Source organism: Rhinolophus sinicus, linkage group LG05 (genome assembly GCF_036562045.2).
Source record: "Rhinolophus sinicus isolate RSC01 linkage group LG05, ASM3656204v1, whole genome shotgun sequence".
In the NCBI taxonomy this organism is placed as follows: Eukaryota; Metazoa; Chordata; class Mammalia; order Chiroptera; family Rhinolophidae; genus Rhinolophus; species Rhinolophus sinicus.
This window is the reverse complement of record NC_133755.1, coordinates 162,227,995-162,372,173: the sequence shown is the minus strand read 5'-3', so window position 1 is coordinate 162,372,173 and position 144,179 is coordinate 162,227,995. Positions and strand designations below refer to the sequence as shown.

Sequence of the window (144,179 nt, the reverse complement as noted above, 5' to 3'; positions counted from 1 at the left end):
TATTTTGATTACCATTCTTCCTTTGCGGCCCATCATTATAACTAAGCCATCATTTTTGATAGTAGAATACAGATGTTTAGTCTCTTCTACTATGAAATAAAACTCACTTCAATTGCCACATCTCCCACTTTCATTCCAGGCTACAAAGGACAGATGCCACAGTACTTTTCAATGGTGCCAGCGCTCTCCCAAGTGCTCTGAAGAAGGCAATCTTTTGAGATGTCCTGAGGACCATATTTGAGGGTAGATGAGTAGGATGCACATAAGAAATTACTATCTTTCCAAGCTATTGTATCTCTTCCTCTGTTTTCTACTACAAGGAGATTTTGTTATTTACATTTCATTCAGTATAAGCCTCTTCTAAAGCCTAATATAGGTTATCTAATTAAGCAAGCAAAACCCCTCTCAGATGCTCTTTCGAGCACACTGAGTCCAGAATCTTTGGTAAGTTCTCTATATAAATCAATCAACAATTATATTTCTCTATTTCCTCAGTATCTATTCAAAACAAAGTTTTACACAATCTTTCCCAATTAATCCTCTAACTTTCTCGAGGCTGTGAATTCAACCACCCATCAAATGTAGTTCAGCAATCTCAAAATTAAATTCTGCATCTTGTTTTTGATGACATCAGTGTTTCAATTTAAGGAAATAAGATATTTCTTCTCCTCTTTCCTTTCTTTTACTTTTTTTTAAATTTGGTTCAATCATAAGAAATTATCTGACAGTTGTTTGAGCCAGACACTTAAAAACTAAATCATGTCATTTTTCCCCCATAAGATCCCTACTGCACTTAGAAACAGCCAGCTCATCTAATATTTGTATTCTTGCTGCCTTTCAAAATGATCTGCCACAGTATCTATTCAGCTGCTCAAGTCTTGGCTTTATGAGGAAATTAATTCAAAGTGATAAGAGAGAAAATTTAAGTAACTATGTGACCTTATCCACAATGGACCATCAGTATCTCATTCTCTAATGCTAACTGGATCTTCACTGTTTCATATCCAATCTAGATCAGAAAACCAATTCCAGGTTCCATATTTTTGAGATTATAGAATTTGAAAGCACTTCTATTTTAGTTAATGTTCTTATATGCACTCTTGACTTTGTTTAAACTAGCTAGAGGCTATTAAGAAGTTTAAAAAATGTCTTAGACACCTGGGAAAATCTACTTGGTTTCTACACAACCAGAATATTGAAATCCCCACACACACTCCTGTGACCTATTGTTCAGTATGTATACCACAAAATTTGAATAGTAGAAAGGCTAATAAAGCTGTCCCAGATCTTATCGCCTCAGGTGTACTTACTTCTGTGCCAATTTAGCTAGGCTAAGGTGCCCAGTTGTTTGGTCAAATGTTGCTTTGAAGGTATTTTTCTAGATGTGATTAACATTTACAATCAGTTGACTTTGAGTAAAGCAGATTACACTCCATAATGTGGATGAGCCTCATCTAATCAGTGAAAGCCCTTAAGAGCAAACATGCAGGCTTCCTGAAGAAGAAAAAATTCTGACTCAAGACTGCAATACAGAAATTCTGCCTGAGTTTCCAGCCTGCTGACCTGCTTGGCAGATTTCAGACTTTGTCAGCCCTCACAATTGTGTGGGTACATATATATACATGATACTGTTGGCTATCGGTTGTTTTTCTAGAGAACCCTGAGGCAGTAATATGGCACATGAAGCTGCCATCTCACATTGCTTACTTCTGGCTTCCAAGTTTCATATGAGTTTGTCTACTGAGAAGATCCTAGATTACATGCTTTACTAATTGCTAAGCAATCCAGAATATGTACTTATAAGCTTCCCAGGCTCTACGGAAGATAAAGACATGTAGAAAGGAATTGAAAATGGTATTCAGTGAGTAAATCTACAGATTCTGCCACAAAGATGTGATTAATTATTTATATAGTAGCATTCCTTGGTAATCAGTTAATCTTGAATCAGTAATTATAGCCTTATACCATGCATCAAATAAGGCCATATATTTTTAACATACAAATAAATAATATTTTGAGGAAACTGAGGCAATAAGGATGAACAATTTAACCTAAATCTTTGAACATTTTAACTTCAGGAAGTAGCAGAGCCTCGCCTAGAATGCAGGTCTGTGAATTGTCAACCCAGTATCCTTGCCACTCTAATATGCACAAATAAACATTATAACCCACAAGGAAATATCCACCTAGCTAGAGCTCAACTTGCCCATGTGTAAATAAACCAAGGCAACAGGAAGAAATGTGAAGTTGAGACAGCAGACTGCAAATAGACAAAAGCTCTCTGGCCAAACCTCAGACTTCAGTGTTTTACAGAGGGATGAAACCCATAGAGCAGATTCTTTTCCCTGAATGTTTAATTTGTTGCCCTTTTATATGTAGAAATTAGAAAACATTCTAAAACTCTAACAGCAGTCTGTGCTCTTTCACTGAATTCAAATAGTCCACTTTTATTGAACATTTTACTAAGCTTAGATAAATCAGAGAGATTATCCAAAAGCATTCAGCTCATTGTATAAAACACCAGAGAGAACTTTAAAAGGATTGTAAAGACTCAATCAAACTAATTCTCACAGAAAATGTGTAAAAGGACATAGGACACAGTTAAGAAGCTGGAAAAAGGATCCATTTCCAAGGCTACCTTTTAAATTCAGGCCTTTGTTAACTCCATCGAGATTTTTTTTTTTTTTTTATTGGTGCTGCCACTGTGGAAAACAATATGGCAGTACCTCAAAAAATTGAAAGTGGAACTACCTTATGACCCAGAATTTTTAAACAGCACTCCAAAAGTTCTCTCTTTTCTAATCCTTTCTCAAATTCTACCTGAAAACACTGTTTTGAGATTAATCTTGAAAAAATTAAGCCATTCTGCTGTTTAAGCAAAGTGAGGAAGGAAAAAAAGCCAATAAATGTTTGCTTGAGTTGCTGTCCTGCCACCTAAAAACTGGTCTTGGACAAAATATACTTTTCTTGACTATAGCTTTTGATTCTCTGTCTCTGTCTCTGTCTCACTCTCTCTATCAGTGAAAGTATTTACTAACCCCTGCCCAACACACGGTTCATATGACAATCAAATAAAATCATTAATTGGGAGAAAATGTTGAGCAATTTCAAATATTACAAAATAGTAAAGAGCTAAATATTTTGAGGCTATCAACCCAACAATCTAAGCTCAAAACTTAACAGACAGGCTGTAACATTTTTATTGTGACTATATTTACATTCTGATATATTTTACTTTTATCTAAGAACAATCTGTGAAAATCAAATTATTTGTGTCCACTTTTAAGTAAAACATATTTTATTGGTTTCAAGGTCAAATTCCTAAAATTATTTGTACATTACACTCACAACATCTTACAAGTCTTATTTTTTCAAACACCTCAGGCACTATTTTAGTGTTCATATTTTTATTGCTTTTTCATTCTCACACACACATACTCACACCTACCATGTTTATCATAGAACATTTTATTTAAGATATAATGATAGAATTGAATTGTTGAAGGATAATGGTAAGAACTGTTTTCATTTGTCATTTTAAAAAGAGAACTTGTTGACTATTGTGTAGTATAAAGATTTTTCAACAGCCTCAAGTGTTTCAAATGGTGAAAATGATTGCACTGTCTTAGAATTTTATAAATCAGAGTAGTATTGTCCAAAGAAACAAAAATGGTTCTAATACCTGCTATCAGTAGCTTTATTATTACTCCTCTTTTTCATGCGTCCTTAAAGAGCTTAAGCCACAGTGACAAACTCTACAATTAGGAATACATCTTTAAGAACAAATTTTACTATTATGTAAATCAAGGCATCAATATACTTACTTATTCTGCACCCCACCTCCATGTAGGATAAATCCAAGTTAAGGAAAATATGAAGCTAAATTACCATTCTTGGTCTTATATAAAATTAATTATAAATAATATTAGTTCAAGCTACTGACCAAAATAAATGATCTGTTTCAATAACATGCCCTTACTTTTATATTATGCTGTTGATTCCAACTGGTCTTTTTTTTTAAATAATTTTTTTTTTTTAAATCTGTTCATCAGATTTACTGACGTATTTGTACGTAGCTCTAATATATTTGTCATGGCTGTAAAGTATTTTCTGGCATGAATATACCAGTTTACTGACCTATTCATCTATTGATAGATACTTGAGGTATTTCACTTTTGACCTTTATGAATTTGCTGCCATCACTATTTTTGGAAGGGTCTCCTGGTGCAAATGTACAAAGAATTCTCTAGGGTAAATATCTAGGCATAAAATTACCATGTCAAAGACTATATGCATGTTTAGTTTTACTAGGGACTGACAATTGGGTAAATCCTGCCTTTGCATCAGATCCTCAAAATTTTGTACATTCCTCTCAGTTCAAGTTACATGGGGTATGGCAGAAGCCCATGGGGTGAAAGAAGACTTTGACACTTGTTGACCCCCAAGTTTCCGCAGTTTAATTTATTTGGGCCTACTGTTTTTCTTACATTTTGGCCATTGATTTTTTTTTTTTTTTAATATGTTTATTTGTCCAGTATATTACACGCTTCATTTGGAGAGTATTTGTTTTATTTGCTTATTTTTTTTGTTTAATTTATCTTAGCCACCAGGCTGAAAATAAAAATTTAGTTATAATCGAGTCATCTTCTCTTGATTTAATTTTATTTTCTGTCATTTCCCCTTATGAATTATTTTGTTTTCTCGTCTACTTTTAGTTTTATCTAAATAAAAAAAAATTTACCCCCATCCTCTCAGATTCCATCTCTAATTCTCACTTTCTTTTTTTATTAGTTCAAATGGCTTAACTTACTCTTTAATGTGTATTATGTAAGTTGTATATTTGCCATAACTCTTCATTACAAAGAACGATTATTATAGATTATGCGGTAATAATTGGCGGTGACAGAAGAACAGTCATTAAAAAATATATACAGAATGTATCAGTCAGAGGCCAAACAGGAGATAAAAAGCAAGTAATAATGTGAACAGGGAAGGATTAATTGAAAGAATTATTAACTATAATAGGACACTGGAGTAATGAGGGATTGGCTAGTAAGAAGTAAAGAGAACTCTAGAGAATAAAGGAAAAGCAGATATAAGAATCAGCCACTATCCCAAGAGTTATGATAGATCACCCACAGGAGAGACCCCCACAACCGTAAGTGAACCCTAGAGCTTGTTGGAGAGGGCACTGCTGTGGTACCTGCATGACAGGGAAGCCACCAGGATAACCACTGGAGGGACTTGCTGAAAATCTTCCCTCTGGACATTACCAAAAATTCTCCTTCTGTGCTGCAGGGAAAGCTGTCTGGGGGCGGGGGAGTGTCTTGCTGAAGGCATTCAGCTACAAAATTATCCAGAAAAGCTTCAGGGGGAAGCAGTTTTCACTGAGTACTGCTGTGCACTGTGCACTTAATTCTCCCAACAACTAGCAGTTTGCAAGATAACACTGAGCTCAAAAAAGGAATGTAGCCCAGCCAACAGCAAGACTGTAGCCATGTGGAATCCCGAGCAGAGGACCAAGTTAAACGGGACCTAGACTCTTCACCCACAGAAACTAAGAGATAATAAATATATGTGGATTTAAGTCAGTAAGTTTGTGGTAATTTAATATGCACCAATAATTATTCTGTAAAAGCAGTATATTGACCATCTATAGTGACATTGTTCCTGTGGCCTCTGTTCATTTGAATTATTTTAATAGCAATATCGGTAAAAGAAAACACAGAATTAGTGAATTGGGAGACAGATCAAAAGAAAATATTCAAACTGACACACAAAAGAGAAAAAAATATGCAAAAACATATGAGAGATCAGTGGAATATAAAAAGAACTGAACTGCTCTAATTAGAGTTCTAAGAGAAGAGACAGAGTATTGGGCAGAAGAAATATTTGAAGAGATACTGACTTTAAAATATACTAACAAAGGTTATTAAATCAGAACCAAGAATCTCTGTATACACCAAGTAAGATACATAATAATCAAATAAAATCAAATAATGCAGTTAGGCACATCATAATCAAAATTTTGAAAAGAAATGAAAAAATAGAACATTTTAAAAGCAACCAAAGGAAAAATAGACATAAACTCCAAAAGAGTAACAATCTGACTGACAGCTGACAGCTGATAAAAATGTAACAGCCAGAAGACAATATAATAGAGTTTTTTAAATGCTGGGCACAAGAAAATATCCTCTTAAAATCTTATCCACTACAATTATGTCTGTGAAATATGAAGAAAAAATAAATATATTTTCAAATAAACAAATACTGAGAAAAATTTTTACCAGTAGATCTGTATTTTTTAAATGCTAAGGGAGAATTATTTAGTCAAAAGAAAAATGATACCAGAAGATAAGAAAGAAATTCAAGAAGAAATGAAAAACAAGTATAAAATAAAAATTGCATAAAAATAAATAATAATGTCCTAAATATTTTAAAATATATATAATAAATTTCATGAAAATAACAATACAAAAAAGAGGATGATGGCAAATGGACTTGGTAAAACTGATAATTTATATTAAGTTATAAATCAAGTATGTATGTTGTAATATTTAGAACAAAAGTGTATATTGTAAATATTTCAGTAAACTGAAAGAATAGTAAAAGATTTTATACTAACTACTTACTACAGAAAAAGTTGAACAATAATAATGAAACTTTGATTAATACAAAAGAAAGCAACAAAGAAAAGGCAATATAAAACTCCTCGTTAAAATAGGAAACATATAGTAAGATTTTAGATACAAACCCAAGTGTATTAGTAAATTAAATGTAAATGATCTAAATATGTATCCTACAAGGACTTATACTAAGAATGTACAAAGGACTAGACAGACAATTGTACAAAATGCTTAAATATGAACTTTACAAAAGAGATAACCCAAAAGCCTACAAACATTTAAAAAACTACTCAACATCATTGGTTATTTGGGAAAGGCAGAAAAAAAAAATTGCAAAAATTACACAACGTGATAGCAGTACAAACACTCATGAATGGCTAAAATATAAAATACTGCCAATACCAAGGATGGGTAAGACAGTAAAAGAGAAAGTTGAAGCAGCCACCCATTTTTTACAATCACTTTGAAACCTGTTTGACACTATTTATTAAAGATGAATATCTGAATAACCTTCGACCTAGGAATTGTGCACCTAGGTAAATGCGCAACAGAAATCATTGTTTATGTTCACCTAATGACATACAAAATATTGATATAAGTAAGACAATCTGTGCTATATGACTTATGTTAAATTTAAGTATGAGTTAAATTGAACTTATGTCATTGGAGGAGGTCTAGAAAGATAGTCATCAGAATCTTAAAGGTGGTTTTTACTGTGTCAACATTGAAGTGATTTTAATGTGTTCATTATACAGTTTTTACTATGTTATTTATATATGAGCAAAGTATAACATTTTATAATTTGGAAAATAACTATTTTTACTATATATTTGCCCGGTAGACTATGTCTTCATTTTTCAGCAGCTAAGTTGATGACCGAGCTACATAGGAAAATTACTTAAGCCTCCTTACCCTCTGTAATACAAAGCCTCCTTACCCTCTGTAACATTTACAAATTTAAATTTCTGGAAATCCAATCCTTTTTCTCAAGAAATGTAATTAGTTTAAATAAAACTGATTGGCATCCAACCAACCATATTTTACTTCCATGTTAAAGACACAGAATATCTGAGGGACAGAATATTTTTGTTAGAGTTGAGTTAGTGACAGAATCTGGTTAAAAGCTGTAAATATATTTCTCTTCTTAGTGTAAACAAAAGTGGTACAAAACAGGATAAAAATGGTTCTCTTTTAAATGGGAATAAGCTAAAGTCAAGCAAAACCTATGGTCAAAGGCTTGCAAGTATTCCAAACTGAAGTAGAATTTCCTCTCTATAATCCTTTACTGATAGGTTTATATATAAGTTTATTAGGTTTATCAATCTTCTTTAACACACTTACATGCTATAAAACATCTGGTAAGGAAAAACAGAACACAGTATTTGGCTTAATGCTAGTGTAGTCAGGATATATATTTCTTATTATATTAGTAACAGACACAATTCTACAATACAATAAGTAAAAATGTTTCCTCTTAAAAGCAAAGTACTCCCTTCTTGGAAATAAATTACCCTGGCTAGGGCCATCACGGGGCTCCTGAGAATAGGTAATTCACTTCAAATGAATAAACCCTCAACTAAAGGGAAAGGGCTTCTACTGGCAAATTTTAAGCTGCCACTTAACATTCTGCCTCAGTTTCCTTACTGAAAAGATGGGGTAATACACATTCTTTTTTTTTTAAAGAGGGGCTAATACTAGTATAGTAACTGGAAGGTTGTGAATATATTGAAACAGATTTAAATCTCTTTAAATGGTAAACAAACCCTATGCAAATGTTGAATAAGGAATGTTCCAGGGTTAAATGCATCCCTTATTTGCTTTTTATTCAATCTAACTTCTCAGCATTGTCTGAAAGATACCTATGTACTAAATAAAAATGCCCCCAGTGTTTTACCAGTTAGTATTAATATCATCATTAGATGAGTGTCTTGAGTTGAATACAAACTATTTTGGGGTTGTTGGGATTTTTTTACCCAACTGTAAAAGGAGTATAACTATTGTGGCCTTTGGGTTAGAATGAGCAATTAGTATCTTTTGCAATTGGGCAGCACTTATAAAATCAAACACTTTATATTCATCTCTGTGCTTCATTTATTCATTTTTGTAAGAGCTATTATGAACTGGAGCTTTAACATTTAGTTGTTTTTCCCATTCTTGAGTAAAGAAAAATTTTAACACACACCTCCTACACACTACTTGAAAAATATATACTTTATTGACCTATTGTAGAATCTTCTGTGATTCCTTAGACACTGTTGTATATAATTTCATTTTGAGTTTTGGCTTGAGTTCAGACATCTTTGAAAGTGAAGCTCTGATTACTGACTTGTATGTAGGAGTAAATGACACCTCCCTCAGCCCTACCCAGCTACTCAGTTCTAACCTCATCTCCCCTTTTCTTGGCTTTCCTTTGGAACATGTATAGTCAAGTCAGGCCATATTGCAATATTTGGAGGTTAATGATGTGTTCTGTTTCCTTTCTCCCTTGGCACCATTTGTTGTACCTAAACAGGTTATGTTTCCTCCCTGAGCAACTATAAACAAAACGCAGTCCCTCAGAATGTTTGGAAATTTTTCTAAGGACAATTACTGATCTCAACAATGAATAAATCACTTCAGTAGAAAAAGATCTTCATAAGTCTTTCTCCAATACCTCCCATTCTCTCTTTCTTCCCTCCCCCTTTCTCTATCTCTCTCCTATATTGCATAAGAAGAAATGCAGTTGTACATTGATGGGTTTCTTTGTGCAGAAAGGGAATGGAGGAAGAATTTATTAATCACTGAGTGCTAAACACATCTCATGTATTCAAAAAGCTGAAGTTGGTAGAGAGAGACTCCGTAAAGAATGGCATACGGACCAACAGCCTTTGAGCAGGATGAAACTGAGTTGACCCTCATTTCTGCTGCTTATTAACTATATGACCTCAGACAAGCTTAATAAAAATCTATGAGTCTTACTTTTCTCATCAATTCAATGGGGATAATAAACTATGCCTTGAATAACTTTTTTATCTGACACTTCTTCTACATTACTTTTCAACATAAATGTTCCTCATACAAGATTTCTTATCTTTCTACCATATATTCCAACCTGCTGACAGGTATCATCCACTCATGTGGTTTCAGCTCCATCTTTATGCTAATAACTTTAAAAAAGGTGTATCTATATGTATTTATATTCCAGAGGAGAGGTCTGGGCTATCTACATACACACACACACACACACACACACACACACACACACACACACACATACAGGGTGTCAAATAAATGTACACACATTTTAAGAAAGGAAAAACCTATTAAAATTGTAATAATATATACCAATACCAAAAGATTATTACATGTCACGTTTGACTTCTGCAATTACAAGAGGTGCTCAAAGTGGTTACCATCAGCGTCGACACTTCTGATTATGGCAAATTACTGCTTGAGCAACGTTGACCAAAGTGTCCACTTGTGTACATTTTTTTTGGCACCCCTGGTGTGTGTAAGTGTGTGTCTGTGTGTGTGTGTGTGTGTGTCTATTCCGATCAGCTTATTTCACACCTCCTGAAATTCTTAATTGTACTTCAAACTTATAATTCTAAAACCAAACAAACTACTGATCTCCCACCTGGCCTGAAACTGATTCTCCTACATTATTCTTTCCCTCATTGAAGAGCAAATTCATCCAATTGCCTAATTCAAGAACACTGTAGTTATCCTTAACACCTCTTCCTCTCAAAATCTGTCTAGGTGTGTCTGTGCCTATTCTTACAAACTGAATCCAAGAACCATCATTCTGTGCCTCACTAAGGAGACATGACAAATATTTAGCTGTCTTTTCCACACAATTGAGTACTCCATACAATAAGCAGGGTGATCTTTTAAATTGTAAATATGATCATATTATGTCTTAAAATCCAATTATAATATAGTTAATGTGTATTGAGTGTTTACTACATTCTAGGCCTTGACCTAAGAACTTTACATATATCACCTCAATTTATACATGAGATGGATATTATTATTATTATTATTATTATTATTATTATTTTACAACCGAGGAAACTGGAACACCAATAGGCTAAGATACTTGCTCGTGAATATAGAATTCACTGAGAGAGGCAGGTCATCAAGCTCCAGCATTTGTATTTCTAACAGGAAACTACAGCACTTCATAGTAGTGTCAACCCATTCTTAAATAAAAACACAATTCTTAAGAACATGTAATGTTCTTATGCCTCACCTTGTGGTGTGTGTGAGCTGGCTTGTACTAGATTTCAAGAGCCCATTGTTAAATTTTCAGGAAAATTGCAAGCTCATTGTTAAACACAGCCGTTATTAAAATAAAATTTTATAAACTTACAATTAAATACATTTTATTTAATACAAAGGTAATTACTCAAAACTCATAACTTCCTAATTAATTTATGCTGTTAAGGTTACTTACATTTATTTTATGAGTATGGTAAAATACAATATAATGGTGAACTACTGCACATCTCTTTCCAATTCTGTGTTTAGTAATGCCATGGGAGTAGCATGAAATTGCTCATGATTAGAGTATTAATTGCAGGAAAATCTGCAAATATTACAAATCTGAGCTTGATTTGTTGTTTTTGCATTCTATACGCAAGAAAGTGATGGAGAAAAATGTTAACAACAAATTAACTTAAAAGTGTTTGATGACTTATTAGCACTATATTGTGACTAGCACAAATTTTAGGAAATATACTTTGTGTTTGAAAATTATTTTTCAATTCAGTAAAGAAGTCTTTCACATCATTGATGAATGAGTGACATTCTGACATGCCTATTTGTTTCACTTTCATCTCACTCTCCAATCAGCCTACTCTTTCATCAGTTGCAACCATTGCTTTTGGATGCACTAGATTGCTAAAAATCAATAAAAGTATTCTGTGAGAATAAATTATATGGAATTAATGCTAATATTATCTATATCTTGCTATACTATGTAATTTTGCTATAATATGTACTTAAACATTCAGTATAATTTATTTTTACCAGTTCCAAAATATTGTTCAACTAACTGAAAAAATGAATAATCTTCCTTTTAGTGAATTTGAAAAAACTGATAAATTTTTACTCTTTTAAGCTGCTTAGAAAGCCATTAGTTATGTACTTTTTAAATAATGGAGAATCTTATTTTTTTTTTTATATAGCCAAAAGGTTGACATGGAACTTATAGACTTAATAACTATTTTATATGTTCTAAGGTATTCTGTAAACTTGACATGTACTTGTTTGATATTTACTTCAAGGAAGAAACTAGGCAGACAAGTGAAAGAGATGATTTATAAATACAGAAAAAAATGAATGACAATCCCCAGAAGACAGCATGTGTTCATTTGACTCACATAACGTCAGACTAACAATATTCACACTTTCTGAAACAGTGACTAGTCCCTTACATTTTTGAAATGCAATATGCATGTAATATATTTTTGTTTCAATAAAGCATTTGACTGACTAGAGATATTTTATAAACAAAATGTTGAAATATGGATTAAATGATAGTACCAATTGGTATAATTACAGGAGGCAGATATCAGCTCAACAATAAGAACGTTCCATCAATTAGCCTTACGCAAGAAAATAGAATGGTTAGTTTAAATGAAAAGGGAGTATCTATCATCAAATGTGTACCCAACCAACTGGCTGTCTTATAGAAGGGTTCAGAAGATTGGATGAAGTTGGCCTAGAATCCATTTCTAAGAGTCCCTTATATTCTTGAGTGGGTTCCAAATGTTTGTATAAATTGCTAGGTATTCATTTATAAAGGTGTTTTAAATTTTCCTGTGAAAACATGATAAGCTAAAGGTGTATACAAGCCCCTTCTAGCATTTTACAAAGTTAGTCATAAGTTTTTTGTTTTGTTTTGTTCTGTTTTTTTGTGCTTTTTTTTAATGCTAAGTAATGCACCTGGTATCTCAAAAGTATCCCAGATGACTGATATGTTACTCCCAAAAGATTAGATGGGAATGAGATCAAGTGTTATTATCATTATATAAAAATAGACTTATTTTTATCCTCTTGGATTCAACAAGGGACTTGGAAGTTGTTAGTAAGCTATGCTTCTGTTTTGTTTGAAGCACTTTCAACCCTTTGATTTGATAATCCAGGAATATAGTATTCTTAAAGTAATTCGCTCTTGGAAATGCCCACATAAAATAACTAACTTGGAATTGCTGACCATTTGTCATAATCTGTACACAGTGAGACAGAAAAACCTGGAGGAAATTGAAAATAAATACCAAATGATATCCAGGAAGGCTTGCCAATAGAAAAGGATTACCATTAAATTCTAAATACAGAAATTTATCCATTATAATTACTAAGTGAAAAAAAAATGAAAATAAGTACAAACATCCCATCAATCACAAGAAAACATTAAAAGGCTGAAATAATGTGATGGCTTAGTTGTGATTAACAATTAGATTTCATAGTTCTTAACCTTCATCTGATCCCAAAGTGTGGGTAACTCTAAACCTTGATTAGTTAGAAGTGCATTCAGTTTCAAGTAATGGAAAACCTAAGTAACTGCTCATCCACAAATAGAGATATATTTTTCTCATATAATAGAATGTCCAGAGGAAGGCAGTTTCTTGTCTTGTTTTTACTGTTCAATATTTCCATCAAAAATTCCCACCATTTATTTTCTCTGCCTCCTCAATGTGTTGGCTTCTCATTCTCATGAATCATATCTTAGGATCACAACTCATCAAGCACAAACCTCCATCCTCTGACTAAAAATGTGTGCTAAAAATTACCAAATGTAAAGGAACAGGCTATCAAAGAATTCCAGGGCAAGTAGGAATTTAGTATTTCCTACTAATAGTGAGGCAATCATTTTTATTTATTACTATTAATAACAAAAAAGCAATATTTTTTAGTATCCATGAAAGTATTTTTTATAGAAAATGAAGAAATAAATGAGTATGTTCAATTTGATAGTAGTTGGTTTCAACTGCACAGTAGTTCCAGTAAATCATCATCCTCAGAATCGATATGTTTTAGTTCTGGCATGGATCTCATGGGTCATCTGACCCAGACTCTTATTTTATAGATAAAATACTGAGATACAGATACCTTAGGTGATTTGCTCAAGATCATGCATGCCACAGAGTTGTGGGTAAACAGCAGGCACAGATTGCTAGCAAGAACATATTTGTTAGGTACCCATAGAGATCTATACACAGACATATAAAAAGACGCACAGTCTAATGGCTGGATTGGAAAGCATCCAGCTTATTGTAATGGTGCTGTGATCTGTGTGGAAAACATATTTAGAATTTCTTTTTATCCTCATCCAGATTCTAATACTAGAGTTAAATGTTCTGCATTAAATAATTGATTCCCAGTCTTTGCAGGTGGAATTAAATACAGAAACACAAAATAACTGGAAGACATTTAGCATTTAACAGCATCGTTATTTGTCTTTCAAATATTTTTCATTTGGGTTGATCAGTGCTTTTAAATTTTATCTTTTGAAAGGCTGTCTACAAAGGACTAGATAGAATAAAAGGGAACTATATTTAAATGGTATATTTGTCTAGGAAACTGTAATTATGTCACACCAAAGTAGGGGTATTTAGAGAACATCAACAGATAATATTTTCTAAAAGGGCATTAAGAAATGTAAAAGTATGTAGACTTATTGGCAGGAAATTGTCTTCGGTTGTAGGAGATGATGGCTGCAGAACAATGAGGTCAATTCTGCCTGGAAACCACATCAATGCCATAGCATAGGCCCAGAGAAAAGCAAAACAGATATATGTGTGAACCTTGGAGCAATAAGCAGTATTCTGAAATAGGTAAAGTAATTTTATAAAAAATCATTGTATGCATGACTTAAGCATCTAGCTGTATCACAACTGAGAGCTATAAAACCAGAAAGGCATATTACGGAATCCAAATGACCTGAGAATGGGTTGACAGTCTTAGCTGCCTTGTGTGTAAAATAATAACAGTACTTACTTCATTGTGTTGTTGTGAGAACTAAATGAGATAAGGCAAAGCAAAACACCTAAGCTAGACCCTGGCATATAGAAAGCACTCAGTGACTATTAGTGATTACTATTATTACTAAGACACATAGTCCCATTCCCAGTAATCAACAATAGACCCTGGAAAGGACAGCTGCTATGAACTCACAGGCACGAAAACATGATACATTGACTCTCTCCACCTTTGACATAAATAAAGTGTTCTCATACTTCTTAAACAATACTGCCTTGTTTTTAAAGCAGTAAGGGGGACAGTCATATTTAAATGGCATTTGACAATGTCATATTCCTGTCATTCTATTAACTGTATTTAAACCAATAGGATTTATGAAGGAGGACAGAGAAGTTTATTACCCTATTCTCCAAAATATTCTATGATGCATAAGCCAAATTTACAATGTGAGCATCAAATATTGCTGGCTATTCTCCAGCCTCTTTTTATTCCAGTGCAGAGGCTTCCTTATTACCCCAGATATGCTAAAAGCATTGGCAAGAATAACATTCTATTTAACTAGCATTGTCATTGGAAATAGTCATTTCTAAATATAGTTCTACATATATTTTTACTACTACAAAGATAAGTCATCAACTATCAGTGTCACTTTGGGTCTGTGTGTGGGTGAGAAGGACAGAGAGATAGATTTGAGGGGAGAATCTGTGTATATTGTACAAGATGTGATCAAAAATTATGGTGAATATTTAACTAAAAAAAAATTACAGTAAAATACTCATTGCCATTAATCCCCCTCATTTAGAAAACAATTGTCCCATCATTCTTGCCACTTTCTGAAGCAGTTCTGGAAGTCCTCTTTTGTGAGTGTCTTCAGTTGTGCTGTCATGGCTGCCTCGATGTCCTGAATTAATTTAAAATGTTTTCCTTTCATGGTCATTTTGACTTTGGGGAAGAGCCAGAAGTCTTACTATGCCAGACCCGGTGAATAAGGTGGATGAGGACACACCGTAATGTTTTTATTTGACAGATATTGCCATATACTAGAAGCGATGTGTGACACGGAGGTTGTCATGATGGAGGATGATTTATGGTACACTTTAAAACACACCTTCTCCCAACCGTAGCTCACACCTGATTGACTGCACTGAACAAATTGAAATTTGTCACACACTTTTACTAAGGTGTGACGCACTGCTTCCCATACTGAAGATCCCTGCCTTTCTGTTGGATGGTACTTGGCAGCAGCATTCACCATAATATTTGATCACACTTGTATTATTGCTCCTGTCATCCTAAGATGACTCAGCTGTTGGTGTTGTGAAATATATGACAACCAAGATGCAAAACCATAATTGCCACAGAACACATGCTTAGATGGGCAGATGCAATTGCTCTTGTCTGATATGTTGTTATCAATATGTTCTTATGTCTGTTTCCCTACATTTATCTCTGGGCATTTAGCATTTTTGCTCAAATTAAACACTCCTAATTTGTCCTATTCATGCAGTATGAAATAGCAACCTGTATTAATTGACCTTTAGTATTCCTGGCATAAACTCCATGGCTTCTAATAAATCATTCTTCCTTGATGATGGGAGGGGCCATATCTTAATTCATCTTCAGATCTGTAGAGCTTGGCTTGATATTACTGTTTCATGGTAGACATTAAGTGACTAATCACTGTATTGAATTGAATCATAGCATTTAAAATTGTCTTTAGGCAGCTGTTTTTATATCTGCCCCCTCTGGTTTTTCTAATTGAATTCAGATAATTTAAAGTTAGATTTCAACTGTTGTAGATGGGTGGCATTTCTATCTTTAATTACCAGTGACCTATTCTTATCTATCTATGTTAACTCTGAGCTTTTAATGTCAAGCATGACATTGATCCAGAAGCCAAATGTGATCTCTTCAGTTTGGAGAAAAGCCTGAACCTATATTGTTTTAGATGACATTATCACACGTGAACCTTTAACACATTCTTCATGATGACGCAATCTTCACAGCCTAGCAATTCTAACATAGCTTCTGCCTTAGAAGCAGAACAGAAACATCATCCTGAGTGTTATATCTCTAATTGTTTCAGTATCTTTAGCAAGATAAATTCATGTGTATGCTCCTTCACTTTTTTCCTTTTCAGGAATGGGGCTGTGGAAAGTGTTGTTTGTTTGTTTTTGAAACATTAATATTTTGGGGTGAAATTTATAGAATTTCTATTAATTTTAACATTTATCACTGTTGTAGTAATCTTTTATAAATAAATTGGATCAAATGATCCAATGATAATCTTATCTAATTTATTCAACTATTAACAAAGTACCATTCATTTATTTTATTGTATTAAAAATCTATCTTCAGTACATATTATGAAAGAAATTATATTATAATGACAATCTGGAAACATTATGGTATAACTTGTGGACTTAAAGCATAAATTCTAGAAAATTGATTACCATCACTTTCTAGATTTTTATAGCTTAATGGGACTTCAGAAACAAAGTCCTTCATTTTACAAATAAGGAAACTGAAGTTATGTGTGAGTTAATGTTTGTCCCAAATCATAGTTAGTTGGTGAGATGACTCACCAACTTTCTCACTTTAGATCTAAGCATTTATTCTTTATTCATGTGGCCTCTTTGACTAATTCTTTTAAACATAATTAACCAGAGAATGTGTATGGTGCCATTTATAGACATTTAGAGAGTTACATTACTGATTGCAGGCAGGTACTATCAATTACTATGCAGATAATTATATATAATCAATCCAAACATTTAGTGACAATATAAACACAATGTCTCATTAAAAAGTAACTAAATGTTAAGAAATAAAATTCCTGCATAATCAATTAGAATGATACTACAAAGAGGCATGAAACATGGAAAGAACAGAACTTTGGATGACACATTTATTTTTAATACCAGACCCAACACTTAATATGTAAGTATATAATTACTTACATTTATTTCATAATATTTACTACATAATGTTATTGTTACTCATTAGCAACACTAAGAGTAATGGCTACTCTTTGAGAGAACCTACTATGAGCCAAGTTTTACTACGTCTTTCAAGAGATTTACAACAACCCTTCAAGATAGATGTGATTGTCCTCATTTATTTATAAAAACAATATTGTACGAAGACTAAATTGCTGAGCGGCAGAAGTAGGAGGAAAATCCAGGTATACATAACTACCCCTACTAATAAAACCACCCCAAATAAATAAATAAATAGCTCTGTTTTCTTCCAATGTATCATTCTTTCTTACTGAGTCAGATTGGATCCTTTGGAAATAAAATGCCCAAACAGAATTTGCAGTACGAAAGATTTATTTTGGTAATGTGTGTGAAAGATAACAGAAGAAGGAGCAGGAGTGAGCAGGAAAAACCCTCAGACAGAGGTGCAGATCTGACACCTGTGAAAGAAGGGGAGGACAAGTGGGAAGAAAGAGACTCAGTCCAGGCAGGATCTCTCTTAAAGGATGACTAGAGAGCTGCACCCCTGTGGCTGTCATACTACACGCATTCCCTAGCAGCACTGATCCTTACTCTCCTTGACTAACATGGTAACATTAGACCTAATTTAAGGGTCTAGCATTTGTTTGCTGGTAAATAATTACTAGAAGGCATCAAGAAATTTACTTGGTACATAAAAAGCACTCTAGAAATATTGTCTCCATAAAAATAAGTGTAAGGCATCAAAGAATACTGCTTTCAATACTTTATTTGTATAGATGCTTGCTGATTTAGGATAGAAAAACACAGCAATGGTCTTTCAGAACGTATCATTTGACCTTTGTTAGTCTCACGCTGGATGTGCCTTTGCTTGTGCTGGGCTAAGCCTAATCCAGATGCATCAACCATTCTACATCTATGGCCAGTCACTAGCACTGTGGAAGAAATGTCATTCCCAAGGATAATATTCCTGTTACTATTTTATATTATCATACTCAATTTAAAAGTTCTGAACTACAGTTTATTGCAAAAGGATGGCTCAACTCCCAAGTGAATTGATGACTGCTAACTTAGCCAAATGAGATAGGTCTCTATTTTCCAGTCCTTATCTGGATAATTCAGGCAGAAAATGAAACCAATGAGGAAGGGCTGAAAGATTCTTTATTTTAGAGTTGAGGAGATTATATATGATTAAATTAAAACAATTCTAAAAAAAACAAAGAAAAAACAATTCTGTGTAACAAAGAAAGATATTATGAAACATGTAATAACCATATTTTATGTATATTTTCTAACAGTTAAAAAAGGAAAATTAATGCTACCATAAAGAATTTATTTTTGAGTATAAGGAAAATTTTTCTATATTCAGGATTTTTATACTGCAGAATAAGTCAGTTAGGTAGGTAATAAAATCTCTTTATGTGATACTGACTGATTTATTAATTCATTTATGCATTAATTCAAAATTATTCAATATTTACACTATGTAAAGTTCTCGGCTTTATAGTGGAAAATCATCAAAGAGAGTAAAAACTGAAAATCTAGACCACAAGAAGTATCCGTCTATAGCTTAAAATCAGTATTAAAAGGTAAGAGTGACATCAGAAAAAAAATAGCATATTAGGAATTTAAAAACTTTGTCACATTGCAAAAGGAAGAAATAAGCTGGCAAAAGCTGTCAGAATTAACTTTTTTGGGGTTCTGTAGTCAAATAAAAATTGTACAACAATTAAGAAAATGTTTAAAGAAGAAGAAAAAAGAAAACTATTGATTTTGATAAGAAAGCTGTGGGCATTTTACCTTAACTGGTTGCCACCTCCATAACCCAGGTCGGCAGCAGGCTTGAAATGGCAACCCACTTTGCTGATGCAGGTTACTGGTAACAGAAGGAACAATGCATACCTCATTCTTAAAGAATTGTGGCTGTGTGGTTTGATCTGTTGGTGGGTCTCTGAAGGGTCATCTCAACATCTCAAGGGCTTGACATGATGCTTCTGCTTCAGAGCTTCCCCAGAATTGAGGCAGCTTCCCAAGTGGCATTTGCTGAGAGCATTTAAAGGGAAATGTAATTGCCATGGCCACTTGGACCAAAGTATATAGTTGGGGCAAACAATAGACCAAGAAGCTTGGGAATGAAGAAGCTGGGGAAGGAGAAATATGGACAGGAAGGGCTCTGAAAAGCTCCCACATATCCTGGGAAATTTAGAAGGTCACACAAATGCCAGAGTCTGAATGCATGCTCAGAAAACACCTGAGAAGAACCTATGCTCTCACCTCTGACTTAACTTCAGGCTCATGTGAGCAGGAAGTGAAGGCTAAAGAAGAAATACAAATTGCGTTGGTAGCATTGCTTAAGAAAATCTCTAAGAAATGTTAGCTGACTACTAAGCTGAAAAGACACATGTCAATGGCCAACAAGAAAAGAAGGAAGACATATCAAAATTATTTCAGAAAAGGAACTACACAAACAACTACCACAACTAGCTGCAACAACAAACTATGGGTATGGGGACGAATCTGAGTTGCCACATTACAATACTCAAAATATCTACATTTTTAAAAAAAATTATGAGGCATACGAAAAAAAAAAAAAAAAGTTCATCCCACTCAGGAAATATGAAGTTAATTGTGACTGTCACTAAGGGAGACCTGAAAATAATTTAAAGTAATGCCAAATTGGATACCCTAGATGAAATGGACAAATTTCTAGAGAGATAAAACTGTTAAAACTGACTCAAGAAGAAATAGAAAATTTGAATACATCAATAAGAAGTAAAGAGATTCCATCAGTAATCAACAACTTTTTACCAAAGAAAGTCTAGGACCATCTGGATTCACTGGTTAAGTCTACCAAACATTTAAAAAAAAAATTAACACAAATCCTTCCAAACTCTCATACAAAATAGGAAAGGTGGGAACCCTTCTTAATTCATTCTATGAGGCCGATATTGCCCAAATACCAGAACCAGACAAAGGCAGCACAACAAAAGAAAATCACAGAGCATCCCTTATAAATATAGATGTAAAATCCTCAACAAACTATTATAAAAATAAACCAATTAGCATATTAAAAGGCTTATACACCATGAACAACTGGGATTTATTCCAGGATTATAAGGATGAGTCAACATATGAAAATCAATCAACATTATAAACCACATTAATAGAATTAAGGGGGAAAAAAACAAACATGATTATGTCAATTAATGCAGCAAAAGTACCTGATAGAATCCAACACTCATAAGGGTCTATGCAGAACACATACACATAATTTCTCCAAAAAAGATATACAGATGTCCAGAAGGACTTGAAAGATGCTTAACATAATCAGTCATTAGAGAAATGTAAATTAAACCACAGCAAAATACCGTTTCACATTAAGATAATTATAATAAAAATACAAAAATAAAGAAACAGAAAATAACAAACGTTGGAAATGTGAAGAAACTGGAACTCTCACACATTACTGCTAGGAATGTAAAATGGTGCAGAACTACCAAAAGTGTTGGTAGTTCTTTAAAAGTTAAACATAGTATTACTACAAAATTCATCAATTTCACACCTATCTCTAAATCCAAAAGAATTAAAAACACACAGTCAAACCAAAGCTTGTACACAAATGTCCAAAGCAGCACTATGCAAAATAGCCAAAGTGGTGGAAACAACTCAAATGTCCATTAGCTGATGAATGGATAAACAAAATGTGGTATGCCCATACAATAGAACAGTGTTCAACCATAGAAAGGAATGAAACAGTGATACATGCTACAACATGGATGGATCTTGAAAACATTATGTTATGTGAAAGAAAGCAGACACAAAAGGCCATTTATTGTATGACTTCATGTATACAATATATCCAGAAAAGACAGATTCATAGAGAGAGCAGACTAGTGGTTGCCAGGAGCTAAATTGGGGAGAAAAAGGAGTGACTACTTCATGGTTGCCAGGGGCTGAAGGGAGGGAAAACTGGAAAGGGACTGCTTAATGCAAAAGAAGTTTCTTTTTGGGTGATGAAAATATTCTGGAACTAGAGAGTGATGATGTTGTACAACATTGTAAATGTACTAAAAGCCACTGAATTGTATACTTTATAATGGTAAATGGTGAATTTTATCTGAAATGAATGTTACCTTCAAGTTAAAAAACAAATTAATGGGCAGCACAAAATGATTCTATACTAGATTCTATACTGCAATGGCATATAATTCTTCCCAAATAGGTGGGACAGAAAAACATACTGAAAAAAAAATGCAGGGGCAGCAAGTACTATGAGCTTCAGAAGGGGAAAAGATTACTAGAAGAATGAAAATTTCCCTAAACCACCTAAGAAGTTGGTGGGTGGCTAAGAAGAGTTTGAATGGTCCTCAAGGAAGATTGCAGACTTGGGGAGCAAACGATATTGCTCTGCATGAGGTGATTTAGCTCTGCTACCACTGGAAAGGACAGTCATTTTCCAAAACATAAATGGCAAACAGGCTCTTCAAACGGTAAATGTAGCCCGTGGATTAAAACTGTTTGGTATACACAGTTATTTTTAAATTGGAATATTCACTTAAAATCTGGTTGAACTTCTTTAAAGACAAAAGAAAGATATAGTAATGGGCTTCCCATTTACACATTACAAATTGACCATAGCAAAGCAATAGTGGGTCCTTTCACAAGGATCCTGCAAACTTTCCCTTGCATAACTTCCTTTTTATGCATTTAAATTTGAAACAGGATTAAAATGCTTAACTTCTCTTTAGTTTTATAGTGCCATAATTCTAAAATAAATTCCCTGAGAATGACCATTCCATGAACCTTAAGGATCTAGATAATAATTTTAAAATGTGGAGTCATTGTGTATCTCATACAACCTAAGGTACTCGATGTTATAGACATCCAGTTTTCATTTTACAACCAAGCCATCCAACCCTCCTTATGAAATGAGCAGATTTATTCTTTCATAATCCCATTTTAGGAGTTTATAGACCAAATGGGACATATGTCCTAAGAAATGTTAATGTGGAAAGGATTTGTTCAGAAATATGAATTTCCTGTGTTTAAAACATAATATTTAAAGGAAGGATATCTTTTTTTCAATCAGTTTTATAATAGAACCCTAAGCACATTTTTCCACCTTCAAAATATCCTAATTCTATATATATGTAGCTGAATATATTTTTGGTCTGACACAGCTGGAAAAAAGCTTCAATTTAGCAATTTAGATTTAGCAAACAATTTGTGCATAATATGGCCCATTTGCTTTTGGTGTTATTTCATCACAATTTTAGAGCCAAAAATACTGCAATATAAAAATCAGCAATTGAGTATGTGCAGTGACTATGATGAACTGGATTTTCGATGCTGTTTTGTTTAAAATATTATCCAGCCTGCTTAGACTGTACAATTTCAAAAAATGTCATGGCTGAAAAGGTAAGATGGCCCTTACTGCATCTAATTTCCATTACAAATCAAGAGGACGCATGCTGTGATGTCACTCACAGGTTATGTGAGAAGAACTTAACCCTCTGACCCACCTCACTCTTCTTCATTCTTCAGAACGCTGAACCAAGGCTTTGCCTGATAAACTTGTAAGTTAATTTGTTTTGAGATTATGCATCTAGATTTTATCCAAGTTTCTCAAATGGGAAGCAAACTCTACTCTACCCTCCAAGACTCCTGTCCCTTAAATAAAAGAAGAAAACAAGGCTCAGTTGTACTAAAATTAATCAGTATGGGCTTTTCAGAATCTTCTAGGTTTAGCCAGTGGCTACACTGAAGCCTCATCTTGTTCAAGTTTGGTTCAGCACTAGCAGAGGTTATAAAACACATACACACACATACACACACACACACACACACACACACACACACACACACACACAATCTCTCTCTCTCTCTCTCTCTCTCTCTCTCTCTTCTGAATGAAGAAAGGTCATCTCAGAAACAAGACCTCCAGCCTTCAGCTTCTAGTGGATATTTGGAGGCTAGTAACTACATGACCTTGGAGCATTGTCTTGCTTTCAGGATGAATGTTCTTCTAGTGCCTCCCTGATCGTTGCATTGCCTGATTTACTAAAAATGCTGTGTATACACTGCTCTAGAACACAGTCAAGTCTAAACTCCACTCTGTATATTTTACTGTAATTCCCAATTTGTGGAGCAATATTCAATTCCTTTCTTCCATTTATCCATCTATCTACCTATCTGTCCACCCATTCATTCATCCATGTACTATCATAGTGTACATGATAGTACACTATCATGTACTAAGCTCCTACTATGTTCCAGACTATGTTGTAGGGCGAATGAAGCTAAATAAAGTTCTACTAAGTTCTACTAAGCCTGCAGAATGTTTACCACTAAGTGAGGGAAAGAAGCACATTAAAGTCACAATTATAATCAGTGAGGTAAGTACAATGATTGAATAATGCCCAGGATTTTATGAAAGCTCAGATGGTGAGTTATGGGGAGGATGTGAAGGAAGCCTTTACAAGCAAAGATATGTAAGTCGTGAGTTTTAATAACTAGGATTACGCAAGGAAAAATGATGGTGAAGATGAGAGGATTGAAAGGAGGTAAAGAAGAAAAATATTACCATCAAGGAGGTAGCAGGATAGAAATATGGGATTAAAAAGGAACATACTGTGTGAAGGAGACTACAGGCTTTCATGTGGTGCTCAATTAAAAAGTGTGAGATGAAGATCATGATAAATGAGGATGGGTAAGTGGGAAGAGTTCAGATATCTGCAGGTCTCAGATCCCAAGCTATCCTGGGCCTTCGTGTTCTACTAGATGACAAAAGTAAGCTTCTACACAGCTCATATACTTCCTTTTTTTTTTACAGATTACCTTAAACATTACCTCCTTGATAAAAAGAATCAACTGGAGTTGTAAAAAAGATCCATGCTATGAGGCCTCTCTGTTTAGAAGTCTGATACAATACCACGTTGGAGGGCACAGGAACCTGGATTCTTAATAAGATTCTTATGATCAGACATGTTTGGAAAAGAGTTTTCTGGTGGATTTTCCTTAGTATTAATTTCTATAGAAATAAAATTCTGTCGAAATTTAATGTTTTAAAAGTATTTTTAAATAACAGATTAAAATACTCGTACATTGAGGCTATTATATACATTGGGCAGAAATCAATATTATAATAAAAAATACTTAGTATGCTGAAGTCAAAGCAAGATTTAAATAAGCTATTTCAGAATTATATCAAATCATTTCATGCCATTGAATAACCCTTGAATTAATTAACCATAAAATTTCTTCCTACATTTTATTTTTAAAAAGAAATGAACAAAAATACAAAGAAATCAGAATTTTATCATTTTGTAAATTCCAAAGATTAATCTCCATGTCCAATCTAATTTGTGTAATAATGACTTTCTGTCAACCTTAATTTTTACTCTGAATTTTCAGATGACTATGGTATATGTACTCACATTTTTCTTTATGCTTTGCTAGGAATTCTTAAAATAGGTGACATTTTAATCCAGAGGTGATGAACAAAATGTATCTGTGATATAAGCTGTGTGATACGTTCATATAGCTCCCAAAGTACCTTGCAATTCATCTACATGACAGTTGTTATTGAAGCTTAAGATCATTAGCAGAGGAAATTTGGCAAGGACATAGAACTGAGTTATAAATATTGGCTTCAGATGTCATTTTAGGACAGAGTTAAATTCTCTGAGGATGTAGTAGCTTGGATTATATGAGAAATCTCAGTTGAATCCAGTTACTGGTGAGAGTAATAAATTAGACCAAAGAAAAAGCATAAAATATAATTTGAATTCGTGTTGTTTTCATTTTTAAAGTTTTTATAGCAAATTTGAAGGGTTTACACTTCTGTAACTTACAAGTTGTCTAACTTCTCTAAGACTCACTTTCTTCCTGAGTAAAATTTGGGTAGATACATACATATATATATATATTTTTTTTTTTTTTTTCCACAGTGCCAATCACATAGTAAACTCTTGTCCTTCCTCTGCCTTTTTTATGCTTTTCTTCATTTCCCCTCATCTTCTTCCTCCTCTTCTCAGTCTACTATTATTAGTATCATATTGTTCATACATTCTACAACACATCCCCTTACCTCTGTATTCTAAAGATTTTTCAGTTACTTGAATGATTTAAAAAATTGCAGTTTTAGCTACTAGAGTAGCTGTATACAGAGCAAAAAATTGTACATCAAATCACTTCTCCAGGGAAGTACATTTTGAATCATAAACACTACTTATTCAAATATCTATTCTAAAAATGATTTGAGGTTCTTCAGAAAAAAATACATGCATTCTGACAAGCAAAAGAAAAAATAAGTGATAAAAATAAGGAGAGAAAGGATGAGATGAAGTCAGGAGAAAGGTAATACACCAATAAATGCCACAAAATAACACATAAGAATTTGGATTGCAAATATGCCTTTATTTTTCCTAGAAGCTAATGCCAGTAATAATAATAATAATAATAATAATAATAATAATAATAATAGGCTGGTGCAAAAGTAATTGTGGTTTTTGTTATTTCTTTAACCTTTTAAACAGCGATTACTTTTGTACCAACCTAATAATAATAATAATAAATTATAACAGAAAGAGAGAATAAGGAAAAATTATGTATCATAAATACAGAGTTGGTAAGACTGAATCACATAACAAGAACAGGAGTTGAAGACACGCATACTGTACTGAAAAGAGAATTTTCTCCTTTAGTTGCTGTGAAGTGAGTACTGAGTGGTGCAGGACAATGTCCGGGACATTTCTCCAATAAATGACTGTGTTCCAAAGAACTCTGGCTACAAGGTGTTTTGACCTTGGACATTGGAATTAGGCCAAAAGTAAGAATCAACAAAAGCTCTTCTCTAGTTTGTCAAAACAATATGATCTTACTGTAGACCTCTGTGATGGTCTGACATTATATAAGAGTGAATTTTAGAGTGTCTTAGAGAGATGGCTTCATAGCACATTTTTCAACCCTCAATAAATCCCACAAACCCTGGTTAGGATTAAGGGGCAGTAAATTAAGGCTATACTTTGATTAGTACCTGGATAGCAGAGATAATATATTGCCTATTAAAGGTGTACTAATATAATAGCCAGAGGACTGACATTTCATCATGAACTGTTAGGAACTAACAGAATATGTGAACAGTTAGAAACTTATTCCATTTCTACACATACTCGTATGCACAAAATCAATACACATTGTCAGACTTAATACTATCCTCAGAAAAATATTCCAATTTTGCTCTAACCCCACAGGAAAATGGCCTGTAATGTTTTCCAGTCAAATGTTAATTTTTATAAATTAAAAAGTGCATATTTAATAATTGATTCTAATACACATCACCACAATAATTAAATATTTATCTGATGAAATACATATCCTAAACCGTGTATGACTATTTAATATAATGTTTCAGAAATGCATCTGGCAGTTCTCATGGTCTTCACATACCTGTTAGAAAACACTGGTGTGCTGGAATTCAATGTAATCACCTGTTCCTTAAGAAAGGTGGCATCGTATTGTGGAAAGTGCTGCAGACTGAAAGTAAAGATACATATAGAGATAGCTAGATAGATAGATTTTTTTTTCTTTCAGCTTTCACCAAATACAAATGATAATTGTCTCTGCACAAAGAAATGAAATAGTTATTCAATTAATAAATCATTAAATGACTATCTAACAAAAACCCATACATCAACAAGCAAAATTAATATTAAAAATCACTCATATGATCTAAGATTTATGTTATAATATTCATTTTAGAGATGAAAAAAACTAATGACCAGAGATTTAAATAAATTTCAAAGGTGAAAAATCTAGTAAAAAGGAGTTTGAGTTTTGATTTTTCAACTTCCAAAATTGTGACTTTTTTTTCCTAATAAGCCATGCTATTAATGACATGAGAGCTTAGGGTTATGAAAGATAGATGATAGATAAAAAGATAGATAGATAAATGATAGATACATAGATAGAAAATCCAATAGTGCTTAGAGATAAATCTTCTCAAAATTATCATACGAAGATTATGTTAGTTTTTTTCTTTTTATAAAAAGCATGTATCATTAAGAAATACACATTAAGTCACTAGTCTGATAAAATATGTTTAAAAAGAAACAAACAAAAGTCCTGAAATGTGAAAATGCTGAATTTCATTATAAACACCCATCATTAGAGACTCAATACACCATATTTACCTTTACATAATTGGGAAAGAGCCATATGTGCCATTTTAACATTTCTTCTGCCATGACATTTCTCGAAATTGTCAGGTAGGCTTAAAAAAAAAAAAAAAAGGAGACAAAGAAGACTATTAATATAAATGGTATGGTTAGTTGTAAAAAGGATCACGGGTTCGGCAGGTACTGGTCCTAGACTTTTGCTTTGTTACCACTTTCCTAAGTAAAGATATTTGGGGTTTAGGACACACTACCCCATATCCCATATGGCACCATAGCATATGGAATACGTTTAGCTGAAAGAATTGAGAAATAGCAGATACAGGAAGGATTTTCTGACCTGCCCCTACAGCAGGTCACAAGACCCTCATGTGAGAGGTAGACGGAAAAATGGCACATCCTTGTCTCTGAAGACGAGGGAGGTAGAGAGGAATCTGAATGAACAGGTCTTGTTAAGCTTCCCCAAGGTTTACTGCATTTAGCTCATATCTCCTTTGTTTTCAACCACATTTTTCCATGCTTTTTCCACTCTTCATCAAACCTTATATTAAAACACTCAGGTTTAACTATTTCTTCAGGTCTTCCTTTTCTTACAAAGGCTCCTGTGTCCCTTAAAACTTGTTAAATAAATGTGTATGCTTTTCTCTTATTAATCTGTCTTTTGTTACAGAGACCCAGCTGAGAACAAAAAGGGTAGAAAGAAAAAAAATATTTTTCCTCCCCTACAGCTTAATATTTCCAGCTTTCTTGTTTGTAAAAATACAGATATATATAAAAATAGTATCAGAGGTCCTTTCTGGTCAATAATATTACAAGACTTTATTAAAACAATTAGTTGTAAAATAGTTACAAATTGGAGAGAGACAGAAAGAAAGGAAGGCAGGCTGCTATAATATTTGCAAAATATAATAGGGCAAGAAAGATAAAATTTTAGAATAACAATGACTCTCTTCCAGAATTTTCTTTTTCTTCATAGGAAACATATCTCAAAATAGCAGATGCTGGCCCCATTGTGTGAGATATTTTACACCTGTCTTATTCTTATGTCTTATAACACCTTGCATATAGTCTAATTTTTCCATTAGATGTTGTGAAGTCATAAGGATTTGCAGTTAAACATATTACTATAATCTTTCATAAGTCCTATTTTAAAATTGGAGTCAATATCATTATAGAACTTCAAATATGGAATATGAAGGAAATGAACTATTCTACATTTCAAGTGATACTTTATTGTGAAAACATAAATCTAAATCCTCAGTAGTAGTATTAACCTGTTTCCTAAAATATTAGAAAGAAAAAGAGTACTTCAACATATTTCTACAATTAATTGCTGCACTTTCCAGATATTGCATGTGTAACATGTAAATTATATGGTATTGATGAGGATTTCTATTTTTTTTTATCTTTATAAATATAGTAACAGTCAAGATAACCATATTTTAACATATATAGCCATATTTTAAACACATTTTGGGACAATCTCAACTCAAAGAACTGGAAACAAGGAGCCTGAAAATACTTCATGTTTGTTAGGTTCTGAACATACGAATTTAAAAATAAATATCCTGAAGATATAAGGACAGAAACAAAACTAAACTAAACAACAATTGCAAAAAACCCGCAAGTATTCCCATCAAAGACTTCCAAGTGAGAATTAACACCACCAACCAACAAAACGCAGGGTTGACCCACAGTGAAAAGGGTTTTAAAAGAACAATTACAAGGAGTTGTTTTTGACCCTGATTTTCAAGATTCACATCCCAAAACATTTCAGAATGAAATATTTATGGAATGCTCATTTAACTAAAGACTATTTGGCTATTTATACTGTTGCAATTTCATTCAGTTTGTAACTCGGGTTAGGGAATGAAACACAACTTTAAACTGGACATCCAGACCTCTCAGAAAACCACAGACTTAACATTCTTTAGCTATTTATACCGATTGTTTACTTTTTGCATTTCCTCAGCTTGGACAGGGACTTTCTGCTTCTAGTCAATTTCACTCTTATTTTTGGCACATAAGTAAATTTTCCAGTACTTCTGGAAAATGTTACATCTAACAAATTCTTAGTAAAGAGATGATGGAAATATTCCTATTGGGGTTTAATAAATTGGGTGGTGATACGGATGTCACTCTTGTCCCAGAAGTACCCACAGTAACCAAAAACATGTCTCCCAATGGTCTCCACGAGGCTGGCAGCAGTAGTAAACGACACCTTCTCTCTCCTTCCCTATCCAACATTACCATCTAATACTGTCCCATTCTTTAAAACATAAATTACCTCTAAGGTTAGCCTAGCAACAACTCATACATATTCAAGTCCCCCCTGCCCTGAATTTTCTGAATCATTCATTGAGAATTTCTGTCAATATTGTAGCCTGGAAAACTTCACTCTGGTATCCAATGAGCACAGCAAACTCTGGTCTCCTGTCAGTTACCAAATTCTTTTATGTTTAATCACTATGTGTTATTTAAAACTAAACTTTGGATTACTATAAATGTATACTTTTTTCCAAAGACTGTCAAAAAAGTAAGAGGATATTTTGTTTATAAGAAGTTATAGCTCTTATGGTTTAAATATACTTTGTTAAAAGGACATCTAAGAATTAAATCCCAGATCAATACTCATCCAACACCTGCATTTAGTATGCTTGCAAAAGAAGTTGCCTTATTCAAATTTCAGTTCTTTGTGCTATTATTTTAGCTGGTATTCTCAACTTAATCTACCGGCTGGTTAGAAGTAAATTTTACTTGTTTTATTGCTCAGTCAGAAGAAAATTTCCACACCAGTGTAGCCAAACTGAAAATGAATAGGAAATTATAAATACAGCTTGAGGAGGAAGGAAAGGCCATTTCCTTTCAGTCACTCTCAATTTGGCCCCGACTGTATTATGATAAATAACTCTGCTGCCTCAGTCTATAGAAAGTACTCTTATGAAAAAACACCCAGTGCTGCTTCTAAACGGAACACCAAGACACAACTTTTCCACCAATATGTCTGAAGAACACCCTGTACCCCCAAAGTGGCTTTCTAGGTCAATAACTTTTGATCTTCATCAACATCTTTAGTTCAAAGGTGGCAATTCCTGCTTATAGCACAAACATGATTAACAAGATTCCTATATTATAATAAAGGAAATGCCTGTGACCATTTTGGTGTTTATCTGTTTTAATGCCCTTTTATATCAGAGAATAACTCATCAAATATTACTAAAATTTCCTAATGAATCAGGAAGGATTATGACTTACTTTTTGATAGAAAGCTAATATAATTCACAATTAATAATTTTCCCTTTCAGTTTACATAGAGCAATTATATTTTTGCACACCTGCATTCTTAAATTAACTTTAAGTTGAAAAGAAAACAAAGTAATTTTATATAAAAATTATAAATCTTCCATGTTATTCTCTATAAGTTTTTGTAATTTTATATTGAAATCTATGATCCATTTTGAGTTGATTTTTTGGTGTAAAGTGTGAAAGTTAGATTGAGTTTTAGTGCCTGATGAACACATGACACCAAAAACACCATCTATAAAATAAAAAAATTCAATAAACTCGACTTCATCAAAATTAAAAATGTTTGCTTGCTAACAGACCCTATTAAGAAGATGAAAATACAAGCTACAGACTGAAAGAAAATATTTGCAAACCACTTATCTGACAAATGACTTATATCTAGAATATATAAATAGCTCTCGCAATTCAACATTAAAATAATAATCTCGTTAGAAAATGAGCAAAATACATGAAGAGACAGCTTACCAAAAAAGAGATGCAAACATGATAAAATGTTCACCATCACTAGCCATGGAGAAAATGCAAATTTAAATTCATGATGAGATACCACAACACACCTACCAGAATGGATAAAATTTTATAAGTTACAACATGAAACGCTGACCAAGATGTAGAGAAACTGGATCTCTCATTTATCACTGATGGAAATGTAAAATGATAGAGCTTCTCTGGAAAATAATTTGGTAGTTTCTTACAAAAGAGAAAACATGCATACCATAAAATCCAGCGATGGCATTACAGTGCATGTATCTCAGAAAAATGAAACTGTGTGTTCCCCAAAAACATGAACATGGTTCGTTCACTGCAGATTTATGTGTAACATCCCTAAACTGGAAACACAAAAACTTCTTTCACTAAGTGAATGATTAAAAAAACCATGATACACCCAGAGCATGGAATACTACTATTCTCAAAAATGACAAAATTATAGAGATGAAACACAGATTAGTGGTTACCAGGGGTTGAAGATATTGAGAGGGAAGGGGTGTGGGTGAGTATCAAGGGGTAGCTTGAGAGAGAATTTTGTGGAGATAAAATAGTTCTGTATTTCAAGTAAGGTAGTCATTACACAAAACCACACATGTGATAAAAAGATACAGAACTACCAACACACACACAGACACACGCACATTGTACTCATGTCAAATTTCTATTGTACTATATGTAGGTAAGATGCAAACATTTGGGAAAAGTGGATTAATGATTAAGGATACATGGACCCTTTCTGTTATCTTTCCAAGTTCCTATCGCACTATAATTGTTTCAAAATAAAAATATATATATTTTTAAAATATTATTAGGAAGTCACTTTTTGCACAGGCTATTGAATATGCTAATTCCTCTTTTTGATTGAAAATAACTCCACCCAAGTTATTAAATAGACTTTTATGCTTTACTTGGCATACATTATTCTAAAGATGAAACCTGTAAATGATGTTTTTTTTTAAATTAAGTATAATAATGGACTTTTCTTGCTTATGGTTGCCTGCATCTATTCCCCTTTCTTTTAACTGGTTGCCTGCATCTATTCCTGTTTCTTTTAGTCTAGGAAGCTATATTAAAGGAGGGGAGTTACACTGTGTGCCTTCTGCCATTCAACATGGTCCACATAGGGCCTTGCTCCCCATTTGCCAAAATCAGCACCGGACCTAGGCTGCCCAGTAAAAAGACTTCATCCTCCTGAGTAGAGCAATTGATTTAGGCATGAGAAATGTGACCCATACCAGTCAATCTAAGTGTATCTCCGATGAATTTATGGACCATGAAAAAAAGGATGCTCTTATTTTTATTTAATTTTATAATCATTGACCATTTTTTCTTACAGATTTGTAGCTTCTGGTTACATGGAGAAGGTTCGCCTGAGAATTAATCAACAGGCTCACATCACCCTTGAGTCAAAAAATCTCTTTGTTTCCTTATGTTTTGTTTAAATTAATGAGGGTTGCATCTCTGTCACCTTCACCCCAGGTTCCTGATAAATATAACAATGTATTAATATAGATATTGACAATGTTCTACTTTCACTTATTATAATATTTTCACTTGAAGAAACTAAGTAAAAAAGATACATGCCTATGATCCTTACTTGTAAGTGAATTGAGAAACTGGATAATATTAAATTAAATTAAATATGTAAAATTGCTGATATTTGGGTTTTTTTGACCTACTAATCTGTAATATCGTAAGGTTCAATTGAACAGGTCAGCTTCATCAGTAGTCACTATATATTTAGTTAACTAATGTGTTATTTAATTACACATTAGTTATTTATACTTGCCTCCTTCCACAAAAATTTGAAGTCACATTTTCCTAAGTATTATAATGATAAATATTCTACACTAAAATTGTGAAATGCAGATTTCAAACATCTCGCTATACTCTCAACATAAATGTCAGTATAAATAAAATTGAGAACATGAATTAGAGTATTATTTATCACATGTTATCATGGTAATACAAGTTATTTCTTTGAAAGAATTGCAAATGCAAATCCTTAAGTCCTCTATTATCATATGGGCATGTTTTGACTTCATTTACTCCCACTCCAATAACACAGTATGTTAATTCAAGAATATTTTTAATACCTGTCAACCTATGAAGAAACTAGATACAGTGTAATTTTAAGGGAATGTTTTGCATTTTGCGTATGAAATGTTAGCTTCAGATGAAGGTAAAATTTTAAAATGTTGATACTATATTCACTAGACTTTTGATTTATGTGGATAAAATATTTCCAAATAAAGCCATTTACTTCAGAAATAGAGCCTTACATTATTTTTTTGTTTGTTTTTTGGTTTTGTTTTAAATAAATCCTTTCTTTCCTTCAATATCATGGCCCTCTGCCCCATTCTGTCTCTGAATATGAAGCATCTCATGATGAATTCCAAGAAATGCAACTTGAAAGTCATCAATCCCTGGAAAAAAGAAGAAAGAATTTAAAGGAAACGGAAAGTGTTTTCCTGAATAGCAGATTGTCTCTGTGGTTCAGAGCTATGACAGCTTAAAAACCCAGAAACACAGTAAGAACTTTTATTAGCTTATCATAATGTGTATAAAAGGGTCCTTTAATTTTTACCAATGTCTGTATGTGTGTGTGCTTTACACTATTTATTATTCAAACTAAAATAAAAAACTAGAATTAGTATACACACAAAGGAAATTGCCTAGGAAATGATGCATTTTATACTTTCCATTTTACCATAGTGAAAAAGAAATCACAAGTAGAATAGATATTTTATTGAAGTGAAATCCACACAACATAAAATTAACTATTTTACAGCTTACAACTGAGTATCATTTAGTACTTTTACTATATTGTGCAACTACTATATTAAGTTCCAAAACATTCTCATCACCCCCAAAAAAGACCCCTTACTCTTTAAGTAGTAATTTCCCATTCTTCTCTACCCCAGCCTCTAGCAAACACTAATCTGATTTCTGTCTCTATTGATTAAATTATTTTGGATATTTTATATATGGAATCATATACTATGTGACCTCTTGTGTCTACCTTGTTTTACTTAGCATAATGTTTTCAAGCTTCATCCATATTGCAGCAAGTATTAATACTCCATTCTTATATGGCTGAATAATACGCCATCATATGTGTATGCCACATTTTGTCTATCCATTTATCTGTTGACAGACATTTGGATAACCAACAGCTACCTTTTAGCTATTGGGACTAATGCTACTATGAACATTAACATACCAGTACTTGTTTGAACACCTGTTTTCAATTCTTTGGGGTATATACCTAAAAGTAGAATTCCTGGGTCCTATGGTAATTCTGTTATTTTACTTTTTGAGGAACTGCTAAACTGTTTTCCACAATGGCTACACCATTTTACATTCCTGCCAGCAATCTATGAGGGTCCCAATTTCTCTACATTCTTGCCACCATGTTGTTGATGATGACGACAATGATGGTGATGATCATGATAATGATGATGATTATAGACATCCTAGTGGGTGTGAAGTGGTATCTCATTGTGGTTTTGATTTGCATTTCTTTAATGACCAATGATGTTGGGCACTTTCAATGTGCTTGTTGACCATTTGTGTATCTTTAGAAAAATGTCTATTTGAGTCCTCTGACCATTTTTTTTTAACTGAATTGTCTTTTTGCTATAAATTGTCAGAGTTCTTTATATATCCTGGACACTATATGCTTATTAGATATCTGGTTTGAAAATATTTTGTCTTGTTCATTAATTCTTCAAGTTTTCTTTTCACTGTCACAACAATGTTCTTTGATGCCCAAAAGATTTTAATTTTGATAAAGTCCAATTTACCTATTTTTTGTTGTTGTTGCTTTTGCTTTTCCTATTATCCGCAACATATAAGGTTATAAAGACTTATCTCTATGTTTTCTTTTAAGATGTTTACAGCGTTAGCTCTTACATTTAGGCTATTAACCATTTTGAGTGAAGTTCTGCACATGCTGTGAGATAGGGGTTTTGTAGCTTTTTAAGGCACACCTTATGAATATTTGAGGCACTGGAGAAATAATTCTGACAAAAATAAGGAATTATTTTATTGAGATTTACAGCCCTTTAAAAATTTTATTAATGTGAATTTTGATGTACATATGGATATTATGCAACTTCTAAGTTATTGATACTACTCTGGAAATATGCCATATTTCATTCAGTGCATTCATTAGAGTTATTGTGCCTTCCTGATTTGTTTCTGCTGACCACTTCAGCACTAGACTACCAAGTCTGGCAGTGACTTGGCTATAATCTAAGTATCTAAGGCATGTCTGTTGATCATTCTACAGTAGTCAAATGTGGAGGCAAGAGCGTGAGTTCTAAACCTCCCACGATTACAGTGTTTCATATTTATATGGGACTTTCCATTTTACAAAGCACTTTCAACACAATTTTTTATTAGATCCTATCATTACCTTTTGAGGTAGACAGGACATGTACTTTTTCATCATTTTACACATAAGAAAACTGAATCTGATGATTAGTGATGTTGAGTATTTTTTCATAGGTCTATTTGCCATTTGTATGTCCTCTTTGGAGAAATGTCTCTTCAGGTCCTCTGCCCATTTTTCAATTGGGTTGTTTGCTTTTATGTGGTTGAGTTTCATGAGTTCCTTGTATATTTTGGATATTAGCCCCCTTATTGGAGGCACTGTTTGCAAAAATCTTCTCCCATTTAGTTGGTTGCCTCTTTATTTTGTTGATGGTTTCTTTTGCTGTGCAGAAGCTTTTAATTTTCATATAGTCCCATTCGTTTATTTTAGCTTTTACTGCCATTGCCTTTGGAGTCAATTTCATAAAATGCTCTTTGAACCCAAGGTCCATAAGTTTAGTACCTATGTTTTCTTCTATGCAGTTTATTTGATAGATGAATGGATAAAGAAGTTGTGGTATATATACACAATGGAATACTATTCGGTGGTAAGAAAAGATGAAATAGGACCATTTGTGACAACATGGATGGATCTCATGAGTATAATGCTAAGCGAAATAAATCAGACAGAAAAAGCAGAGAACCATATGATTTCACTGATATGTGGTATATAAACCCAAAACAACAAAAGAACAAGACAAACAAATGAGAAACAAAAACTCATAGACACAGACAATAGTTTAATGGTTACCAGAAGGTAAGGGGGGTGGGGGGTGGGAGATGAGGGTAAGGGGGATCAAATATATGGTGATGGAAGGAGAACTTACTCTGGGTGGTGAACACACAATGGGATTTATAGATGATGTAATACAGACTTGTACACCTGAAATCTATGTAATTTTACTAACAATTGTCATCCCAATAAATTTAAAAAAAAAAAAAGAAACTGAATCTTTCCAAAGCTAAATGACCTTCCAAGGTCACATGACAAAAACTGCAACTCATTACTCGAAATCCAGTCCTTTGATTTTTGGCCTGTCCCCTCTACCCCACCTCCCACCCCCACCCATGATATGACAGCATGATTTCTGAAGCAAATTTATAAGGGAGGGTTTCTAAAAATTATTTTTAGAAAGTGATAAAAAGCCATAAAGTGTCATTTTCTTTCTAAGTAAATGTGCACTACATATTTATAAGCTTTTAGTATAATAATTTTATAACCAAACAGCTGGGGAAAAAACACATTTTTATGAAAAGCATCTCAGTTGATGTTTTCCTCTTCAACATGATAAAACAAAGATTTTGTGATACAATTTGTCTACTTCAGCTGCATTTAATGTAAACATCAGCAATAGGATAATCCATAAAACAAAATCACATTGGCAGTAGAGTAAAATAAAAACACATGATGGTTATGTATTATTTTTATTCATGTGTATTCCTGATAATAATGAACAATAATTTTGGAGAATCTTTAAAAGAGATCACAATTAGGACTACCTTTTCAGAATTACATGTACAGACATTCATCCTTGGCTCATCATCAGCTCTCACACATTAACTGAGCACCTTCCATATAGATCGCCCTGTGCTAGATATTATAATAGGATAACAACATGAATAAGATTTAGTCCCTATCTTTAGTTTACAATCAAAGAAAGATGACATACATGTGTGAAGCTCTCCAGATCATATGCCATGGCCAAGGTAACAGCTACCCTGCAAGGTAATGAATTTTCTCTCCCTGGCACTGTTCAGCACATCTGGGCCTTCCACTCAATGGCACTGTTATAACAGGGACTGATGCATGGGTAGAGGTTGACAGTGAATTACTTTTAAGAGCACTTCCAATTTTAAAATAAGCTCTAAAATAATACAGTTTACAGTTAAAGCTTTAAAATAAACTCCTTCTTAAAGCATTTGCTTTCTGTTGCATTAATGTTTTCCCTGCTTATGACTTTCTTTATTCATTATTCATGTGTGCTTGTGAAACATTTTTATTACTTCTGAATGAAACATTTTCTACAAGAGAAATAGCTTGACAATTTTTTTTTTATTTTTTTTTATTATTTTTTTTTTTAATAGGAGTTCCATCCAACATAAGTCCTGTAGTTATTCCTAGTGACTTTCTTTTGGTTATCCTTAAACAGCCCTCTAACATCTAATAATGCTGATTCCACCAGCAGCACACCCTGTAGTTAATGCTATCACATTTCTGTTATACACATATACTGGATCAAAGGATTGTAAAACTGAAATATGGTGTAATTAGTAGTTGAAAACCTAACTAACATATGTAAACTAAATTTTAGGGAAATTTAAAGTGTTATTTGACACTAACCAGCACCATATAAAGCATGTCAAATTAAATAGCACCCCAGTATGCTAACAATGTGTTTTCTAAGAGGCAAAGAGGTTAAGTGTATTATAAAAGAAATTTTCAAAAGAATGTGTTGTCTATTTTACATTGAAACTTCAATGTACTATGGCAGGATGCCATATTACTGAACTTTGAAGATTAGCAAGTAATTGATCAAACATTCAGAAATAGTTTTTCCTAATTCTTGGTTGTTGGATAAGTATATATTATAATATTTAGCAATCCTAATTAAGTTTAATAAATTAAGGTGATCTCTGTGGTAGACAGAAATTTTTATTATACATTTTAAATTAATAAACTCACTATATGAATTTGCTGAAAGGTTCTTGTGATTAATTTTTTCATGGTTGACATAAAACTGTTCAGCCATTTAAAGGAAATGAATATTTTTTTAAAAGCTTTATGTTAGCAAGTGAGGACTACTGATTATTAGTCCTCCTAACATCATTTACTTCTCAGATTATGAATTGAATACATCTTGATTGTGGGTTATGATAATTGGTAAAGAGTTTAATTAGTATATATAAGTGAGTTGGGCTTTTTTCTGTAATTTCTACAGCTTTTGTTTCCACTGAAAGGTTTTATTTTTCACCTTGTGCAGCTTTCAAAGAGATAGAGAACCCAGTGAGGACTGATGCACTCCACATGACGACCGAAATCAATAAATAATCTCTCTCATGTATCTTCTTCTCTTCAAAGAATGCATCAACCCACAGCTAAAGAAATACCAAAGTGATTCTTAAACTTTAAAGGTGCTAATAACATGAGCATTACCAAATGTGTGCTAAGAAAGGCATGTCTATAAAAGTTCTATTTATCCAACACAATTTGTGTTGAATCCAGCTAACTTTCTTGCACCCATCTCCTGTCTTTCACTTTTTCTATATATATTACAGCAAATGTGGTGATAACTTAATGTAATCTGCACAGGCACAGTCTCACTAGATACTGTGTCATAGAAATAATTGGCATTTACAAATGTCTATACATATGCGGAAAACTAATATGAAATTTGGGAAAAATTCAAAATAGTTCTTGTATTTAAAACCTGATACATACCACTGTATACCACTATTTTAAAAGGAAGAGTATGACTAATCGTTTCAAAGGCATTTAAAAAGTCATATTAAATAAACATTAGAACAAATTAAGGGAGGAAGACACTAAAAATTAAGTTATTACTGTTCTACTCTTTTATATCAGCGTATACTCTTTTGGTTGCTATGAAAGAACACTCAAGTCAAAAAGCCCATACTATAAAGAAAATGTATTGGTTCATGCGACCCAAATGTTCTGAAATTCCTTTTCTATTTTCAGAAAAAGCTTACTTTGGCAGTTCAAATATTGTGACCAGAATCCTTTCCTCTCCCTAATTCTCATTTCTGCCTTCGTGGCAGCTCCATTCTTAACAATTTTCTGTCCTTGTGACCCTTCATTGGCTTACAGTGCCTGCCAAGCCTCTCTTCTTTCTCATTTGTGTCACATACAAAAAGAATAAGAAAGCATCTTTTCCAGAAATCTTAGGAAAGTTCATCCCTCAATTCTTTGGACACAGTTGTAATATAGGCCCTGAACTAATCACTCTGGCCAGAGAAAGGAATGTGGTAATTGCCTTAAGCCAATGAGACTTTTCTTCTATCGTTGAAGAGGGGTACAACTTCCTCTGAAATACAGACTCAATAAAAACAGGGATATACAGTATAATACTTTTCCAGGAGAAAAAGGGAATGGACACCTGCTGACCAGGAGAAAATGTACATGATATGTGTGTGTAAATCTCTACCTTTCCACCAATCTTCTCCTTATCTTTAAGTAATTAACAGAATAAAAACATTTTTTGTAAAAATCAAAGACGACAAAGTGAGAGACAATTATCCTCATTCTTCCCATCTAGAACCCCATTACCAAATGTGTTTATTGTAAGAAGTTGTCTCCTACCCCATTAGTGTTCTAACAACCGTGGAAAATGAAAAAGTTGTTGAAACACAAACACTTTGATGATATACTTCACTAGCTAATTCTTAAATAATAATCATAATATAACTGGTCTTCTGTCCAAATGTAGAACATAGTAAAGGGGTATAGAGCCCCTCCAATAATTAAATCATTTTCTGTAATCCCCTTATCTTTCCAAAGAAACCTGCAAGCCTCATTTCCTCAGTTGTGGGTTCTATGGTTTTGTAACTAGGCCCCTGAGCCAATTAGCATGAATTGAAATATGAGTCAGTGGGTAAGTAAAACATGTGAATAGAATAGAGAAAACAATGATTTTGTTGATTTTCTCTACTCTATTCACAAGTTTTATTTACCCACTGACTCATATTTGGATTCATGCCAAGGATGTGAAAGACCTATATGCTGAAAACTATAAGACATTTTTGAAAGAAATTGAAGAAGACACAAAGAAATGGAAAGACATTCCATGCTCATGGATTGGAAGAATCAACATAGTTAAAACGGCCATATTACCCAAAACAATATACAGATTTAATGCAATCCCCATCAAAATCCCAATGGCATTTTTAAAAGAAATAGAACAAAAAATTATCAGATTTGTTTGGAACAACAAAAGACCTCGAATAGCCAAAGCAATCCTAAGAAATAACAATACTGGAGGTATCATACTCCCTGACTTTAGCTTGTGCTACAGGGCTACAATAATAAAAACAGCATGGTATTGGCAGAAAAACAGACACATAGATCAATGGAATAGAATTGAGAACCCAGAAATAAAACTACATAAATACGGACAGATAATTTTTGACAAAGAAGCTAAAAACATACAATGGAGGAAAGACAGCCTCTTCAATAAATGGTGCTGGGAGAATTGGATAGCCACGTGCAAAAGAATGAAACTGGACTGCTATCTGTCACCATGTACCAAAATTAATTCAAAATGGATCAAAGACTTAAGCATAAGACCTGACACAATAAACTGCATAGAAGAAAATATAGGTACTAAACTTATGGACCTTGGGTTCAAAGAGCATTTTATGAATTTGACTCCAAAGGCAATGGAAATAAAAGCTAAAATAAATGAATGGGACTATATGAAACTTAAAAGCTTCTGCACAGCAAAAGAAACCATCAACAAAATAAAGAGGCAACCAACTGAATGGAAGAAGATTTTTGCAAACAGTGCCTCTGATAAGGGGGCTAATATACAAAATATACAAGGAACACACACAATTCAACAACAAAGAAACAAACAACTCAATTGAAAAATGGGCAGAGGACCTGAAGAGACATTTCTCCAAAGAGGACATACAAATGGCAAATGGACAAATAGACATATGAAAAAATGCTCAACATCACTAATCATCAGAGAAATGCAAATAAAAACCACAATGAAATATCACCTCACCCCAATTAGAATGGCTATCATCAACAACAAATAGAAACCAGTGTTGGAGAGGCTGTGGAGAAAAAGGAACCCTCATCCACTGTTGGTGGGAATGCAGACTGGTGCAGCCATTATGGAAGGCAGTGTGGAGGTTCCTCAAAAAATTATGAATAGAATTACCATATGACCCAGCAATCCCTCTCCTGTGTATCTACCCAAAAAATCTGAAAACATTTATTCATAAAGACACGTGTGCTCCAATGTTCATTGCAGCTTTGTTTATGGTGGCCAAAACATGGTAACAACCAAAATGTCCTTCAATAGATGAATGGATAAAGAAGTTGTGGTATATATACACAATGGAATACTATTCGGCGGTAAGAAAAGATGATATAGGAACATTTGTGACAACATGGATGGATCTTGAGAATATGATGCTAAGCGAAATAAGTCAGACAGAAAAAGCAGAGAACCATATGATTTCACTGATAAGTGGTACATAAACCAAAAACAACAAAAGAACAAGACAAACAAATGAGAAACAAAAACTCATAGACACAGACAATAGTTTAGTGGTCACCAGAGGGTAAGGGGGGTGGGAGGTGGGAGATGAGGGTAAGGGGGATCGACTATATGGTGATGGAAGGAGAACTGACTCTGGGTGGTGAACACACAACAGGATTTATAGATGATGTAATACAGAATTGTACACCTGAAATCTTTGTAATTTTACTAATAATTGTCACCCCAATAAATTTAAATAAAATAAAAAGAAAGAATAGAAAAACATACAGATTTTTTTAAATTTAATTTTATTAAATTTATTGGGGTGACAATTGTTAGTAAAATTACATAGATTTCAGATGTATAATTCTGTATTACATTTTTAAGGTGACATGAGATGTTTATGAATTCAGGTTCTCTATACCAATATCATATGTAATAGGGCTCTCTCTACTAAGTAAGTAATATATCATTGCACAGGCTGGGACTTCAGGTTCACTTTCCACTTTTCTTCACCCTGGATGGTACTCCAGTAGCCAACCTGTATTAACTGCATCTATTCCCTTGTGCTTCTGGTTTCTGGTTAGGCTTAGCCATTAAAAGAAACCAGCAAGAAATATGTAGGGGAATGGGGTAGGATGTCATGGAAATTCTTTCCCAGCTTTCTCCTCTCGTAATTTACCATGGATTGGCTGTGTCTCTCTATAAAATCCCACAGCTCTTATTAAGTGGCCTTCACCCAAAGAGCTATCCTCTCTGGTTCCCATAACTGTACCTTCCTCTTACCCCTCCAGACGTAGGGATGTGTGAGAGCTCCGTACTATGACTAGGCCAAGGGTTAGATTATTGGATTTCTTAAGCATTGCACATGTTTTTGTATATAGTCCACTAAGCTCATTCCAACCTACCTGGTAAAATATGCCATCCTTTTCCTGCTAGGACCATGACTGATATGAGGGGCAATTGGGATATGGGGATAATATAGGAAAGGACAAGTTTTGGTCAGCAAAAATGGGAATGACCTGACTAGACTAGAGAGAAACATTAAGGAAAGTGAGAGTTGAATTACCAGGAACAGGCAAGATCATAGAGCCCCTAAATCCAGAGTACTTTAGACTTTTGTTGCCAAGAATGAAAGAACTAGAAAATGTTTTCGAGGATAGCAGGAGCATGTTGAAAATACGATTTCATGATATTTCTTTTGTTGTTCAGGGTAGATTGGTAATGGAAAAGACTTAAAGATTGAAAAAAAAAATGTTTAAAGGCTCCTAAAGACACTTGGACAAAGGCTGATATAAGCCCAAGCAATGGAGTTGATAAAAGAGGGAAGGTGATGAAAGATGGATACATGGGATCTTTCAAATATGGAAAACTAAATTAGGAACATGAGAGGAGGGATACAGAGGATAATTATAAAATTTACTATCCAAAGAAGGACATCTTTAGTAGTGAAAAAAATTCCATTGATACTTAAGACAAGACAATAGGTATAAACTAGGATTGCCCCCACAAAACAGAACATGTAATCAACCTAGGGATAAACAAAGCATCTCAAGATAATAAACCTAGGTTACTTAGGAATGGATTGCCTTTGATGGCAACAAGGAAGCTAAGTAATAAAACAATTATGTGGTAGTGGGGGCAACAGATAAAGGGTCATTTTGGGGCATAAATTTGGAAATGCCAGAACACTATTTGATACTACAGGACCAAACTCATGGTAAGTGGAATACACAGAATGAGAAATATAGATTTGAATCGTGTCAATATAAAGGATGAATCTGTTCTACCAAAGAAATAATGCCTGTGACAACAGTTCCTTTCTATTTACATCTGTGAATTATTTTTTCCACTGCAGTCTAAGACCTTAAGGGCAGGGCCAGCTTGTGATTCACTTTTGTAAATCACCAGGCTTAACACAGTGTTGTACATCTAAAAATACTAATAAACATTTGTTGAGTTAAAGACTTGTTTTACTCAGGCCACGTGAATAGCATATGAGGTGTGATCAAATAAACAGTGACTATTTAAATAAAATAAAAAATATTACGGTAAAAAATACATTATCATCAATCCCCCTCAAAATACTCCCCCTTACTTCGAACACACTTATCCCATCATTTTTGCCACTTTCTAAAACAGTTCTGGAAGTCCTAGTTCGTGAGTGTCATGCCTGCACTGTCATGCCTGCCTCAATGTCCTGAATCAATTAAAAACATTTACCTTCCATGGTCATTTTGACATTGGGAGAGAGCCAGAAGTCGCATGGTGCCAGTTTCAGTGAATAAGGTGAATGAGGACACACCATAATGTTTGTATTAATATTTGACAGAAAATGCCATACCAGAAGAGATGTGTGACACGGAGCCTTTCTGTTGTGATCAAAATATATGGTGAATGCTGCTGCTGAGTGCCATCAAATGGAAAGACAGGGATCTTCAATATAGGAAGTGGTGCATGGAACCTTAGTAACAGTGTGTGACAAGTTTCAACTTGTTTGGTGCAGTCAGTTGGGTGTGAGCTACGGTTGAGAGAAGGTATGTTTTAAAGTGTGCCATAAATCATCCTCCATCATGAATGACAATGCCCCGTGTCACACATCACCGCCGGTATATGGCAATTTCTGTCAAATAAAAACATTACGGTCTGTCCTCATCCACCTTATTCACTGGATCTGGCATAGTGAGACTTCTGGCTCTTCCCCAAAGTCAAAATGACCACAAAAGGTAAATGTTTTGACAATTCAGGACATCGAGGTAGCCATGACAGCACAACTAAAGACACTCACAAAAGATGACTTTCAGAACTGCTTCAGAAAGTGGCAACAATTATGGGATAAGTGTTTTTGAAATGAGGGGGGTTAATGGCAATGTGTCTTTAATATTTTCTTTATTTTAAATATTCACCGTATTTTTTTATAACACATTGTATCTTTTACTGTGTCTCTGTCTTGATACTACTCTGCCATACTTCATCCTTTACCTAAAAATATCTTGCTGCTATTCAATTTGGTTTGCCACCTGGAAATGCGAAAAAACTAATAATCAATGTCCAGCCAAGGAACAAGCTATGGCAAAATTCCTGCATTGCTTGAAAGTGAACCGGAACATAAATTAACTGTGTTGTACATACAAGTTTCATGTCTTGTCTGGGAAATTAAACAGGCAATAGTTTCATTGTTTTACTGGCTAAATAGTATTATATATTCAAACGTTGTCTTTTTCTTACTCTCTTCTTTATATTTATTTTTGAGGTATTGGAACATGTTTTCTATTTCCCTTTTAACAAGATAAAATTGATAAAACTTTATAATGTATTTATAACATCTTGATTACTAAGATCAATGTTTGACCTCTAGCAAGGAAACTATAGTCTAGTTGTCTACATATTTTCATGTTTTAGCAATTGGTTTTACAGATATAAATAATATCTTCCTTATTCATTTTATTTTTTTAAAAAAAGGACTGCAATTTCTTCATTTGTCATAAAACCTACTTCCTTGCTCTGCATCCAATAAATATGAAGTACATGCTGATAGAGCCTTTCATTCATCATTTAGCAAATATTTACTAGTGTCTGAAATGGTACTAGGAGAAAAGCATGAAGGATGGATTTTGAGGGTAGGAAATAAAAATTAATTAATTAATAAAACATTGTCCCTGAACCCACAGAGTTATACATTTTTATGGTAACTTATGTGTTTCTTGTGCCACAATATTATTTGACAGAAATAAAAATGTCTTAAGTGCTACAGAATTTCTCTGTTTCTCTTCTGCACTCCTTTCTTCCTCACATTTAAGACATCTATTTTTAGAGCATATCAATATTGAATATTCATTAATTTTCAAAGTCCTGGGTTTTTGCCAGTTTAGATTTAGTTGATGTTCCATTATACCGTTGAGCAGATTTCATGGTTCTCTAATCGAATTAGCTCACTTCTAAACACAAACATTTTTATAAGACACTTACCCAAAGCAATTGTGACTTAGCTCCCATCTTATTTTTTTTAAATAAAAAATTGAACAGTGGGTTATTAAGCTCAGCACATCACCTGCTGTGCAAAGAGATCAACACACTAGAATTGCAGCCAATCTTCCTATAGCCTTTCTAACACACACTGTAGATCAGAGAGTTGTTATACCACTAATATTCAAAGCCCCCTGGATTTCAATTATACTTTATTTATTATCTTAGCTGCTCCACCACTTGCAATGCATAGTAATCTTCTACACATTCACTTCTTCCACCTTAATGGTTGTGAAGTATCTCCTATGATGCATTTTGTCATTTAATATTAGGTTTACTATGCAAAACACAACTAAATCTTGACAGGCCCCATAAAAAGCCATCTTAAATGAACCATTATATTGTATGCTGTCAAAGCAGACTAAAAAAATACAGTGCCACTCCACAAAGCTTGCAGAAGCAGTAGAAAATACTGAGTTATGTAACTTCCAAAAAGGAGGTTACTTGACAGGACACATCCCAATTGTGATATGGGGTGCAGATAACTGAGGAAACAGCAACAATTTATTAAAATTCAATTCAGTTCATGAAGTAGTTTTTGAAGACTTACAGGGGATTACAATTTTTAGAAGACCTGGATTCTGCTGTCTATAAGTTCAGTCAGTGCAGAGACAACAAGAGGTACACATATGACCTACATAAGGCGAACTATAATGCATGATGCTGCAGAAGCATAAACAGCAGACTGTGGCAGTACCATAGTAGAAATTAATTGTAGCCCTTGAGGCTTTTGATAAGTGATGTGTTCATTATTCCCAGGGCCTGTTAATTTTCTCAAGGGTTCCAAAATATAGTGCTATAAACGTATTATACTGGAATCATGGGGAGCAGCAAGTTCTGGGACTTTTGGCACCTGACAAATTTCCACAGGCACAGAGATGGTTTCCAATCAAGTCTGCATTTCCAAATCACTATAAGAGTAAAAAATAAACAAATTTCTCTGCCCTGTCCAAGGGCTGCTCTACTGAAATCCCAAAGTAGAGTCTGTATATCTAACAAGTGTGCTGGGTGAATCAGATGTATAGCCAGGCATTGAAGACACAAATGTGCTGCTGTGACATTCCATATGTTAGGGTCATGTCACCTGTGATCAACATTATGGTTTATGTTCTCTGTTCCTCACAATTGCTGGGCCAATACAAATCATCCACTTATCTCTCATCCAATCAGCAACCTCTTTTTGTGTCCAAGATACCAACTAGGCCACTAACATACAAGAGCTACATACATACTCTTTTAGCTCTCTTACAACCAGGATCCTATGTTCTGCAGGTATTTCAGCATCCTCAATCACAGGGAGGAAACACACACTTTGGATGTAGTTTGTTATTTTTATTAATAAGAGTCAAAGCAAAGAATTAAGGATTTGATTAATTTTATTTTCCATAAAAGTGAGTTGGTTCAAAGTTATGAATACACAAATATAATATATACAAAATACATGATGTGCATATGATATAAAACATATCACACAGTGGACTTGAAGATAGTGGGGCTATATAATATATTTTCCCTGGAAAGCAAAACTGAACTCCTGTGAAGCAACCTATGGAAATATAACAATAGTGTCTTGTAGATAATGACAGAATCTTTATTGTCACACCTTTTAAAGTGAATCTTACGATGAGACATTTACACATTAAATATAAAGCTCTATGAATCTGGTCAGGTGGGATCGGGACTTTTTAAAATCTAGTTGGACTTCAGTAACATGAGGGTGAGAACTTTTGCCGTAGACTTAACTTATATTCAGACTGCAGGGCATATCTGTTGGTCATTCTGCGGTTGCATCCTAATAGATGGCCATGGCTTTCAAGGGGCAAATTTAGAACTGAAAGAGCATACTTAATATCATCTTATCTTCAGTTTAGGGTTTATTTGGAACTAGACATTAAAAACATTCCTGCTACAAAATACCTAGAAATGCTGAAAATATAATAATAAACATGTGTTTGTTTTTTTTAAAAAAAAATAGAATAAGTAGACTAGACCTTCGTGTTTGAAAATTAAAAGATTTTAGGATGGAAAATTGGGGAGCTGCACTGAAGCCACCATAGTTTTATGGAACTTACTCTTTCAAACAATCTAGAATTTTGATAGTTAACAGCAAAGCCAGAGAAGTAAAACAAGACAGCAAGGACAAAACAGAGAAAAATGAAACCAATCACTTGAATAAAGTTGGATCGTTCAAAGGCCGTCCACCTTAGTGTATAGATGCACTAGGGAAAACCCACCTTCTAGAACAGAGACATAACAAAAACTCGTCTGTCTTAGAGACAACTCTCATGGAAAAATAAAATAAAAAAGAGAAAAATCTCTCCCCTAAAAATTTATAACTTGTGCCCATCTTCACACTGATATGGAATTTATATTTATATTTCTCGCAAGTATAAATTAAGAAATTAAATAAAGTAATTAATTTAAGTTTTCTCTGTGTTGGAAACCCCCAGGGCACTCTCTATAAAGATTCATAACTACTCAGAATTCATATGGCATAAAGAGATAAAGCCCAGCTGGACATGAACTCACAACACAGAAAGAAATATGTCAACATGAGGGGGAGTAAATAGAAAGAACATATGGCTGAATTAGACAACCAAGTAGTTTAGATATTCCAACTACTGGATACAGATTTTGGAGTAAGTACATTTAAATGCTTTTTTTTTTCCTAAATGAGTGAGAAAGAATATATTATTAAGGGAAAGCAGAAAAATTCAAAAAAGAATAAAATAGAATCTGTGTTTGAGTATATAAAATGTGTATATCCATATCTATGTAACTACCACCCATTTTTTTAACAAAGAGAAGATTTCCAGAACCTTAGAGGATCTTTGGATTATCCTTGCCAATTAAGATTCTTCCTGCCACACCACAGTAATCACTACCTTAATTTACAGAATAATTAATCTCTTAATTTTACTCACTTTTCTTAAACAAAATAATACTTACTTTTGTATATATCTAAACTCTACATACAAAGAATTACACTTTATTCATTTGGTTGTATTCTTATGTTGTTCAAAATTATTATTTTTGAAGTCCATTATGCTCACAGTTATAACTATAATACATGAAATTTATCATTGTGTATTAGTCCATTGTATGTATATACTGCATTCAGCCTATTAATTCTAGTTTTCATAAACCCAAACATAATCCCAGGAGTAAAATATAAAGATCAAATGTAAACCATAAGTCAAACTGAGAAACACAAATACTATATGATCTAACTTTATGTGAAATCTAAAGAACAGAATAAGCTAGCAAACAAAACAGAAATATACTCTGACATATAGAGAAAAAAACTGATGGTTGCTAGATGGGGTGGGGGGAGGGGATGGAAGAAGAGGTGAAGGGATTAGAAATTACAAATTGGTAGTCGCAATATAGTCATGGGGATATGAAATACAGTATGAGGAATATAATCAATAATGTTATAAAGATTATATAAAGTGCCAGATGGGTACTGGACTTATCAGGGGGATCACTTCATAGACTATATAGATGATTGACCACTGCGCTATGCACTTGAAGCTGAAGTAGAATAATACTGAATATCAACAATAATTAAATATATATTTATTTAATTGTAATTAAATATATATATATATATATATATACACACATATATTTTATTATAGCTGATACACACACACACACACACACACACACACACACACACACACAAGTATGTACCACACAGTAGCCATCATAATCTTTACTGGGAACCTGTTGGCATTCGGAATCTAATTGTTCACATTAATCTAACATATATTGTCGATTCTTCTAACTATATTTTGTGTAGTGTGTGACTAAAGGCTTGAACTTTGGAATGAGCCTCTGTAAGTTCAAACCCAGCTCTACATGTTCTAGCATATTTTGGAGTATAATAACCTCACTAATCACTAATTTCCTCTTTTGTAAAATACTGATATTAATGTACTAATTCCACAGAGGTGATGAATAAATTAGATAACATATAGAAAGAAGCTCAATGAATTTTATGTGACTCATTAAGTGCCCAATACTTTACAAAATTAATAGTTCAGGGATGCAATTGAGGAATGATTTGCAAAGACGACATGATGAGGATAATTTCAGAAAATAATTCACATTAAAGTGATTTCCTGTTTAAATTTACTTTAGAATATCCAAGCTAAACTCTTATACTCATCTAGAATCCATATATTGTAGGAAGCCAGTATGGCTTTCTCATTTGTTAGATTTCAGACATCATACTTCAGTGTTTTATACATCTTAATATATTCAGGAAAGCCCAAGAGAAATTGGTTAAAGTTCAGAGAAACCAAATGCAATAAAAGAAAGTGACTTTTAAAGTACAAAAAAGAGTGGGGTTATTGAATCAGCATCACCCTGACTGTGCCCTATGAATCTAGTGAAGCTTCAATGAAAATATAAAGCAATACTCTTTACAGAGTTATGAATTATTTGGGCGAGGACTAGATCCTGGAAATACAGTAAATCCTCAGAGAACACTGCATTTACACAATTTGCAAAACAAATAGATTATCTAAGAAATTTCAGTAGCTTAGTCAAACTGATCCAATGTATTTTTTAATAAACACAAATTGGGTCAGGCTAACTCTGTGATGTGAGATAATTGTAGGTATCTATCTATGTTTTGAATGATTTAGAGGTGACCCTACTAATACACATTTTAGCTAAATATGAAATGACCAAATGGTGAAGCCGAAATCACTATTATAAAATGAATTTTAAATAGATCTGATTTTTTGTTTATTTAAAAATGAAATTTTGAAACAGAAATTAACTTTGAATTTTAAATTTCAGGAACAATAATTTATCAGCATTTTCAACTGTTATACTGTTCTTGCAATATGTAATGACCATTTATGGTACAAGATGATACTGATAGGTGCTCACTTTCACTAACAGGCCATGGAAGAGTCACATATTTGGGGGATGTCTTGTTTCCCTCTAGTATTTTCATTTATTAAACTCTATATATTCTTTATTATGCATTGATCGATATTGATTTGTCTGGAGTATTACCACAGTGGACTTTGCAGTTTTACTTTATTCTAACACATTTTTGAAAGGTGAAAGTTTAAACTCTTCTTTTATGATTTGAAGAATATCCACTTAGGAATTTTTTTAAGGCTATGGTGGTCTCATTTCCGGGCTTAGTGGAATTAAATAGCAAAATTTTAAATATACATAATTCTTAAATTATAAAGTTATTCTGTTGAATGTTATAAGTGTTAGCAAAAAGATTAGAGTAAGGATATAATATAATTACTGCCATTATAGTTTATATTATTACTAAAACATTATTAATATATTGCATATATGCATTTATGGATATAAAGATATACAGATATAGGGCTCAAAAAGACATAAAGTCCTCCCCGTATCTTAGCACTATGCTTCATAATATAAATATTAATTGTCAAAATATGTCCTATTTATTTATTTGAGTTTTACCAATAAATTTATGCATAAATTATCAATTTTCACAATCATATTAATTGTGGAAATAATAAGTACACATTTATATATACTGGACTAATGAAGTTTTAACATATAGGTACATAAAGAGATTTTTATTCCAAGCCAGCTAGAATTATTAACCTTTATTTGAAGGTATTAAGAAGATGCTAACCTATAATATATTAGCAAAAATCTAGATAGCATATTTCTATGACTACTAGTTTAATGTTGATTAAACATAATGGTGCCCAAAATAATTAAATGATAATTTTTCTCAAATAATTTCAGAGACACCAAAAATTAAAATGAAGTTTACATTTGGTCTTCAGCTTTCCAAATGCTGAATCTGAGGCTGAAATATCTGAACAAATATTTGAAAGACCCTGAGTCCTAAGCCAAACATCTGTGCATTTCTAGCTGGCAGATCAAGTATCAGTATTATCAATTATCTAAACTAGTATTTCAAAAACTGCGTTGCATTGTCCTTTTTCCTTTATTCTTATTAATCATATTATCTCTCTTGCCTTCTTTTCCTAAGCAATTCCATCCTAAAGCACATAAGGTAGATGTCTACAGTAAGGGATGGGGTGGGGAGAGGATAGTTGCAGTGGCCAGAGCACACTGTCAGAGTCCAAACAAGGAGAGAAGGACATTCACGTGAAGAGTGATCTGGCCTAGGAATTAGAATCCAAGCAGGGTAGGTAGGATATCCCTGCAGAAGGGCAGGTTGGTATGAGGCCTCAGTTAAGGTAAGGAGGGCATCCATACAGGGGAAAGGAGTTAGCATCTAAGTGGGTGAGGAGGGTACCCTGTGAAGGAATGACATAGGGTAGGGTGTCAAATGTAAGGTCAGAGGGTTCTCACCGGTGGGGTCACTCCTGTGCCCTTTGATTAATACTTGCATAATAGATCTTTTCCCATCCTTTTACAAAATGTCTTTTTAGTTCTTGTTTATACTATAAACATCCATAAAGGTTTACTTACAAAAGATAAATTAAGGAATGGAGAAGTGATTCAAGAAGAAACTAAAACTAAAGTCTTCCCTTCTAGTTTGTGTCCATTGTGTGACTCTGGATAACTAGTCTTCCTTTGTTTATATTTTCTCATTTGTTCAATTGAATGATATGAGGTCCGAAAATTAAGTTCATGAACTCATCCTAGAAAAATTGCTACATACCTAATTGCCGAATATCACTATGGTCACCTTCGAAGTACTCCCCTTGGGAAGCTATGCACTGATGCCAGTGTCTAGCCCACCCTTCAAAGCAATTTTGGAACTCTTTTTCTGGAATGGCCATCAGAGCTGTCATTATTGTATTACCCTTGATGTCCTGAATGTCATCAAAATGTCTTCCTTTCAATACTTCCTTTATCTTCAGGTAAAGAAAGAAGTCATTGGGGGCCAGATCAGGTGAGTAGGGAGGGTGTTCCAATCCAGTTATTTGTTTACTGGCTAAAAACTCCCTCACAGTGTTGTGTGAGCTGGTGCGTTGTCGTGATCCAAGAGCCATGAATTGCTGGCGAAAAGTTCAGGTCTTCTAACTTTTTCACGCAGCATTTTCAGCACTTCCACATAGTAAACTTGGTCAACTGTTTCTCAAGTTGGTACAAATTCATAATGGATAATCTCTCTGATATCAAAAAAAGTTAGCAAAATTGTTGCAATATGTTTGCGAACTTAATTGTCAGACCTTGTATTTTCTCTTTCTTAATCTGTGGAAATGCCAAAATCATTTTTTCCTTGGAAAGATGTTGGCACTTGATATATACTACATAGTGATATACAATTTTAAGGAGGCATTTAACCATCGTGGAGGTTAGAACCATTATTGATTCCGGATCAATGAGAATTAAGCTAAAATCCAGGACCCAACCAATTCTCAGTGTCACTAATGCACATTAATAGCTTCCATACCTTTGTAATATAAGCAAAACAAGAAAATTTTGATTCATAGAAATGATGAGAAAGTATGATTTGTACTTTTGTTCTCTGAACTACGTTTCTTAAATCACTGACATTCTGATTTCAAATCTAATTCATATGGATTATACAAACCACATGGGATTTTTATCTAAAGCACTTATTTAACAATTGATTTTTTTTACATTAATGACTTTTGTATATAAATGATACAATTTCTTCCCACTGAAATTTAAAGTTAGGCACGTATAAATAATGGTTTACATGTGCTTGATCAGGTTGACAAAGTCTTTAACTAAAATTTGAACTGGACTTCTGATATAGGAGGCATGAGCTCTTCAACTCAGCTCAGGCCCAGTCTTGCCTATGTCTTTGTCACAGATCTAATTCCTACACTTATGTACTGGCCTGACTCTTGCTTAAAGTTTGCTCATGATTAAACACAACTGGCAAAATGACAAAACTTAATAAAGTACAGGAAATTAGGCATGCTGCTAAAATGAGTTGAGTAATTTGAAACTATATATTTTCAAACATATGCATAAGTAGGTGAAAATTATGTTCCCTGATTACTGAGTCACAATAGAACTTGTACATTAAAAAATAACATAATTGTGTGGTATTCTTGCCAAACATCTACACTCATTCTACGAGTATGTGAAAGTACCAGTAATTTTTAGCCAGTAAGATTGTTGTAAAAGCAAAAGACTTGCCCTCAAGTCAAAGTCAGTGGAGGATACAAGGTGCCTCATTTCCAATGATATCTGCTAAAAGAAATAGAGCTGACACTGTATAACTTGATTCACAGTTAATTACAGGATATAAAATGTTCTGTAAATGAGCCATTATGCATTTTCCATTTTGTTAGTTATTTCAAGGAATGAAAAGTTTAAAACTAAGCAAATTTTCAGTTAGGCACAAATCACATTTTCTGAGAAACAGTATTATCTAAAGAGCAATGCACTGGTTTGGGAGCCCTATATCCTAAATCCTTTTAGTTCTATGTACTTCCCATGTAATCTTAGGCAAGTCTTCTCTCAGCATAAAAGACTTTGCAGCTTATAAAATGAAGACTAATACCTGCTGCAGATTAACCCCACTGATTATGTAGATTTAAAACACTGATTTGTAAGGAACATTGGGTTTTTTGGAAGCAAATGAAAGACAAAAATAAACACATGTTTTTTATTGTTATTATTATAAATTCGATGATTATTTTGGTTGATACTTTACTCAGTGAGAGATTTATAAAAGATATTGTTATTTGAAAAAAAAATTATCCATGCTAAAATTCTGTTCATTTATAAAGTTAACCACCCACACAACACTTCATTTTTTTTTCTATAATTTGTACATTCTTTGAGTTCTGTTGAATTACTGAAGAGAAAACATTCTTTTTTTTTTCATACTTGGGTATACCTTATGAAAAATCCTATTCCATATTCCTCCCTTCAAAATCAAAAAGAAAAGGAAAGAAAAAACAGTTCCCCCAATAGAAAGGTATAATTAAAATGAGAGGACTTAATCTATAAACACCCAACAGAAAATTGTTTTCATTTTCATTTTCTACATTGAATTGCATAGGATATGACCCAATATATTCTAACTGGAAATGGAAGATAGTGTTTTTTACAGAAAAAGTAAACAAAAGCTTTAAAACTTAAATTACCCAGACAAATAACCTGCATGTAGATTTTGGAACGTGGTATCAGTGAAGCTCCTCTCTTTACCAAATACCCTACATCAGCTCACCATCAAGACTGATCATAAGCGGTTGCAACTGCTAAGGCTTTGAAGCTTACAATATTGATTTTTTTCCTTTTTATTAGTTTGTCACAATGAAAGATAATTAACATTGCATGTCATAAAAACCCTGTACAAGCATAGATACAGAGTTAGCATCAAAAAGTTGAAGGTCTATATTATATTATAAAATGACTTTAAAAGTAAAATAGTCACATAACATAATTCTCCCCCACAAATGTACATTATTAACAGTTCGGAAAATGAGCAAATTGATTTCATTTTTGAAGGGTCCTGGATATTTCATGCCATCATTTGATGTGTATATATATGAATAAACACTTAAGAGGAAATGAGGAAGGGCAAATAATTTAGTAGTGATAGAAAATAATAATGAGTTCAGCAAGTGGATCAAGCTGAGTATAAATTTAAGTTACTCAAGTCTTCCCTTTGTCTCCTTATTCTCTTTCTTTTAATTTATATTCATAGACTAAGAAGAGCCCTCAAAAAATCATCTCATCAAAGCCACAATGAGATAATATAATCAAGATAATTCTAAGAGTCAGTGTTCAGTAATAAAATCTGCCAGGAAGTATATTCATCATTTCATCATCTTGACTCATGAAATAGTTTTCCACATGTCACCTCTGAGAACTCTCATTGTCATATTGGAACTAAGGACACCATTTCGCATTCTTCCTGTCATGGTCATACTTTCTCTTAACTTTCTTGTGGGCTGAATTGTGTCCGCTCCCCAAAATTCATGTAGAATATCTAATGAAGCAGGAAGTCAGTGAGATTAAACATTTCCTTTAAAGAAGTCCTTAGAAATTATACCATCTGATGTCTAAGATTAAAGGGCATGGGGCAACTTTTAAAACAGGCCTCCTATGAAAGGCCCTTTTCAGGCAACTTACACAGAGAAATCCATTATTCTGTGGGAAAACACTACTGTGTTTTTAGTACTTTAGCAAAAGATGCCTCTTCCCTCACTATATATAGTTAATGACTTGTGAGTAGGTGAATAGGTGTCTAGGTATTCTGGGTAGAAACAGACCAAAATCCTAATTCTCACTCCTGGATACTGAATATGTTGATGTCAGTGATAGTAGAGCAATGAAGTCTCAATGGTAAGGAAGGGTAGGGAGGCCCTGAAATTAAACAATCCCAGGAAACAATGAGAATTACCTTATTCAACACAAGAGCCTTAATGTTTGAGAGGTGAGGTGGGTGTAGACTGGTGATTGATTCTGGTGCAACATGAAGTTTGAATGCCTTCAGAATCCAGTCATTCAGGCACATAATTTGCTTTGGAAAAAAATGTCCAACATGCAATTTTTACACTGAGTTCTAAACTTGGAACTCATGCGTGGGACACCACTGCTGCCAGTTAGAGATAGAGACCAACAAGAACATAGCTTCAGAGAAAGCAAGTCTCCATGATGTGGGGAGAAGAATTCCTCAGTAGAAATATGACAGCAAGTAGCAAAGGGAATGGAATAAAACAATTCAGGTTTCCCTTGGACTATCCACTCCCCACCCCATCCTTCTGGGATTCAGTAAATCCCAGACTTCTTATATAATTTACAAGAATGAGAGAAAGGGTCCACAAATGGAAGGCAATGAATTTCTTAAAAATAAGACATATGAATTCTCAAAGGATTAGCCAACTAAATATGAGATGAGACCATATTTGAACCCCTCCTTCTAAGTAGGCTATAACTGCTCCATACAAACTCGTACCATCCATATCCCAGTCACCCAAAGTGAAACTCAGGATCCTTTGCCATATGTTCCCCTGCATAACACTTTCTCCTCATTGTACGTGTACACATACTCATACACATAAACATCAACTTTCCAATTCTTACTCCACAGTTTCAAATCTGTTTCTACTCCTAGAGACTCACAGAATCCAAGCTCCATTATCTAGCCAGATTACCATAAATATTATCAAATTAGCAATTTCTCTCCTTTCAATAGGTCCTTTAAATAATCCATTTGTCATTTCAATATCTAGTTATAAAACATTATTTTATTTCCATGTTATTTATTAATATTTATATTAATATAATTCCAGAATACACATAGAGTATAAATGGGAGCTCTGAATGAAATTCCGATTCTACCACTTACTAAACAGGTGATTTTAAATGCATTTTTAAACTTTTTAGGAGCCGTCATTTCTTCAATCATTTTTTAATGATTATTTATTAAATTCCTACTATGAGTCAGGCAACGCTCTACATGTGAAAGATAAAGTAGTGAATGATATAGATAACTTATTTTCAGGGAGTCTGCATTTTGGTATGAAAAAAATCTCATCTGAAAATTCACATCTAAAATGATAATTAGATGGATCTCATAGGATCGTTGTAAACATTTAATAACAAGAATGAATAAAGAGTGAGCATAGTGCCTAACACTAAGTAGATGATTAATAAAAACTGAATTCATCTTCTCAATAAAAATAAGAAGTGGTAAGACTTGTACCTTCTTTTCCTCTAGGAAGGACTCTAATAAATCACCAATAACCATGAAAATATTAAATTAAGAAGGGTATAGCACAGATGCAGAGCTCTGGGCCCAAGGATACAGATAAACAATGCTCAAAATGTCCACTGACTAAAAATCAGATCTAATCCCTAACCTCAAAATTCTATCCGTTTATTTATGTATCACTGTCTTTCTTGCCCTTTATTCTTTTGATTTTTCCCAAAATGTTATCTATGAGTAATATATTTGAAATATTAATATTTTAAAAATATTATACAACATTATCCCAATTTTTCAGCATAAAAAAAGGCAACCCACCCCAATTTCAATAAATTTTAGAAAAACAAAAGTTTACTCCAGGCCAGTGTATGGTGAAGAACACTTTCATATTATTTTTCAGACTTGACTATGTTTTCTCATCTGTCACCTCCAATAAGTCATATATCTAAGTATAGGCTCATCATCAGTTGTGAGATCCCAACATTAAACACAATGTCTTAATATCCTGCTGAAAACAATGAGATAATTACCTCTAGATACCTATATTGACCTTCTAAAGTACCAAATTATCAATGATTAACATAATTTATGATAGATCTACCGAATTTGGGTTCATCCTTAATTTTTATATTTTGATTACACAATATCATGCTTAAATTTAAAGACCTTTACTTTAAAGGATATTATTCTTGCAGCTTAGGTTATGATAACACTTAGCAATAGTTCATCATTCACCATCATTAATTTGAGGAGAATCTCTTTCATCTCTATATCATGTTACCATATAAGTTTCTATATGCAGACTTATTTTTTGTTATTTTTAGAGTATTTCTAATTTTATAGTGTTAGATTTATTTTTGTAGTGACCATTATACCTTCTACTTTGTTTCAAAATGTATTAATTATTTCCACATAGGTTATTAATGTTAAAATTTAGTAGTTCCAGAATAGAAACCAAATCAATGGCATCCATGTCCACTGTAAATTTGATCGCCCATCTAATGAATATCCTTCTCACTGACATAGTGTAGTCAGTGAGTTTAGATTTCAAAGTTTTAGTAACAAACCTCTTTGCACTAGTATTAAATTTAACCTAGAAACCCAATATGTAAAACGTTCAAAAAAAGAACTCTTCTGGCTAACAGAGGGTCCTGTCCACTTGATACTTATGATTCTAAGATGATGGCAAAAAGTCACCAAAGGCTCTTTAGAGCATAGTTTCAAAATCACTGCTCTTGATTCTGCCATAACTCCTGTCTTAGAATAATACTGCACTAAGAAAATTCTTGAAGAATCAAGGAGTCCCAACACCCAAATTACCTGAAGCAACAGAGGGATGAAATCTTCAGCACTGAGACAAGGAGGGTCCTCACTTGTAAAATAAAATTAAAAAGAAGAATTAGTGCATATTATTCTACATATGATATTATGCTAATTAAGTATAACTTTCAAGAACATATCCAAAGCTTTTTAAAAGTCATTGTAGATTAAATCTATTTAGTGATAATTATATTCACCAGACTTGACCTTTGCAAAAGCATACTAATGATTATAGTTACGAAAACGAGAGTAAAAATTATTCTTTAAAATCTTTCCTAAGTTTAGACAGACACCTATCTGAATAGTATTAATTTCTCACATAGAATTAAGATCTAGTAAGAACTGACTCTATTTCTCCATCTTTCACTATCCCCAGGACCATAAAAAAAAAGACTATGTTGCAATTTCAACGTACAGACTGAGTGTGACTTTAGGCTGGATGTATCAAATGAAAAAATTATCATCAGTTACCTTGTATATAGCTTCCTAATTTTAGGACACTGGCTCTTCTTGCCACCTTTATTTGTTATTTATTAACTGTGTCACTCTGCCAATGGCTTTATAATAAGAATACGAGCCCCAGCAGTAACAAAGTTTACATGTTAAAATTTATTCAGTTATGCCCCAAACCGCAAAATTAAAAATTTAAGCAAAGAAATCTCAGAGAAACCTGTTTTTTTTAAAAAAACTAGCTTTATGACAATTATCCAGGATTTAGAACTCTTTCTTAAACAAATTTTTAGGAATTCTCATTGCAATTTCATTCACTAGATCTATCCATGAAACACAGGGGCAAAGTTTATTCCTTTTAGACACAAACCATTTTGTAACCACTTTATTTGATTTTTTTTTAGTAATTGATATATTGGTAGTTTCCCTTAGATAATCAAATAATTCACAGATATTTAGCTCTGACATATATCTTTGCAATTTTTGTGTAAAAATAGTGAAGTCAAGTCTAGTAAAATATTCCCTCAATAAGAACACAAAATAACTACAAAAATACACCAATGTTTTTTTAAATACATAATTTCCTAAAAAACTACAAAAGAGGAAACCAGAAAATGTACCAAAGATTATCCATGACAGGACTCTGAACTCTCCTTCTTTTCCCCAAAGTCATGATGCTCATTCTAAAAGACCTCCAAATTCTCATGAATATTCATAAATCAACCTTCTTGACTATAAGAAGTTAATGGCTTTTAAGCATGCGACTAGAAGCCACGATTGTCTCTGACTGAAGCACAAGCTGCAGAGTACCAAGGTAGATTAAAGAAATGACTCCAATCCTAAAGCATACCCCACACCACAAAATACTGTATCACTGCTCAATCCAAGCTCTGGCTCCTCTAGGTGAAATAAATCATGACACAGGAAATTTAACAACATTGAAAAAGAGAAGTAGAACACAATCCTCTAAGGCTTTACATAATTCCAACAAGATCTGCTCTCATCTTCCATAACTTTCTAAAATAGAAGTTATATTTAAATCCTCACACTCTAACTCAGATCAGAAGACAGAGCTCAAGAAGGAGGAAAAAGGAACCAACCATAACTCACACCACACAGTATCAGGAAAACAGAGCTGCCAATACTAAACATGAAGAGAATGAAAAAAATAGTATGATTCTGTGAAACAAAGAAAAACAAACGTTAGACAAAGTAAAAAAATTGGAGAAGAACAGTTAAACCTTATTTTGAGGATGTGTATAAAATTGCAAGTCTAGAATGGTCTTATATGATGATTTTTAGTCAATTAATTATAGAAAACCATACACCGCATAATGTTTTGCAAAATAAAATTAGCATGAGTCTATTGCCAGAAAAGTCCAATTGTGTACGAATCTTAGAAAGAAAATTGTATATATAGATTTATTATAAAAAATTTAAAAAGTGCTATTGGCAGGGTAAGCTGCAAAAATCTTGTGTATTAATGATAAATCTTAACAAATTCTCTTAGAAGTCATTTTAAATTCTTACCTCCCTTTTGTTTTAGTTACATTTGACGTGTTAAATATACCCTTTTTGAATGAAAGGGAAATAAAAATAATAAAAGTAGCAATACAATAATAATTTGCAAAATAAAGTAGAACAGCAGTTGCTCTCATTAGAGCTGCAACAAATTCTTTTAGGAAGCTTTATTATTTACAATTATTTTCAGCTTTGGAACGGTTCAAGTCTCAAAGTCTCAACTAATAATATTTTTGTTTATTAATTTCTGCCTGCTTATAAATAGTGATTAAAATTTTATTTATAAAATGCTTATAACTCCCTGGAGATTGTATATTGGAGAATAAAGATTACTATTCAATATTATTTTCTTGAATGCTTAAGGATTTTTGAGAAAAGAGTAAGAGTTACCATGAGTATAATATTCATAAAAGAGTTTGATAGCTCTATGGAGATTGCATACAGGGAAATGAACATTTTTATTAAGTAATATTTACTTGAATGTTTAAGGATTTTTGAAGATAGAATAAGAATTACCAGGGGTACAAAATTTGATATGTATTCTAATGGATTTAAAACAGAACATAATAATCATTAAAATGTTTTTAAAGATTACTTAGGATGTCGGCTTTCAATACGACATTTTAAAAACTTGGAAGTTGTTACTTCTGTCCTTAGAAGAATCATGCTGAATGAAGTGAAATTAATTACTTCACTTGAACTCATCAGAAGAGGGAGGAGGCAGAACAAACTGACACCCCAAAATCTAAAGTGTCGAGTAAATAGAGAGAATCACAGCAGAGATCAGCTTACCTGGAGCAAAAATGAATGGAGCCATAAACTAACAGGAAGATTTAACTGGTAACTTTGACAAATTACTAGAGGGTCACTGTAAACTAGGGCTGCAGACTTAGGGGAATACCAACAATTTCATAGGTTTAAATTCCAAGAATCCAGGTAGGTTCTCATAGAGAAGAGTAAAAAATAAAAATAAATAAAAAATTCCCTCGTTTCGTCGTAAGAGAAGAGAAAAGCAACTGTTATGATATAGAACCAGAGTATTCTACAAAACATGCAAAAGCCTGCTTTCCAGAGCTTTACCAGAGCTGTATCCCACTCAGGGGATGGCCACTTCCCTGACGTCAGCACTTTCTACCCTTCCTGTCTTACCTAAAGGGGAATGGCTGGAGTTAGGGATGGAGGGTGGATGAGGAACTGAGAAATACCTGTGACTGCCACAGATCTACCAAATAAATGAGATTTAGTAACAAAATTATAGAATGCTTCCTCTCCCCCACACCATAACATTACATCCACAGGGCTTGAATAAATCATAGTGGAATATAGCTTAAGAGCTGCAGAAAACACACACTCTTTGAGGAGCAGTAAAAAAGAAGAGCCCAAGTCTAGAGGGGAGACAAAAATACGGATACTTGAGAAATTCAAAGCCTCTGGTACTTACAACTGCAACAAACACTGAATACAGCCAAACTTCTAGTCAAATTAATATAAAACTTCACACTAAAGGCCTACTGGCCTTAGTTCTTACTATTCCATGGGTCATGGTTAAGATTTTTCTTTTTCAAAACTAATGACAGACATATATAGAACATATGAAATATATTATATGTTGCAAAACTAGTTGTTTACTGGTAGGAACGTGAGCTAGGAATATCGCTACACATGTGTGAGCCTGAGAAGAGTGCAGTGAAAAACACGTTTTTTTTGTGTGAAACTGACCATAACAAAAATTGAGTGATAAACACATTTACCAAAACAACTTCTGGCTATCACCTAAAAGGTAAACAAATCCAAGGGAAAGAGGATAAAGGCAGAACTCCACAGCAATGCTGTGAGAAGTCTGACTGGGCACTCCGGCTAAGATCCTCTATGAGGTGCAAGCCGCGACACCCTGGGACTCTCCCTTGAGAGACCAGCTTGCCTCAGACCCGTTGTGGCCTGGCCGTCTGTCCTGGACAATGGACCTTCACCACCCGTATTGACTCTGCGACTTGGTTCGTTATTAAATTCTGTTCTATTCTGTATAACCTTCTGTGCTTAGGAGAGCATTGGCCTCTGGAGCGACATTGGTTCCCAAATAAAGCTGTTTTACTCACTCTAGCTGAACCTGTGTGCTGGGACTTTGTTCCCCACTCGTGTCATGAGTACCTCGCAGGGACACAGGACCCTGCAGAGGGGTTAATGTTCCCTTGACTTTCAGGAAGAGACTGAAACGTGGCGACTGCCCTTTCAGGCACTCCCGACAAGACATCAAACCATAAACACATAAAGCTCAAAGAACACCAAGCAAAATAAATAACAACAACAACAGCAAAAACCCCTAAACCTTGGAATGTTATATTCAGTCTCCAAAGACAAAGAAAACATTTGAAAGAAGCCAGAGGGAATTAAAACACCTTACAAACAGTGGAACAAGGATAAGAATTACTTTCTAATGGGCTTTTTGTCAGAAAACATGTGAGCAAGAAGAGAACGGAGTGAAAAATATTAAGTGTTAAAGAAAAACAAAAACAAAAAGACAAAAAAAAAACCCTGCCACCCACATAAGAAAGCAATATCAATAAAATTCTCCTTCAGAATAGGAGAATAAAGACTTCTTCAGGCAAACAACAACTAAGGAGCTTTTGCTGCAGACTTGTCCTGCAAGAAATTTTAAAAGAAATTCTTCAGAGATAAGAAAATGATACAGGCCAGAGAGTCATATCTATGTAAACAAAAGAACAATGTCAGAGAAGGAATAAATGAAGATAAAATATCTTATATTTCTTACTTTTAGTTGATTTAAGACATAACTATTTGTTCAAAGTAATAATAGTCACAAGGTATTGGGTGATTACTGCATGAAGTAAAATGAAAACCAGAAATATTCTAAGACAAAGAGGTAGGAATTGGAAATATTTTGCTATAAAGTACCTGCACTACATGTGAAGCATATAGTGTTATTTGAAAGTAGACTTATATTACTTGTAAATGTATATTTCAAACACTAGGGAAACCACCAAAAAATTTAACAAGACACATAACTTATATGTTAAGACAGAAGAGATAATGAAATAAAATGTTCAGTTAAAATCAGTGATGGGCAGGAAAACAGCAGAAGAAAACAAAGAATCAGAGAATGATCAATGAATAGAAAATAGTTACAAATATGGTAGATATTAACTCAATTATATCAGCAATCATTTTAAATGAAATAGTCTAAACACACAAATTTTTTAAAAAGATCATCAATGTAGATAAAAAATATAAGACCCAACTACACAGTATCTACCCAATTTAAGATATCCATTTTAAATATAAAGACATGGGTTAATGAAATGGAGAAAAACATACAATGTTAACTATAATCAAATGAAAACTGGAGTACCAATATCAATTCCAGTTACAGCAGACTTCAGAACAAGAAAAATAATCAGAGATAAAAAAGAATATTCCTGCTCCATAAGTCAGATCCAAGTGGTGTACTCAGTAAAGAGTGAGTACCCCATTTTTTTTATTTTTTTTTAAAGATTTTATTGGGGAAGGGGAACAGGACTTTATTGGGGAACAGTGTGCACTTTCAGGACTTTTCTCCAAGTCAAGTTGTTATCCTTTCTTAGTTGTGGAGGGTTCTGTTCAGCTTCAAGTTGTTGTTCTTTCAGTCTTAGTTGTGGAGGGTGCAGCTCAGCTCCAGGTCCAGTTGCCGTTGCTAGTTGCAGGGGGCACAGCCCACCATCCCTTGCGGGAGTCGAACCGGCAACCTTGTGGTTGAGAGGACACACTCCAACCAACTGAGCCATCCGGGAGTCAGTGGCAGCTCAGCTCATGGTGCCATGCTCAATTTTAGTTGCAGGGGGTGCTGCCCACCATCCCTTGCGGGACTCGAGGAATTGAACTGGCAACCTTGTGGTTGAGAGCCCGCGCTCCAACCAACAACTGAGCCATCCGGGAGGCAGCTCAGCTCAAGGTGCTGTGTTCAATCTTAGTTGCAGGGGGCAGAGCCCACCATCCCTTGTGGGACTCGAGGAATTGAACTGGCAACCTTGTGGTTGGGAGCCCACTGGCCCATGTGGGAATCGAACCGGCAGCCTTCGGAGTTAGGAGCACGGAGCTCTAACCGCCTGAGCCACCGGGCCGGCCCCCCATTTTTTATCATGCACATCTCCTGGCTCTCTAGCCCAGAGGTTCTGCTAAGAGAAGATCATGGTAGCTTCAAAGACTTGCAATAGTCTGCCTCTGCCAAGGGGTCTTATTTCAACAGGATCAGAATGTGAGTAGTTTATGTCCCAGGGCAAAAACAATAGAGCCATTAGCTAGAAATTAGTGTAGGCTAACATTTAGGGGTGATACCAATAGAAGTAGGTAAATCAAGCAAAAAGACAGTCAAAGAGCCTGGCCAAAAGGTACAATCATCCATAGTAGTCAGGAAAACTGTGTGCTCAAGACTGGGGTCTCTAAGAGACATCAGAGACTGCACACTGTGGGGAAAGAGACCGTACTGAAGAAGTAAAACCAAGTCACTAAGCAAACAAGAACAATGAAAATCTACAGAGTGAGATCAATATCCAGAATTGCTACAAGATATTATCTAAAATGTCCAGTTTTCAACAAATAATTATAAGACATGTAAAGAAATCAGAAAGTATGGTCCATACGTGGGTTAAAAAGTAGTCACTAGAAATTGTCTTTGAGGAAGTATACTTAACAGATAAAGATTTTCAAGCAACTATTATAAGTATGATGAAAGATCTAAGTGAACTATGTTTAAAGAATTAAATGAAGGTGCAATAATAATGTCTCAGTAAAGAGAAAATAGCAATAAAGAAATATAAACGATTAAAATAAATTGTTAAAAAATAGTAAGTGTTGGAGAGGTTGTGGAGAAAAAGGAACACTCATACACTGCTGGTGGGAATATACATTGGAATAACCACTGTAGAAAACAGTGTGGAGATTCCACACAAATTTCAGAATAGTTATCATGACCCAGAAATGCCTTTTCTGGATATCTACCTGCAAACATTTGAAAACATTTAATCATAAAGGTGTATGTAGCCCTATGTTCATTGCAGCATTATTCACGATGACCAAGACATGAAAACAACTGAAGTATTATTTGATAGATGATTGGATAAAGAAGATGCAGTACATATATACAATGGAATAGTACCCAGCTATAAGAAGATATAAAATACTGCCGTTTGTGACAATATGGATGGATCTTCAGATTATGCTGCTAAGCAAAATAATTCAGATGGAAAAAGTCAAGAAACATGATTTCACTCATGTGTGGAATATAAAACTGAAAGCTACAAATGAACAAACAAAAACTCATAGACATAGACAACCATATAGTGGTCACCAGAGGGGAAGGAAAGCAGGGAGAGATAGAAGAGGCTAAAGGTGGTGATGACAGAAGGAGATTTAACTTTGGGTGGTGAGCACACAATGCAATATAAAGATTATGTGTTATAGAATTGTTCAGTTGAAATCAACATAATTTTACTAACCAATGTCACCCCAATAAATTTAATGAAAATTTTAAAAAGAAACAAAATAAAAACAATGTTTTCAAGGAGAAAGAGCCAATGTGGTAAAGGGCACAGGATTTGGAGCCATCTAGACCCATGTCTGACTACTGCACCCAACTCTTTCTCTGTTACCATGAGCAGCTTACATCTGTCAGGCCTGGGGGCTGGTGGGGAAGGCACCTTTACAGTGGAGACATTGGCAGACACAGCCTGAAGCCAGTGATTACACTAAGCGTTGCCAATAATGGTCCAAACAGAAATGCAACTGGAAGTAAACATCACTATCTAGGTGGTATTCCTGCCAAAAATTTCTGGAAGCAATCAGATATAACAAGATTATGAGGCATTCTACACAAAAAAAAAAAGAAAACCCTGGACGCTTCAAAACTGTCAATGTCATGAAAAAGACAAAAGAGAAATGCTTTTATATATTAAAAGAAACTAAAGATATCTGGAAACCAAATATAACACATGACCCTTGATTGTATACTAAATTTTTCAAAAACAAAAAAGAACATTTTGGTAATGACTAGGAGAAATTTGGAAGTGCTCTATGTGTTAAATGACATTACTATAATAATGTTACACAGCAAAACAAAACAAAAATTGAAATTCTAGGATAGAAAAGTATGACTCAAATGAACTTCACTAGAGACTTAAGAATAGATTTGAGTTGGCAAAAGAACAACTTAAAGATAGACCAATAAAGATTATTATGTTTGAAAACAAAATTAAAAAGTAATGAAGAAAAATGAAGAGAACTTTAAAGAAACGTGGGAGATCATTAAATGAAGTAAAATATATAAGGAGAGTATCAGAATGAGAGAAAATAAACAAATAAGCATAAAATAAAATTGTAGAAATTGTGACTGAAACTTTCCCAAATTTGATGGATAAAAGTAAGTTATAAAGTTTAATTTCAAGAAAGAGAGAAGATAACCCACAGAATAGATAACCCATAACAAATCATATATCCAAAAGGGAATTTGTACTGGGAATAAATAAAGAACTCTTCCAACTCAACAATAAAATATTCAACTAACATATGGAAAAAAGGTTTCTTTCTCAAGAATATACAAATGGCAATAAGCATATGAAATAAAGTTAAACATCAACAGTCAATAGGAAGACATAAATTAAAACCATAGAGAGATAACACTCATACTCGCTAGGATAACTAAAATTAAAAAGAAAGATAATAAAAATTTCTAGCAAGAATGTGAACAAATTAGAACCTTCATACACTGCTCGTGAGAACATAAACTGGTGAAGCCAGTTTGAAAATAGTTTGACATATCTTCAAAATGTTGAACATAACATACGACCTAACAATTCCACTCTCAGACATACACTCAAGGGAAATTAAGTAATATGTCCACATAAAAACTTGTTCGTGAATGTTCACAACAGCATTATTTATAATAGCCAAAAGTAGAAATAAGCGAAACATTCAACAAACTAATGAGTGCATAAATAAGGTCTTGCATATCAATACAGTGTAACGTTATTGAGCTATAAAAAAAAATAAAGTACCGATACATACTGCAACATGGTTGAACCTTAAAAATATCATGCTAAGTGAAAGGAGTCCATCAGAAAGGACACATATTATGTGATTCTACTTACATCAAAAACCCAAAATAGGCTAATCTATAGAGACGGTAAGTAGATTAGTATTTACCTAGGGCTGAGGGTGTGGAGAGGAATGGGGAGTAAATTCTAATGGATATAGGTTTTCTTTGGGGGATGATGAAAATATTCTGAAATTTGATTATGGTGAAGGTTGCACATCTCTGTGAATATACTTAAAATCATTGATCCATACACTGTAAATCAGTGAACTGCATGGCAGATGAATTATATATAAATAAAGCTAATAAAATGTAAAAGAAGAAAGAAAACAGAATTATTGAACCAGTATTATGGAACAGATAAAGCACCTGGTAGAGGTCTGGAACAACTCATAAGTGGCTCTGGAGACTTCGGTAATAGGTGTTACGGGACTACAAACTGGAGTGCCTGACTGGACATATGCTACCTGCTGCCATTCCTCAAGGAGAATCTGTCCTTATCAGCTCTATTTCTGGTTTCCTCCAAATTAGCCTGATTCCTGCCCTTATTTCTTAGTATTTCTTTTTCCAGAATAACAGGATTCCTCCTTACATTACCTACATTCCCCTTCACCTCAGCAAGCAATTATTTAAGTTTTTTGTCATTGTTAATGGACCTTGAACTCCACCAATCAGAGCTGCATTGTTAGGAATATTGCTTCAATACTGGAGTATTATTTGAAAGCAGTTTTGTTGATTATCCAGGTTGCCATTCTCCCCTAAGCCTAAGTTGTAATGATGTCAATGAAATTTCATCTCAGGAAATGATATATCAATCTTGGTATGGTCTGGGTTTGCCAAAGATAAACATAGCCTCTTCCTGTAAGTGAAATCCTTGAATTGTTTTGGAGCTGTACAGCACATTCGCATAATCTCCTGAAATACCAAGGGACAAATAAACTTTCTGGAATTGCTTTTATAATACTTCTGTGCATAATTGGGCAGTACAACTGAGTATTCCTATTCACACTAGTTTTATACTGATAATCCTACATAACATTTAATGAACAAAGAATCTTGAAACATTAAGTTTGATGCCTTAATGGTGTTCCATCTATAGAGAACTAAAACAAGAAGACATTCAAGGTTTTTTTTTTTGTTTGTTTTTGTTTTTGTTTTGTTTTTCCAAACACTGACAGCATGAAAGCAAAAAGTTCCCTTTAAGAAATAAAATATCATCAAAGGGTATGAGGGAGTATCTATCCTGTGGGCATTGAACCTAGAATACATAGAGTCATCATTACGCTAATAAAAATATCTCCAATACAATTTCATGGCGGTTATTGTTTTTGATCACCCACTACCACTTTCTTTTTTCTGCTCATGACAGATTTGACCTCAGTTACCACAAAAATCACCATGGTTGGTCCACAAATAATAACCCATATCCCTGTCCATAGTTTGGTCCAAAGATAAGTACATAGCACAGTTGAACCAATGGTTTTCTCTAGAACATTTCTGCTGGAATGTTAAGTGGTCATGAAAAATGTTTTCTCCTTCCATCATCATGAGTATATAAACTGTGACCTCAGAGCTGATAAAGTCATATCCTCATTATGTATATAAGCTGAAAAAATTAAACAGACACACAGGGAGACACAGAGATAACTGGTAAAGAGACTGCTTCTGTTATACTCTGAGTTGCTAACATCTCAGGAGCTATCCTCAATCCTGAAACTTGTTTCTTGGCTTGTAAACCGCTGTAGCATTTTTAGAGAAATAGAGAAAGAGACACATACCTACACACGTACATGCATACATATAGCACATATGCCTATTTGACATAATACTAAGGAACACTGTTTGAGTTGGACTTTAGTCATTTACAAGTGAAAGAGCATTTAGATTCAGGGGATATAAATAATAAACTATAAGAACTACAGAGTTCCTTCCTTGTACTAACACTGCTTTGGTAAGTCAATTCTTCATTCAGGGTATTTTGGTTGCTTTCCTACTATTACAGGGTTTCTCAACTTCAGCATTATTGACATTTTGTGCTTTGTTGTGAGGGACTGTTTTGTGCCTCGTAGGAGGTTTTGCAGCATTGTTTGTCTAAACCCATTAAGTATCAGTAGCACAGCCCCTCCCACCAGGTGTAGCTAAAATGTCTACAAAAATTGTCAAATGCCCCCTTGGGGACAGTATCACCTCTGATTGAGAACCACCGCTCTATTAAAAAAATACATTTTCATTGTTTTCGTGATTATAAAAATAATAAAAATTTATTGAAAAGATATTAAAAATACAAAAAAATTAAATGGACAAACTGAAAATCATTAGCATTTTATTTTATTCCAACATAGTCACTTGTAACATTTGGTTACATTTCAGTACAGTTTTTGGTCTGATATTAAATTCAGATCATATATTGTGCTATATGGCATCCTACAATTTTCATCCAATATTCCATATGAACATTTTCTTATGTCATTAAATATTATCTAAAAATGTAGTTTTGAATGGCTAAGTAGTGTCCAACTGCATGGTAGAGTTCTTCTTCCTTCCTTCTTTCCTTCCTTCCTTCCTTCCTTCCTTCCTTCCTTCCTTCCTTCCTTCCTTCCTTCCTTCCTTTCCTTCTTTCTTTTAAGTTCAGGGAAACTCTCCTGAGCTCAAGTCAATCTTTAGGGGTTGGTACAATGAACTCTTTGTCTCATAAGAAAATGATTCTAAACAAAGGCCTTTTCATCATTTTGTTTAGCAAAGAACATATGGAATCAACCAATTCATCCTGTAGTGATTCAATACACAGTCTATTTTCTGATTTTTGATACTATCCAGTCAGTAAAATTTCTTGTTAAAATGTTTCAAATCCAAGAACACCTAAAGCTCCATTTAACCAGTGGAAGAACCAATGCTAGTTTATAATTATGATATCGTTTTTAAATATTTATGACACTCTGCTAAGCACTGGACTTACAGATTTGTCAAATAACTTAACCCCACTGAGAATGCACTTAAAAGGAATTAGACATGTACAGAAATAACTATAATGTACAATGCAATGAGAACAAGGACCAAGAAAGATAGGCAAAATGCAATGGCAATTCAGAAGAAGGAAAGACAAGTTGGAGAGATAAACCTGTACGAGGAAGCAGTAATTATGAACACCTTTTAAAAAACAGAATTCTGATATGCCAAGGAAGGTAAGGAAAGGGAGGACATTCCTGGCAGAAGAAAGGACTTGAACTTGGAAGAGGACACTAAGTGGTAAGATTGGTGGGTAGTGGCAAGGCCTGGAATTCCAGGTGATGGTGTCTGGGGTAAACAAGGAAGGCGTAGAAAAGCAAGGGATAAAAGGGAAAAGAAAGGCATGGATGTTAACGAGAACCTATTCTTGTTAGGTACTATATTTTAAGTTTTACTTACAGCATTTCCAAACTCACATCTCCATCTTTAAATTGAGAAGACCAAGGCCCATAGTGACCCAGCTTTAAAACGACAAGAATGTCTGCATAGCTAACAAATGGCGGAGAGGAGGTTAAAATGGAGGATTTACTCTGATTGTCTTTAAACTACTCTGTGCTACCTTTAAAATCTCATATATTCTATTACTTACATTCAATCCAAATAAATCCTCTTTCTCAAGCCTTTGATCTCAAGCAAAACCCACCAATGCTCTCAGAGAACTCTGGACACCTGTTCAGTTGCACCCGTGATGCAGTACATTTATGTATACATATGTCCGCCCACTCTCCTCAACCCACTCCCGGCAATATGGTAATTTCCTTGAAAGTCAAGAAAGCATCATCATCTCTGTGGCTTCATTCACTCGAACAGAGTAATTGTCCCAAAATATTCACTGATTTCATAGCACAGAATCCAAGCAGGGTTACTGAGACTAACATTTCCACCCTCCAAAAAATTGGTGTTAATCTGCCTCTCTTTCAAAGTAATTATAAAATTTGAGAAAATGCCTTTAGCTAGATCTTGACTCCACGTATATTTCTGGTGGATCCTGGCTTGTTATAGATCCTCAAATAGAAAGGAAACCCTCTGATAGCACGTTACATGCAGGAGTGAGGGTGTTAAGTTTATTTTAAATGTTGGGCTTAAAATTGGATTGATTTTTTGTACTAATAGTGTAATTTCCAGGTATTTATTTTAATAACAAACAGTACTTGAAACGACTGCTATTCAGCAGTAAGTTTATAGCTAATTAGAGAAGCATCTCACTGATGCACGTTAATGAGAGGGAGAGCTATTACTGATCAGAGTGTGAAAGTTTCAAGGATAGCATCATAAAATGCGGTTTGCTTGGTTCTGTAAATATATGTTGTTTACTTAATTTACAACAGCCCATAGATTACTCAAGTGCATAACACACTGGTATATTAGGTGAAATAAAAATCTCACTAACATGAGCTCTCACCAAAGTGCTCTATCTGCTATTAAACTTTTATTAAGAACGGAGATAAAAACAATTCTCTTTGGCGTAGGAATTAGAGTGCCTGCTGACAATCACTGAAGTGAATAAGGACGAGACAAAAAGAGAGAGAGCCGTGTTCTCAAGAAAACCCCGACCAACCATGCTCACTGTGCTCTGACCTTGCCCTTACCATTCCCAGAGGTATTTCAGGTCACTTCACATAAATGGATAACAGAACAGCTAAATGTCCTGGAGTGAGTGCTGCAGTGTGTGAAGATACAAAGGCCACTCTTGGGATGGGTGTCTGAATGTAGGTTTTGTTGTTAGGACAGACAGCAGCCTCAGAGCCAGAGAGCCAAGGAAAGAATTCCATGATGAGATGTGAGCATTAGGGAAAGCCATGCGGTCCCCAACTTCCATGGGTCTGGGAATAACATGGCTGGACCGTGAACGGACCGTAAACAAGTAATGTCAAGGAAGGGCATGTTGGGAAAGAGCCTGGACTGGATGAGCTACTTAGGGAGGAGCTGGAACCTGGGAAGGTGAAGGGACAGAGATAGCCATGGCATTAACCACAACAAAGTGAGGACATTTCAATAGAGTAATTGTTTTCACTCCATTAGTTCACATTCTATTTTAGTAGGAGTGATCTGACTGTTTTACTGGGAGTGGTTCATCTTCTTTTTTACTGGGAGTTACTCCTGCTTTGAAAAGATGTAAAGATAGTTTAAGTTTCTCATGGAAACATACAAATGAAAACTTAAAGTGGATATACAATTAGAATGTTCACTTTTATATATAATATTCATATTTAAGCATTCCTTACATATCATATGTCAAAAACAGCACAATTGCTAAAAATCAAGTCCACCTAAGAATGTGCCATCAGCTCAACCGAAAGCAAATGGCCTGGGAGGCGAGACCACACAGAAAAAAGGGCACAAACCCTGAAGCTGAACAGTCCTGAGCTTAACAGTTGACATTGTACCCAATCCGCTGTTTGATTTCCATTAAGTTATCAAGGCTCTCTGACGTACAGATTCCTCATCAACATATTTGGGGTAATAATATGGATGACTTGATATTATTTACCTTTGTCCATTTGGGCTGTTATAACAAAACAGCACAGACTGGGTGGTTTACAAACAATGAAAATTTATTTCTCACAGTGCTGGAAGCCAGAAGTCCAAGATCGAGGTGCTGTCAAATTCAATGTCTGGTGAGGGCATGCTTCCTCATTGTTGGCTGCTTTCCCACTGTAACCTCACATAGTAGAAGGCGTAAGGGAACTTTCCGGAGCTTGTTTTATAAGGGCACTAATCTTTTATAAGGGCACTAATCTGAGGGCTTTAATCATGACCTAATAACCTCTGTCATAAGGAAATAAGGAAGAGTAGTAGGAATAGGGAAGACACTGTTACAGGAAACCTACTCCTGTTCCTTACGACCTTGCTGTCATTCATTTCACTTGTGTATTCACTATTACCATCCAACACACTGTTACTACTATTACTTTTAATAGCTATTAGATCAATTAAGAACAAGAAAAATAAAATATTTATTTTGCCTTTATTTATTTCTTCTCCAATGTTCTTTCCTTCTTTATGTAATAAAAGCTTCTGATCATGTCATTTACTTTTCTTCTCCATGAAAAATTTAACATTTCTTGCAGTGCATAATTAGCTGCAATAAAATTCCTCAATTTTGTTTAAGAAAGGTTTTCTCCTTCATTCTGAAGGATAATTTTTTTGAGTGTAGAATTCTAAATTGGCAGGATATTTTTTTCCTTCCCATCATTTAAATAACTCACTCCATTCTTTTCTTGCTTGCATGATTTCTAATGAGAAAATACACAGACAATAGTTTAGTGATTACCAGAGGGTAAGGGGGGTGGGGGGTGGGAGATGAGGGTAAGGGGGATCAAATATATGGTGATGGAAGGAGAACTGACTCTGGGTGGTGAACACACAATGGGATTTACAGATGATGTAATACAGAATTATACACCTGAAATCTATGTAATTTTACTAACAATTGTCACCCCAATAAATTTAAAAAATAATTATAAAAAAATATATAAATAAATAAATAAATAAATAAATAAATAAATAAAAAGAAAATACCCTATAATTCTTAACCTTGTTCCATTATTTACATGGTATCCACCCCCAGATTATTTTCAGACTTTGTATTTTGTTTTTGCACACTTTGAATACAATGTGCCCATGTGTAGAATTTGCAGTATTTATCCTGTATGGTGTTTTCTGAGGTTCCTGGGTCTATAGTTTGGTATCTGTCAGTAATTTAGAAAAATTCTCAGACATTATTGTATGAAATGTTTCTTCTGCTCCATTTTTTCTTTCTTCTCATTCTAATATTTCAATCATACATACGTTACAACTTTTGGAATTGCCCCACTTTTGAGATAATCTGTTCTGTTATTTATTTATTTAATTTTCATTCTTTTTTCTGTTTGAATTTCATTTGGAGAAGTTTCTAAGGACATATCTTCAAGCTCACTAATTCTTGCTATGGTGATGTCTAATCTATAGACAAGTCCATCAAAAATATTCTTTATTTCTGCTACAGTTTTTTTTTTTTAATACTTATTTTTTATTCTTACCTTATATTAGTTTTGATCTCTTTGCTTATACTAATCATGTGTTCTTGCATGTTGCCTGCCTTTTCTATTAGAGTACTTAAGATACTACTCATTTATTTTAAATCCATCTCTGATAATTCTAAAATCTGTGTCTTAACCATTTACTACTCTCACAGCAATTACTGTACTGCTTGAGTGACCTGAGATACAATACTGATCATACTTCTCTAGCCTCAGTTTACTTTTATATAAAATTAAGTTAATAATAGTACTCATTTATAATACTTTTGTGAGGACAAAATCAGAGAAGCCATGTGAAGGACTTAAGACAGTATCTTGCACCCTGTAAGCACTTGCTTAATATTAGCTATTATTATTATTGATGAAATAATTGATTTTTCATATCTGGCAGTCCCCATAGACACTGAACTCCTTACATGACTAGCATGGTATCTGTCAAACAGAGAATACTCAGTAAAAATTTGTGGAACAAATATTGAATGAAAGTATAAATTCTAATAATGTCCCTCTTCTTTCCCTAGATATGCTTCTCATAAAATGACGGAAATAAATCCCCTGCTTGTTGGTTTACTTCAGTGATCAGAATTCACTATAATATCACCATCACTTGCTCTCTTACTGAACTCTTCTCCACCTCAGACCTTGAAAGAAACTGCATTTCATCTATCATCCTAGAATTCATGCCTTATATTTATTCTACTGTACAAAAGAAATCTAAACTGCAGAAATATGTTTTTTTCAGCCAACACATCTTTTGGAAGTCAAAACTCTCCTTTTATTGAATTGCTAACTTTATGCTCAGTGAGAATTCTCAACTTTCCCCTAGATAGATATTTTTTTCTTAATGTTGGACAGTCTTCAAATTAAAATGGATAAATTGCAGCTGTGAGATGTCTGGTTAATCTAGAGTCATAAAATTTGCAAAGCAGAAAAAAAAACATTTAACCACTCAGTATTAATTCAATAAAGTCATTGAATTTCAAGGTAAGAAGATACTTAAATCATGAATAATCTGAATGTTAAATTACCTACCTAAGGACGCACAATCAATGATTGCTTTTAAAGCCTTTGTTCCTTTTATTGTTTTGTACTCCTACAACCCCTCGCACTATGGGTGACTAAACCTATATTCTATTTGTTGTATTTCCTATTCATTTTTCAAATACCAGCACAAACATCATTCCTCCTGGGATAAATCTGGCACACACACATGAGCGCGCGCACACACACACACACACACACACACACACACACACACACACTAGATTTGATGCTTCTCCTATGTATTCCCACAATACCTGTTCATTCTTCTTCAAGTCACTTATTACTTTTATTTCCTTTTCATTTTTAATTATTTGTCTTCCCTGCTAGACTTTAAACTCCATGATATAACCATGTCTTTCTGGTTCTTTATTGTATTTCTAGTTCTGAGTAGGAATGCTTAATTCAACACTTGAAGGAAGGAAGGAAGGAAGGAAGGAAGGAAGGAAGGAAGGAAGGAAGGAAGGAAGGAAGGAAGGAAAATAATTTTTCAAATCTTGGTAAAGCTGAATACCTGACCTTAAATATGTATAAATTTAAAATTAACTTAAAGTTGATTTTATGAAAGTGGATATTTATATTTTACTTCCTATGTTACATGATCTAAAGACAAACATGCACAAATACAGCCAAGAACTTGCTATTTGACTTCAATTGCCAAACTGTCCCAGGCCCATTTATCTTAGACACTTGGTCCAGATTGCAGAAAATATATTTGACATCAACCTTTTCTATCACTGAGGTAATTCTACAAACTGGTAGGAGAGAAAGATGCTATCATTTGAAAAATTGCTGTGACAAAGATTAGCTATTTCCTTTTGTTATCCCCACCCAGGGAACCCAAATTTAGAAATAATTTATTTCCTGAATATATCTATCCCCAAGAATCATAGGAAAGTGGAGAAGCAATTTATTTAAATATATTTAAATAAAGAAAACAAAATATTTTAAAAATCGGAACAATGTTCAATATATTCTCAGTAAGCAACACTATGTTAACATGCCATATTTTGCATTAGAAATACTGTGACTGAGACCGGTTTTCACATGTGCATGTGTGGGAGAAACCCTGCTTTAAGGCTCTCATGCTGAATGTGCTGTGTATGATTGCAAAATTTTCCAACCCTTGCTATGATTTGTGGTTCTTTATCTTCTTGACTGCCTCATATCCTCATATATTGGGCAAAATCTTTAACTACATCCTTATGTATCACCCTCCAGTGCAGTTTAGTATATGTATATAAACAATAAACATTAAACAATAAACAATAAACATTAAAATGTTGGTGATATCATAAAAGAAAGCTCTTCTGCTACTCAATAGCAGTAATGACAAAATAAAGCTCTGGGCACCTGTATATCTTTCGTCCAAACTAAATAATCCCAATATGCTGACAGGATGAATTAGTCCTGAGTTCCTCCAGCATTCTGACACATTTCTACAAGAATTTATTATACTGAAAAGTAATTATCCATGTATCAACCGATTTCCCTGCTAGATTAGAGCTCTTTGCATGTAGAGTCTGTATCCTCTCTGCTTACATATCTCCAGATTCTAGAACAATGCTCAGAACAAAATAAATCTTCAATAAATGCTTCTTAAATGAATGAAATCCTAGTTATGCCTAACTACTACACTCATGTTGTAACAATAGTATATCATAATGTATCTTGCAGTTAACTGCAGCCCACAATGTAATATTTCTATATGATCAATTACTTTTCACCTTCCATTTTTGTGTGAACTTTCTCCTGGAATAACCTATTCTTCATGTGCTATCATTCAACTGCTATAAGATTATTAGGTATGCAAAACCAAGAACAGGTCATTGGATCTGCTAAATCCAGTGCTCCTTTTTTTAGGGTATAAGTTGAAAATAATTTCATAATAAAACAAATTTATTTCCCATAAGAGTAATAAATTTTTTTTCTAAAATATTATAAAGCCATTGAAGAAAACAAAATAGTATGGTTCCCTTCAGTAAAAAAGAAGTAAAAGCACTAAGCCAATTAAGATTAAATTTTCACTTTTTTTTTTGGTTTTAATCTTGATCAAATCACTCTTCCCCAAGATAATCATTGTCTTACATTTCTTTATCTCTTTCTCCACAGCAATGGGCTGCAGAGGTCCTTCTTGTTCATCAGAAAGAAGAAAATGCTGTCCTTTCTCATTCTCCTCCTTTGCCTTTTCTATGGATGCCTATATAAAATGACCACCTTCAGCCTTCCTTTATTATAATTTATAATATCTCCCTTAACAATTGCATGAACTAAGCGCTCATGCTTATGCAAACAGCCAATTAAATCTCCAATGCTGACCCTTCTTCTAAACTCCAGTACCATGTTTCCATGTACCTGATGGACATCAGGAAATTCAAATCTATTGAAACCATAACGGACTCATCATTTTCTATGTGAAGTCTTGCCTTCCTTTTCTGTTCATTTCAGTTTATGATACCATCATCACACCCATCAGCAAATTTTACAGTCATAAATGGCACTTCTCTCTCTTACTTGATCCCCTGGGTTCAATAAATTTCCAACTCTGCTCTGAACCTGAGTAACAACTTACCTCATTTTCCCCTCAACTTTATTTATACTATCAGTTCTATAGCTCAGGCTTCATCATCCCACATATCTACTACTGCAGTATTCTCCAGTGCATCCATCATCTATCTAACACACATCCAATTATTTTCTATTCCATTACTAAAACCATCGGTGATATATTTAAAAAAAAAAAAAAAAAAAAAAAGAGGGAGGATGATTCAAAGAAAATGGTATGTTGAATGTGACTTGTCACCTTTGGCAGACACAATGCCATGCATTAATTGAATCTAATTAATTGTATTACTGGGTTGACAGGAAGGTTAGATGTCCCAGCTCATGTAGAGTTAGGCTGAAGACATATGGGTAAGTTCTGGCCAGTGAAATACAGATCAATATCATGTATGCAACTTCCAGACTTGCCTAAAAATCTCTTGAACAATTATCTACTCTTTTCTATCTTCCAGGTTTTTTGGTTGTCAAAAGAAAAAAGGAGCTTAAGTCTCTAAATGACCGCATAGCACAAAGTTCTCCACAGTCTCTGTTGCCCACAAAAAACTTCCATATGAGTGAGAAATACATTTATTGTGCTACATTTCTAAGATCTGGCATTTGGGATTGTTTTCCAGCATTTTCCTACCTTAATACTCTATCGTTCCACTCCCATTTCCAATATATATATATATATATATGTTATTCTGTAGCTAAATGACTTTTGGGGCAGAAGGAATGTTGGATGTCATGACAGATGCCTATACAGAGAGAACTTGTACAGGGCTTTTTCTCTTTAGGTTGGGAAATAATCGGAGACCAGCAGAGAAAGCACCAAGATAAGAATCAGAATCTAGTAAATCATTAAAAGAGCTTGACCCTCAGAGATGCACAGGTAACTATTGGAGAAAGTCAACATCAACAAATATTCCTAGACCCAGTGGAATGGGTTGAACACACACAGTGCCTAAAGCGGAAAGAGTGTAAGGAAACCTGTGAGCAGAGAGAATACTTCCTGGTGGCTCTTAGGTGAACTGGCATTCTGCCTACAGCTGCACCTGCAGCCCACAAGGGTAGAGATTGCTCTGCTTTTCAACATTCACAAATAAGCCACTTGGGGAACACAGTCAACTAGGCTTGCTTCCCAAAGAGCAGAGAGAGAAAAAGAACAACCAACCTAAGGAGCTATAACTAGGAAACTAGGTTAGAAGAAACCAAGCCCATGCTTGGTACATTACAGATGCATGGCGCCACTGTGTAAAGTTATTCAGGTTGCTCCCTCTACAAGACACCTAACTAATAGAGCTCATAGGATCTGAAATCCAGTCCAAATGTGTTAAGCAACACACCCTATTCAGGGCACACCCAGAGGAAGGTGCACCTTTTTACTTAACAGAAAAAGCACTGTGCTAAAAAATTATATACCCATGAGACTGAGCCATCTGGAGGAACTGTTTTTTTGTGTTTTGTTTTTTTTTCGCTAAGTTATAAAAGGGCACTTTTTTAATTAATGGACCACTTTGTGGAATAGTAGTGGTCCCTGAGTGAGATGGAAATTTAAAAAACAACATCAAAAAAACAATAAACATTACCTTAGCTTATAGTGAGGCGCGCGTGCGCACGCGCACACACACACACACACACACACACACACACAATTTTGGAGTGACAATATGACTATGACTTCCCAACTAGATATAGTTTACATGTAAATATGTCACTAACTCTTATAAAAGTAATGGCCTGGAATGCTGAGTATAAGAAATATTTCAAAACACATAGCTTAATACAGCAAGAATTTATGACCCCCAAAATTAGACTTAGTTGATATATCTTGAAGAAATAAAATTCAAATGAGTTCAACAAATAATTTTTGAATAACTGTTATATTTGAGGAAATTTTCTAAAAATTTGGAATAAATCAGAGTACAGAAACATACAAATAATCCTTGCCTTATTGGATGTCATATGCTCGTGAGGAAAAACATGAGGTCAACATAATAATGTAAACAATATGTTAGTAGGAAAAAATTGGGGGAGGTTCCGAAAATTACATAATTTTGGAGAACCTCTTTAAAAAAATGAATTCAAACTGGTGGCTCTTCCTCTTCTGCTTCTTATCCTCTTACCTGCCTTTCTTGAATAATTTAGTCTAAAATCATTGTTTAGTGGAGCAAGGTAGAAAATCATGTACAAGAATGGGGATGGTAAATACCCCAAAGCAATGAGCACATCTAATACATAATCTTGGTCTCTAAGTACCTTTCTTCACTATGAAGAATCAGGGCTTAAAGAAATGGCTGGTTCAGGGCTGAGTCAAGGAATAATAAAAAATGAGCCTGGAATATCTTATTAGACAAGAAACTAAAAAAATTGCTCAAAGAACAATGAGAAAAGGTACAAAGAAGTCAGAGAAAAGAGGTTCTCATTACCAAAAATCAGACAATTTTAGCATGAAAATAAATAATAATAAACAAACATAACCAAAAATTATATAAATCAGAAAATCATGAGGCCCCATAGACATTAATTGAAATATTGATTAGGAATGGGTCTTAAATTATCTCCTCAAAAGTACTTATTAATTACAAAGATAAAAGATTAATTGTCCAGTGAAGGAGTCTGGCAAATGCCAACTTAAACGATCAACGCTGATATCATCTGTAAGGAGACAAAGCACCGCTGTGTCCACATGACAGGAACCAAAGAGAATAATACCACTACCGTGACATTCCTGCCATAACTACTAACCATAATTTAATTACAAAAAAAAAAAAGAAAAAAAAAATCAAACTGAATTGACATTCTACAAAATGAATGGCCAATAATCTTCTAAAGTGTCAAGATCCTGAAATTGAAAAATTTTAAACGCAAATTAAAAAAAGATAAGCAACTGATCCCGATTGAAGAAGACTGAGGGATTCTTGACAAATAAACAAAACATTATCCTAAGCTGGACCCTTTTGTTGTAAAGGTTATTATTGGAACAATAGAGAAAATTGTGTGAAATTTGAAGATTCAATGGGTAATGCATTAATGTTAATTTCTTGCTTTTGATCACAGCATAGTGACTACATAGGAGAATGTGTTCTTATGTAATAAATATATACTAAGCTATTTGTACATGATGTACTGTGTCAGCTACACAAACAATTCAAGAAAAATACATTACTTTTGCTCTACTTGAAACTTTATATATATATATATATATATATATATATATATATATATATATATATGAGGGTTTTTTTTAAATGTTAAATAATTTAAAAATATAAAAGTATTAAATTGAAAATTTAGAATGTGAAATTAATCAAAGGTATAAATGATATGATATATAAAATACCATAGTTTTACAATTAACTGTCTAATATATCTCTGTAATACTTTTTCCCTACCTGTTTTAGCTTCATATTGTTTGACTGCCTCCTCATCTAACAATTTTTTAATACAATTTTCTATAGAGGATACAAATAAAATTTTATCTTTCTTCTAGTAATGTTGATTTTTTTTCAAAAAAATAATTCACAGGAGAAAAGTTTCTTTCAGCTTCAAAACTTATTATAAATAATTACCACCCATTGTCAAAAATGAAGCATTTTTGACAATGAGGCATTTTTGATACTTTATGCCACAATGTTTTATTTTGGAGAGTGAGTTTTTGGCTTATTACTATGTTTGAATTTTGGTATAATCAATATTTTTTTAAAGAGAATCTATAAACAATCTGAAATTAAGACACATACAAGGATATTTAAAATATGTTTCAAAATTACCACAATGTTGTACTGATCTATAAAAATATGTCATTAAATTATTTTTATTATATTGACTCATTAATAGGTATACACGAGATTTTGGTAATTTGTCTCCTGGACAGTTGGCTATGTTGGTGACAATTTTGCATTCCGTTTTAGCCAGATCCACCAGACTTCAACAAAACAAGACATATTATATAAGCTAAAATACAATCTGATATATTATAATGGCTATATTCAACACCTATTTTCTCACACAAACATACTATTCTTTGTAGTCTCACTACAGATTTACGTACTAAAATACAGAAATTCTAAAAAAATAAATTATATATTTTTTTAAATTCCTAACAAGAAAAAAGTATGGTGTATTTATAATTGCTTTATCAAGTATACTTCTCTGCTTCTAACAAAAACAACACTTCATTTATTCCTAGGTGTTCAGGAAAAACAATTACATTTATAATTACACTTATAATTTAACTGAGCTGATTGTGGGAAGAAATTCCAACAGACTAACCTCTTGCTCTCTCATTTTAAACATTGCTTCTCTCTCACTGCCAATTTTGCCCTAGCGCCAATTGCTAAAGGACACATGCATATTATAGTACGAGCTATGAACCTACATCTTTGGATCACAATGATAAGTAAGTTGGCACAATCACTCATAGCAGTATACCTGAAAATTACTCATATACTGGGATGGTTAGCAATAATATAACAGAAATGTATCTGTCTGCTGCCTGTAAGCAACATAAATATATCCCATTAACCTCAAACTCAATGTATCCAATTCAACTTCCTCTTGGGTTGATCTCCCAACTCCCATAGCATTTTAGCACCACCTGAATTGAGGATAATTTTAATGGAAAGGAAATCCTTCAGAAATATCTATAATGTCCCCAGTGCATAGATAGGTAAGTAGGTAGATAGGTAGGTAGGTAGGTAGATAATAGATAGATAGATAGATAGATAGATAGATAGATAGATAGATAGATGATAGATAGATAGATAGATAGATAGATAGATAGATAGATAGATAGATAGATGATAGATAGAGAGCTAGATAGATAGATAGATAGATAGATAGATAGATGATAGATGATAGATAGATAGATAGATAGACCACTGAGACCTTATGTTAGAATAAGGTAAAAATGAAAGGGCAGAATAAAAATAACAACAGACTATCAGGGGTGATAATAGATGTAATAATAAAGATTTATGTAATAGAAGGAACTAAGGATTAATAAAACAATGGGGATATTCTGGATGGAAAGTGTTAGTGACATCCAGACTGCACTAACTGTTTTATCTAACAATAACACAATAGTTAGACAGTAGAGTATAGAGTATTGGGGGAGGGGGACATGCAGGAGATGTTCTACTAAAACTGATGGGAAGATGTAATTATATTCTTATACAAACTCTTTCAGTAAAAAGAAAAATAAGGAAAACTTCCCAAATCACTTTATAGAAGTACAATAAACATGATATAAATATTAATATTGGAGAGTAATACAGAAGAAAATTATAGTTCATTCCCTTACTCATGAACATGGAATCAAAAAAATTAAACCAATTTAAGCAGAAATAATGTATCAATTTATTTTTAAAATGCATCATAACTAAGATGGCTTTATCCAAGGAATATAAAATGCTTTATATATAAGAATGTCAACATAATTCAGCACACTAGAAGATTAAAGAAGAAAAATTATTATCTCACCAGATATATTACAATCATTTGTTTAAAAAATCAGCATCTATTCATGATTAACCCTCTTTGGAAACTAGGAATAGAAACAAAACAATGTAATACAAGGTATCTATCAAAAGTCAATTGCTAAAAACATACATAAAGAAGAGTTCTCAGGAAAACTTTTCAAAATCAGGATTAAAACAAACATTATATGGAGAAAAGATCAGTGGTTCCCTGTGGTTAAGGAGGTGGTAGGAGTGAGAAGAAGGTGGGAAAACCATAAAAGGGAAAGATGAGAAACACTTGGCATGAAGAAAATATTCTGTAACTGGACTGTGTCAATGTCAATATCATGGTTATGATATTGTACTACAGTTTTGCAAGATGCTAACATTGGGGGAAACTGAGCAAAGGGTAAAGAGTTTTGTCTATATTATTTCTTACAATTGAACATGAATTTATTATACAACTATCTCAAAATAAAAGGTTTAATTTAAAAATAATAAATAAATGAATAAATAAATAAACAAATCAGACATTATCATTACTATCCAGGATTGCCTATGAGAATCTCGCTGATAAAGTCAGATTAAATAAAGGTATAAGTGAATAAATATGAAATTAGGAAAGAAATAACAAAACTGACATTACTTGATGATGGCTACAGCAAAATAACATGAATGAATAAGGGTGGAAGAACACTGTTGAATAGAAGATAAATTTGTAATTTTTTACAATAAGTAGGGTGAGCCTGGTGGCTCAGGTGGTTGGAGCACCATGCTCCTAACGCCAAGGTCGCCAGTTCGAATCCCACATGGGTCAGTGAGCTGTGCCCTCTACAGCTCAGATTATTAACAACAGCCCTCCCTGGAGCTGGGCTGCCGTGAGTGGCTGGAGGTTGGCGTGAGCTTCCATGAGCTGCCATGGCTGCCCAGTGCTGCCATCGTGAGCAACTGGCAGCTGGGCAGCTGGCGAGAGCTGCCGTGACCCAACGACCAGCGATCAATTGCCTCAGGTGCAGAGAGCTCAAGGCTCATAACACCAGCATGGGCCATGCTGGTATTATGTTGTGTTCTACACAACTAGACTGAGAAACAACAGCTTGAACCGGATTTGGTGAGGAAGCGGAAGAAGGGGGGAAATTTTTTTCAATAAGCAATACATGTTAGAAAACATATGTAAAGGATACCATTTACAAAATATAGGGCACAAAATATAGGGCACATTGAAGGATTCTAATTAAAATACAAAGGAAAGGTATTACATAATACTTGAACACTCATAATAAACTTTATTGAAAGACATAAAAATCTATAAGTAGAAAAGTAAACTGGGGGGGCAGGGCATCACAGAAATGGGAGCGTGAGGAGTACTTCTTGATACCTCCCCAGGAAGTTACAACAAATTGAACAGCTACAATTCAACAAAGAATTTTTCTGTTCATCACACAGTAATGGCTAAGAGAAAGGCACATTGAATTACCTGAAGGTGGGCAAATCGGGTGAGCAGGGGAGCAGAAAGGGGTAAGTACAGAGATGTAGCCTATGGGCCATGGAGCCCCAGGATGTAGACCAGAGATCATAGCCACCTCGGGAGAAGGAAGAAGCGAAGCTGTGAGCTCTCTCCCTGTGCCCCGCAGTCCTGCCTGAGAGATCAGCATATAAGACCTCTGTGCCCAGCGTTCAAGGTAGAGACCTCAGGTGAAAACTGTGGTTGAAGCGCTCATGGCTAGGCAAAAAACAGAAAACAAAGACACAGAGCCTAGCCACCTCCCCACCACTACCCTCCTAGAGCTTATAGAGCTCACTTTACTCCCCTCTCTCCCAGGTTAGAAGCAGGCTTCAGACGAAGCAGCAGCAGTGTCAGATTAAAGAACAGAATAGCTACAACACTTGAGAACTGGAAAGACCAGTTTCCCAGCTGCTGACCCACTCTCCACCAATAGGGAAAGAGTAGTAGGGGTGTGACAGCGCTGGGCTGGTCGGAGCCACAAATGCACCAGCCAGCCTCTCATAGCCCACCCAGCCCCCATCTTTCTGGGAAGATTCTGGTGGGTTACCTAGAGACTCTGAGACACACACAGGCTCAACATCAGGATGCAGGGGCAGCATTGGGTTTTCAGATCAGAACTCTATCGTCCTCCACATCCCCCCACAGAAGAGGTGCCCTAAGACCAAGGTGACCCACTCACACAGGAGAAGCCCACTGTCTGGTGGCTGGCCATGCTGTTCTCTACACATTTGTGCGGGCCAGAGTAGAAACTGCACTGATTTAGTAGAAACCACCGACCACACCCAATAGACTCGAGCTGCATTACCAGGAGCACTCTGGGCACCTGGTGGCTGGCCCCACCTGCACAAGGCACAGAAGAACACTTTTTACAGCAGCAGACAACCTGCAAGTGACTGAGGAGATAGCTCCGGTGGATATTAAGCCAAGATCTGCTCTGTGACACAAGGCTGCACTTAACCTTTTTTGCGGGGGTTTTTTTCTTCTTTTTTCCCCCTTTCTCTTTTTTCTTTTCTTTCTTTTTTTTCTTTCTTTTTTTTTGTAGTTTTATTTGTTTTGGGAGTTCGTTTTCTGTTATTTTTATGTGTGTGTGTATTTGTTTTTGTTGTTGGTGGTGGTGGTTTGTTTTGTTTTGCAGAGTAGTCTCAGGCACAGCACCAATCTAGGAGCTGACACTACACTGAATTTATAGAAACCACTGAACACACCCTTCAGCCACCTATAACCCTGCCCTGCTCACCTGCCCTGCATTGCCAGGGGCACTCTGGGATCCTGGGCAATGAGCATGCCCCCACAAACATCAGAGGAGGTTTGTTACAGCAACAGACAATCAGCAACTACCTGAGGAGATTTGGGTGGTGAACAGTGACACAAAAACTGCACCACAAAAGCTTGTGAGCAGCTCTTGGAAATTTGTGAGCCTGAGGTGAAGGCTGGCAGCAGTGTCCTCGAGGCACTGTACAAGGTGGTCACAGGCCAGGTACAGGCACATGACCTGAATCTGCATTAACACTGTAAAAAACATGGGCACATCTCATGACTCACTTAAACTCCACCCCACCCAGCTAGTGCTGCATCTTGGAGGGAACTCTCACCACCGGGTCAACCAGCCAGACACACGTGCCTGAAAAGCATCTTTCAATATCTGGGCCTTCTGGGCAGCTGACTGGTAGCAACAGGCCTAGGGGGCTCTGGGCCTTTTGCTTAGCTGCCTCAGGCCCAATATTGATGACAACCAGCCTCAGTCCACAGTGAGGCCACCCCCACAGGATGGGCAGCAGCCAACCACAAAGAGACTTGAGGCACCTAACCGATAGCCATGAGCCCATAGCAGGCAGGGCTGAAATTACCCTACACAAGAGCCCCACCCAAGAGGCACCAGCAACAATACACCCAGAGATCAGATTCAGACCACACCAGAGCACTACCTGGTTTGAACCACAAGTGGCACACCCAAGACAGGCACAAGAGCACACAAGGTGAAGCCTCCACTGAGGGGTCAGCCCTCACACAGCAGCACATACACTGTGGGCACAGCCAATCTTCATAGTTAGTAAGCCTGGGAGTCAATCCCACCCACTGACAAACCAAAAGCAATCAAGGTTCAACTACAACAGGAGAATGCACACAACACAAGGGATATCACACAGGAAATTAGGGATACTGTGCAAGTTTACTACAAAGGACACATACTACATAAGGTCACCCAGCAAAGTCTGAGAGACTTAGGTGATCTACCTAATACATAAAAGCAAACACAGAATAGCAGCCAGCTGAGGAAACAAAGAAACATATCCCAAATAAAAGAATAGAAATAACCTCCAGAAATGGAACTAAATAAAACCGGGGCAATCAACCAGCAAGAGACAAAGTTTAAAACACTGATTATAAGACTGCTTAGAAAACTTAGTGAGAATTTCAACAAAGAGACAGCAAGGATAAAGAAGGATATAGAAACCATAAAAAGTAACCAGTCAGAAATAAAGTATATGATAACTGAAATGAAGAATACACTAGAAGGAATCACTAGCAGATTAGTTGGAACAGAGGATCAAATCAGCAATTTACAAGACAAGGTAGTAGAATTCACCCAAACAGAACAACAAAAAGAAAAAAAGAATAAAAAACAATAAAAATAGTTAAAGAGACCTGTATGTACCATAGGAATATAAGAAGGAGAAAAGAGGGACCAAGGGATCGAGAACATGTTTGAAGAAATAATGACTGAAAACTTCCATAACCTGGTAAAAGAAAATGACATACAAGTTTGGGAAGTGTAGAGAGTCTCAAACAAAATGAACCCAAACAGGCCCACACCAAGACACATCATAGTCAAAATGGCAAAGGTTAATGACAAAGAAGAATCCGAAAAGCAGCAAGAGAAAGACAACTAATTACTCACAAGGGTGCTCCCATAAGACTATCAGCTGGCTTTTCTATAGAAACTTTGCAGGCCAGAAGGGAGTGGCAGGAAATATTCAAAGTGATGAAAAACAAAGGCCTACAACTAAGATTGCTCTACCCAGCAAGCCTATCTAAAATTGAAGGAGAGATAAAGAGCTTCCCAGAAAATAAGCTAAAAGAACTCATTACCCCTAAGCAGCATTGCAGGAAATGTTCAAAGGGCTTCTTTAAGCAGAAAAAAGGTGAAACAAACTAACTGATGAAGACGAGAAATACAAATAATAAAATGGCAATAACTATGTACCTATCAATAATCACTTTAAATGTAAATGGTTTAAATGTTCACATCAAAAGATTGGGTAGTTGAGTGGATAAAAAAGCAAGAATGCACACATATGCTGTTTACAAGAGACCCACCTCAAATCAAAAGACACCAACAAACTGAAAGTAAAGGAATGGAATAAGATATTACACACAAATGGAAATGAGAAGAAATATGAAGTAACAATACTTATAACAGACAAAATAGACTTTAAAGCGAAGACTATAATAAAAGACAAAGAAGGGCACTACATAATAATAAAAGGATCAATCCAATAAGAGGACATAACCCTAGTAAACATCTATGTACCCAACATAGGAGAGCCTAAATATATAAAACAGATATTGACCAACATAAAGACAGAGATCAACAGGAACACTATCATAGTAGTAGACTTCAACACCCCACTGACACCGACGGAAACATCCTACAGGCAGAAAATCAACATGGAAATAGTGGCCTTAAATGACATATTAGAATAGTTGGATTTAATCAATATTTTTAGAACATTTCACCCCAAATCAGCAGAATATACATTCTTTTCAAGTGCACACAGAATATTTTCCAAGAAGACCACATGTTAGGCCATTAAACAAGTCTCAATAAACTTAAGAAGACTGAAATCATATCAAGCATCTTCTCTGAGCACAGTGCTATGAAACTAGAAATCAATTACAAGAAAAACAGAAAACACACAAACACATAGGGACTGAATAACATGTTACTAACAATGAGATCAAGAAAGAAATCAAAAGATACCTTAAGACAAACAAAAATGAAAACACAACTGCCACAAATCTATGGGATGTAGCAAAAGCAGTCCTAAGAGGGAAATTCATAGCAATACAGGCCTACCTAAAGAAACAAGAAAAATTTCAAATCAACAGTCTATCTTTACACCTAAGGGAACTGGAAAAAGAACAGCACAATAAGCCAAAAGGGTGTGCAGGGAAGGGAATAATAAAGATCAGAGTGGAAATAAATTAAATAGAAGCCAAAAAACAAACAAACAAAAAAATCAATGAAACAAAGAGGTGATTTTTTTAAAAAAAGATAAACAAAATTGACAAACCTTTAGCCAGACTCCTCAAGGAAAAGAGAGAGAAAGCAATTAATAAAATCAGAAATGAAAGAGAAGTGACAACAAACACCACAGAAATACAAAAAAAATAAATAAATAAAAAGAAAATACTATGAGTAACTATACACCAACAAATTAGACAACCTGGAAGAAATGAATATGTTCCTAAAAGCATACTCTTCCAAGGCTGAATCAAGAAGAAACAGAAAATCTGAATAAACTGATTACTACCAACAAAATTGAATCAGCAATCAACAAGGTCCAAACAAACAAAAGCTCTGGACCAGATGGCTTCACAGGTGAATTTTACCAAACATTCAGAAAAACTATTCCAAAAAATCCAGAAGGAGGGAAGGCTCCCAAGCTCATTTTATGAGGCCACAATTGCCCTGATCCCAAAACTAAACAAAGACTTTATTAAAAAAGAAAACTATAGACCAGTATCCATAATGAGCATAGATACAAAAACCCTCAACAAAATATTAGCAAACCAAACTCAGCAATACATGAAAAAGATCATACACTACAATCAAGTGGGATTCATCCCTGGTATGCAAGGTTGGTTCAATATCCACAAATCAATTAATGTGATACACCCTTAATAAAATGAAGGATAAAAATCATATGGTCTTATCAATAGATGCAAAAAAATAATTTGAGAAAATCCAGCATCCATTTATGATAAAAACTCTGAACAAAGTGGGAATAGAGGGTTCATATTGCAACATAATAAAGGCCATATATAATAACCCACAGCTAACATCATACACAATGGGGAAAAACTAAAAGCATTCCCCTTAAGATCAGGAATAAGACAAGGATGCCCATTTTCACCACTTGGAAGCTCTAGCCACAGCAATCAGACAAGAAAAAGAAATAAAAGTCATCCAAATTGGAAAGGAGGAAGTAAAATTGTCATTATATGCAGATGATATGATACTACATAGAGAGAACCCTAAAGATCCCGCCAAAACAAACAAACAAATAAACAAACAAACAAACAAAAACAATTAGAACTGACAAATGTATTTAGTAAAGTAGCAGAATACAAAATCAATATTCAGAAATCAATTGCATTTGTATACACCAATAACAAACTATCAGAAGGAGAAATTAAGAAAACAATCCTGTTTACAATTACTTCAAAAAAAAAAAAATACTTAGGAATAAATTTAACCAAGGAAGTAAAAGACCTGTATTCCAAAAATTATAAGACATTGAAGAGAGAAATTAAAGAAGATACAATTAATTGGAAACATATACCATGCTCATGGACAGGAAGAGTTAATATACATAGTTAAAATGATCATACTACCTAAGGCAATATACAGATTCAACACAATCCCTACCAAATTATCAAGAACAACTTTCATAAAACTAGAAAAAATAATACTAAAATTTACATGGAACCACAAAAGACCCAGAATAGCCACAGCAATCTTGAGAAAGAAGAACAAGATGGGAGGTACCACACTACCTGACATCAAATCATACTACAAGGCTATAGTAATCAAAACAGCATGGTATTGGCATAAAAACAGATACATAGATCAATAGAACAGAATATAGAGTCCAGAAACAAATTCATGCCTATACTGTCATTTAATTTATGACAATGGAAGGAAGAATTTACATTGGGGAAAGATAGTTTATTTAATAAATGGTGCTGGGAAAACTGGACAGATACATGCAAAGAAATTGAAATTGGCCCACCTTCTTATGCTATATACAAAAATAAATTCAAAATGGATTAAAGACTTAAACGTAAAACCAGAATCCATAAAAATCCTAGAAGAAAATATAGGAAGCAAATTTACAGACATTACTCTTAGTAAAATTTTAACTAATATATCCCCTCAAACAAGGGAAACAAACAAAAAAAATAAATAAATAAACAAAAATATGTCAAACTAAAAAGTTTTTTTCACAGCAAAGGAAACCATCAATAAAACAAAAAGGGCATCCTACTGGATAGGAGAAGATATTTGCCAATGATACAACTAATATGGGATCAATATTCAAAATTTATAAAAAACTCATACAACTCAACACCCAAAAAAAGCAAAAAACTCAATTAAAAAATGGGCAAAGGACATGAAGAGACATTTCTCTAAAGAAAACATACAGATGACCAATAGACATATGAAAAATGCTCAGCCTCACTAATCATTAGAGAAATGCAAATAAAAACCACAATGAGATACCACCTCACTCCGGTCAGAATGGCTAACATCAATAAATCAACAAACAAGTGTTGGTGAGGATATGGAGAAAAGTGATCCCGCGTGCACTGTTGGTGTGATTGCAGATTGGTGCAGTCACTATGGAAATCAGTATGGAGGTACCTCAAAAATTTGAAAATAGAACTACCTCATGACTGAGCAATTCTACTCCTGGGTATCTATCCAAAGAAATTCAACACACTAATTTGAAAAAATATATGCACCTGTGTGTTTATTGCAGCACTATTTACAATAGCCAAGATATGGAAATAACCAAAATGGCCTTCAATAGACAATTGGATAAAGAAGCTGTGGTACATTTATGCAATGGAATATTACTCAATCATAAAAAAAAAATGAAATCTTTCCATTTGCAAAAGCATGGATGGACCTAGAGAACATTATGCTACGTGAAATAAGTCAGACTGAGAAAGACAAATACCATATGATCTCACTTATATGTGGAATCTAAAGATAAGAACAAACAAGAAAATAGAAATAGACTCAGAGATATAGGGGGGAAAAAACTGGTGGTTGTTAGATGGGAGGGTGGTGGGCATGAGGGAGTAGGCAAAGGGATTAGCAAGTACAAATTAGTAGTTACAATATAGTCACAGGGATATGAGATACAGTATGGGGAACATAATCAATGACGCTGTAAAGATTATGTGGGGTGCCAGATGGGCACTGGACTTATTAGGAAGATCACCTCATAGACTGTGTAAATGCCTGACCACTGTGCTACACTATTACATTGCTTTGCACACCTGAAACTAATTTTTTAAAAACAGAAGAAGAAGAACTAAACTAGGCTCATATGTAAGAAGACCCAACTAATTAAAACAAACAAACAAAATAACTCGTAAGTTTTCTCCCCAATTACTCTATATATTCAGTGACATTCCAATCAAATTCCTAAGATTTTGACTGCAGATTGACAAATCAATTTGAAATTTTATGTGAAAAAGGACCAAGAATAATTTTAACTGTTTTGAAATTCAGTGAGTTGCTTTCAAGACTTACTTTAAAGTTGCAGTAGTTAAGACTATAAGGTTGTTACAGGATAGAGTATATTGAAACAGAACTATACATGAAAGGAAACTTGTTTTATAACAGGTGGTATTGAAGATTACAATCAATTATTTAATAAATGGTGATGGGGAAAAATGGTTATTCATAGTGGGGGGGGAAACAAAACTGTCCCTACCTCATACTATGTATGAAAATTAATACTAGTCAAAATAAATTTTAAGAATTAAAATTTTAAACTTTTAGAAGACAATGAAGAAAATATATTTATGACATTGAAGTATGGAAAGGATTTTTAATCAATTCCCCAAAAATCAAAAATTATAAATAAATGTACAATAAAGAATGAAAATTATTATACAGCAAAAGACACTTAAAAGATGAAAATACAATTGATAGTCCAAAATGGATGGGTATCCAATATAGAAATTAATACAAACAATTATGAAAGCAATTCATTAAAATTAGGATAAATGATATATACAGCAATTCATAGAACAGTACTAATAATGTATGATAAAGAGATGCTTAACCATCTCAGTAATCATAAAATACAAATTAAAATGACAAGATATTTATTATGCAATTACATTGGCAACATTTTAAACATCAGACAATATCAAGATATGAATACATGAAACAAGAAGAATTTACACAGTTGGTGGTAATGTACATCTGTTCAACCATTTTGGGAGTAATTGGCAATATCTAATAAAGTTGAAAAGAACACATTCATCAACCTAGCTATTTAACCCTGGAGAAAAAAATCTCATATATAGGCACAAGGAGACATAGAAACATTGTTTGGAATAAGGAAAAATAATGGAAATAAATCTCCATTAAGAGAAAAGAGAAAAGTAAACCATGGGAGAGTCACACAATACTGTAGAATGCTCAATGTCAGTGATAGTTGTGGGTGGATACAGGATTGTTGCAGTAAGCCACTGAATTTTAAATTGCTCAGTTTCTAAATAGATGCAATATTGAAGTCAACTTTACAATTTATTTCTTATTTTATTAGATTTTTACTAACAATGTTGTCTATAAAACATATAATCAGTAGAGCTTTTTGTTGTTGAAGTACTAAGCTACTGTCAGTCCTTTGAACAGAGATGCCCCTATTCAAGTGTTCAATGGGCAATGTTGTGTGAACATGTTCTTTTGAATCTGATTCTGTAATCTTATAAGGAACTTTGATGAGTCTATGAGAAACAGTGAGGGTCATTCTTAATGATGCAATCATATAGTACAACATTAATAAGAGATTTTGGGCTTCCTCTGGCTAGAAAGAAGTTATGCTTGATAGCTTTGTTGATGGCTGGAATACTCTTCCCGAAACAACCTCCTCCATCCCCACAACACACAAGTACACACATACACACATACACACACACACACACACACACACACACACACACACACACACACACACACACACACATACACACTTCACTGCTAATGAACCAAGAAGAAATATTAACAGCAAATCCACTAATAAGTATGCAACACAAAGAAAATCAAAAGAAATTAGCTCAAATAAGTATCTGAATGAAAAAGGACTGTGTTGCAGACATCCAGTTTTCCTGCATCTCCACCTGGTGTGCCAATCTTAGCATATCAAGTAGGCAGCATGCATTTTGAAGAGGGTAGAAGTCTTATTTTACATGCAAGAGTGGGGTAATTTTATATCTGCTGTAAGACTGGATTAAGTAGTTACAGACCATTGTTAAGCTACTAAAATAATCATGAAGAAGAATGGATGGAAGAACATATCCTTGCAACAAACCCAAGTTAATTACCCTTGCAGCTGGGAGATCGATTTGCATAGAGAGTCATTGAAGCCTGTCAGGTATGAATTGAACCATTGAGCTGCTACATTTGATAATCCAGCCCTTGAATTTATTTTTTTTCCCTGAAGATGTTGTTTCAGCCTACCAGCCAGCTTTCCTCATATAAAAGTACTAATTTCTAATTAATTTGCTCCTATACACACACACACACACACACACACACACACACACACTGTGACTTTAAAGAAATTATTAAAATATTATCAAAAGCATAGATATTGTTAATCACATACGTGAAAGAAGAAACAGTTGTATTCGGTAGGTTTTAGTTTAGTTCTCAAAACCTGACAACTCAAGAATTGTCCTAGGACATTTATAGATTTGCAATTGGCTAATGATAATGAGGTTGTATTATAAAAGGCTTTACACCTGTATTAACTCATTTAATAGTCACAACAGCCATATCAAGTAGGTATAACACTTTCATCATTTTACCCAAAGGAAAACAAGCACAGAGAACTACAGTAAATTTCCGAAGACACTCAGTTAAGAAAATGGCAGGATCAAGATTTGACTCCTGATAGCCTGATTCTCAGCACAGTCTCTGATCCACTTTACCATGCCTCTCTTAAAAAGTCTACATTATGCTGCCTCTCCTAAGGAATACGAGCTTTTCTGTGAACTAATAATAGTAATAATAATAAAAACAATAATAATTTAAACAAAAACAGAAGAATTGGTACTCGTGGTATTTAGTAGTATTTATCCATTGGTATTATTTGTCCACTTTTAGAATTTTAAAATTAAAGAGCTAAGAGACGGTACTGTTGGGAAAAAGAGAATAAAGTGAATAAATAAAACTATATATATGTATATAGTTTTCTGTACATACATGTATGAAATTGAATGGGATTCTACTAAGGTTAATGATGTTTTAATAAATTGTAGCAAAAATTGATTTAGATAAAAATTAATTTAAAATATTAGCTAGAATTGAGAATCATAAAAAATAATATACATACCTAACTTAAAACATACCATAAGTTTTCTTTCACCAATATTTTTTGTGTTGTATATTTGTATGTTCATGTCACAGAAACCTAACTCAAATGAGCTTAAGTGTTAAGAAAACTTTAAAGCAAAGAACCTGAAGGAAAGACTTGGAGTTTACCATATAGTTAGTATAACGCAAGTAAGGATGGGCAAAGATAACTCCAGCCAAAAGAGGCGGAGTATAGCTTAAATGCGACTAAATTTGGATAATTAGGAAGAATTGCTACAAGCTCAGGGAAAAAATATATATATACATATACATATGTATATATATGTATGTGTGTATATATATATATATATATATATATATATATATATATAACAAAGTATACTCTCTATGCAACCTCATAACATTAATTATGATGATTTACATAATATTCTATTAAATTTCATAATTACACATGCAAGGATGGTGGCATATTTGTGGGGGAGGGGAATCCAACTGACTCTCACTAGTCATAGAAGTTGAAGTGTACACATACAGGGAGAGATGAGTAAGTACTAGAGTAGCTTGCTGACCATGAGCACTCAGTGCCCACTTGCAATCATACTGAAGAGAGCTTTTGCCAAATGCGTAACAACTGGGCTCCAAGAGTTTTGTCTCACATTCTTACAGTTCAAGCACTCTGAAATTTCAAGAATCCTAGAAAAGGATCTAGTCACCCAATATTGGGTTCAATTTCCATCAGTAAGCCCAACACCAAAGTCACCTGAATGGGAGACTACTTTGTTAAATATGGCAAACTAATTATAAAAATTTACAATACGTATACAATTGTATCTCTCACTGGGGGGGGGGGGTAGGTTTCACATGGGAAAAATTAAAACTCTGCCCACAACTGAAGCTCTAATATAAATGTATAAGCGTATGTAGTAGATTTCGAGAGAGTCTAACAAAGTCAGATTAGTGAGACCCTCAAGCCAAGTCACCCTAACTAAAAGATCACTCAAGATGAGATATTCTCCACAGGAAGGTTCTGCTATGAAAGGGGTTGTCATGACACTCGTTAAAGACACATAAAACTAGCCTCAGGTACCAATGCAAACTAGACAAGCAAAGTGTCCACACTAAAGTTGAAAGAATTGTATAACTAAAAAAAAAATTTTAAAGGAATATCAAAGACTGACCTGCCAGATTTTCTTCAGGTAACGGAATTTTTAATTGGTATTACAAATCAGCCCTCTGACATGGAATCTAAGAAGGTTACTTTAATACAACCCAGGTAAACAGTGTGAAAATTCAAGGAGAATCTGAACAACCCATTGTAGGTTAACTTCAGGGATAAAGTTGAAATAGTAGCATTCAAATATGAGAAGAGAGAAAAACATCTATGTGATCCATAAATGGAGAAGATGCTCAACAGGTAGAGATAAGGATATAATATGCCAAACAATTTTCTACAAAAATAAATTAATTTTAGCTTGTTAATTTTCAATGAAATATAGACTGTATAAAATAAGATATGAATAATGAAATGATAAAAAAATGAATTGAGGTTTAAAAATGAGATGTCTGAATGAGAGGTAGAAATTCATAAGGGAAATAGGCATGATAAGAAAAGCTAAAAAAGCAAAGAAGAATATAATTATTTGAATAAATAATACATTTGGTTTTATCAATTTCCTTTTATTAAACTCTACATCCTAAGTATCACCTTCTCCTAAAGCAGTTGGAATATTTATAAAAGCTAATCTTGCAATAAGATACAGTGAAACCTACAAAATACACAAAAGCACAGAAAGCATATATAATAACAATATTTGCCCCAAATACAATAAAATAACAAATTAACAACCAAAACAATGACAACAACAAAGAAACCAACATGGCAATTCTTTTTTTTTTTTTTAATTTTCACATAAAATTCTAGGGTCAAAGAGAAAATTAAAGCTAAGTCTTTACAAATAGAAAGAATATTATCTATTTTTTTTTCATAATTCAAAATATGTTTATTACTTAACAAGAAAACTAAAATAAATTATTTCACTACCTGAAATTATATTAAATTCAATAAATTTGAAAGAGACTAAATAAACAAAAGAAGATTATGATTTAAAAATAATATATGAGAAATTATAATTTTAAGTAATGAACTAGGAACAAATATTTTGAAAGAGTGATAAAACAGACAAAACTAGAAATAAACTAATAGAGAAAAATCTACATACTCATACACCCCATTAGAGATAAGAAAGAGGCTACAACCAGAGGACAGAAGAGTTCAAATAATTAAAATATTTCCCTATATAAAACTGTGATAAATTAGAAAAAAATGTCATCTGGATTATTATTTTTTTAAATAGATTTAAAATTTTAAAAATTGAATATGACCTTTATTCTTTCCTAGGGTTCTTGCTCATTAATAAACACAGAATATTCTTGGGTAATTAATTTTATGAAGCCAACATCACCCAAACTACAACCATGACAAAAATAGAAAAGGGAAAGCAAACGAACAAATTTTGTAAAGAACAAAAATCAGTCTCAACTATTAAGATAAAGATAAAAACCCTAAATAAAATATTAGCAAATTGAGTCTAGTAATATATCAAAAGAATATTTTATGATCTAGATATTTGAATACAGAAATATGTTTCTTTTAATATTAAAGATGCTATTGACTTAATTACAAGTATAAATTAATGAAAGGAGAAAGAAACTAAGAGCTCACCAGCTGGAAAGTCATCCATCTAATATACAGAAGGTATGAAAAAAATGTATACACATTTTAAGAAATGTGAAAAAAACTGTATTAAAATTACACTCATGGTAACCACTTGGAGCACCTCTTGTAATTGCAGAAGTCAAACGTTATTTGTTTTCATCTTTTGTTATCAGTACATATTGAGTATTACAATTTTAATACAGTTTATTTTTTCCTTTCTTAAAATGTGTATATATTTTCTTGGCACCCTTAACCAATTAGGAAACACTAGAAGCATTTCTTTATGAAAGACAGAAACAGCAACAATAAACATAAGTACTAATATTTGGTAATTCTCTAGAAGTTCTCACAAAAGTACCACAAAAACAAATACAAACATAAGATATAAACCATTACAAAGAAGAGAAAAATATTGTATGTTCAGATGCTTTGTTATAAAATCTAAGAAAATCAAGTGAAAGCATTTTAGCTAGTAACAAAATTTCTCAGTTTCACATGTTCTAACCCATGATTACTGATGTATAAGAAACTGTTTTGCATTAACACACAGATGTACAGTAATAAACTTAAGAAACATGAAATAACACATTGGAGAAATTTTTAAACCCAGTTGCATAAAAGAAAATATGATTAAATAGCAACGGCAACTATCAGAAAATTTATCAGCATGTATGTGGTCAGTCTCATCCAAATCAATATATACATATAATTTATAAGTACATTAATATAAAGTTTATCTGGAAGAAAAAATATGGTAGCTGGATTATTGAAAAAAAAACATTTAAAATAAAATATTAATGAGTAGGATTCCTTCTCTTTCATATTCTGAAATGTAACTTAAAGCTTCTCCAGTATTTAAATAAGTGCAAAAATAGATGGATCAATGGGAAAATAAGAAAACTCCCTCAAAGGTACCTGAGTATAATGAAAATTTTGGAATAAAAATCAATGTAGAATTTATAGGCAATAGCTAGATAATAATAGGATATTTAACTCACTCTTTATAGAATTTTTTTTAACTACGTAGTTCACATTGTATATGTGTACCTTGCCACACACTAATATACTGATGGATGTAAATAACTAGAAGAAAATTCATCTAATCTTGGAGTGAGGTAGATTTCTATAAACATAAATATGTTTATAGAACATAGACATGATAAGAAAAGCTAAAAAAGAAAATAAGAAATTAGAGATATTTATATGGATGAAAATTTAATACTTCCATATGTCAAAATAACATTATAAACAAAATTTAAAATTTGAATTTAAAGCAAAATAAAACACAGGAAAAATATATAAGAGTATTAACAAGGCTTAATTATATTACTCTATGTAAAGATCTAAAAAATTGAAATGTCTCAATAGAGAAACTTGAGATGAAGATGGAAAAAATTTCACATAAGAAGAAAACAAAACAAAACAAAAAGTAAAGATATGAAATGGTGCACAATTTCACAACAAAGAAAGCAATACAAATTGAACCAAAGAAAGAGCATTGCAAACTGTAAAATTACTTTAAAAATTATAATACTCACAGTAAACAAGGTTTCAGTGAAATGAAAGTGCATACATGCTGGTTGTGTGCACTGATATAAAATTAGGAAAGACATTTGACAAGTAATAAGTATTATAGTTTAGCTGAATAAATATACTTTCAGAAATGTACTCTATCAAAACCATCTAAACACACAAAAGATTTATAAAGTGATATCTATTATATTGTTATTTATAATATCAATAAGAAACAAGAAACATTTTAATCTTCTTTAAAAGTGGATTGGTTAAATAAGGGATGGAATGTCAAAACAAGGGACTATCAAGTAGTCTTTAAAAATAATATTTTAGAATACATCCAAATGTATTTGTTAGAGGAAATAACACCTCACTGACACTGGAATAGCAAAATAGAATACTGATATAAGTAGATCCTCGTTATCTCATCCCTCTCTGGCCCTTAGTCTCCACCTGCCCCACTGGTGGCCTGTAAGGCACCCAAATATGAAAATAGTTGGAACAATGTTTAGTGGGAAATAAATTTTTATAGATTAAATGTTAAATGAAAAGTAAACTGGTTATAAAAACAACATGCACAGTTTAAATGTGTACATATATGCATAAAAATGGTTTTAAATATTTAATACACGATGGGACAAATTTTATAACATTTTCTTTTTTGTGTGTTTTTCTATATTTTTTGAACATGTACAGGGAGGTTATAATACATATATTAGCAGGAAAAAAAAGTATAAGTTTCTCACAAAGAGTATGATTTTAAATGCTATGAACATATATAGAGAAATTTGAGATACAGAAAGGGGGACCTCAAATTATAACCTGCTTGTTGACCTTTATTTGAATCAGCCAGTGGCAACCTTTTCTATTAAACCCTCTATAGGTTTTTGTGAAACTTAGAAGACAAATTTTCCTCTCTAACCAAAGAAACAAACAAACAAACAAAACAAAAGATTTATTTTCCTCTATTGCAGACTCACACAATTAGAGGAATATTGATTGAGATATTCCCAAGATAAATCAACAGAATATTAGGAACAGCTGAGAGAGAAATTACTCATCTGATCTTGGATAAGTTACTATTTTTTATATGTATCTGTGCTTCAAATTACTAATTTACAGAATTGAATAAGCATATATATGTAAGTCAAGGATAAACAATTCCACCTCTCTTATGGATCTCTCTACCTCTAGTATATATGGGGAAAGGGTGAGTTTGTTAGGCCATTTGTCACATGAAATGTATATGGATAATTATTAAAACTCTTAAATAGAATAGTATTATAATTATGATGAAGAGTTTAGGAGAACAAGTATTCACTAAACTTATGGAGGTGCAGTTCCATGATATAGATGAAAAGGCATGGATAGACAAATAGATCATTGAGTCATGAGCAGAGTCCCTGAAGCTGTGAGAAAAAGCAATCTCCATAGATAACGTATTAGAGGGAAAAGGGAAGAGGACCAAAGAGTAAACTGAGGAACATGAAGCGCAGGGGAGAAAAAGAAGAAAAAGAAAGGAAGAAATACATGCAAATAACGCAGCTGTTTTGGTCATCTACTATATAACAAAGTCTCACAAAGCTTGGTCACATAATAATAAAATCAACAGCCATTTTATTATTTCCCACAATTATGTAGGTTCACTATGCCCAGCTCTATGGTTCCTCTGCTGGTTTTGCTTGGGGTCTATAATGAAACTGCAGTCAGGTAGCAGATGGAACTCACATATCTGAGACCTTGGTGGAAATGGCTGGAAGTCTATGTTCAACTGGAACATTGGGACAGCTATTGGGATGGCTTGGTCTCCTCAATGTCTCTCTATTTTTCTCTCTTCCTCTCTTTTTTCTTCCACTTCCCCCTGTGACTTCTGTCCATCTTCTCTACACATGGTCTCTCCATCTGGAAAGCTAGACTTCATAGATGATAGCTCAGAACTCCTAAAAACACAAAAGTAGATGATTCCAGGCCTTCCTATGATTTAGGCTCAGACGTGGCAATGTCACTTGTTTTCTTATCAAATCTTTATTTATCTTATCAAATATTATCAAATGTTTTCTTATTTATTTATTTGTCGCTTTATTTTCTTATCAAATCTTATTTATCTCATTTTCCAGCATGCATTCTCTTCTCTTGTCAGTAGGTCTTTCTATTATCCCACAAACATGTTCAAAATTCCCTTTGTGACTTTTTCTGATGGTCTTCATCTTTCCTAAAATGTCCTCTTAACTCTCTTCCTCCTTTTAAAATATCGGTTATGTCAAAGTGTATCACAGGGGCATTCCATATTCAATGAACAAGGGTGTCAATTTCAGGAGGCATTGCTCATTGGTAGCCATCTTTGGTGTCTAGTTACTACCCCAACACATAGGAATTTGTCAATAAATATGTACTTAGCCTATTAATGGTTTACAAAAACATATGAGGAGTAAATTATTATCCCCATTTGACAGATGAAAAAACTGAGGCTGAGAAATGTTAAGTGGTTTGGCTAAAATCACAGAGCTAAAAACTATAGGGCTTGTCAAACTCCCAAAGCTATAGTTCACAATGCTAATTTGTATGGACAAAAGAAATACCTTTTTGATAATGACAAGACTAAGGGCCAGGAGTTGAGTGTGTGTTACTTTCCCGTGCTCTTACTTTAAAGCCGGGTAGTGACAAGAATAATAATCTGGGGAAAAAACATGCTATAATGATGCTGTAGGATTCTTTAGAAATAAAAAGTCTCTTCAAAGACACCATTTCCAGCTGAGCCTTTGGGCAAGAAACTTAGTTTTCACTTTACAAATGATAGTCACAGACCATGAACACCTTTTTAAATGCTATTTTTCAAGGCTGAGAGCAAGCGGTCCAATTATAAAAGAATCGATCTTGTTAAACTTATTCTTAAATTTTTTATTTCCCTCCTTGGTTAATTCAATTTCCCTTCAAATGCATGAATCATCAGGACATAATGTGAACATTCAGCCACAATCGGAGAGGATGTTACATTATTTGGATGTACCTGATAGAATTCAAACAGAATAGTTTGAGCAGGGTCAAATGAAACTCACCCAGCTGCCTATCCACAGCAACCATGATGGTTATTGTTTTCTTGTCTTTACAGGCTACATAAAAGATTTGTTATAATAAAAGAGAATGCACATTTTTCTGCTTATTTTATCCAAAGTGGTAACAATTTTAAAAAGAAATGGGAAGCTGCCATTTGTCTGTGCTTACGTCGGACTGAGAATTGTGCTGGGAAATTTCTCTTCGTCTCAAGCAGTTTTCACGACAACTCTGCGAAAATGTGTAGCAGCATTCCTTATTTATAGATGAAGAGAAATATAGCTCAGACAAGTTAGGTGACTAACTCAAGTTTACACAGCTGATCAGTAGCAAATTAAGGATTTGAATGAAGATCTGTGTGACTTCAAAGTCCTGCCTTGGTCACTGTCTCTGAAGCTTTCATCCTCATCATTTGTAAACACAGGCAAATACTAAGTACTCATAAACAAAAATTGACCTCATAATATCATAAAATCCAATTTGTAGGAAGAATCAGAAAGGTTAGAATTTGGAAGCTTTGGAGGTGTAGAGTTTTAAGGGTAGAGAGAGTAGGGAATGAGAGACATTTGTTTCTCAGAGAAAAAAATGGGAACAAACCAGGCCCCAGAGACTCTTCCTTTCATCAGGATTTTGCTCATGAAATATTTTGGAATTGTCCTCTTCCTCACCCCCCACTACTTTAACCCAGAAATTTCTGACTGCACATTTGCTGAAGGGGTTTTACTATGGTAACCTTCAGGCCTACACAAAGAGCACAGTCAAAACAAATAGCTCTCTTTAAATGTCATTATGGGGAGTAAAATTCTATGTGGTGTATTAATGGGCCTCCCACAGCTAAATCCTAACATACCACTTTGAAAAATGTCCCCTGTGGGTATCACTTAAACCAACAAAAGTGAGGGAATTTGAGAGTTAAGAGACAACCCAATCTAGCTCTGGTAAAAATTAATAGAAGACAGAGAGTATGAATAAATAAGTTAGGAATCAGGGAAACAAATTAAATTTGCTTTGTTTTCATCTTTTTTAAATGTTATTTTAATGTGGAAGGCCTAAAGAGAAATCTAGCTTTTATTTTTTTACATGCAATTTCCTTATTTTTGAATTTAATAAATCATTAATGGAAGTAGAAATCCTGCCTTTGGCTTTAAAAATATAAAGAAGAAGAGAAATATGGATTTCTTCTCCAGCCACCAGACAGCATTTATAAAAGATCAGAGCAATGCCCTAAGTAAATAATATACTTATAGTGTTTACCCAGCATGCACTGCTCACCTGATAAATATGTTGCTAGCTCATTTTTTTAAGGACTTATTAAGGAATAAGCTAATTTCCAAAGCTTATTAAGGAATTAATCGGCATACCTAATAGACCTCCAGAGACAATTTGACTCATGATGTAACTGTATCTTGAGGATAGGACTGATGTATGGCTGGAAATCTTCATGAAAATATTTTAAAGCTTTCACCAGTTCTTTATTAAGCCTACAACTTATTTGCTTATTGCATATTTTTCAAAGCAAAGGAATTAGTTCTTATTTTGCTTCCCCCTGCCTGGAGCCTGAGGCAGCTAGCTTTAATCTATGCTCTGACTCCCTCGGATAGCTGAGAAATTCACCATCCATATCCTACAGGAAGAAAAACTGACATTGAGCATAATCAGCACCGGCTACAACCAGGATGTTTATGACACGGCTTTAAGTCTTTAAACTATCTCTCCTTTGTTCCCACTCTTCTGTTTTTTTCTTCCACACATCTCTTCACCAACTCTATTTCTAAATGGTCTCTGCAAAACCAAATTAAAAGCGTAACACAGTTTAACCATGTGATACCCAACCCAATGAGGAGATCTGGAAGGTGTGTTCTCGGATACTGGAGGCCGAGTGTGAACTTCTAAGTACTGTGCCTCATACATCATATTCAAAAGGGGAAAAAAAGACATTGACTTCCTAAAAGTCTATCATTTCTCTTCTAGCACCGTCATTCATTACCAATTCTGAGAGAGAATTGTCTGAGAAAACAAAAGTGACTACTATCATATTATTTTCAAATTGTCTCATTTGCTTCAACTTTGAAGTGAGAACAATGGATTTGGAGTAGAATCCATGCCTAAATGTTATCTATCAATAGTTAAAGACCACAACATTGTATGCCCGAGGAAAGTAACCATGACTATTTCTTTGAAAATATTTTGATATTATGATAAAAAAATCAAAGTCATATTCAGAAATAAAGCTGACTTTATATGTTCATGGTACTCCTGTATAACAGTAAGAAAATGTGTTAAGTTCATCTTTCATTGAAATAAGCCTTAAAATTGAGTTAGCAGGGTTTTAGTTGAAACAGAACTAGATCAATGTCTGGGACCTACCTAGCTCTACCATATGCTTAAGGTGATTTTAGTCATTATATCTCTTCGAATGCTTTTCTCCTCTTAAATACAATAATAATGATATATATTGTATAGAATTTGCTGTTAAAATTCAATTATATAATATTCATGTATTTAACAAATGCTTATTATGTCATGCAAAGCCCAGAGGATAAGGTGATGAACAAAAAGTCTCCATTATCAAGGATCTTATATTCTAATGGTGGCTAAGAAAATAAAGGTGGAGCAAAATGAGCGAGAGAGAGAGAGAGAGAGAGAAGTATAGAAACTGTTAGAAAATGACATATAGCCAATGACACACCAGTGTTGAGTAGCTTTGAATTATACTTCAATGGATTGGGAGTTGATTGAAGTTAATGAAAGTAGAAAAGTCATATGATTCAATTTACCTTTGGAAAAGTCCACTCTGACTACTTTGCAAAATATTAGAAAGACAAGAATTGGATTGGGGGATCATATGGGAGTCTCTTGTAAGAGTCCTAGCAAAAGATGCTGGTGTCTTAGACTAGTGGTTAAAATTCTTTAGAGGTTGTTGAATTTAAAGTATGTTTTTTAAAAGTTTGAGTCAATGGTATTTGCAGATTAATTAGATATGGGTTAGGAAAGAAAGAGAATCTATCAATCTTGGCCTGATCAAGTGAGGAGATACCTATAACTACATATAGATAAACACTGACGCCCATGAGGCTTAAGCTCCTCACTTGCACAAAACTTTTCAAGGCTCTGAGGCTCTAGACTGGGTCCTAAATGTTTATTCACACTGTTAATTTTTTTTAATACTTTCCAAAACTAAGACAGATTAACAGTGATTAGTTAAAACCATTGTTTCCTTATCCTGGGTCACAACCACTCCTTGGGTCAGCCGGCATGGCAGTGGACATAGACATTTCTGGAATCCAGCTAAAAGGAAGTTGAATAGGGGGTTGTGGTAGGCTGTTAAACATGACCCCCAATGAAACACTCCTCCGTTTGTCCAGATCCCTTTGCAATGTGATCCCTTTGTACTGCTCTTCCTGTCAAGTAGAGTCTATTTCCTTTCACACCTCTTGAATCAAGCCGGTCTTGTGTCTTGCCTTCACCAAGAAAATGTTGCAGAAGTAAAATATTAAAGCCCAACTTTAAGGTGATTCAGAGCTTCCATTTTCCATCTTGGAACCCAGATTGAGACCACATGGAGAGCAAGACCACAATGAATAAGATATCATATGGAGAGAGAAACCACATAGAAGAGAATCAAGGAGCTCCAGTTGACAGCAGCAACAAAGTCCCCAATATCAAGCAAGATGTCACCTTTCGTTTTTCAGTACCAAACTGCCCCAGATAGACACCCAGACAGACATCATAGGGAAGGGTGCGTAGACAAGCCATCCCCAGGAAGTCCCAAATACCCAACCCACAGAACCGTAAGCAGTAAATAGGTTACTGCTGAAGTTCACTGCATTGCGTTTTGTTTTGTTTTTCACAGTAGTAGATCGCTGATATTAGGATAATTTAGCTTGTTTCAGCAGACTATATTTTTGTGGTTTGCAGATGCTATAATATATAGTTAGGTTATTGTTTTCTTTCCATGTGTATCACTGGTCTCCAGGAATACTTTTACCACTCACTGTGCTTACTCTCCTGGCATTATGACACCAGTGTTCAGGGCCAGAGATGCTTCTGCACAACGAATGTGTCCTGTGGTGTCTGGCACCCAAACTGTATGAGCATTGGAAGAAAAACAATGCTGAAATCTACAGAGCCAGAATAAATATGAGAAAATTTTTTCAAAGCATTACCTGTATAAAATTCTGAGTATTAGGTTCTTAATAATGTCAGATCAAAATGGAAGTTCTTGAAAATGTAGCATATAAATTATAAACTTACTATGTATTTGTTTTAATGACAATTGCACAAATGCAATTTTTCAGAAATTCTGTGCTAGTCGGGCATGAACCTATATCAGAAACACAAAAGCAATTATATTTGTGAAGGCGCAAATATGTTGTCATTATGTAATCACAGTTTCTACATTTGACCAAAATTTTAAAATTTCTATGACATTATTAATGATAATTGTGAAGCTGAAATAAGTTTTTCTAACTATCAAGAATTTAAATTTATTTCTAAGTTACTTTAAAAAATTTAAAGCTAGAATGACTTTTTTAAGACTATAACTTTTCAGAGTAGTTTTAGGTTCACAGCAAAATTGAGATGAAGGTATAGAGATTTCCTATATACCCCTTCTCCCACATGCATAACCTCTCCCATTGTCACTCACCAGAGTGGTGTATTTGTTACATTAATTAATCTACATTGACGCATCATTACCACCTGAAGTCTGTAGTTTACATTAAGTTTTACTCTTAGGGTACACATTTTATGACTATGGGCAAATGGATAATGATATGTATCCACCATTGTAGTGTCATACAAAGTATTTCCACTGCCCTAAAAAATCCTTTGCTCTTTCTGTTCATCCTTTATCCCCATGACCAGAACCCCTACCAACCATTGATCTTTTTTACTGTCTCACTAGTTTTGCCCTTTTCAGAATGTCATATAGTTGGAATCATATGGTATGTAGCCTTTTCTGATTGGTTCCGTTCACTTAGTAATATGCATTTAAGTTTCTTCTATGTGTTTTCGTAGTTTGACACCTCACTTCTTTTATCAATGAATAACATGCCATTGTTTAATGTACTATCTTTTATTTGTTCACTCACCTACTGATGGAAAGCTTGCTTCCTTCCAAATTTAGGCAATTATGAATAAAACGGTTTTAAATATCCACATGCTAGTTTTTGTGTGGACATAAATTTTCAACTCCTTTGGGTAAATACCAAAAAGTGTGATTGTTGGATCACATGGTAAGAGTATGTTTGATATTGTAAGAAACCACAAAATTGTTTACCAAAGTGCTTGTACAACTTTTTACTTCTACCAGCAATGAATGAGAGTTCCTGTTGTTCTGTACCCTCATCAGAATTTGCTGTTGTCAGTTTTCTGGATTGTAAACATTCTAATAGGTTTGTAGTGATATCTCATTTTCATTTTCATTTGCATCTTCCTAATGATATATGATGTGGAGCATCTTTTCATATACTTATTTGCCATCTATAGATCTTCTTTGGCAAGGTACTGGTTAAGATGTTTGGCCCATTTTTAAAATCGAGTATTTGTTTTTTCATTGTTGAGTTTGATTTACTTCTTAGTTTAATTTTCGAATGTTTACTTTTTAAAGAAAGGATTAACCATGCTAAAGGAAAGAATGATTTACTTTCATATTGCCTTTCTAGAAATATTATAGACTATTGCCATAAGTATATATAATAAAAAATATACCACTAAAAACATAAAAGATATGGAAATGTTTTGGGCAGCTGATTCTTAAAACTAAAGTTATTTCTATGGATTTTATTATTTGGGAATATTTTCAGTCTTTTAAATTTTGTTAATTCATTCTTCTAAAAAAAAGTCACTTTTGTTACATATTTGGAAATTATAACTTTTTATTATTTTTCTTAAAGCTCTCCAAACTCCATGTGCTCCAGGCCTCAAAAAGTCAGGCTGTAAAGTTGGTAGCACCATTTACCACAATTGGAACACTGAGAAAGGCATTAAAGGGCTTTGAGAATTGTAAGGTACTATCTAAACATAAAGCCTTGCCATTTTTATATTTTTGTTCTGAAAGGCAGTGAATGGATTCCCAATCTGTAACTGTATAAAATGGCTGAGGGGTCACAACTTTCCAAGCTCTTAAAGGACAAGTACTCCCTTTGGCTGTGAAAGACCCTACTTCTGTACCTGGGGAATTTATAACTGTGCTAGGCTACCCAATAGAAGGGGAAAGTACAAAACCCAATAGAAGTGGCTTGACAGAATCTTGGGACATAAGCAGCCATCAGTAGAGTCTGATGACCCATAAGCAATGGTCAAAGACCTCCCATTGGCTACTCCTCCCAGCTATGACAAGAGGAACCAGCACAGACCCACAGCACTGCTGAGACAAGGTGCTCTCTCAAAAGGCATTGGATGGTGAAGCATAGGCTCTGCTGTCCCATTGCTCCCTGCTTCTAGCAATAATTGCTCCTCTATAGCACATCAATGATGACTTTGCTCCCTCCATCTCCAGTGATGTTTAATGAGTGCTTCAAGAGCTGATTTGACAGTTTGAAAACAAGAGAGAAAACCAACCAATTAACTAACAGAATAATGACTGATACTTGCTCTTTGCTTTCCTGATAATTTCTAATTCTGCTGCAACTAGTGTAGAAAGAGAAAAGTCATAGAAAAAGAAATGAAGAATAAATCCAAAGATTACTATATCAATACACAAAGCTACTCAAATTACCAGAAATGCATTTCATCACTTAGACATGTATGCCTATAAACAGCACCCAAAATAGGGTACAGTAGTTCCCTCTTATCTGCAATTTCACTTTCCATGGTTTTGATTTCTGCAGTTTGCTACCCATGGTTAACAATGGTCATGGAAAATTTTAGAAATAAACAAATCGTAAGTTCTAAAGTCTATGTTTTTCTGAGAAGCATGATGAAATCTCATGCTGTCCAGCTCCATCCTGCTCCATCCCACACAGGACGTGAATCATCCCTTTTTCCAGAGTATCCATGTTGTCTGTATATGCTACCCACCCATGTGTCACTTAGTGGCCCTCTCAATTATTAGACTGACTTGCAATATCACAGTGCTTATGTTCAAGTAACTCTTACTTAACTTCATAATGGCCCCAAATGATGGTGGCAATTCGGATATGCCAAAGAGAAGCCATGAAGTATTTCCTTTAAGTGAACAGGTATTAATGTATAGGAAAAAAACAAACAAACTGTATATACATTTTGGTACCATCTGCGGTTTCAGGTATCCACTAGGGGAGAGGGAGTATGTGTCTTGGACTGTACCCACTGTGGATAAGAGGCACTACTGTAATTAAGCACGTTCCACAATTCTATTAGAGAAATAATGTGTTCATAGCATTTAAAAAGCAAATATCTGAAGATGAGGTGTCTTCTTTACCCAATTGCAGATGATACATTTTTAACATCCACCCCCCTGTCTCTATTATTCCTTTCCTCCAGGGCTGTGAACTGATTTTATCACTTTTGGTCACATTATTCTTCTCCTGGAATAGCTATCAAAGTTTATGAGTATATTCGGCTATCTTGTCTTAAAAAAAAAAAAAAAATCCTTCCCTGGATCCCTGTTCAACATTAACTAACTGAAACCTACAGGATAATGAATCTGTAAAATGAGGGGAAAAAATTAAATATCTGAGTTTTCTGTCATATTATATGAATTTGAAAGACGATTAAAAATTTACATGACTTTTGAATAGAACCTACATATTATTGTTAGATTTAAATATGATTTATATATGTTTTAAATTAAACAATTTAAGAATATTTTCCATTCAACAGTTTCAGTATTTCCTTTTCCTGAGCATAAATCTGGTTGTTGCTCCCATGCATTTTAATGAAATTTGAGCCTTCTTTTCATAATAATTGAGAAGATTTTTTCCCATCTGAATCTAGGTTGTTGGTCTTTCTTTGACGCATTTACTTATTTTCTGAAGGCAACTCAAAAAAGCAGATTTGTTCAGAATATAAAAACTAAGTTGACTAAACCCTACAACCCAAAGAATACATTAGATACCAACTAATTACCATATTCAGGTAAAACACTGAGTTACATCCAAAAACTTAGGTTCTGTATGTCCTATACCTAATCCATTTAGTACAATGTAACTAAAATTCCACTTGATTACCTCACTTGTTTGCCAAGAAAAAAGCTATTAATTTATTAAAAATAAACATAATGGATGTTATTAAGGCACCAGCTTCGTATTTTCACAAGAGTTTACTTTTCAGACCAATCTATAAAGGGTCTAACAATTATATTACATAAGTAGTTTGCATTCATATGTGCAGTCTTTATTTCTACCAAATCATTTCTAAATATTCAGACAGATATATTAATCTAAGTTAGCCAAACTATGACAATGCCTTAATTTAAATACAAGATAAAAATCTTTTGCTAAACATTTGTATCATTTCATATGAACTCGAGCTTTTAATTTTAAATCAAAGACTTTTGAATATTGGAATCTGTAAGAGAAATAACATCAAATTATTAAAATCTGAGATAACATAAGAGAGAAAATAATGTACCATTTCTCAGTGATCATCAAATAAAAGGATGCTCTTATAAAATCTAAAATGTTGTCTTCATCAGTGTGCAATAAAGTTGTGGAGCATCAGCTATCACTAGGAAAATTTTCACTTTATTTATTTATTTATTTATTTTATTTTTGGTCAGTTCCAGCCATATTTTCAAGAAATTTTAAAATATATTTCAATTTCTGAAAGCATCAAAATATTATTTATGGCATTTTCAGTCAACTCTATTGTTCTAAATTTTTGTTTTTTAATGTTATCCTCTACTTTTTCCCTTGGTTATGGAACAATTATAACACGGGTCTTCTGTCAGAGCCCCTCAGCAACCAAACCAAGGTACCACATGCTTCCAAGAGTTGACAAACACTGGAGACATCAGAACATGAATTGTGCAGATATTTATGAGAACATTTATCAAGAATGAGGAAATATAAAACAGTCTGGAGATCCTATATTTTATGAAAAGGTCACTCTTTCATGAAGTGTTTTTTCTGTTCAGGCTTATAGAATTATGACTACAATACCATAGCCTTAACTTTGGCAGGATTCCCTAGCTGAACAGTGGATCCTTAAGTAACTCATTGCGATGAAAAGGTCATCTGCATCTGCCAACAGGTTATCTCTGCTTCAGCTCATATTAAGAGCAGTAAACCTTAGATCAACCCAAACCAGTATAATATACACATCTATAATGGCAGGCATGCTATCTAGGGGAAAACATGGAATAGACTAGAAAGTACATTGTCTATGAATGAATCATACATCATTTTTAGATGGAGTTTTTTATTTTATACACAGATTTGTGTAGCCCAAACTGCATGACAGACTAACTAGACAACCTTAGTTCTTTAAACATTAATAGGGTTCTCTTCTTATTTTGTGTTCTGTTGTTTTGTTAGCAAACCTGTCTTTCTTTCAACGTTCTTTACCAAATTTCAAATTACTTGTATGTACATTCACATCACCTTCTTGATCCTTTAGAATTTCAGAAACTGAAGATGAAACTCCCGATTCCAAACTTCAGTCAGATGAGCATGAGGAACGAAGGCAAGAGTAAAAGAAACAGAAAGTTGGATCTCTTCCAATCCTAACACCTCAGCCAGTTCTCCACATTCACGTTAAATCCTCAGCAAGCTTTCTAAGGCAATAAACATACTTCCCAAAGAAAAAATAACCTTAATGCTCAGGAGAAGGTGACACACAATAACTGTTACCATATTTCCACTCAGGGAAGCTTCTGTCTTTATTTTAAACCTGCCATTTTAGAGTTCAAAGGCTATGATGAAAAAAAGTCAAGTATTTGCTCCCCTTCTCTAGTCACAATCAGATAAGATTATTGTTCTTCCTAAGCACCTAGAATCAAGGTATTGGAATGAAAATAAAAATTTAACAAAGAAGACTACACAAAATTAATTTGATAAATAAAAAAAAAAAAATTTATACTTAATCATAGAGCTCTACTGGGAAATGTGCATCTTACTTAATTAGTATTGGTAAAAATCAGAACTCATGCTATGTTGTCCAGTACAAACATGTCATTCACTTAGCTGGAACCAAAATTCCCACTGTGTCCCTCCCCCAATTCAGAATCTCTGTAGACTTTCTAAACAATCATGTGAATAAGATAGGTTCTTCCTCCAACCCACACTCACAAATAAATTAGAATGTAATATGCTTGGCAGAAATGGATTCCCTTCCCTACAAATTAGTAGGAATGAAAAATGTAATTTTGTATGAGTGTGTTCTTTGTTTCACATTTTGAACTAGAGTGTAGGGAAATAGATTGGTTCTAGCTACCATCAGAACCATTCATCAGAATTAAGATCCTAGTATTATAGAGCTGAAAACCTCCTCGAGAGGTCATCAAGCCCAGCCTCTGTCCTATTAATCAAAGGGAAGCCCAACATATGCCCCAGCAAGCACTATGATTTGTAATTTGAAGTTGACATAGTATAGATTTCTGGGAAACTGTGAGTAAATTATTGTACCATTTTCTGCCTTAGATCACATCTGTAAAATGAGGATGAGAACCACTGCAAATTGCTCCAAGACTCATAGGAGAAAAGACATATTGATAAATTAATGTAGAGGATTAATTTGTGACTAATAACCTTAGGACAGAAAATAATACATGCTTAAAAAGTACCAGCATATTTAGTTCACTGCTCAAAAACAAACAAAACTGTATTTAGACAAATATATAAAAATAATATGCAGAAGAGAAAACATAGAAATAGTCTCCTTGAAATTTTATATTTCTTGATCTCTCTCTAAATTTCTTTCTCTGTTATCTTTCATCCTCTGTTTCAGAATATTCAAGAGAATAATAGGTCTCCTATTGTAAATCTAATATGAAAAATAATACTGAATTATGTAGAAATTTAGAGGGTGGTACTAAGAATATTGATTAGCCAATAATTGACAAAGGAAGACGGTTTTATCTAGAAAGGAACATGGTTGTGCATCGAAGAGAGCATATGTATAAAAATCATGTCTTGATACTTGATCCAATTATGTAGCTTTCTTCCTCCCTCAAAAAATTGCCCTAACAGTAGCTGAGTATCCCTTGCTGGTAAGCATCAAAGCTGACAGCATGTGCCCAGAGCAAGAGAACTGCTTCAGATTCTCCAGGTTCCCCATGGAAAAAGAGAAGAAACAGCTCTCTCCTGCAGACCTGAGTGGGAAAAATCTTTTCAGATTCAGAGTTTTCCTTAGTGAGAGAGTTAAAATCTCTTGGGGCATGATTTTAGCAGCATTAACTCCAGCTACTAAAGTGTATCAAAATGAAAAAAAGAAAAAAAAATGACATGTCTTTGCATCATATTTCCAAAAACCAAGGGGGAAGAATCCTCTGAGAATGTAGGTAATATGAGATAATATATTACTACTACTAATATATTACTATTCTCTCTCCCTAGGGCTCCAGAGAAGATGATTACTGTACTAACCATCATATTTTGCTACCCATTAAATATCAAATGACTCTGTGAGGTCTAAATTCTGTAAAATGTGGACATCAACTCTTTAAGTAGTTACGCTAAGTAGTAACCTTATCTAGCTTTATCATTTCGTCAAATTACCTCATCTACTAAAAAGCAGTAACTATAGGATGCCTGCCCCAGACCCTGCCTCAACCCCCCTCAAATGTACATATAATTCAACACTATATTTTTAATTTGCCTCTTAATTTTATTTTATATCTAAGCTTTTTTATTTGGTCAAATATTAGGTTGGTGCAACAGTAATTGCGGTTTTTGCAATTATTTTTAACCTTTTAAACCGCAATTACTTTTGCACCAACCTAATAAAAAATGAGGGAATTAAATAATTCCAACCAAGGTGATCAGAGTAATGATCCATGAACAATCTAATTGATTCATACCCCAAAAACATTTTTTGAATAAAAAAAAATGTATGATTTAATTCCAGATCGGCAAACACGTATTTTTGGCCACTTGCTACTCCTCACCTAGGTAGATATCACCAATCAATCACAAAATAGTCCTCACTGCAGAATTCTTCCCTTCCTCCCACACCTGTCCTCACCAAAGGCCTTGTGATTTTTCAGTTTTCTCAATCCAGCAATCTGGGTAATTACTACTCATGTTTAAGGTGGTTTGGAAATGAAAACCAGTTGAAATCTAGGAAATATTTATGTCCTTCAATGGAATCATCAGTTTTTTATGATCTATAGAGATTTTTTTCCCCCTTCTAATGACCTTTGGATAAAACGCTGACCCAACATATAAGTTTTCTAGGACTACCATAACAAAGTACTACAAACTGGGTGGGTTAAACATCAGAGATTTATTTTCTTACACTTCTGGAGGAGAAAGACCAAGATCAAGGTTTCTCTCCTTGGCCATCTTTTCCCTTTCTCTTCACGTCCACTTCCCTCTGTGCATATCTGTGTCCAAATATCTTCTTCTTATAAGGACACCTGTCATGTTGGATTAAGGCCCACCCTGTTGATCTCACTTGAACTTAATTACTTCTTTACAAACCTTATCTCCAAATACGGTCACATTCTGAGGGATGGGTGGTTAGAAATTCAACATAGGAATTTTGGAAGACACAACTCAGCCCATCACACCCACATTATTTGAAATTGAGTTATTCTTCAACTGTAAGCCAACTTTAATAAGATTATCAAGTACTTGCCTTTATATTTCAAACAATAATGATTTATATTGGTACGACTACATTCTTTTAGTCAGATACATCATCATGTTGTAGCATCTGTGACAAATAGTATATTTCAACATTTGTATTATTCTTCTCCTTTTGTGATTTTTAAAGATGATGTCAAGGCTGTAATTATCTTGGCTAGCTGATTCAGATTCCTAGATGGTAATGACCTTTGACCTTGAATTTCTGCCTCTAATGTTTCTTCTCTCTTCCTGCTGTTCTCATCTTTCCATGTATCTAGTTTCAGGATAATATACACTATTATAAACCAATCTCCTTCTGTCCTTGCTCTTTTTTTACAATTTTGATCTTATGCCTTACTATTTATCACTATTACTAATAATAACCTCTCTTCTTAAAATTATGTATTCAGTAAGCAAAGTCTTTTAGGGATGCGAAACACCATTCCCTGAGAACACAGACTAAGTAGACAGGTGTTTGCACATTTTCCTTTACATCATTTAACCAGAAAAGTCAGATTCCTTTGAACATAAAAACATACATATCTGCAACCAAAACTAATAACAAAAGGAGCTATTGTTTTCCCTAGATGGAATTTATTAAATGTATTTTTACTATATCCATTCTTTAACCTTTCAGGAGTTTCATGAACTGTTAAAGTTGATAATTTCCCATAAGTTTGTGAATTTCCTTGATTAGAGAGAAAAGAGGGAAGCATTTGGAAATACCCACAGAAGAACTTCTATGAAACCAGTGAAAAATCAAGTCTGTCTGGATAACTGGAGCATCAGTTATCCAGACAAACCAGCAACTTGGAAACTTGATGAAACAATTAAGTGAATACATAGATGAAACCTAAAATTACTCCTTAAAATTAAATATTCTAAAAGCATAGCAGAATGATCACGTGATTGACATTGCAAAGTATATTTTATTGCACTGTTCCATCTATATTGAATCAACTCAGTAGTAGAAGATACACAAATTATACTGGTCTTTAAAACTGCACAGTAGGCACAGAGTAATTAAATTTTAATATCCACCTATTGCAAATTTCTTTTAAATAACTCTGTTCACTTAGTTACCCTACTCTTAATTTTTTAACAGATAAGTCAGCTAGAAAAATTTCACTCTTGCCATTTCTGAGGTAGCTTTTATCTTTTCCTTCCAACAAAATCCAACACATATAAATATACTAGAAACTCGAAGTTTTTGTCAGAAAACAAAATGTGATATTTTCCTGAGTCACCTTGTGCTTGCACTGACAGATTGAATCACAGTTAGACTTGATGCTTTATGATTTTGTTGGCCAGACTTCCATCTGCACGACTGTTTCGTGGTATAAGAATATCCCTGCCTTGGCCACTGTTCTTTTCAGCACAGCTTTACTTGTTCAGTGCCCTTTATTTAACCTTGATAAAAAAAAAGAAGACATTCCTAGGCATTTTGCCTTTTACCAAATGAAATTTGATTAAATATGTGCATGCATGTCTGTGTGTGTGCAATTGGAATAGCCTAGGAACAATGCCAAAAGGAAGAGCCACAACACAAGTTTGAACAGCAAGTATCTTTGACTTATTGCTGTGATTATACTAATTGCTCATCTACTTGGTGGGAGGTTGCAGGAAGCTGTTTTGAAGTAATCAAGCTGAGATAGGCCCTTCTATTTATAATAATTCTGAAAATTCTTATATCCCAAAGACTTAATTGCACTTTTCTTCTTTTAAAAATAGACTCATTCTTCTTTCTTCTCGCCCTTCCCATTGCCTCAATCTAATAATAAATATTTGATAGCTTCCTAGTTATTATAAGAGTAAGCATAAACTATCCTTCATTTCATAGATCTGAATACAAAGCCCTCAACATTCATTAATGGATTTGAAGTACAATACAAGCCTTCTACAAAATAATAATTGTTTAGGTAATCTCTTGCAGAGGGTAAATTTTATATGCATGTCATTCTTGTGGAAGTATTCCTGTGTTATGAGAAAAGACAATGATGGCCTTAGCTCAAGACTTGGATCCTTATTTATTTAGTCAATATTTTGTTATGATGGTTAGTGTTATATCAATTAATAGTATAGAACCAACTGACACAGTGCTTTTTAGCATTATAGATGGTCTTGTGTACTTTATTTTAATTTGTTCTGGGTAAGAACATTTTTAATAAAAATTCAGTGGTTAATAACATGTTTTGATCTTAGAACCACATGGAAACCTGGACATAAAGCTCTTTATTGTATATGCTACTCAACTCTCCAATATGCATTTCTTTTTGCTATTCGACCCTCATAAACAAAGATCTCATTGTGATCTGGTGAGAGCATTTAAGTGTTTTGGAGTCGCTCAAATCCAAATATTCCAGCTGCATTACTTCCTCTATGAATCTTGGGCTCCACTGAGCCACATTTTACTGAACAGTATAAGTTGAATGTTAATATCTACTATGAGTTGTTGTAAGAATTAAATATTAATAATTAACATACATAAAATAATGACACAAGAGAGACAAAAATTTTCAGTGACTTTCCTGTTCCTCAAATCTCCCTCAAAAATTGTATTGCCTAAAATAAATACCTTTTAACTCTTCAGGCTTCAGGAACTCATCTTATTCCTGCCTCTTGCCCTCTCTTCTATCTTTAATTCCCCTCTGAAGGCTAAGGAAGCATAACAAAGTTAAAATGCGAACTCACTTTAAGAAGACCCTATCTAAAATATGTAACTTTAAGTTGATAAATTAAGATGTGATAAATTTCATAAAATGAGTCGCAGAACTATTCAATACTGAACACTGAAGAAATCTAAGAGATAACCTAGTTCAGCCCCCTGTTTTGCAAAATAGGAAATTGCAATCAGAGAAGTTAATTGATTTATTTAAGAGCACCGGGTTGCAGTATTTCTTTAAATACAAAGTACTCATTACATATTTCAAAAAATTACATTTTAAAAAATTTAACTTTTTGTTGTGTTTAGACAAAAAATAACGTACAGCAATCTATTTTATGGCAAAATCCAAATAGTCAAAATTATTACTTTTATATGTGTGGGGTTTTGAACATGAGTGTATTATCTTCACAAAAGTTTCTAAACTTCACTGTGCTTTTTAGTACTTCCCAATGTATGTTTCTCCCAAAAATATACACATACACACACACACACACACACACACACACACACACACACACACAGTTTAACTCTATCCTAAGATTTTTAAGCGATCCTCTAGTTAGAGCAGAATACATATTTAAACATCTTAACGAGCCTTGAATAGAAGCAAGCCTTATAGATAAGTAAATCTCCCAAAGTTAAGCCCAGTCTTTGAAAAAATGGAATAGTATTTCAGAAGATGAAAACAGTATCTGTAATGAGTAGTCTTAGTTGGGCAGGAGTTAGGCAGAAAGGAAAATTCTCAGTCTTTCTTCTTAAAAAAATATCTCTCTACTTCCCCAAAGGGAGTCCCACTCTTCCCAAAAGGACCAAGAGCACCACTTGATAATTCCTTATTTGCATCCACTTCCTGATGAGCTTGATGGAGAGTTCATGTTTTAACACCAAACCCCTCAAATAACTGTATGTACTGAAAAAAAGCATTGGCAGTGTTTCCCAATGAACAAAAAGTTTGTGAAATGTTCCTTAAATCAAAATAGTGAAAAAAAGTATAGATGCAAATGATAAATGGCTGTGCCAATCATACCCTATTGAGACATCTTTGGCTGAAATACAGTTATATGGCTATCTTGATCTTAGTTCACTAACTTAGCACATTATTAATATCATGTAAGCAAGGAAAATAGACTAGAAAGAGAAAACATATATGGAAAACTATGATATAGCACTCATGTAAAAATATAATCTGGTGTGTTTTGTGACCATTAGGTTTGACATTTAATTGGTCTTCAGAATAATTACGTATTAAACCATCTAAGTATGATGACATAAGTTTTGTTCAATAATAATTCTCCAACATAGCTCATTTGTCTTTGGACCAAATAGCACCTTTTTGATGTCAAGTGAAGCTATGACTTTTAGAGGTGGGAGTTGAGGCACAGAGGAGAATAAAAATCAGGTACAACACTTTTTACACTTGATCTTAGCCAAAAAGCTGAGAAGCGATACAACAACTTTTTAAAATTTATGTTTATCCTAAATTTGTCATTTTATCTTTTGGATAACAGTAATATTTCCTTTGGAATTCCCATGATACCTTGGCTAGAAATCCACATAGAGTAGATATTCAGAATCTATGACTTGAGTGATTTCTTTCTAATGATTGTTCAATAAGTCATAGAACAATTACTATAGTTGCTCTACTGAAGTAGTCAAGTGCAAAGAATATTCTTTCTCCCTTCAACATTATTTTCTGCTAACACAGCCCACTTGTCAAAGTCCCTGAGTATTTCAACAATAGGCATTATGTAAACATATAAATAACTAGATAAATAACTGACGAAACACTCTGCATTGTTTGGAGATAAATGTAAGCAAACCACAAATTACAAGACTAATATTTGCCATCTTTTGGAAGATGTTTCTAACCTAAGAAAAAATACAATACATTAATTATACATTAACATGAGCTTATGGAAGAGGATTTTGTAATATTTAAAAGTTCTTAATGGTCAGTGAGCACTTTCTAATTTCTAAGTAACAATAATAATCTGTCATGATCTAATTGTGTAAGAAGATTGATTAAATAATTATCAAAATCAAAGACTCTTCTGTTTGTGTTATGAAAAATGTTAGGTTTCCCTGTAAAGAAAAACTGGAAAGAACATCTATAACTCAAGTAGCAATCAAGATCAGTGGAGTATCAGTTTTGGAATGATAAAATGATTAGGAAATTGAATATGAAAATCAGAATGCCCAGTGTTCTTAGACAAATGTTATTACAGATGTCATGAATAAACTACCCATGATTGAGAAAAAGAAGATAAAAAAATAAACACTTGGTCCCTGAATCATGACAAGTCAATGCAATCGTGTGCTTTATATTGAAAGGGCAATTCTATATGTTGGTAGACCAGCTCTGTCAGGCCCACTGGCAGGCCACCCTTCTGTGCTTTTCCTCAGTGTGACATACACCATGAGGGGATTATGATGTATAGAAGCCAGGAATATTTCCACTATGTGTCATGATCATGAGGAAGGCAGAGCCTGGCTGTTGGTGACAGTCAGTGACGGTATTCGCTGGCCTTCTGGAATGATGGTATTAGCTAGCAGCAGAAATTTCAGTCAACATATTTTAACCTTCAGAGTTATTCAGGCACATTCTGATCTCACCAAATGGACCGATAAGAGTGAAGTATAAACTTGGCCTCAAACAGCTGTTTCCAAACAACCAATGGGAGGCGGGGCAAAGGAGTTTTTTTCTGTTTTTAGATACAGTCCGTGCCTTTCAAGGCTAAGACTTCAACAGCAATTTTTCCATTGCATAAAACACAAAGAGCTATCCTTTCAAATGTATCAGGACACAGCAGGGCAATGAGGGGGGAAAAAAGGAAGGAAAAGAAAGGAAAGAATAACTTAAATGCTATGGGGTGAAACGAACCAGGATCTGAGGCCAAAGCACTATGTGAACATTAGATTATGCAGTTGATTCAATTCTAATTCAAGTCAAGCTGGTTCAATGTTTCACTTATGATCTTTTGTCCTTTTTTGCTTGTTCCTTATCATGAAATCTGATCTATTTGTAGGTTTAATGCAGGGCACAGGGAAAAGGCTGACCTAACCTTAGTATTATAGGGGATTGCACTAAATGTGGGAGTGAGAACAATAATTCCACAGCTCCCTACTTGGAAATGGGCCCATCTTGAAGAAATAAAAATAGAAGTGTCTGAATGCAACTAAAAAGCTCAGCCACACGGAATTAAAATATCAGTTCCCTTCAATATCTCTCTCTCTCTCTCTCTCTCTCTCTCTCTTTCTTCCAGTCATCAGAATTCCAAAGCCCACAAATTAAAAAGATCCTTCAGTCCAATATCTTTTTGGTAACCCATCACTTGAAGTTACACTGATTCATAATGACTTCATGTACAGTATGCAGTAGTTTCAAACTAGCATTTCCCATTCCCTTAAAAAAAATTATCAAATCTAAAATGTAAATAAATAAATGCATATGCCTAAGAGGCACTGAAACTCCAGGATAGTAATTGATTAGCAGATGGTCACCCTTATGATTCCAGAATGCTCTTCTATTAACTTTCTTTGCCTTCTAAATAAATACATTATAAACTGAAATAAGAAAAAAATGTTTTCCTAACGTTTTACCAATCTCTGTTTCTAATTTACCCAAGGGCTGCATTTAGCATATTTTCAGTATCATATACTCAAAGTGGAAGCACTGGAAACAAAAAACAGATTTAGGAATCCAAGATTTACCACTTGCAGGAGACGATAATTTGTTGTATCTCATGATCACCATGTACTGTACATTAATTATTTTTATGAATATATCCATATTTTAACTTCTGTCTTCTGAATAATAGATATGTTCTCAGACAAAAATAAATTTCTCTCTCCCTCCACTGTTCATTGGTGCTTTGCCTGAATGGGATCTCTTTGAAATTAAAGGGGATTCTTTGTTTAAAGGAGGTACTTAGGGTTCGAGAAGGAATAAAAATCTGACCCATGCCATTTTAAACTTATGTTTATCCAGGCTTCATCATTTTCTGTTCTAACATGTGAATATAGTTTCCAAAACCACAAACCTCACAAGTGTTTAGATCCCAGACTTGTAAACAGGTTTGATTTCCTTTTATTGAGCGTCTTCCTTCCTCATCCTTTATTGCATTCATCTGGCTCTAATTCATTTCCATGTACTTAAAGAAATGAAATATTTTGTCTGAATTAAGAATAATCATATATTTGAGAAGATCAATCATGAAACAACAGAAAAGTGAATAGTTTTCAATGGATTTGTTTACAGTGACTGAGCAACTAGGATTTAGATGAATAAATAAAAAGACCGGTAATTTTATTGAATTATATTGTTCAATTTCAATTGTGTCTCTTAATGTAAACAGCTCAGTGATTGATGTATTATTGAACATTCGTGGAGTGTGTCTGTAATGAATATGTTTATGAACGACCCTCTGAGAGTAAATCAATGTTAGAAAGAGACCTCTGTTGATTTGGAGTTTAGATGATTGCAAACCAAACTTTAAAATGTCCAGATTTTAACACTGTGTACTTTGAAGTTTAAGAGGGAAAATAAAAGTACCCAAAAAGCAAAAGAGACAATGATTTATGGAAAAGGGGGGAGAAACCTTTCTTCATATCTCAGGTCATTATTTGGAAGCATCTTTAATTAAGTACATCATGACATCATCAAACACACTAGTGTCTTAAACCAATCATGCTTTTCTTATAAAATTATGCAATTATTAACAGGCAGGCAAACTCACTTATCCTACCCAATGGATCAATTATCTCTACAAAAATACTACTTTCCATAGACCACTAAATTGCAATTATTCCTGAGCTTTCCAGGTGTCCAAATAGCTGATTTAATTGGCAAGGAAGGAATCAACATCTTTTTTTACGGCTATCCAGTGCAGAATCCCTCGTTTCTTCTTCCTTTTATCTTTTAGAAAATTCATATTCTCCCTCAATTGCTCTATTTTGTCAATGCCTGTAACTTGGCCCAAGACAGTCATAAATCCTGAAACTGTATCTTCCACCATCCATGGAAGAGCTACTTAAAAAGCGCACACACACACACAGGATGCTTCCACAATATCTAGGTAAGAGAATGCTAAAAAACTCAACCAACTCCTATCTTTAATCATAAGGATATAAAATCTGTAGATACAGCTCAGGGTTGAACAAGTAATGTCTCTATGACAAGGTGCTAGAATATAATCCATCTTTTGATGGATTATAGGTTCTTCCTCCTATCTTCCAAATGTTACCTCTTTGCCAGATTCTGTACTTAATCTCTTTTCTTTCTGCGTACCCACATATCCAAAAGTATCATTTAATCATGTTATACAACCTCTAAATTGGTATCTCAAGACTAAATTTTTTTCAATTTTATATCTGTCTTATGTTTTCAACTGCCTGCCACTTTTCCCCAAAATCAACATTTTTCTTAAACCAGGTTTTTCCTGACTTCATATTCCTATAAACGTGCCAAAATTCTTCTAGTTAATCAGCTCAAAACTCAGAGTTGTCTTTTTCCATTTCCTCTATCCATCTACTGTCACCTTACATTTACATTTTGCTTCACAAGTTATGAAGCTTTTTTATTTATGAATATGCTTTTATTGAATTGTAATAATATGCATGTGGAGCATGCAGAAATAATGGTCTAGAAGCTTGCTAATCTGTCTGGTTTGTGGGCCAACATCATGGGTATTACATAGGACCTTGTTAGAAATCCAGAAATTTAGTCCCCATCCCAGACTAACTGAATCAAATTCTTTATTTTAATGAGATCCCAAGTAAATGTTACATTATAGTATCTTAAGCATTGCCCTAGGAGAGGTAACAGATTTGCCTAAGATATCATAGTCAGTATGTAGCAGAACTAAAACTGAAAACAAAATATTCTAACTCCAGGTCCCAAACGCTAATGCATGCTATTGAAAATGTGGCCCTCACACCAGCAGCAACAGCACCACCTGGGAACTGGCTCAAAATATAGATTGTTGTCTCTTGCCTCAGGTCATTAAATGAGAATTTCAGGAGGCAGGAACAAGAATTGGTGTGTCTAGAAGTTCTCCAGGTAATTATTACACATGTTATAGTTTAAGAAGAACTACTCTACTGTGATGTATATGTCTTCTAAGTTCAATTAGGTGCCAACTTGTCTCTCATATTTCTTCATTTTATGAACTTTGTTACCTCCCACATCTAACTCATTCCCATTTTGGATTTAAGACAATAGCCATCTTAGCCTTCTTTAACCAACCACACCAGCTACATCTTTCTCTTAAGTACTACTCCTTCCTCCCTCCCTCCTTTCCTTCTTTCCTTCCTTCTTTCCTTCTTCTTCCTTCCTTCCTTCCTTCCTTCCTTCCTTCCTTCCTTCCTTCCTTCCTTCCTTCCTTTCCTTCCTTCAACAAATATTTCAGTATCTCAGATAATGGGTCCATTGCAAAATTTACAATAGTTCCCCACTGCGTCGTAAACAAGGGCAGTTCTCTTCACATTGCCCTTCATGAACTTTCTGTATATCCTCAAACTTCCCTTCCTTATGTCTCCTACCATTGCTCTACATGAAGTTTTACTCAAGATAGACTGTCAAGAGGAAAAGTCCAAGAAAAGACACTACAAAAAAGGATGTACCTCTAGGTAAGACCTAGATTTCCAGCAGCAAGAACTGAGCTGGTTTTGAGTCAAGGCCTTTGTGGTTCTCTTCCTGTGCAGGGCCAACATTTATCTAATAAAATGGTTAGATTTGAAACCACTGGCAAAAGAAAATGGCATGAATGTGTAGTGAAGAACCATGGACCAACGCAGTTTCTCACAGTCTGGAGAGAGTTTTTGAATGGTTGACAATCATTTAGTATAAACACAACTACAAAGCCACAGAGGTGAAGAACATTCAAATGACTAGGAAAGACTAAAGATAGGGGTCCATTTTCTTTGAATTGCCGAACTTTAGGAATTTAATAGGCTTTGAAGACCTTCAAATGACCCTACCTTATTACAAATGAGATATAACTAGGCTCCAGAGAGATTAAGTATTTTACACTAAATCCAGTGTCTTGACAGCAGTAGACTGACATAGTCTGATGTCCATTGAGGACTTTACACTATAGCAGTGATTCTTAATCCTAGCTATACCCTAAAATCATCAGTAGAATTTTAAGAAAACTCTAGAAGTAGTTTCCATATCCAGAGATTATATTTAAATGATCTGCAAGTGAGGAATGGTTATTTTATTTTATTTTTCCCAGGTAATGCTAATGTGTAATCAGGGTCGAGAACAATTGCACTGTACAGTGATCTTTATACTGAATTACTTGGGATCCTGCAAAATGGCAGACTGATACAAAAGGTCTGGGAGGAAGGCCATGAGTCTGCATTATTAACAATTCCTCGGGTAATGCTGATGTGGCTGGTTCAGGAACCACACCTCAAATAACAAGGCACTACATAACTTCAGTTTCTATTTTTGTTTTGTCTGCCCTCCAAATGACTTTTGTCTTTGTGTGCAATCAAATATAAAATTCTCCCTTTTAAAGTGTCTCCTGACATCTTACCTACTTTATCCACTCATTCAACAAATACCTGAAACCTTACTAAGTACCAGACACTGTTATAAATAGTGTCTGAAGGGGCTATAACTTATTACAATCAACTTATTTTATTTAAAAATAAAAGTTTGGAAAAAATAAATCACACAATTCAAAAGCAAATTTTGATACCAGCATGTTATTAATATCTTGAAAATATAAAGATCCATAGTTGTCTTGGAATTGCGTAATAAGGCAAAGAAAAGAAGTGTATACAGTGAGGGTACTACGTAACACAGGGTAAAGAACAGAAGCCTACGGAGTGTGTATCTGAGTGTCTGTTACCTCATCTTTAAACAAGGATGACTGTAGCAATGTTAAAGCACTGTTGTGAGTCAATGAGAGCATGCATTTAACAGTGTTTGGAAACAGAAATGTATTATATTATTCTCATAAACTAGCTATTGACATTGAAATCCTGAAAAAATTTTCCAAAAGATTAACTTCTCATTTATGTGTAATTCCTCACAAATAAGTTCTGTAAATATTTCTTAACCATTTAACAGCTTTGTACATTTAATCTAATTTTTTAATAATAGAGGAAAACCCAATAATAATAATATATTTTCCTATAATAATGCCTTCAGCACTATTCAGATTAGATATAGAGATCCTTAAGTATATTCCAAATGAGTTCTTTATAGATTTTTAGAAATGCTATAATAACTTCAAAGCAGTAAGGGGAGGTAGTAAAATATGCAAAGCCCTACCATATAAACGTTTACCAAATACATACTTATGAAAATATCATTTCTTTCAACTAAGGCACATGTATCCTATTAAGAAAAACTCATAACAAGTGGTTTCTTTACATCTTATTCTTATAAAGAAAAGGGGATTGTCATCATACCCATCAAAAAACAAAATGCTCCTTGTTTTATAGATCACACAAGTTTTCTGTGATTATATCCTCCTTTTTATTCAGAAAAATTCTCTAACATTCAAAGTTTAAGAGAACAGTGGCAAGTTTAGATCATGTCCCTTTTCTCCAAGTTTAGCAACAAAAAAGTAAAACAAAGTAAACATTTCTAATAATTCATGTTTTAATGAAATGAACTCTAGTTGTTCATACAAAATTTCAAATTTGTATTCGATTTTCTCATCCCTTTGCATATTTTGACTATATTTGCTCAAACTCTCTTCTAAAATAAATTTTGGCTTTAACTCTTCTTTAAAAATGCCAAACAACATAAGTTCTAAAGTCTACCAGTGTCTTGATAAAACTCGACTGCATATTTCTTTCTACTATTTTACACCTTCAATGAGGGCATGTGGGTGCTTTTTAAAAATTTGTATGCTTAGTCTTTATGTTTTCACAAAATCAATACTGTTCTGCTGTAATTAAAAAAAATTACTGCTGACAAGTAAATGTTTCTTTATCTCTTCTTTAAAATAATCTCAAAATAAGCAAATAAATACTATCTAAAGAATTTAAAAAATAGACACAAACTGCTTTGAAAAAGACAGGTGGCAATCAAAGTTGCAAATATCACTGCACCATGATTAGTTTGAGAGGCATAATGTTTATGAACGAGAAACATGTTTTTGCTACTGATGAAAATTAAATATTCTAGAGACTTGGAATTACAAACATTTGCTTCTCTGTCTGCCAGGGGGCAAATACAGGCAGCAGCTAGAGAATAATTAGTAGAAATGTGATGCTAGGGAGTAACATCAAATATTATTAGTTAAAATGACAGCAATGTAAAATGTGAAAACTCAATATATAATCCTAAAGGATTTTTAAAAAGATTCGATTGTGATTCAAGAAATCTTAAATTAGAAATAATATCTCTTTAAAACATCATTCTAACCTATACCACACCCACTGCATCTTCAGAAGTCAAAATAAATTGCCCTTTTTCCTATGATGCCAAATCATGATATATTTACAGTATTACCTAAAACTCCACTTAAGTAATAAATGATTTGAAGTAATGAATTCTAGATTTCTTCCCTTTGCCATCAATAACCTTTCAGATGAAGGTCAGAAAGTTGGTATTTGCATATTGCCTTCCAAATTCATAGCTTCAATATCTATACAAAATGGATGCTAGTGAAAGTAATTGGCATTATCTTCTCATGCTTTCTTCTTTTTTTGTTTTGTTTTTCATTTTTTGTTGTTGTTGTTGTCCATCGTTTAGTGAAACTATGACAGCACAGCAGCAGGAAGATTCAAAGAGCTCCACGAGGCGTTTTGAAATTCACCCCAAATGTAGGCTGAGTGAGCTGCAGGTCGGACAGACTGCCAAAGTCCGCCAGCTTCAGCATTTCCTTAATGTCTGAATCAACTTCAGTGATATCCTGACCCAGGGCCGAAACCTCAGGAACATAATTATCTGTGCTTTCTCTCTCCTCTTCCTGCAGCTTGATGGAGATACCTCTCACGGGGACTCTCTGAATCCACTTCATCAGATGTGTGACATTGCCTGCTATCCTGTTGTGGAGCTTCTTGCCGGGAATAATGGCAATCTCCACACACACGTGCTTGCTGGTGTGGAAGTTGTTGCCCAGGCGCATGTTGTACTTCTCAATGATGACCTAGGCCACCTTCTTCACCGTCTTGGTGGGAACGCAGCCCATCTTGGCAGGTACCTGGTGAAAGGTCTTCATGCTTTCTAACACTATACAATTTCAAACTAATTAAAAGCAAATCCTTAAGACAACAATATTGGCCATTCATTTACATGATATTTTGATAGAAAGACATTGGGAAACCCCCACTTTCTCTAAAAAGCCTTCCTGTGTAACATACCCGTCATGGGTATTGGTACCCTTTGGTTTAAACAGAATTGTCACAAATTGCCTATGATTACTCCTATGAAAATATCTTTTATTGCCTGGAAGGGAATAACATTTCTGGAAGTCTCCTCTAGCCTTATCTCATTAGTTTAAAGATATAAATTAATGTAATAAATTAACTTTAGTTCAAATTTCACTTTAGTTCAATATTTGCCCATAAAATAAAAATTACAAAGCAAAGACATGTTGATTGAAGACAAGAGGAAGGAGGACACAGGCAGACAGCAACAATTAGCCTGACACAATGAGAGACAAGAATGAGGATGTCAAATGTGGTTGAGAATATCTGAGAGTGATACAGAGCATAGGTATGGGATTGGAGAGCGAGAACACCCCTTATTCATTTAACAGTTTTTCACAAGACCGACGTAGCATAATATCCTTCCCTCCCAGAGTGATATCTAAGTCTTATTGAAATGCCTTTCTGTAATAAGGAAAGGATTGTGCAGCTTGTCTTTCCACTCAAGAGTCCACAATTTATGGAAAAAGCAGATATGGTGGACTCTTCCATCTTGAAACATCCATAATTTTCCAAACTCATAAGTACCACTTTTATAACTAAGCTTATAAAATGCAACAAAGTTCAACTGAAAAATTTAAGCAAGTCCTTCAAACTCTTAATGAGTCCAAAAATATAGGACTAATAAAATACATAGTTTTTCTCTAACTAAAAACAAGCACAAAGCTTTTTTTTATTTTATTTTCTCTTCTCTTTAATTCTCTAGTATTATCTTTCTATTCCCACCCCCATATCTGATCTGGGTAAGTTAACAAAGATTCCTAGTATCTAACACTTCAGGCTAGTTATAGCAATGTTTCAAACAATATGGAGGGAAAGAGGACACTTGGTGAGAGCCAAGACTGTTTGCTCAGAGAAGCTTTGTAGAGGACATTCTGATTACATCGCCAGTGTGAGCACATTCATACCTCAGTAAAATGCAACTCTCAAGTACCGTGTAACATGGATGTCCTATTGCTCGTGAAAAATAAAAAACATGTTGAATCTGTAAATGCCAGCCAATGTCTACTTTACACAAATTATAAAACACTTTATGTAAACTTTGTTAGTCTCTATCTCTCCCCTCCCTGGGGATTACAGGAAATGGGCAGCTGATGAAGGTATCTTTTGGGGTCTTCATTTTTAACCAGTGTTCTATGCAATCTTTACCCACCAGTTTTCCATAAAATGAGTATTGTTTTTGCCATAGGGATAATTTTCAGTTCCTCATTCTCTCAGTCTCTAATTGATCAAACTGATACTTTAAATAAAGAGCCATCACTTTTTACATTTCTAAGCCAGTTTTCCTTCACCATAAATGGCAGCTGCCAATTCTTCCCTGGCAGGGTTTCTTCAGATGGCATATCAGTGCTTTCTCATTATGATATGAACAATTTCTCATCAGCATCTCTGTATCTCTCTCCTCAGTACTACTATCTTTCTAATATATTCCAAACTATCTTATAAGAAGAGATTTTTCTATAAGCCCCTGGCTGCAGAAGAAAAGAGAACAAGTTGAGTTCAAACTGGAGAAAGACCACCCTCACTGAGCAGAAATTACTTGTTCTCTGATTGTTACCATCTGATTCTGGAAAACCCTGACTTTGGTTGTAGTTTCCTAGTGTTTACTCTTTAATTATGTTGTACTCATATTATCATGCAGTCCAGAATAGCACTAATGAGACCAGAAAACACAGACAAAGTTAGAAGTAATGCCTAATTATTTTTAGTCTACTTAATGACTAATTTCCTCTATATAAAGGTGAAAGTAAGAGCAGAGTCTTTTCCTCTAACCTAGTGGGTACTTAAGAAACACAGACTAATAAAGAATAAGCAAGTATTTAAACTTCCAGCCACTCTGAGTGTGAGAGATGAGACGGAAGAGAGTCAGCCTGGTAGGCCACCATTCCAGGAGGGGTATAGCCACCCTGAAACTAGCTGGGTGGCCTGAGTCTCATAGAAGGAAACTTTCCCAATTTAATTTGCTATAAGAAATTTAGGTGATTCCAAAACATCCGTAAGGCAAACAGCGTTTTTTATATTGAACCCTCCCTCAAAGCCTTCCTAGAGCTAAGAATTTAAATTTCTTCTAGCAGCCTCATCATTTATCTTTTCACTACTGATTTATTTGGTTTATGATGAGTCTGGATCAGAAATGGGTTCATCTAACTAATATCAAATAACCTATGTTTTAATGACCTACATATTACTTATACCTGTTAATTTACTTCCAAGCAAAATTCTATATACCATGCATCCTTATGATTTGTGAGAACAACTGCTGTCCAAATTCCATTGTAAACAATTTATTGGATTGGTCCTGAAGTACACAATTTCAACATAAGTCACTGTTGATCACTGAGTAGAATTATAGGATCAGCCTATAAACCCAGTGGAATTTCTCACTATTTAAAGCATATTTTCTGGTTTTGGTATCCAAGTTATGATTTGGCCTCATAGCATCTTGGGCCTGAACAACTGAATTAAGCTGCGCAGATCTCTATGTTCTATTTTGGCAAACTCTAAATGTATAAATATTTCCATAATATACCAAGTTTAGGGTTTACACCAAAAGTGTTAACATGGGGTTTTGATTCAAGTAGAAATATTGAACCTGGTATATATCTCTATTATTTTACTTGTAACTCTAAATAGTAGTTTCTTTTTTTTTTTTTTTTTGGCTGTCAATCATCTACACCTAGATTTTGACTTCAGTAAGGATAATAGTGCCTTAGTCATTTCTCCCTCTGTGGCTCAGCATGGCGCAGTGATGCTTGTTAAACGCATAACTGATGCCAACAAACACTTGTTCAATCAATCAATCAATCATCAATCAATCAATGAAAAAGCACTGAAGAAACATATTCCCCACAGAATCTTCTCATGAACCGAGTACACAATTGCAGAATCAAATTAGTAGCTAACAGCTTGAACTCCTGTATAAAACCAAAAAGCTTCTTTGAATAAAACAGCCTTCTATTGGAACAGCAACATAATAGTTAAATCCATTTTATCATAAGCATTTAATTATCCATTACTATCTACTCATTTAGGGAGGCGCTAATCTTGCTGATTGCATTACAATTAGAAAACAGTTCAGACTTATGGAGGAAAATGGAGAGAAATTTAGGCTTTTAAAAAGTAACTAACATTTTGTGAAACCACACAAACCTCTGAGCCCTATTAAAGTCACTGATAAGCAATCTTGGAAAAACATTCTCCAGTAATGGCTAGCTGGGCTCTTGCAGCAAAGCAAATTGTTTTTTCTTGGCAAACGTCCCACAAGCAATAGGCAGCAAGAAATTGTTTGTTCTACACATACAAGTTCTCATGTGTATCTGCAATTCTAATGCCAAATTCGGTTCTATCTCAAAAGCCACTTTAACTGCAAAGAAAATTACCAGAGACTTTACCAGGTTATGGAGTTGACCCTTAGCAGGGCTCCAAAGCCATCAGAATGAATTCCCCAGTGTTACTGTGGGCAGTATAGAAAATCACTGTCCATTTGGCTAAAAATTTCTACACATTTTCTTCCCCTTTCCCCTGGCAAAGATTTTTGTTTGGTCAGGGACATCTGGTTAGCATGCAGCACACAAAAAACATACAACTTGCCCTTCAGAAACTTAAAAAAAAAAAGACATTAATATCAAATAAAAGGAAAAACAAAAGAAGTGTCTGTTGGTGCATTGTGATGGATCATTGGAGGGTTTGCAGTGGCCAAGCCAGCTGGGTTAAGCTACAAAAGATCAGTGAGATCAAGAATTGGAAGCTACGTTTTGAACAAGAGGGATAGACTCGTAGTTGAGCCACTGGAATTTAAGTAGACATTTCACAGGAAAAGGAATTCTATATAACAACTTGGCAGGAGAGAAGAGAGTAAATAATATAAGGATGGTGCTATAAGTATTCCGGAATAGCTGTGTGTGAGTTGCACACACACACACACACACACACACACACACACAAAAAGACACAACACACTATATTTGGTAAGAAATGGCCTTCAGCTGTTCTGATTCACAGAGATACTCTCTGGATTCTTGAAGAAACAACCCAGTGTGCCTGCAATTAAGCAAAATATAAATAACAATTTTCAGGATTTGTTACCTTTCAAGGTAATGCTTATATCTTAAAACTGACTCCTTTTTCTGCTTTATGCATACACAAGAATTAGATAATAGAGAGAAAATAAAGGTTGGAGAGGGGATAAAAAACATGGACTGCCATCAAGATTTGTATAGCTGCTTAATCACATGGGTTTCATGGGAAATCACCTAGGCGTGAAGTAAATGCAGAATTTGACAGTTCGTGTCAAGCTGCCATTTTCTTCTGACATCCATCAAACTATACTGCTCCATCACTTATATATATCTCTGGTTCTTCTGTGTCAGAAATCATACCCAAGAAAGAGCTTTTTAAATATGCATTCATTTATTTAGTCTATTAAATGGAGGTTTATGTGGTGATAAGGCAAGAAAAATGGGAACCAGATTGGCACCCTGTTTTCAATAATTCCTGCCAAGAAAAGGAGCAAATTAAGGAAAAGTTCTCTTAGATTTTAAAAACCACAGTTTCCTTTTTATGAGTCTCCACATTATTTTAATTCTTTTATGACATTTTCTTGCAATATTTTTACTTACAAGGCATGTAGACAAAAAAAAAAAAAGCAAGATAGAAAACAGAAAATATATTTACAGAATAAAAGTGAGAATATTATTACTTTGAAGCTAATAAGTCTATGTAACAACAAAATAGCCAGATAAAATGTATGTAAAAACTTTACTGGTGACTTGTCTACATGGTATGCCTTTACTATTCCCATCTGTCTTGGAATTGTTCTAATGTTCAGTATCATGGTGATGCAATATTTTCTCTATTAAAGGAAATACTCAGAAAAATTATATTGATTTATAATGATTTTGAGACTCAAATCCTGATTTATACTTATTCCTGAATGACTTTTATTGTCAGTTCATATTATTCTTATGTTATAAACTTGGAATGGAAATTGCCCATATCTAATGTCCTGAATTTGTAGAATGTCTAAGTGTTCACTGCTATAAAAAGCAATATCTGGTAGACAATGTCACTGTTTCAACCCAGCTATATTAGCAGTTTATAAATGCAACAGAAGAAACTGCAGTTCTTTAGAATATGCCAATAGTTAAGAGTATAAGAAAACAACAAGAACAATAACACAAAAAAATCCATAATCTATATGTAGCAATAAGGAATGCTGAAATGGAAAAATTCCAAGAAATAAAATCAGAGACAAGAAGAAGTAGGAAAAATAGTACTAAAATATCTTCAAAAGAAAATTATCTTCTATGGGATATTATAATGGCTAGCACGCATAGTTCATAAAATTCCATGCCCTGAATGCCCATGTAACCCCACAGATTTAGCCCCTTTCCCAAAAAGCATAGCTGATTGCTAAATTTATTCCACTTTTTCTCCATGTGAACACTGATGGAACACTGCTTCCATTTTATAATGGAAGAAACACAAAAATAGGATTAGGTGCTTGGAGATTCACTTTGCAGTAACACTTACCATACTGAAGGCATCTCTGGACTTCTGAGTCGGAGATGCTGCAAAAGTAGTGCCATTTGTTTTTCAGAAAATACGACTGTCACCATCCTGCTCACCAGCTTTATCACAGAGACCACTTGAATACTTCAGAATCTGGGGGCTAAGATAAAAGCAATTAGATGATTAATGTACTATTATTGGAGTTGACTCAGCAGAATCCCTGTCGAAACCCAAGAAGGAGATAGTATAAGGAGGACTGGGTTCTGAGCTCCATGCCTGGGCTTTCTAATCAAAACTGCTGAGGCACCAAATAGTGAAAACTTTTTCAAAGACACAATCCTGTTCCTGATGCAAACAATGAGTGTGTTCTCCCAGACCTCAGGTGGTCCCAGTATAAGCTGGGCTTCTAAATAGGCAGGGAAGCCCAATCTATTTCCATCTATAAAAGGAGCAAAAGCTTTGAGTGTTACCAAAGCACCTGTACTTAAAAACAAACAAACAAAACCCTCTGATGTCTTAGGAAAACTTGTTCTTGTAGCCCTGTGTCATGCAGGGTCTCAGCTCCCGCTCCCCACACAAGAATGCAGAATATGTGTTCGCTTCGGCAGCACATATACTAAGAACGCAGAATATGGTGAGGCCAAAAAGGAACATCCACGGAGCCATAGATAGGGGAGTCATATCACTATATTCTAGCTGGCAGCTGGGTTGGAGACACAGGAAGTGGGATCAACATGATCCACAATGCAACCTTCCTGCTAACCATACTTGCTAGCTGCAGTCCACCGTCTGCTTCTCTGCCAACCAACCAACCCCCTTGCCAGTTTAGCCATGGCAGTTATATCAGTGGCTGATGGCTAACTGGTAACAGCTGATGACCACCCATCCACAACGGATGGCCATCTGATTATAGTTGAAGGCCATCTAATAACCGAGCCAGCACCTTTCCACGTGAGGCCGAGAGCCTGGAAACTGTTCTCTGGGACTCTGTCCCCATACCCTGCTTCATATTTTGGCTTCCTGGTTAGGTCCTATGCACGTAAATCATCAACTTAAACTTTATTGACATATTCATTCAGCTAAGAGATAGATCGGAGTATTAGCTAAGTGTAGTATTGGTTCTGGGTTGTGACCACCTGGGATGAAATCCACTTCCAGTTGTGAGAATTTGGCAAATTACTTCACCTTTTTTTACAGTTGACCCTTGAACAATGATGACGCTTCACGGTTGAAAATCCACATAAAACTTTTGGTGCTACAGCTGTCTCTTCAAATACATGGGTTTAACCACCTGCAGACTGAAAATAGTATTTTCAATTCTCGTCTGGGAAACATTGTTGAGAAACTGAGGCTGGGAATCCAAAAATACTGTTTTTAATCCATGATTGATTAAATCTGAAGATGGGGAAACCCACTGATATGAAGGGGCTGACTGTATTTACTGAAAAAAAATCTGCATGTTAATGAACAAACCCATGTTGTTCAAGGGTCACCTGTACTTCAATTCCTTCATCTGTATCTCCCTAATAGCATTGTAATGAAGTAAATTTCGCCAATATTCATGAAGCGCTTAAGAGTGTCAGAAATATGGCATGTACATTGCAAATCGGTGCAGCCACTACGGAAAACATTATGGAGGTTCCTCAAAAACTTAAAAATAGAACTGCTATAAAACCCCACAATTCCACTTCTAGGTATCCATCTGGAAAAAAAAAAAAAAAAAGGAAAGAAAAACACTATAGAAGGACAAACACTGTATGATTTCACTTATATATGGAATCTAAAAAACAATCATACGAACAAACAAAACAAAATAGCAACAGACTCACAAACACAGAGAACAAGCTGATTGTTGCCACACAGAAAGGGGTGGAGGGAAGGGCAAAAAAGGTCGAAGGGAATAAAATTTACAAATTTCCAGTTATAAAATAAATAAGTCATGGGGATATAATGTACAGCATAAGGAATATAGTCAATAATATCATAATAACCTTGTATGGAGTCACAAGGTTACTAGACATTATGGTGATCATTTTGCTATTCAAAATATAAATTTTGAACAACCATCTTATATATCTGAAACTAATATAGTATTATATATTAACTATAATTTAATTTAAAAAACAAGGCACGTGCTTACTAAAATTTAGTAACTCTGCGTTGTGAATTACTGAGAGTTTTGATATCACAGTTGACTCTGCCTTTCTTCTTGTTACCTTGTGATTCTTAAATGACAAGAAATGCTAGATTTGGGCCTCAGTCCCCTATGTCTATGCTCTGGGGACTCAAGCCATCAAACATGCCGTAGATGTCACAGTTATATTCCATTAGAATTCTACTCTAACCATACTAGGTGATCTTATTCATCTCCTTCTCTATTGTTGAGTTACTCCAACTGTGAAGTGATTTGAGATTTTGGAAAGTCCCCCAGAGCAAAAACAGATATATTGGTATTTGAACTTCAAAGTATTCTTAATTATAATTTTGAAAATAATTTCCAAGCAATTAATTTTGAAATGGAAGAGAGTGTTTCAGCTATTGCTATATATGGTTACATAGCTCTATAATTTCTAAGTAGCTTGCTCTTTAGTTTCCAATTCATCATGTGTATAAAACTCCCAAGTAACATGTACAAGCTAAAATAAAAGTCTGTAAATGAAGACATAGAATCATCTTCATGTTTATAATCTAAACTAACCTTGCTGTAGGAAAAAGATTACATATTAAGAATGGAGAGAATTTCTGCAGACAGCCAGGTTCTGGAGTTATATTTCCATTGCATAGCTCGCTCACAGTCCACAACAACAGGAAAAAAAAAAAAAAAAAAAGGTCATATGCAAGTTAGCTAATATTCTAACAGGTATAATTTTAACCTTGAATTTAGAAAGGTTTTGAAAGTTTTCAAGGAATGTGATATAAACAGTTAAAGGTTGGTGGCACATGTTTGCAAATCAAGCTCCAGTCTTCTGAGCTTGCTCTGGAGAAAGAGATGATTGATCCAAACAGTGGTTGACTGTAACCTCAGCCATGGGCTTTTTTTGTAGATGTCCAAGGACTGCGGATCAATGTTTGTCAAGAAGAAGGGTTTGAAACCTGAAGGACTTGGATTCTTTATTAATGCTGGATATAAATCACTACTTGCAAGAAATGTCATCAGTCATATGCACCAGAGAGCCTGTAGTTTAGAGCTTCTAAGCAGCAAAAGAGACTAAAGAGCAGGGCACATGTATAAATAAAGAGTTTTGCATCTATTTTGAGCCACAGATCTCAGTTTGATAGTCTGACTAATAAAGGAAATATGACACTTCTATTTTAAAAACTTGATCATAAAACACTCATCTTCTGAAATTTCCAATAAAGGCCTCAAGGTGAAACCTTGGGTCTTCCTTTACTCACTACACTAAAACAGAAGAGACTGAAGAGATGGCAGAGGAGAGGGAGAAGAAGGAGCAGGAAAGAACATAATCCTTTGTCCTGAACCTACTAGAATGGAACATCACTATGGTAAGAAAGAAGCATTAGAATACATGATTGATAGAATTAGAATATACCTACTGATAGCTAATTGTGCATGTCCTTTATGCTCTTAGTTCCCCTGAAGTGGTCATCAAATCCTTCCTTCCTTCCTTCCTTCCTTCCTTCCTTCCTTCCTTCCTTCCTTCCTTCATACCTCCCCTCCCTCCCTTCCTTCCTTTCTTCCTTCCTTCCTTCTTTCCTTCCTTCCTTCCTTCTTCCTTTCTTTTTACTTCCTTCCTTCCTATGTCCTCCTTCCCTCCCCCCTCTTGTCTTTCTCCCTCCCTCCCTTCTTTGTATCTTCCTTTCTTTCTTGTCTTTAGTCATGTTTGGACTTGTTTTTTCATAATGTTTAGACTATTTTCCTCACATTGTCACCAGCTCATTACCACAGAATTACACTTCACAAACAAGAGCTGGCTGGAGAGCCAACTTGGCTTAGCTGTGCCATCTAAGGGAGTTATTAAAAGGATGAATTTCTTTATTTTTGAAAAGACAAGTACAATCTGATCAGAGAGCAGGCAGGGCCACTGCCTATTACTATCTTCAGTGCTGTCTTGCGGCCTTTTCCTCTAAGAGTCACTCACTGAAGAAGGGAATAGCAGCACTGTTGTTTTGAGTCAGAACCAAGATCCTATACACTTTGTTGCAAGAACACATCCTTCACAGCTTTATTGTAATCGTCTTTACAATTTCTGCTGTTCTTATATGTGCTAACAACTAGAAGTCCATATTTTATATTAATGATAAACACTGATCTTTACACACACACACACACACACACACACACACACATCCTCACGAATAAGAAATAGCCAACACAGTCTCTTTTACCTAGAAAATGTTCATTATATTGGTTATATTAAGACAATGTTTCTTAAAGTAAGGTACCTGTACCATGATATTAGATGAAATATTGTGAAATATATATAGGTATATAGAGATATATATATGAAATCTATGATTTTTGAGATAGTATTGCTTTCTTGTTCAGATAGCTTTAATTAGGATAAAACATCTAAACAATCCTGGATAAATAATAATTTGGAAGTATGCATATAATAGTAAAATCATACGAGTAGTAAAAGAGCATTTTATATTTGGAAAATCATTCAATTATTTTTTTTCTTTTTGCACATATATTTAGCAGCACATTTTAGAGTTCAAAGGTAGAAAATAGAGCAGTTATAAAGTTTATCAGGGTCTTATGTGTTTTACTGTGCACATAGCCTGTTTTACTGTGAACATAGTGTTTTTCATAGTATTATCAATGAATTTTTTTTTCTTCTCTTTTTTTTCTCATTATCAGTGAACTTTTAACAGGAGTCTGTAATGTCATCAGTGATTGTTAAAAAAAAAAAAAAAAAAAAAAAACTACAAAGCTTTAACAAGAGTCATTTATCCCCCCAAAGAATTAAAGACTTTTGGTAGATTATGAGATATTTTATTTTAGAGGAAATATTTTGGCTTTTTTCCAATAAAATATCTTACAGATGATATATTACAGAATTGTACACCTGAAATCTATGTAACTTTACTAACAATTGTCACCCCAATAAACTTTTATATATATATATATATATATATATAATTTATATATATAGCTATATCTATATAATTTATATATATAGCTATATCTATATTGGTATAGATATAGAGATAGATATCTTTGGTTATATTACTTTTTTGTTTTACATTCTTTTTTTTTTTTTTATCATCAGACATGCATAAAAAATCTCTAGTTTTCCCTACCAGGGTCTTCCATGGAACTCATAAAGAGAAAGAGGACATAAACCACGTTAATACAATTAGGGCTGATTATGGTGTAGCAGTTGTCTATTCCAGAAAGTGTTGTGAAAATAATGGGATAAATGTCAGAAAAGTCAGGCCCAGGAATGGAGCGTAGAGAACGATGACCTCACTCAGCCTTTGTATAGACCTATATTCATTAGAATCATGTGCATAAAGGAATCCTTCTCTTTTACCTGTATCTCCAATCCGTGGTCACATGCGGCCATATCTAGAAATCCAGAACTTAAACTTGCATTACTAATCACCCTTGTCTTAATGAACCCTCTCTCCTAATAACTCACAGACTATTTTGTCCTCCTCCCTCATTCCCAGTCCTCATTAGCAATTTCTTCTCCTGGGCTACATTTATTATGAATTTCATCAATTTGACCAGACATCTGCTCTGTTAGAAATGGTAAAGCTTCCATGTCTAATGTTTCTTCCATAAAAGGCAAGGAACTTACATGCTGTTGACTTTTGTGATGAAAGTGCATGGGTAATTTAAAATATACATTGTCAAGAATGTGTGATAGTGTAAGTGAACTGAATGTGCCTTGAATCTCTGGACCAAGTCAGTCGGCTATAGAGCTTAACTTCCCATCCCCATAGCTGTGAGCTGGAAGAACAGTGTCTGACTCGGCCTGCTGACCATGGAGGGGTAGACAATGTTATTCTTCCTAGAGATCAGAATCCCCAAGGCTGGCATCAGGACCATGATGGGGCTACTTCTGATATACAAATGATTTCTGTTTGTGACAGCAATTGGCTTTTCTTAGACTAGAGGAAGTAAGGTCTAAAATACAGCCATGGAGACTTCTTTTTTGCTGAGGTCTGTGAAACACCTAATAAAGGGTAAAGTCCAAATAAAAATTACCTTGTATTTTTACTTTGGCTCCTTCACACAGTATTTATTCATATCTCATTTGTCATACCTTAATAAAGATACCAGTTACTTTTGAAATAAGCTTTTGTCAGATTGCCAATATCTTGAAATCTTAGAAACCCACTGCAAATGTGAGCACAGATTTTGAACACCCTGGAATCTGGCCAAGCACTGAAGATCTTTAAGACAAGAGTAGTCAGTCATCCCATTTAATGTTTTGATTTTGTGTTTGAATAAAAAATAAAAAAATAAAAAACTGGACTAGATAACCTTCCAACTCTAAGATTCTATAACTCTATTTTTCAAATATCTCATCTGCCAAGAATTCTATAAACCAACGTTCTATAAGAGAAATTCTAAAACAATCGTTCTTTGGTTTGTTTGTTTCTCGCTCTCGCTCTCCTTACTTTCCTTTTTCCACCCATCTCATCTCCAAATACGGTGCCATAGCAAATTCCTTCACCAAAGCAACAGAGTTGTTAGTGATTACAATACATGTTTTAAAATTCTCCACTCACTGATATAAACATGTGATATGAAATACTGAAGAAACTTCAAGGGCATTCCAAGCATTTATGGACAAAAAAGTCAAGACTTGTGGTATTTTTCCTTCAACATTCATGTGAACTGAATCAAAGAGACATAAGAATTTATATTTATGACTTCTTAATCAAAATGAATGTATTCTGTCATTGGCAATCCCTGAATATTGTGACTCTGAAATAATGTAAATCTATCCAGTCCGTTTCATCTCCCTCGGCATTCCTCTGGTGCAAGGCCTTTCAGTCTATTATCTAGACCACTAATGTAGCCTCTAAACAGACCTTTTCCAATCCTGCTCCAGGCTGTCTTCATGCAAGCACCAGACTAGGTCTCCCAAAGTCCTACTGTGATCCTGTCACATCTCTGCATAAAATCAACATTAGCTGCTCACTACCTACTAAGTAAATGCCTAACACAGACATTCAGATATTTCTATAGTTATACCGTGCCTTATTCTTCAATCTTACCATCTGTAATATTTTTATATATTCCTATAATCCAGTATTTCTCATACTCATCACTTTTGACATTTGGGACCAGATAATTCTTTCTTGACATGGACTGTACAACACACTGAAAAATGGTTAGCATCATCCCTGGCCTCTACCTAATAGATGTCAGTGGCACCCCTAAGTTGAAGCAACCAAAACTGACTCCAGACATTATCAAATGTGCCCTGGGGAGCAAAATCATCCCTGGTTGAGAAACACTGATGTAATCCCATCAAATTATGTTACTGATCCTTCGTAAACCATACCCTTCTCCTAACAATATTTTTATTGATAATAATTTCTCCTAAAATACTTCCATAACCATACCATACAGACACAGACACACACAGACACACACACACACACACACACACACACACACACACGTAGTTTCATATGTTGATATTTCAGGACCATCTAGAGCTTCCTCCATGAAATCGTTCTCAATTCTTGCATCCTGATGTGACTATTCCTTTAAATCCATCCTTTTTATCTATCTCATTCATTAAACATTCATCCTTTTTAGACTCATAATACAAACTTTGTCTATTGGTCAAATTCCCCCTGAAATGCTTTCATTCATTCAATTTATAAGCTTTGTGTTACTCTAATGTGCCAGGCATTGTTCTGTGCATTGGGACTAGAATCATGAGCAAAGCAAACTATCTGCTGTGTGAAACTTGCAGGTCAGGGAAAGGGTGGAAGGTAGGTAGAATACATGGGGTGAGGAATTAACAAATGACGAGATTTAAATAATACACTATCTGATGATTTCTATGATCTTTCTTAACAAACAGTGCAACAGACTATAATAAGTAGAAATTCTTGACGTACAGCAATTAGGGAAAGCCCTACTGAGGTATGATACATACTTAAGCTGAGGACTGAAGTAGGAGAAAGTGTCATGTTTGTATCTTTGCTTTTGGAGGCAACTGCAAAGGCCCTGAGGCAGGAATAATATTGGCTTATTTGAAGATTTAAAATAAATTCCCAGGGCTGGATTATAGCCAAAGAGGAAAATTTTAGAAAATTAATCGGGGGAAGTAAGCAGGGGTTAAACTATGCAGGGCCTGTTAGTTCAAAGTAAAAATTCTGGATTTCTTTGAAACATTTTAAGAAGCAAAGTAAAGGGATTTATGAAGAGAAGTGACATGGTCTGATTTGTACCATTACTATATTACTCTGAATTCTGTATAAAGAATGTAGAAAAGGAGTGTTTCTATTTAAAGATCCTCAAGATTAGAGGATATCTCAATTTTTCCTATAACTAAAAGTCCAGAGAGATTGAATTCACCATCCTAGAACATTCTACATGTTGTGCCAAGAAAGAGTGAAGAGGGAATGAGGTGCTGATCCCTCAGCCCTTGGAACACAGTGTTTCTGCTCGTTACCTCAATGTGCCATAGAAACATTAACAATTTCAATGTGCGCCATGGCATGAAAAAAGATAGGAAACACTGCTGTAACACTGAACTACATTAGTCACACAAACAACATTTAAACACTTCCAAAGAACTGGGAACTTGCTAACTCCAAAGAGATCCTTGTCCAGATTTGGAAAGCTCTAACAATTAGAAAATTCTGCCCTCCTTTGAGCTGAGTCAGAAATGTGTGGGCTATACTGATGAGATCATAAGTAGACTCATTTGGCTCAGGCAAAATTTATGTTAGAGGAAGTTCATCTAACTCAACAACCCTCCTCCCTAACTTACCTGTCAGTGGAAATACCATCTTCCCAAGGGCTGGTTCCCTTTACACCTTCTTTTCTATATGATGTCGTGACCATTCTAACCTTTTCCCCCTGAATCATTCCAACTGGTCTGCTTGCTTGTAAGATATGACTTTAGTAGAATCCCCTTTGCTAAGATTTCCCTGATTTTCCTTGATTTCCCATCCCCAGCTTTAGGAAGTTAGTCATCCCCTCCTCTTGTGTTTCTTCTCTACTAGACTGTGAACTCCCTGAGGAGAACTTGATCTTGATATCCTGAGTGAAATGTAGGGTGCCTACTGCACTAGAGATGACTAGTAAATATTTGTTAATCATTATGGGTGGAGCAAGTCTGGATTTTTGAGTGAAATTTTCAAATATTAAATTCAACCACTGCTAGTTATAGGAGTCATTTATTCAAATATTTGCTCCACAAATATTACTCAGTGTCAATGTGCCCAACGATGGAATTGCATTGTCTCTACCTCATCATGTTTATGATATGTACTGAAAGGCAAACACAACTCAAATGATTGAATGATAAATAAAGTAAGAATTCTATAATGGGAAAATATAGAGTACCACAAGAATTTACTATATCTGGG

General features: G+C 34.2%; 1 long non-coding RNA gene and 1 pseudogene across 1 annotated transcript; both read right to left on the bottom strand.

Moving 5' to 3' along the window:
* Nucleotides 1-27,031: 27,031 nt before the first annotated feature.
* On the bottom strand, nt 27,032-134,801 carry LOC141571907 (uncharacterized). The gene is made up of 3 exons (XR_012496955.1): nt 134,667-134,801; nt 27,742-27,821; nt 27,032-27,085 (listed from the first exon to the last, which is right to left on the bottom strand). It is a non-coding gene; the product is annotated as an uncharacterized LOC141571907 (long non-coding RNA).
* Nucleotides 128,489-128,896, bottom strand: LOC109460848 (small ribosomal subunit protein eS17; annotated as a pseudogene).
* Nucleotides 134,802-144,179: the final 9,378 nt, after the last annotated feature.